Genomic DNA, 144179 nt, shown 5'->3' on the forward strand with positions numbered 1-144179 from the left:
TGGCTGTTTGTTCAGCAACAAAGTAGGTTGTATCAGTGTATCAAGACAGCTGAGAAAAAGTATAATTGTTCTCGTTTCCAAAACAAGGAGATGAAGAAACACATACGAACTGAGCAGCCAGTGTATGATGAACACAATAACGTAGACGAAGACAGACAACAAGCACATATATCATGAAAAACTGCACACACAAAATAGGAACAGCCGCTTCAAGCCAGTTAAGCGACAGCGGTAATCTTGACATCATCATCAAACATCATGTTAACGTGTTCTAATAGTCATTTTATACCTTGTGAACGTGTCCCAATATTCATTAGATACCATGTTCATGTGTCCTAATAGTCATTAGAGATCATGGTCACGTGTTATAATAGTCATTAGATACCATGCTCATGTGTCCTAACAGTCATTAAATACCATATGAACGTGTCCTAATAGTCATTAGAGATTATGGTGACATGTTATAATAGTCATTATATATCATGTTAACGTGTCCTAATAGTCATTAGATACCATGTTCATGTGTCCTAACAGTCATTAAATACCATATGAACGTGGCCTAATAGCCATTAGAGATCATGGTAACGTGTTATAATAGTCATTAGATATCATTTTCCATATGTCTTAATAGTCATTAGAAATATGGTAACATGTCCTAAGATATAGCAAGTTGCACAAATTTTACAAAATGATACGTGAATTTGTTATATTCAAGACCTGTGAAATGGAAAAAAAATCATCAGAATTGGATATGAAAGATAAAAGTAAATGACATAATTATTCTTTGACATGGAGTTTTTCAAATTTGTTATTTATCAAGCTCTTGTATGCGATATGTTGCCTATATTTAATTCATATTTGTAACTATTTCTCTTTATGACATGTGTCCGTATATTTAGTTCGTATTTGTAAGTATTTCTCTTCATGATTATGTGTTATAAATTATTATAATTTGGACTTGACCTTCTCAAAAATCAAGTTCATTTTGTACCTACTCGAAACTTTTATTTTGTTTAACAAATAGCTATTATTTTCTCAGGGAGTGTGGGTAAAATATTAGGATCATTATCTTAGTCTGAGTCTGGAACACTGGAATTACCCAACAGAATAGCCTGTTGTATCTGATGTTTACCACATTCTTTATTATAATTTCAGTAACAGATTTTATTGTGTAAACACACAGAATGTTCGAGAATGGGAGACGCAACTAAATATACATAGTATTTTTAGAAATGATAATTGTGACATAGGTCAGGTAGAGGGGTATATAATCTTATTTACTTGAGAAACTATTCATTCTTGCTTTAACTTCTTGTAGCAGAATACGTTTTATTGTTGCGTTCAGTATTTAATTTGGCAGGAATTATTTATTAAAATTTTTATTCACTGGCAATACAAAGCGATCTTCAAAAAATATTCATGGACAGAAACATTAACTTGCAATTATAGTGAATTCAGACAAGGACAACTTGTATTATTAAATTGAGATTCATCAAAAGACAATTGGCACATAGCCACGCCACATGCTACTAAAGGCACTTCAATACATCCAGTGTTTGTTCTCACTGCAAACACTACTGGACTTTAATTAGGACTTTATTCGTTAGGACTAGTGATAGAACTTTTTGGACTATTCGGGATTTAATTCGCCAAAAAGCAAGTTCGTCTTAAATTCTCACTTTAATTTTTAGTGATATAAGTTATTTGATGATTTTCGCTGTTTTCTATTGCTTAGCTTGAGACCATAGAGTCGTAATATATGTATAGGTTTTTTCACTCCACTTCCCAATGCCTGTATCGAATAAGGAAACTTCAAAATAAATGATTTATAACTGAATTTGATGACACAAAACATTTGTAATACTGTAAAAAGTATACGTTTTGTAAAATCCCCAGAAATTACTATCTAAAATCGTAGTTTGTTTGTTTTTTTGCCAGTGAAGCGACATACGGTTTTCATCACTATGCATATATACATGCATAGTAGATATTCCTAAATTAAAGCTTCATTAGTTATATAAAAAGCGTCCAAAGCCCCTGGCTTCTATTCAAATGAGTTAACGTAACTGGCAGCATTCTTTTTTCAATTATAACAAATTCTGGAGCAAGATCTACTATATGCAATATATGCTCTTGCGAGAGTTGGGATTGTAAATGTTGAAAACGGAGTCAGACCGCTTAAGATGAAATACGTATACGACAGTGTGAACACTAGTGGTCAAGTATATTTATCTAGTAATGTTTTTATAGCATTAGACGATTACCATGATAGCACAGCAAACAGTAATTATAACTTTGTAGTACCAAGAATAAAATTTGTATTATCGGCAACATCTGATAACAACGCAATAAATGATTGGAATACTTATCATGGAATAAATATTGCAAACAAAAACATATTTAAAATTAAAATAAATTCTCGCTTTGCTGATCAAGCTAAAATTATATTCGGTACAACATATTGATCTCATGTATATATTCCATCTCTCGTTTGTAAGTTTATTAGATGTATTCCTTTTTGTCTCCATAAACATATATGTATATTGTTACGACTTTATGGTCGTAAACTAAGTGACAGAAACAAACATAAAGTTTTGTAAAACTTAACAAATAATTCCTTATAATCAATTCAGAAAAATACCAGAATAATATTTTAGTCCAAAGTCAGTGAGCCCTTTGTAATTCCAATGAATCATCCAAATAAATGTGTCCTTTTTATAATATATCAAAATGCAACATTAAATACATCCCTATACTGATTTTAAATCATATGAAATACGAATAAATTAATTGTCCACTTCTTGTACCTTATATACACCCTACGTTTTTACGTCGCAATACTTCCCTTGTAACATGTTTCAAATCACATTAGAACCCACCTGACTTAATCATCCAGTGGGAAATTACCCCAAACTTTGTAACAGGTTTATTATTACGATTTGTTCTAAAACTTGTCAAGAACCTATTTATAACTCATTGCAATATACAGTAATGAACCCAACGTTAACCACATTATAGAGATATACATCGAGGATTTTTCTAGCTTGTGTTAGCGAAGAACAATCTGTCCACAACTTCCCGAATAGGAGTGATATAACCGCCAACACAGTGGTTATACATCCCTCCTAAAGAAGCCATCATTTGTCATCCGTCTTGTTCATCTCATTGCACCCGCATGTACCCCACATATGCAAGTTTATCAGATGCTAGTAATAGACGAAATGCAAAAAAATAGCATATTTCTGTAAACCATGAATATATGACTGAGAAGAATCGTATACAAAGACATAAATGAGGCTCCATGACATTGATGTCTACGCTTTAGAAATCGAAGGCTGAAATTTTCGTTGGTGCTAATGAGTACACATATTACATTTAAGACGGAGGCACTTGAATGATTTTGAGGTCGCCTATGTACATGCATTTTATGATCTGTATTATCAGATAAGTCCTTGTAAAATATGACAGATGGGCCATCAGACTTCCGGTAACCGTAGTGGCAATGTCAACGTTGTCGATGATTGCTTCGAACGTGCGTTGTCAAGTAACACCATTGTTAACAAACCCAACCTTTACATCTTCAATGTAATTAGCATTGTTGACGCTTAATAGTTTTGCAAGCTTTAGCAAGTGCTATGTTAAATCTGATATCCAGTTTGAAGATAGCAATGATGCAGTGGACAGTACTGTTAAATCTGATATCCAGTGGAAGATAGCAATGATACGGTGGACAATACTGTTAAATCTGATATCCATTGGACGATAGCAATGATACAGTGGACAATAATTTTAAATCTGAAATCCAGTGGAAGAAAGCAATTTTAATAAAATTGTTTAAATAAAGATTTTATCTGTTCTCGCAATCTTAATCAAGCCTGAAAACAAGGAAAAATCAGTCATGGATCAGTGTCAATTATAAACCGAAATTAAGTGATAATCGAAATCGTTGCGTATAAATTTACAATCAATCAAATTTGTTGTTTCATGATGCTACGTTCTAAATCATGCTGGGTCGCAATGTCATGTTTCTATAGTAATCCCGCCCCAGTAATGTTCGATGTATCAATCCGCGCAAAACGTGTGCCAACAAACATTTAAAATATCTTTATTTCCGTAGTAAAACAGCCATTAGCTTGACAAAATAAACAATGTATATGTAAAAAAAGAAAGAAATAAACTTGTTAAACGTTGTTGTCCTAAAATTATTGTAAAGTTTTGGAAACTCTTTTTATCAATGCCGTATTGCAGACGTTATTAGCATCGACACAGAATGGAGAAAGAAATCTTTGCAAATCGAAGGTGTTCGATTAAAAACATATAATAAAAATAAAATCTACCATTTATGTTAGCATATATAAGGAAATATTTAGCTCGTGAAGTATAAATAATTTGTATTGTCACGAGTAGCGAAGAATTAGTGACACTAAAATATTTCCACTTCATGAGTGAAAAATTTCCTTATATCTGCTAAAAAAAGTAGAAAGCAAATTAGCTTTGTATATAACAGAATTATTACGCGGCATTAGACATCCTCAGTAGTTAAACTGGTCTTGGAAAAGTCACTGAGAGAATTTATTAATTTATTTAATATATAGAATTACAGTGGTCTAACATTCATTAAATAAATATTTGGATATATGATAGCGGTACGGAAATACTATGATTTCATTAAAGACGTTTGGATTCTAACAGTGATTTCTTCAGTACTGTTGACACGTCAGTACAGTAGTGACACCAGAGTACCTTTGAAACTTCATCGGATTACTCGGAACTATTGGAATTGATAAAACATTGAAGATTTTAGGATTTCATTCACCATAAAATAAGTTATGCTTAATTTGTTCACTTTGCATTTTAAGGAAATAAATTAATGATTTTCAGTTCTACAAAACTTGTTGGTTTTGCATTTTCTTGTTACGTAGTGTAAGACCGTAAAATCGTAACAGTGGTTAATGGTCGACTTATTTTGAAAGTACAGGGGTATTTTTGCTACAACTACTCCTACTATCACAAAGTCAGAAACATGCTTGCTCATCTTAACTGGATCAAACCGTGGATGTTGGATCGGCTGACCAGTGATGCTAAATTTTCATAGCAATTCGTTCCACTAATACCTGCCTAAAAATTATGATATTAAACTATCGTCGTATTTTCTCAAATATAATCTTGCTAACGGCCAAGTAGAAATCAGGCGTCGGGACCACCCTAATGTACAAATATCAACTCAAAGCATGCTTGGAATCATTGCATTAACATTTGAGAAATCTCAACCGCTGATTGCTTAGCAAAACATGAAAACACCCAGGGATTATTTCTACAACGAATATGTGGAGTTCCCCGAAACATTCCATCCCGTTTGTATTGTCCGTCGATTTTGTTGCAGCAACATTGTATCAACCAAGAAGAGAAAACTCTTATGCACTTGTCAGTAGCACTAGATCGATCGTTTCAGAAACTATTCAATGACCTAATCAGTATGGTTTTATATGTACCTAATGACAGGTCCCAAGAACGCACAATTGACAGAAATTTAAATATTCCTCTGAAACATATTTTCTATGATTGTATGACACATGCACTAGTAAAATAGAATAATTGGTTAGAAGTGCGTGCGCGTGTTGCACCTGAAAAAAGCCAGACTGTCGAGCAATATTACTTCGCGATAATTTTATTAATTGAAGAACCATGATAAACCGTCAAATTTGAGAATATGAATAAATAATCAGAGCGGAACAACGACTGCAAGATGTAATCACCAACAAAACCAAGCTGCTCGTGAAATACAAACGCTTGTGCGCTTGCAGACGCTCCTTGAGAAATTTCCTCTGTGACCAATGTTGACTTTGTTGTTGCTGCAGTTCTGACAACATCAAGAATCATAGATACACCAATAAAATTTATTGTCTGAATGATATCGATAGCCATCGGTATCGTCGGCTGTGCTACTAAAAAAATTTTGCCAAGGCTGCATTCACAAATACGTGTTTATTCGGAATCTTCCCGCGGCGGCACAAATTAGTCTGAGTACAAATATGTACTCGATGGCTGTCGAAGATAAAATGATTAGCACGGATGAGTTCAATACTATGCTGACGGAAATGAAAATCAGATACGGAACGAGTCGTTATCGATCAAAAAAAAAAAGATTTATTACAAGCAATGAAATCAAGTAACTTTGCAAGTTTATAACAATCTGCCCAGTGGTGTATTAGAATGACTGCAGCAGCTAGTTTTGTATCTTCGCTTGTCGGCGCCCACGGGGAAAGGCGCACAACGGGTTCGCGCACTTGCGTAAATCATGTACTCGCGTGTGATTCAAGGGTAAAGTCATGTGGAACAGAAAGCTTTGATCGATATCAGAAAGAAAAAGCCTAAAGCATATCACGATACCACCCTTGTAATTGAGGTAATGTCAACCCATATCCTTGACACCAATTTGATTTCGCAATCCCTTGACTCAGATTAATCAACCCAATCCATTTTTGGACAAATGAATCGATATGAGAGTTCAAAAGAAAAATGTATCCGATATCAAGAGTAGAACTGAGCTTAGAGGTACTAAATGGAACGACTATAGTCTGAATCACAGGCCTCGCTAACTAATAACGTCAAATTTACCTGTATATTAGCATACTTGAATATTTGTCCTTCTGTACATTATATTGTATATTACAACAGCAGGACACTGGTTCACAATCATTTTTGCTTTATTTTTCAATTCTTCTAAATCCAAACCATAAGTGTAACATTTAATTTAGGAACATTTAAGATCTTGTGTTGTTTATTTTCATATGTGCAGTATATTTTAAAATATTTTTAAAAAAAACAGCAACAAAACGTGATTCCTAAGTATATCGTCTGTAACCACAACTCTTCGTCAATGTTACGGTCTGTTTAAGGTCACGACCAGAGGCCATAGTGAAATACTGTCTGTCTAATGGTCGAGACCAGAGGCCATAGTGAAATACTGTCTGTCTAATGGTCGAGACCAGAGGCCATAGTGAAATACTGTCTGTCTAATGGTCGAGACCAGAGGCCATAGTGAAATACTGTCTGTCTAATGGTCGAGACCAGAGGCCATAGTGAAATACTGTCTGTCTAATGGTAGATATCAGAGGCCATAGTGAAATACTGTCTGTCTAATGGTCGAGACCAGAGTCCATAGTGAAATACTGTCTGTCTAATGGTCGAGACCAGAGGCCATAGTGAAATACTGTCTGTCTAATGGTCGAGACCAGAGGGCATAGTGAAATGCTGTCTGTCTAATGGTCGAGACCAGAGGCCATAGTGAAATACTGTCTGTCTAATGGTCGAGACCAGAGGCCATAGTGAAATACTGTCTGTCTAATGGTCGAGACCAGAGGCCATAGTGAAATACTGTCTGTCTAATGGTAGATATCAGAGGCCATAGTGAAATACTGTCTGTCTAATGGTCGAGACCAGAGTCCATAGTGAAATACTGTCTGTCTAATGGTCGAGACCAGAGGCCATAGTGAAATACTGTCTGTCTAATGGTCAAGACCAGAGGCCATAGTGAAATACTGTCTGTCTAATGGTAGATATCAGAGTCCATATTAAAATGTGGTCTGCCTAATTATGGTAGAGACCAGAGTCCATGTTAAAGTGTGGTCTGTCTAATTATGGTAGAGACCAGAGTCCATATTAAAATGTGGTCTAATTATGGTAGAGACTAGACTCCATAGTAAAATAGTACAAATACATCAAATAAATGCGTTGTTCTGTATCTTCAACTACGTTGTAGGCATCAGTCTAAGGTACTTTAACATTACTACTAATTGTTCAGACCCGATTTCATTGTTGCAGACATATGCAATTAATCTATCATTCATAAATAGCACCATACAATTACTGGTCGACTGTCTGAGAGAGGATCCAACACCTAAATGGGCTATATATACCCGGAACATTTCAAGTCTTGTCTCAAAGGGACCAGTACTCGGTATATAATAATCTAAATTACAATTAATTTGTAGTTTTTATTTTCAGTTTTGATTCCTAATGCTGTTGTTAACGAATGACAAGTGTTCCGCATGAATATCTTATCTTTTCACGTGGTGGTAATAAAAACAAATATATGATCTAGAAATGTTATAGTATAAAGTTCGGAGATTTAACATGGATACAATTACTATCACGTTCTGTTTATCATTGTGTAAGACAGCACCAAGGTATTTTACGGTCTAGAAACCATGGGGTATTACCAAAACAAGAAGGGTGGTTCCGAAATGTTATCATTGAAGAATACACTGTTTACAATCGAAAAACATTCATAATTAATATATTTCTCAACAGTATTTTATCCAGATATTTCAGTCATTGGATTAAAATCTGTCCCTCCCCCCCCCCCAACAAAATATAATCGTCCAAGTCATCATTCTTCAAAGGACTCGTTCCATCATAGTGACGACAAAATATCACGAGCTGCACACATTTCACACATCAGTCCTTACTAAAAGCAGACAAACAAACAAACAGACGAATCAAGAATAACCCCACTAAGTAGTTGTGCTGTGCTGTTATGCGATAGGCATAATTTTAAAAGAATTATGGATCCACGGTAGTTAGTTTCCCAAGGATATAATAAAACGTAGACACATTTTCAAGTCACGACAGAGTTTGGAGGAAGATAACAATGTGACGTATTGATTTACTTTATAAACAGTATTGTGAATATTTCGCAGTCATAAAGGTAACAGATGATAATTGAACGTAACCTAGTTAAGGCTATAATTTACAAGAACATAAAGTCAAACTATTTCCTACAGGACCTGACAATTATATTACAAACGTCTTCTGGCTGCTTCAAGCTTTGTGAAACTTCTTCAAAAGTCTAACAAAGTAGCTCTGTTTCATTTCAAACTAAGTTCCTTCGGGTGTTGTAGAAGTTTTGCAGGTCAGTTGTTACGGTTTGAGTCCTAATTGACAATGTCCTGGTGCATTATGATGTCAGGTTAGCATGCAAAGAAGTAACTCTGCATCCCCGACATAGGATAAGAATCAGACGCCAGTGACGAATGGGACTATTTATAAATAATTATCCTTTCGTATCGCCTTATGGGTTCCAGCAAATGAATTATCTTCTATTTTCTTGACGTAGAATGAACCATGCTTTGTCTCGCTTTGTTTGAATTTCATTTCTACATTGCATAGGGCAAGAGTTTAATATACGAAAGTGTATATATTTCTATATTGCATAGGGCATGAGTTTAATATATAAAAATGTGTATGTTTCTATATTGCATAGGGCAAGAGTTTAAATATACAAAATGTGTATATCTCTATACTACATAGCGCAACATTTTTTTAATACAAAAAGTATGTATATTTCTATATTGCATAGAACGAGGGTTTTTTGTTCTGTTTTTGCGTTGTTGTTTTTTATACAACAAGTGTCTATATTTCAATATTCCAAAATGCTGTGTAATACAATTACACCTTTTTTTATAGGTGAAATTATAGAAAATCCACACACAATTCACTGTCAGGCAATATAAATGTATTTTTGCTGGAAACAGTTTATGTTCTGTGAAAATGCTGCCTTGAAATATAATTTGTGATGACAATATGAGTTGTGTTTCATACAAATCGTTTTGAACTTCGTATAGATTTTGCCGAAAAGAATTATTTTATTCCTTTTGCAGACATTTAAAAGGGAAATTACACCAACAAAAAATCAAATGTAAATGATGAATACGGTGTAAAAATTAAACTTGGACAGTTGTTGTAAAAATTAAATTTGGGCAGCAGTTGTCAAAATTAACGTTCGATGCTTCTTTTCATAGGACAATACTGTATTGTAAAATAAGTTAATACGTATGGTTCAATATATGTTAATTTATATGTGTTTATATTGTATGAAGTTAGCAAATATCTCGTTTATAAAGTGATCCCTTTATATGCTATTTATTTTCATAATTCCATTTTCATGTTATAGTGACTAAACTTTTAAATACCTTGAATTGTTCGTTTCGAATACAAGTTATAATACATTAAAATTAAATAAACAAGAAAGAATTTGTAAGACAGTAATTTTCTATGATGCGATAACAATGCAAATTCCTGTGAATAACTATTAAATCTGCTTCATTTTAATATAAACGATATGCCTATTTTTCACTTCCGACTATTGCTCTGAGTGAAGGATTATAACAAAAGTAAAACTGAATGATAATGTTAAAGAAAAGAAAACATGGACTCAGCAAGTTATCATGTGTTTGATAACAACTGACTTTTGACGAGTATTTGACGTGGTGCAAGTCATCATGTGTTTGATAACAATTGACTTTTCATGAGTATTTGACGTGGTGCAAGACAGTTCCTTTCGTTGTTTTAGACCTTTCCTTGAAATCTTTGTACGGATAGTATCATGCAGCTAAAACTGTTATTTACAAATTAAAGTTCTCAACAATCGAAGGAAGAGAAAGTAATGCAGTGTGTAAAGTTTGCTTTGTTAGTAATGTGTATGGTACATAGAAAACAGAATGGTCTAGAGCTGTTTGTCGCTTTTTTTATGCTTGGTCCTGTGAACCTGAGTTAAATTGGTACACGAACATGGATTTGTGGGTTAGGCTGGATGAAGAATGTAGTCTACTGAGTTACGGATGAATACGGTAAATATATCACAAAACAGCGTCGGCACGCGCTGGGGAGGCGGCTGTGGACTATCAATCACCGTGTTGTGTATCTGTCTTGTCATAGACAGGAAACCAGCTGTTTCTCATGGTCTATCGTCGTCATGGCAACAAGCAAACACATGGATGGTTCATTTAGACGGTACACAGGTCAATTACTGTCACTCCCGATTTCGGCAATGGGACTAGATCATGATAACGTTCCTGAATGCTTCAAAATAGTCCTATTTTTTATAAGACGTGGGACCCTACGTGAGTCTGGTGAAAGTCCATCATCGTTATTGTTAACTATCTATCGAAATGACCTTTGAAATACATGGACTCGAATAATTTTGCAATGGCATCAAACTAAAACCTTGAGATGACGAAATAACTAAATATTTTAAGTATTTATACTTCTATGTGAAGACGATTCTTTTCTCTCCGCCGAGAGCCTCAAATGATACCCAATCCATCAATAGTTTTTAGTAGTTATTGAGATGATTGGAAATTAAAAGTGAATGTGAACAAAACAAATTTTTAGGTAAAGATTATAAGAAAATAGTTTGACTTATATAAAGGTACGATACTTGAAGAGGTTAATGAATACATTTATTTTGGGATTATCCGAAGAAAGACCGGACAATTTCTCAAAGTAACAAAGCAAACACATCAAAAACCAAGAATGCGTAATTATTGCTATAAAATGTGTATATGGTATCTTGACCTAGCTAAAGAGTGTCCACTAAAACTATTCGTTCACACCATGTATTTTATTACAAGGATTTAAAAGTTAAGACGTAGACAAGTTTAAATTTAATGAGAGAATTAATTCAGATTTGAATGGCTTTAAAATGTAAACAAAAGTACCCCTTTCTACACGCTTTATGGAGAAAGTGGAAGACAACTACTTAAAGTGAAATTGAATGCCATCAAATATTGGTGTAGACCAGTGGGGGGGGGGGGCGAATAAAATAAGCTGAAGTTTCATGTAATACCATATTTAATGATATCAAAACAAATCATGATATTTATCGGGGTTTTAATTATGTTAAATATGGTTTGAAGAATGTGGACTCGGATACGTTTAACATAAGCAGTTTTTCCTGATAAAGTATGTCTCAACAACAGTACGAATTCTACATTTAGGATTAATAGTTTATGAAAGGAAAAATTGTATATTAAACGTAATCTTTGTAAATACCGTGTATGTAGTATACTGTTTTGACATGTTTCATATAACAGTTGTATGTAATATCATATGTTTTGATATGCTTATACTTTGCTTTAAATAACAGTTTAAATCTAAATCAAGAATACACTGAGTAACATGCGATAGTTACAAAAAATCTGATACGACTATTAAAGATTTACTGATATTTGAACAGTGTTGTAACATCTAGAACACCTTATTTAACACATTATCCATGCTACTATGTACTTACCACTTGAACACTCCTCCACACAATGGTCATTATGCATGGGTACGTTGATATGATCATTTAATGGGGTGGGGGATGTCAGCATTCATACATCGGCTGTAGCAAAGATCAAATGCCTGTCACAGGTGCTTGACGTGGCCTAGTGGTTGGAGCGTCCGCCTCGGATGCGGGAGATCGTGGGTTCGAACACCGACCGAGTTATAACAGACTTATAAAAATGGTACTAACAGCTGCCTTGCTAGGCGCTCAGCACTAAGAGGTTAGTGTTAGGACTGGTCGGCCTGGTGTCAGGATAATGTGACTGGGTGGGACATCATGCTACATGTCTGCGGCATGATTCCCCATTGCTAGACATCACTATAAACTGCCACAATGCAGACATCGTAGCAATATGACTGCATATTGTTAAAGCTAATTTAAAATTCCAAACACACACACACACGTATATCCTACTAACTGGTTTAAAGAAAACACCCGACAAAGCTGTTCTGTGCAATAAGTGACATTTCCAACTAACCACTTGTTCAAAGAATTTTTGAGCAGTGTTAAAAGTATAAATAAGGCGAGATAATTTACATTGTTACAATTTATATTATTTATTCATGTATGGATATGTACAGATAATTTAAATAGTTTCAATATTTATGACTGATATTATTCATTCATGTATGGATGTGTACATATTACGGCAGGTTTGATATATGACATAGACTAGTGATTTTCGTAAAGCCGGTTATCGTTTTTAAAATTAGCTTGAAAGGTTTTTCTGTGATCATGCAGTTTAAATGAAAATTTTATATTATTCTCGTGGTCAAGAGAACTAAGAGAAAACGGCTTGTAGATTTATTTTGTCATCTTTTGACAGCAACTCGATTCTATCATCCCTACTTACTACATGTATATCCTTTTGGTCAGCCAAATATAAACAGTTGTAGAATTAATAGGATATGAGACAAATTATGAATTTCAACTGTCACTTTGACATTCTGCTTACTTATTATGGTTGGTGGACATTTTAGCTATTGTTTTTTTATTTATTTAAGGAAGCCCTATTTAAAGTTATCTTGTCCCTTGATGTTTACGATGTGTGTAAATAAGGTAAATACACATATTCTTGAGCATGAGAGAGGCTGGGGCGGATGGTGGTAGATGGGGAAAGGGCTGATCCTCCCATCTAGTCAACCCGAAACGAAACTTTTCCTAGGGCATGTTTTCATTTAGAAGGTTACATTTTTATTCCTGGAAGTACTTAAAATGCAGGAACTTCAGGGAGCATCGCCCCCTGGGCCATATTAAGATCCATCGTCTGCTTATTTACCTCCCCTTCCCCATCTACCACCTAAACGATATTTCTCGATCCGACACCAAGAAACAATAATAAAGGAATTACAAAAAGCCGGTTGAACTGTGCTGATAAAGGCATCTGAGCGGATTGTTGTTGCTGTTTAGCTAAATGGTTGAAGAAACTTCAGTAAAAAAAAAATATATACGCATAATTTATTTTAAAAAACGAAAATGAATTCTAAAAAAAAAAATATGAGTGACGTACAATTACATGTATATGGTTGCGTAGACTGAGCGTGGTTTCATGCAGATGTTGGGATGAAGCAGTCTTTATGGCAATGACGAAAACCAGGGGAGTTGTGCCAAATGACCCGATACATGCAGAGCCGTACAAAGATAGTTGTCTTCTTTCCATTCCATCACCATGTCTGAGTCTTAAACCTACGCCAGATATATGCGGGAAATTTGCCAAGAGACCCGGACAAACACAACACTTTTACTGAAGTAGCAGCCGTTTTAGATAATAGGAAGTGTGATAAAAATGATCAAAAATGAAGTTTTCAAGCTGGAGGCTTGAACAAATTTGAAGTATTCGTAGAACTGTGAGCTCATGAACTAAGTTGAAAAATTCCAGACGATTAATAGAAAATGCTTATTGAGCATCTCAACAAAGTTTTCGTACAGAGATATTTACATGTCTTTCATCACCTTCTTCGACATTCAGATATCTTGAGTTTTACACCTAGTGTCTTTCAATAACTTCATATCTGCCGTTAAAAAAGTCAAATAAAATGGTATGTTTGTGTAGTTAAGAGACGTTCCCCCAACGACTAGATAATCGTTTTTAGGAAATGGAATTACACTGAGAAATCGATAATAAGGACATCAAAACTAATGCCATATCTGAGTTGGGCCAAAAACATTTTTGTCACTAGTTTATTTGCAGTTTTAAATCGACATTTACTGCATAAGTTATAGTCAAATTCCTACATGCCGGTCTGCATCTGACATCACTCGGAATAAATGCGTTACCCAGCAAGCCCCAAGGTTGTAACTACATTAGTTCATCGCATGCATATCAAAGCCAATATGAACTTATCAAATATCACATGAACGAAGCGTAATAAATCCATGGATACTAACGAAATGAAAATAGATCAATAATACGACATCGAAAACAGCCTTAAGTAAAGTTGTCTTGGAACATTCTAATGTCCGCGTTCACTATCTCAGATCACTGTCACGGCGCTATCTGTTGGTAAACTTGGAGCTTCGTTTGAAAATAATACCTGGAATAAATATTTTGTAAACTTTATGAATGACTGATAATAGTAATAAGCTAAATATTTCTTGAATTATTTATTATCCTTATTATCAGCAAACAAGGATAAGCAATAATGTTAACTTCCAACAAACTTAATGCATTTTTGGTAAGAAATTGATTAAATAAAATTCTTTTTTTTCGCAGTAAAGTAATGGAATGAGTATTAAATAAAATTACGATTCTTAGAAATCATTCTGTAAAACTAATTAATGTCAATAAAAATCCGATGTTTTCACTGAATGTATTCAACAAGTCTATCATTGCTGGAGTAAAGAATATATCTGGTCAAGGGATGGACAATTCCAACTTGCAAACTGGACAAGTGATGAAAATTCAACTCAAAGTGTACATGTATTTAAATCATAAGGAGGCTCTATTTCTTTTTTTTTCTTCTCTTTTTTGTTTGTTGCTCGTCCAACAAATAGAGCTAAACAAACAACCTGATGACAACTCCTGTTAATCAATACACACGAACAAAATGATTCCAAAAGGTTTAAAGGCACCAGACGCCCCCACCCCCGAATTTCCTCGGCTCAACTAATCTACTACTTTTATTGTGATAAAGTCTCTTGAAAATCAGCCTGTAAACCACAGCAGGTCCCAATTTCACTGTACCATCAGTTACTCAGGTAGGCCATCTCATGTTGCCCCCCCCCCCCCCAGTTTGATATAGTTTACCTATAAACTCTGCATGTTCTCTTACGTCTAGTAATCTCAAATCCTCAGTTCTAAAGGATCATGTTTGCATCAATGTATGTATGCAGATCTAATGGGTCGGGGGATGTTCCGGGCCTCAAGTTTTAGTTTTAGATCTCTTCAATACTCTCGTTGTGTACTTATTTGTCTTTCAAATCTTTAAAATTTAAATTATATCGGCTTGTTTTGACATTAAATTCATTTCCAACTTTCAATATAACCAAGGCCTAGGGGCCCCAAAACTTTTGAAGTGGCTCGGGCCTGTCTCAGCCTCTGAAGTGGCTTGTATGTATGTATGTATGCATGTATGTTCAGTTTATTCTGAGACAAGCCTGCAGTATATACAAGTAGATACATTTTTAAAATATAGAAGATTATAAACATAAGCATGCGTTGTTTGAGAAAAAAGTGTACTATATATATACCTGAATATATTAAAGGGTGCCTTCTGGAAAAGAAAGCATGTTTATGTATAAAAATATAGCTACCTAGGATTCATAACTGTGGTATTTACGAAAATAAATTTCGATATTCTTGGTGTATCATTGAAAATCTGGGTGGATGGAAATGGCCATAAATACATGCATTTGGAGGTGTGTGTGTGTGTGATTTGGATTTTTAACGTAGCTTTAACAATTTTTCAGTCATATCGCTTCGATGTCTGCAGTGTGACAGTTTATAGTGATGTGTAGCACAGGGGCATCATGCCTCAGATATGTAGCACGATGTACCACCCAGTCACATTATCCTGATACCAGGCCGACCAGTCATGACACTAACCTCTTAATGCTGAGCGCCAAGCGAGGCAGCTGTTAGTACCATTTTTGTAAGTGCTTGGTATGACTCGGCCGGGGATCGAACTCACCTCCCGCATCCGAGGCAGACGCCCTAACCACTAGGCCACCGGAGCGGTTGAAATTGGAGATGAAGAGGAAGAACATTAAGGTGGAAATCAGGTAAAGATGCATCCTGCTGAGTTGATTTTATTGAGTTGACTGAAAAAAGGATTCAGACTTAAACACAGCCAGACTGGGGGAAATTATCACAGCAGACTGTTACATTTCTGAGCAAATACACACGTCAATATATACAAGCAACTAAAAAAGTCAGAAAATGAGACAATTTAGATTAAACAATTGACATGGAACTGTGAAGGTTTAACGTGTAAAAAATAAATCGTTCATTTAGATAAGATTATCCTTATCTGTCCACTGGTGATAACATGTCCCAGTAAACAGATACACTAAGTATTAAAACAAATGATTACGGACTACTTACGTGGCTTCAATGTTATTGGCTGGTCGTTAAAAATGGGTCAGTGCTTAGCATTGATTTTACCTGGGTGGGTTCCATAGGTCGGTAAGAATGGGTCAATGGCTATCCAAGGGCTGTAGGATGTGTAAAAAGGCCAGAGCAGTTATGCCTGGTAAACTCTTCACGTTTACAAGGATCTTTAAATAATCAACTGTTTCTTTTTATCCAGTTATAAACTTAATAGGGGGTGAATATCTTGAAACAATTGCCATTTATGGCATTGCTTCAGAACCCAGTGTGTGTTGGTCACCTTGGATGTTTAGGTACAAAATGTAGATGTATATTTATGGTACATGTATAACGCGAAAGAGCATTTGGCAAAGAAATGACTGGGGAAAAAACCCAGATAAATTGGAAGAAAGAAAAAATACAATGAGAAAAAATGCATAAATTGTGATTTATTCTAATCCAACTTATTTTGAATTGCATGGGGCACATTAGGTAATACCTGTATGCACAATTAACAAGATGACGCTGAAAATAAAGTCTCCGAAATGACTAAGTATACATAATACAGACAACTTTGGACTTGTGACTAGATCTATCAACATGCATATACTTTGAAAATGGTAAATAAATAAATTAATGGACGAAATTGGGTACAAATCTCAACATTTAAATATCTACATTATATAAATTGGTAACAAAAAAGAATGGAGTCATTTCAACTGAGTGTGACCAAGGATTTCATCTTTCTTGACAAGACCTGCTAATTGCAGGAGTGAACAGAATAACCAAATCTGACAGATCTGATCAATGTGTGACATTTGACTCATGATACCATCCCAATTCTACCTTAGGGTGATAGTTACATAATATTTTGAATAGGTACTTATAATCAATGATCCCCAAACGTTACCCAGTCATGTACAATGGTAAATGTAAATTATTAATGTACTACTGATATGTAAACCTGTTTCATCCTTTTTCTCTATGACATATCATGCTAAGACTGTTTTGCAAGCTGATATGCAAAATCTCTAATCATGCCACCCTAATTTTCAACCGACCCTCCAGCAAACACAAAATGACCATGTAACCCTGCCCCCAACAAACACAATATGACCATGTAACCCTGGCCCCAGCAAACACAAGATGACCATGTAACCCTGCCCGCAACAATGCAAATGACCATAAACATGGTTATATTTTATTGTTTTTTGACCACGATCAATTAATGAAAGGCATACCATTGAGCCAAATGTTTCACAACTGGATTGTGAAAGATGTTGTTAGTGAAAAAAAATTGGAAACAAAATTTATTTCCATATAAAACTCACAAAAAACTGACTACATGGCAACTACACAAGTACATTTAGTGTATGTAGCCGACATAAAAATGGTTTCATAATTTAGCGAGATGTTTGAAAGTTTTCTTAATGTAAATAAATGCTGTCAGACTGCATGTAAATAAAGTAAAATCTGACAGGAAGAGCATCAGGTGGTCTTAGCAAGGCTAGTAAACATTAGTACTATGCAAAGTCATTAATTGCTGTTTTCATTTGATTACTATTATGCTTTTTAAAATATTACTAAAGAAACAAACATTTCGATGTATAATTAATTTGTCTAATTCAGGATGTTATCAAGCTGAACATAGCTGTACTTACTGAACAAAACTAAACTGACTGCAAGAAAAATTAAGCAAAAATATAAATCCTCTTGTTGAACGTTTGCCAGTTTTCTTTGTTTTCCTTTTGTTTGACTTGCAACAGAATATATATTTGATGGTTTCAAATGTAAAAAATTGTAAAAGCTTGGGGATGTTTCTTCCTTCACTTTTTTGACATACATTAATGAATACCTGACCAGTATGACTATTGGTACTCATACAGCCTCACTGGGAAAACAAGGGACTTAGAGAAAATCAGATGAGTAAAATCAAAGATTTTGAATCTGAGTTTTCCTTAATCATTTTTCAATGTAAAATGTGAAAGATTTGCATCAGACATATGAATAAAAAAATCTGAGTGAGAAAAAAAAAATACCAGCATAGTGGAAATATCCCACCACACCCTCCTTTTTTTACAGTGGCTATCAAAAAGTTCTATAAAATTATGTTTATCTGAATAATGTTATCATGGGTAACTGTCCTAAAAACTGAGAATTATTTTCCTGCCAAAAATGTATACTAGTACATCAATATTGCAGCATGGCATGTTCATTTCAGACGCATAGCAGAAGGCAAGTGAGGTAAGAAATCCCAGGTATAAAAGACTTTTCAATTATGTTTACCGATGAAACATTCAAGAACAATCTTGATTCACAACACATCTATATACATCAAGTTAAATTTGCAACAATGCATAATGAATTCAACAAGCTACATGTAAAATATACTGTATAAACTTGCTTATAAGTCAAGTCTAACTGAAAACCACATAGATCTGCTGATTATTCCTTACAAACTACATAGACCCAGATCTGCTGGTGCATAATGCAATCTGGATTTGTGCAGGCTGCAGTTGGATTTGACTTAAAAGCAAGTATATATGGTAATTAAAGAAAACTTTTAGCAAGACTGTAGCTGACTTCCTACTTAGAATACATAATTTCGATGCATAACCATTCCTTTTGGTTAAGGAAAACTTGTTCTGAATAAAATGTACAATTTGTATAAATAGCATAGCATGACTGCAATTACTAAAACATCGTTGTTTCTTTATTTAACTGCATGACACTAGATAGTGCAGGGATTTTCTTTACATGATGTTACACTAAGTATTCACAAATTCACTAAATAAATTATTACACTTATATTCCATCTTGATCACTAATAAAAATTAGTATAAAATTCATTTCAAACATTTTAGGATTAACACATCAAGGTAAATGAACAAAGCTGAACTTGTGTCAATTAAAATGCTTTAAATTTTGTGAACGCTATGTGACATCATGAATTCCGCAAGCTAATATTATAAATCTAAACATGATCTATATTGACAACTGGGAGATAATTGATTAGACAGCTAAAATTAATAATTTAAATCTTATTACAGTAAGCGATTCTATTTCAACAAGTTAGTTGATTATTGGTAGATGATAAACATATTGTCTTGCCACACACAGCAACACTATACTCTGTAAAATGACTGAAGACAACTTTTATGAAGATAGTATAAATTTCTCCCCATTTTACAAATAAAATGGTTAGATTCATTTATAGCTTATTTTGTTTTACTTTTAAAATATGATAATTAAATACTGAAAAATCAGGGCAGTTATTTTTAATCTTTATCACCTTTTGTGACATGTAATTTAGATAATTAGTTTCATATATAAATTTCAGTGATTCCAAATACATTAAAACATAGTAAGTATAACATTACTAAAAAGTATAAGAGAAATTTTTCCTGACTATTTTTGACAAACTATTTCAACTTTATAGATGCATTTAATGGATAAGCATCTCAACGATGAACAACTTGCACAATTTGCTTCCTATTTTTTTTATGATAACCTTTGACTTGGTGAGGAATGTAAAATAAGGACGTTTTTTAATTCCCTTTTTTTAAAGCATGAAAATAATCAATATTTCAGATTGATAAAGATGTATGGATTTTTTCCCAAGCAAGCACGAGGTAAATTTTTTATATGACTTATCCAAACTTTGCAGTAGTGTAACTATAGTCCTCAAGCACTCATATCACAATATACTTAGAGCTTAAAAATCCCATCAAGGGATCTCATTTACCTGAGTTTCCATAATTAAATGATAAAATATAAACAACAACAAGAGAGAAAAAATATGCCTGAAATTTCTCACCTGGCTTGCACTGGCAAAAAAGGCTCCGACCAACCTCATTTCATTAAAAAAAAAAAAAGGCATCACTTTTAAATAACAAGATTTCAAATTAGGTGGCCATATTGACTGTAACATCAGCTCCATTTTCATTTAGGGCCAACTTGACGTCCTTAGAAATCTTTTGGTGAATATGATCATCCATCCAGGAGGAATAGGGATAGGATTTTCAAGCTGTCAACCATCGTGACCATCTGATGTCTGATCATCAGCCTTTTCTTATTTAGGTCAAACTAGACACCATACATTTTGGTGAAAGCTTAATGCTAAGAAGACAAGTAGCTATAACAAGATTTTCAAGATGGCTAACGTTTGGGAAGTTAGAATGGTACCACTTTTATTTCGGACTAATTAGACATACTAACAAGTCTTTTGGTGAAAAAACCCAATGTTGATAATTACCATCCATCTAGAAGTAGTGATATCAATATTTTTATGATGGCCATTGTGGCAGCCACACTGGAAGTCATAGCAGCACCATTTTCATTTTGTGACCAACTAGAAAACATAAAATCTTCTGATGTTGATATTACTGAGTTCAGGTGAAGCAATAACAACATCAAGATGGTGGCCTTGATGGTCATACTGGTTTTCAGACCAACACCATTTTCATTTAAACCAAGTAGAAATCATAAAAAATCTTGTGGTGAAAACTTAAGGTTGGTAAAACTTTCATTTCAGGAAAAGAAGTAATAAAAGGATTTTCAAGATAACCAGTGTGGTTTGTCAAGTTGGTTATCCAAATGGCACCATTTTCTGTTTAAGAACAACTAGACATAATAAGGAATCTTCCAGTGAAAACCCCATGTTGATATGGTTTTCCATTCAGGAGAAGTAGATATAACAAGATTTTGAAGATGGCAACCATTCTGGCCATCACTTCAGCACCAGTTTAAAATTTATGAACAAGTTTGGACATCAGATTAGCACCATATTCCTTTAATACTGAGTAGATATCATAAGAAGTCTTTTAGAAATAATTCCATGCTGATATGGTCATATATTTCGGAAAAGCAATAATAAGATTTTCAAGATGGCTGAGCAGCATCCATTTCATTTAGGACCAACTAGGTAATTGGATGTATGTGAGTAAAGATTCAGGGCTATTCTCAAAGTAGTTAAGGACGAGAAAAGATAAAAAACTTGTCCTTAAAGATGGATGATCGATGAACAACAGGCCATCTCATAAACTCTTTTGTTCTATAATCCGTAGAGCTAAAACTGGAGAGTCATTCCTGTTCTGTGCTTCCTGTCAAATCTGGTTAAATTCTTTCAAAGTTTGTGACATTTTCAATCATGCAGTACATTTATTAGGATTGCCCTCCATATTTTTGAAACTAATGTTTTTGTAACATCTTATCCATGATCATATTATCTGAAAACTTTTAAAAAAGTTGAAATGAAAACCTTTCAAAAGTTGAAAATAGAAAATGCCTATTGAGAAATGATGTACAATGGACTCAAGGCTCATCCATAAACTCATCTGGCCATGGTCATGTCACCAAAAAGAAATATAATTTTCAAATCTATCATAAGGGCTGTTCCATTTAAACATATTAGGTACCTAGGGAAGGCATTTTTTATTTAAAAAATAATGCTAGGGTACTTTGATTCAAAACTGCATCTATGGGCAACTAATCCATGCTGAAGATCCTTCCTTGGGTTCCAAGTATGTTTTACAAGAACAAGTCTTACTTTAAACTACAACAAAAAGTCTTTTTTAACTTCCAAATAGTGCAAATTTTATTTTACAGAATGCAGAAATTTAATCATTAAGCTCAATATAAATTCATTAATGTTTATGTTTACATATTTTTCTCTGAATTGAGACAGGTCTACAGTAAAAATAGGATTCAAGTTATCTCCCATGAAATGTTGTAAGTGTTGCTGTAATCATATTCCTGTGTCTTCTGGTTCTTATTACCATTCACTGTTGAAAATTTATTTCATTCAATATTGGAAAGGTGGATTTTCTTTATTTACAAAATACAGCATTTTCCCCTTTGAAGTGGTCAGAGGAATGATACCTTCAATGTAATTCGATTAACTGTCCCATACTTGTATGACCTTTACCATGGTATTGATTGCACATGCAAAAGTCTTCATGATTCTGACGATATAAATTAATCTAAAAATCAGTTATATCATAAAAACTGAAATCCTGCTTTTTAAAAAAAAACAAATTGTCTGAGACAAGGTAAATCTGACAATATTTTGACATACTTATTATATTCTTAAAGATTTAGTTTGTAAAGCAATCTTATATACTCATTGTTTGATCAATATCTCAAAAGAGTAATAATTTTTAACACAAACCTTCCAGATTCAACCGAGAAAGATAATGGAAATTCAGACCTGACTATTATAATGTGCATAGACGGATTTCTTAACAATATACTACAATAAGCATATGATATGACATGCAAAAACAATAAAACAACAACATAGATATTGATATATATTATGCTGTACAAAGATTTATACACACACACACACACACACACACACACACACGTGACCCAGTTTTCAAAGAAGGCCACACTGGAACTAAAGTTATGTATGTATTTCATGTAGCAACCATTTTACATATCTAACAGGAACACTTAAACGATTCAAAAGATTTTACCATTTTTGTTTTACATAGTTTTCAGATTGGTTGCATACAGAGTATCCAATATTCTGCAGAGGCTTTCATTATAAATACTGCTGACAAGCTTAAGCATCTTAGAAAGAAAATGTGTTCATTTAAATCAAATAAATTTGACAGTTTTAATAAGGTATTTGAGAAATGTGCTTGTGATTGCAAGGTACACCTATTTTTACTGAGAAAAATCCTACATATTTAATTTTTAAGAATGCAATGAATTTTAAAAATCTATTGGATGTAATTAAAATCTGCAAATCTGCAAGTTTATATTAATGATATATATTTAATTTAAGGGCCCATTCAAAAGCTCTCCCACAATATTTGCACAAATGTATTACAGATTGGTTAAAATAATGAGCATGCTTTGTAATATACCTCTATTAAGACAAAATATTATTTTATGCTTTTGCAAATGTTGATATTCAGCCAATATATACTAATGTACTAATTCCTTTTATGTGCGAAAATAAGTAAGTACACAAAACAAAATATGCATAATTCCTTGCTAGTGTTGAAGAAAACAAAAGCTCATCTGCAAATGATGGTAGTATTAAATTGCAATAGATTTTTATATTTTTTTAAAAACTACAACAAATATGTCTATTAGACATACATTAGACATTACTGAATACATTGTCCTAGAAGTCTATTTTTGTATAAAAAGTGCTATTTCTACTAATCTGTTACACTGTCATGTACTGTAGCTCTCAACACTAAAAGCAAAATCATATGGCAAGTTTCAAACAAAATTTGGCATAAATTAGTACAATATAAGTTATTTCATAGATGAGATCACATGAAGACTATGTTTACATTATCACAAAAAAAATGTTATGATGTGCTAATAGGTAAAGCCTAAAAATACAAGACTACTATACAAGTATATCCATTTAGCAAAAGAAGAAAAAAATTACCATGATATAAAACTGCATAGAATAAGTGACCAACCATACAGCCTGCTAATGGCTGTTTATGAAGATACTTTGATTTGTATAACATATCTAAATGCAACAAAGAGACAAGCAATTTGAGTAAAATACTATGAAGTGAAGTATAACATGACAAAATATTAACACAACTTTGCTGCAAACATATTCAGTGAATATTTACGATGTTATAGCATGAACAGTGATAACTGACAATGAAGTTAAATCCATGAAACTAAGGGTGAGAAGTATACCATTAAAAATTTCTATTTGGCACTTATAAAAACCTTCAATAAAATCAGTCTCTTAAAGCCTACCTTTACAGTAGTGTGAACACTTTGGCAATAACATAATATTGTGAACACATTATGTGCATCTACTATCTACATTTTGGCTCATAAAAAATGCATAGCATACAAGTCTGAGGTAAAAATTTGACATAGAATTACTTACAATGCATATATGACTTTACAATCCGGTATAAATTCCGCAAGACAATAATATTCATTCTGATTTGATTTTCAGGCTAAGTCAAAATGCATACAATTAGGAAACTGTATCAAACATCCTTCTTAAAACTAAGACAGATATTGGCTGGTCCATCAGAAAGAAACAAAAAAAAAAAGTACAAACATGTCCAGATTCTGCAGGAAGATTGTACAATTATAACAAGTTAACACATCAGATTAGGCAACTACCAGGGATTGAAAACTGCCAAAATATGTTCATGAGTCCAGATCCAAATATTAACACTCCCTTGGATATTTTAGTAGTTTCCAAAAAGCTAGTACCTTGAAATCTGTGGTACTTCTCTGTTGAAGCATAGGTATCTGATCTTTTATCTGTAAAATTTACATTGACATAAAACATAACCCAATAAATACCAAGGGATTTAGGCATTTATAAGGGAACATTTTAATTCTAGGCTGATTTTAAAGACAGAATCTTATATTCCTCTGATCACACTTACAACATGCAAAAAACATGTATCTTTTGAATGGGAAGCCATCTGTAATAATCAATCAGATTTCTTGAAAGTTTGTTCTTGCCATTAAGAAACGTAATCAAATTTGAAAACAGAAGTGAAACATCTTGATGATAAGGAACATAAAGAGTTAATTCCTGCAATGAGAGTTGGAATTATGTTAGGATTACATTTTCTTGTTATAAGTGGAAGGACCAGATCATACCAATTTTTTTTTGTGTTCAATTTCTCTCTTCACACACGTGACATACTAGCTACAATAAAAATTACACTAGTCCCTGAACAATTTTACTAGCCATTGGTGATTGGACTGGTGTAACTGTTGAACCCTGTTTATATAACCAAACCCATCAAGAAAAAAAATCAAGTACTGCAGATGATGCTTTTATCACCTTTTGTGGGTTCAATATTGCTAGCTATGGGTGAAAGCTTCTGAGACTATATTAGCAGGATAACAAGTTGTTAATATCATTTTTAGAAGGATGTTCTGCATTATGCTTTAATATCATATGGTAATAATGACTGGGGAAAAAAGGCATTGAAAGTGTTACTTCATGAGAAATAAAATTACTGCAAATGATAAAAAATGCACATTAATTAACACCTAAATAAAATAAAGTACTAATAAAAGGAAACAGCATTATCATTATGCAACACTTTGCTCCTTATAAATTTCTTGTTCATTTCACATCACTGTGCTGCTTCTAAAACAGCAAAACAATTTAAAATTGGCAAATTGCTTGTCTCATTTTATAAAATAATTATAAGAATCTTGGTAATAATTCCAGCATTAGGAAGCAACTATATAAAATGCATCAAGAAACTCATCAAGTTAAAATGTCTTCAACATAATGTAACTTATGTACTCAGCAATGATTACTGATATAGACAACCAAATGATGCATAGATAGGATAATTAATACTATTGATGCTTCTTAAAACTTGTAGTATTTTGTATTGAAGCTGAGTACTTAAGTTTAAAGTGCACATCAACATCATGTAGGCACCTTTACTAATCTGAAATAAAATATGTATTGCTGTCGTCAAATGTAATACTATTGTAGTATTACCAAAGTCTATTAATTTTTTTTCAACTGTTGAATGATCTGGACTTTAGATGATATCACCAAACCTACAGATGACAGTTGTCAATAGATTGGATTTTTATAATGGTGGTCTGTCACTAAAATGGGTTATGAATAGTGGACATTGGGTCTGATCATTACCAGTGCATGGGCTACTAAAATTATTTTAACAATATGTGGCACTTTCATTATGACAGCACAGTGCAAAGTTCAATCCAATTCCGGCTACTTTACATTGATTTTGCCAAAAGTATTTTCTGGGGCAGTGATATAATAACGATTTTGTTTGGAATTTTAATCAATGAGCAGCAAAATAAACATAAAAAAAAGTATTATTTGGGCATGTGCAATAAAATTCTCCCAAATAACACCTATATCTGAAATAGTCAGTCCTTCATGCCAATGTGACCTGTATGACTTGTACTTACTTGACAGAACTCAGGTGTTTGACGCAAGTGCTATGAGCATTTTTTCTGCCTAAAAGAAAGGGTTCCAAAATATGTCTGTGATATATTTGAATCCAAAAAATAGTAAAAATCCTAAACATTCTTTCTAGTTACGATAACTACAAATATTTTATCACAAGTACAAATACCTATTACTGGAAAGATTAAGATTTTATCATGTTTCGGCAAACATATGTTCTGATATATTTTTTTACTAGAGAGTTCTCTAGTAAAAAAATATATCAAAACATATGTTTGCTGAAACATACAAATACAAGTACAAATTTCAAAATTTGAAAAACATACCTGAGATCAGTTAACCATTGTTTGAAATTACTTCTTCATGTGTTCCAAGTACACATAGATCCCAATTTTAATTTCAGCTAAGCTGCCTAGATTGTCATGGACAAATAACGAGATGATTAGTTTCCAATACAGTAAATATCTATTAGTGATTTGTCTCTAGATTAGAGTTTTGTGGAGACCAGTAAACTACAGGTAAAGAATGAATAGCCTGTAATAAATTCAAGAGAAAATGAGAAGAATAAAAAAGCATTCTACAGTGTGAAATATGCTACTAGCAAGCCTTTGTTGATGGATATGTGACTTTACATTAAATAATGAGTCCATTGGAGTACATACTGTTGTATGATTCAGTTTTCATTGCACATATTGGCCCGAATGATTCTAGCATAATATGACATATTGCACGTGGTCCTATGCCTTGAAAAGTGTTTAGAGGATTTCTTTGGAATACGCTGTTCAACACCTCAGTAAGAGTGATGCAATCATTTAGCATTTCACTAAAGTATGACATCATACTTGAAATACCATTCAGTATTTTAAAAAAGTATGACAATTTTTTCCCTAGCATAGCCCTACCTTTGAAACGAGGAATATTAAAAATAGTGGATTTTTCAACATATTCAAAAAAGAATCCTTCAAACACTTGCATTTTAATGTACATATGTAAAATCAGATCTATCATAAAAAGTAACTTAACACTTCAGTTAACTATTTTAAAATTTGGCAATTTAAAGCACTGTACAGATTTGATTAAACACATGTAGCATGTTTTTACAGTTTATAATATGACCTTTAAGCTCTTCAGCTGCGTTTTGCAGCAATGTTACCAAGATGACAATGTAAGCTATCATTCTGACTATGGCGATTTCTGCTCTTTCGGGTAGAGAAGATCTTCCGGCAATCTGCAACAGTGCAGCTAAACATTTCTTTTGGGTGGACAAGCTCAAAATGTTCCTTCAGGATCATGTTATCCTTAGCTTTGACCTCACAGATGTGGCAGGCCACCATTCCATCGCTGTCTTTTTCAGCCACTCCAATTTCATCAGTTTCTCCGTTTGCTTCCACATCATGACCATTGATACCATTGCTGCGTTCATTACAGTCTATCATGATACCATTTTCTGATTCCTCATCTAAACACTTTCTGCCTCCATTTGAAAGAGCTGTATTGTTTTGTTTGCTATCTTTATTGTCACAGACCTGAGAGTTGATCTTGTTCTGAATATCAGCACTGTGGTTTTGATTTAAATCTTGTCCTCTCTGCACACTGTTGTCAGTAGTAGAAAGCAGCTTCCGGTGCAAACTTGAATTGCAGCTGTGTCTGTCACGGCTCTTTTTTGACAAAAATGTTGCATTACATCCTTCAATAGTGCAGCAGTGCATCAGTTTGAGATGTACATTTTGGTAATGGGTTTTAGTATGGGCCTCTGTGGGAAAAACTCTGCTGCATATTGCACATTTATGAGGACTGTCTGCATCTGTAGAAGAGCCAGTATTGGAGGAAATCTCACTCCTTTGGTCCTTACTAGATATTGGTGAAGCACTTGATCTCTGGTCTTGACTGAGGTTGGATGGGAAGGAGTTTATGTCATCTACTTCCATCCTACTACCATGCAAATTACCCATTACTTCACGGTCTCCCTTTTCTATGTCCTGACCCACATCAGTTTCGAGAGCATCAATCATCAGGTAACCCTCATTCTCATCATCATCATCAATATCCATGCCATTCATTATCATATCCTCACTATCCTTCTCATCCTCCTGGGCAGATTTTTTGTGTCTCTCCTGTCCACTTTCTTGATGGGGAGAACATTTGCCATTCTTCACCTGCTCATGCATGCGACTTTCTTTTTTGCGATTGCTGCGGGATCCTCCTGTACAGGGATCTTTGTCATCTGAATTATCATCACTCATTGGGTATGTATCTTCTGCTTGAGCACATCGCGATGGAATATTTTTCCTACGACTGCCTGTCCTTGTTGTCCCTGATTCCATCTTCTCTTCCTCAGAAGATCCACTATCTGTGTCTTTCTGTTCACTGATCTCCTCCTCCTTCCCTTTTGCTGGAAGTGGTATGGAAAGATCAGTTGGTCCCTCATCCTCTAGCTCATCCAGTTTAAGTCTCTTTACAGGTTTCTGGCTATAGGACAGACTCAAGTCCTTTGGTCCCTCCTCTTCATCATCAGATGCCGAAGTTTTGGTAGGGGTGGGGAAAATAGGTATATGAAGACTGGGATCTGGGTAAAATCCAATTTCTCCGTGTGTCAACTCAGATACTCCATCAATTGGGTGAATGGGACTCTGGGTCATGAGTGATGTAGAGATAATCATTGATGGTGAGGTACTGCCAAGACTTAGATTCCGCTGAGGCTGTCCTGTACCATCATCCACAATGGAGGCACCATCTGGCAGCTTAGCACGTTTCTGTGGCATGTGAAGCTTGGGGTTAGGATTTGCACTGTGCCTGTTGCGGCTACGTCTGGAGCTGAACATCATATTACAGCCTTCCACAGTGCACTTGTGCATTTCCTTGAGGTGAACTGCACTGTAGTGGATTTTTAGAGCTCCTTTGTCACAGAAGGTTTTATTGCAGGCAGAACACAGAACACGTTTCTTTCCATTTGGGCCCATGAATGATGTTCCAAAGCTGGCATTAGGCATCCATTGCCGTTTGATAGGGTTGGCCGATTTTCGAAGGTGCTTGGCCTTTCTATCAGAATAAAAAGAACTCTGCTGCTCTATGTCATCTTCTTTGATAGAAAAATTTAATGCACAATTTTTCTCTTCATTTGGGGTGTGAATAGTTGGCAGTATCATGGATCCAGCAACAGACACAACAGTTGAAGTTGATGATTGTGTTGGACTTTCACTGCTCTCAGACTGCAGTTGTGGAGTATGAGAGGGTGGGGTGGAGTGACCTGATGTAGAGGTAGTACTCAAGTTCTGCGGACTGTCGCTTGTTGGTGACTGTGCAGCTTGATTGGTCCCTATTTTGTCCAACATCACTGGACTACTTGAGGGGCTTGCATGCTCCCGCTTAAAATCCAGAGGTTGCATAGTTTGAAGTCTTCCAAGTGGAGATGTAGACAATGGAGATGATGGCTGCACAGTAACAACAGGTGGCCGCAGATCACGACTGGATGGTGGAGAGAAACTTGGCATGGTTGGGGGACTCATCAAACGACTTCCTGGAGGGACAAAGGGGAATCGATTTCCAAACAGATGACGTGTATCAAATGGTCTGATGAATGTTTGTGAGGTCATGTTACTGCGTTCTATGAATCTCTTGATCTCCGATTCATTTCTGGTAGTCTGTTTGACATAAAGATCCTGCTTCTCTCGATTGTCTTGAAGTATGATTTCCTGTGCAATTGACTTTGTCTCTCCAAAGCGCAGGAACTGCTGAAGGATAATGTGCTCTTCTTCTCTGCTGGCAATGGTCCATTTATCCAATACTCGTCCTGCTGCATCCTAAAAGGTAAATGAGAAGTATTATAATGTGGCAAAAAAAAACTGCTTTTGAAATATAAAACAAAGATATGTTAGATAACGATGATTTTCGATGTAAAATCATCAAAGAATAAACTTACATGGCCAGCTATTTTTTTCTTGCTGTATAAAACAGAAGTGAACACTTGCATATACATGATGATTCTTAACATTAGAAACATTGAATGGCTTGGAGACATCCCTGTTGTAGAGAACGAGCCTCTTCAAGCCATCATGGAAAAGATGGATCATCTTAATGAACTTCCTAGGGCAACCGAGTCATGCTTAGATGACCCATAGTGACCCTGTTGACCGTATCAAAGGCCTTTGTGAGGTCTATGTAGACACCATGTATGCAGGCAATAAAAAAAATACACATATCAATCTTAACCCTAGATTACTGGTATGCCAGTAATGTCGAATGCATGCCCCCTATAAATAGAAATATGTATCAATATAAAGCTTCAATTACTAGAATGCCAATGATGTTGAGTATTATGTATATTTAATTTATTTTGTGTGCTTGACCTTCAACTTTTTGTTTTGTTTGTAAGCTATAAATATATGTTTACTTAGGTTTGAGTTCAAGACATAGCCTTTGTTTACAATTTGGGATAATTTTCCATTAAGATGATTGAATTCATTCAATGAGATTCTGAATTATATCACTGTAATAATCAAGTCTTTTGGCATTTTAGCTCATTCAGAGCTATTGGTATATCAGTATATTCAATATTAAAATTCATTTGGAATGCTATTCTTTTGAACTTGTGATAGAGTTTCCTGCAATGTTTTCTCCTATATCCCCCAAATCTTTATACCTGTGGACCCACTGGGTGTCCTTTCTCATCAGGAATAAAATTTAAAAAAATATGCATACTACATTTCTTCAGTGCACATTTATCCGCATCTTTGTAAGGTGCACGCACTGGCCACAGTTGCTAAAGACAATTAAAACAGCAAGATGGCAATTAACATCCAATTTCAAAGAAGATCTGGCACTCAAAACACTAAAGGTTGTAGTTTTTTGCCAAGTTGCTTTTGGCTGCTGGTGTAACATATTTTCAAGGTTTAAGGCACATTTTTGAAGATTTATTTTCAGTCTGAATCAACAAATGGGACTCATTTATGACAATACCTAATTTGTCATTTAATCAATATATTCTAATTTAAAAGATAAATAATTAAGAACAAAATGGGAATAATTTACAATAAATGCTGGTCAATAATGATTGAGCACTAAGTCAAATGATAGCAAGATCCAGAGTGGAAAATTCTATAGTACATCTCATTTCTGGTGAATCAGATATTCCAAAATATTTATGTTTTCATGAGTTTATTCAACACATGATAAAACATTCATTATAATAATCCGAGTATCCAAGGAAAAGAGGATTTTGCAATCAGATGATAAAGGCAAAGTGATAACAATGTTAAATCAGATAAGAATATCTCATTTTTATAGCACTACTAGTGCATTACTCCTATCTAGTATTTTCCTTTGCCCCTTGCGATGTTGTGTCCCACAAATTGGTATATAGGGTTGCAAGTACTACACACCTGTGATACACTTTTATTGATGGTGCAATTGAAAATATGTCTTGAACATATCTTAAAGGGAACCATATGATGCAAAAAGTGGCACAGTATGCCTAGTTCAATGATCCAATCTGGATCCCCTACTTATGTTAACATTAACTTATCTTTGCATGTAAACATGGGCCATAATAGTGAATCCAGGGGTGGGTGGGAGAGAGGGTGAGGGACAGAGGGGCTCTGCTGGTGAGTGGGATACTACAGGTGCCAGATTTACAGCAGCATGCCCCTACACTACACTGGCAGCATTCTGAACAATGGTAAATAAACTAAGCATGTAAATATCAACTAATTAATATTTTGTTTGATTTTCACATAATATTTTGTCTCTGCAACAATGATGCTGCAGTAAGGAAAAAACTTTCTTTAATCATCAAGTTTCATTATTACTAACATGCATTATTTGCTGCATTCGTAATGACTCATCTTAGAAGTCATCCTTGCATGATTACCATGTTAATATTTTTACCAATTGAATTTTATGACATGCTTCCTTTTGTGACATGCTTCCACCAAATTAGATGTATATGATGTGTGTATGGTTTTATGTCATTCCTTATCAAGACCTACTGAATCTATGACATTTGGTATCATTCAGTATCAGGTTAACTGTTTATCTTCCTAGATTTAATTTCTGTCTTATCAAGTTTACTCTGGCTAGGTCTCCAGCCCAAACTCCTGGTCTGATAGGCTGAAAGGATATGATATCCCCTTTGGGTTTCTCTACCAGGGCACCTCCCCACTCACATTTCACTTGTCAGCTTCTGTATGTAACTGGACATGTATCTCATTCATGAATTGGGTTAGGCTTTCATACATCATTTCAGCCCCCCCCCCCCCCCCCCAGCAGTCTCCACTACTTGAAATGGTTCCCTAGAGAGCCAAGAAATCAAGGGTCACTGATCCAAGCTTCAACCTATCAGTAATCTGGCTAATACCATAACATTAGTCAGTCAACCAGACAAAGGAGGGAGAACGTTGACTTAGTTGCCATTTTTGAGAGTGGGAGAGGTCAAATGCAACCTATCAGTGGCTGATACCATAACATCAAGTCAGTCAATCAAACATGGGGGGTGGGAAGCAGTGACTTGGATGTCATGTCTGAGATGGGAGAGGTCAAAACCAGCTTAGATGTCTTTGTCTGGTGTAGAGGCATGTGGAGTTTTTCGCATGAGAACCAAACTGTCTGCAACAGTTAGCTCTGTTGTCAAGCAGAACAAAGCCAATTTATAATAAGAAAGAAATGGGTCCTTATTATGCCTAGACCAACAAGTAATTCTCTGCTTTTTCAAAACCTGATTGCTGGAGGACTATGCCATGTCAGAAAGAAAAAGAAAAACAGAGAATAACTTGTTGGTCTATATTACATCAATAATTTCCACTGTGTGTTGTTTCTTATATTTGTGCAAATCTCAGATACATAAAGTCTCATTTCTCTAAGTAGACATTTATTCAAGAATACATTATAATAAGGACCATTTTGGGGAATAATTTACACAGTTATTCATTTGGTATATCACCTTGACAACACTTCCTATTTTTTACTTGTTACTCTGGCAAAAAATGAAGATTTTTCATGATGGCACAATTCAACTATATAGTCAAAAACTAAGGCATGCTATGTAATAGTACTCTTGCAAGTAACTTCTGACTGTAAAGCATTGACAGTAATGAATAAGATGGGTAAAGGGATAATTGGTACAGTTAATTGCCATATTTAATGGCCACTTATAGAAAAGGGTAAAGTTTAAGAATTTGTCCTGCAAAGGGGAGCATGAGCACCTGAACTCAACATTTCAAAAACAATCCTGGTAACTGTAGCTTACAATCACTTGATTTATTTACTACAGGTTAAACTGAAGTTGGCTATGGGTAATTACTATTACCACAGGCTTCCCCTCATACAAGATCCAATAAAGGTAATCAATGCATAACTGATGGGTAATTACTATTACCACAGGCTTCCCCTCATACAAGATCCAATAAAAGTAATCCATGCGTAACTGATGGGGCATGTTAATAAGGTGAGTAATTCATTCTTCTCAGCCCACTTTTTCATTCAGTTTGCATTGGTTTCTTATTGTTAAATATAAACATACATTAAAGAAAATAGCAGTTTACTTGAATGAAATTAAAATCCTTAATTAAGATAAGCATCTAAAGCTTAAAATTATCCAACAAATATTTAAATATTTCTTTTCAATTTGCAGTGAGGCTTCGATTTTCATTCAAGCATATTAGCAAATTTTAAAAATAATTTATTTTGATATAAGCTGGTGAGTTACACTTAAATATACCTTTAAAAATCTACATGCATGCTAGTTATACAAGTGCAAGTTACTATGAAAATATGTGACAAAACAATATTGTGTTGGAAATACATTACCACAACTCATAATTTGTTAATTGTGTTCAATACAAAGTACATAAATATTCATCACGATCTCAAACGAAAATATAATTCCAAAATTGAGCTGTAATCATTTAGGAAGAATGTAACCTATGTGGCTTGGAAACAATAAGGTCTCTATTTCAGGTTAAAGAGGGTGTTTGTGTAATCGACACTGAAGCATTGCTATTTTGAATGAACCTTATGAAAGGTTACGCAAAGACAGACTATTGACTGATAATGTTTGCATCATCTGTGAAATCTGTCTGGGGTAAATAAATGGCTATTTTGTGTTGCATATTTCACATAAAATTCTATATTCTATTAAGCTATACTACCGGTACTATTAGAAAAATTCATATAAAAAGAAACTCATGTGCCTGACATAGCTTGTTTAGCAAAAACTGGCACAAGAGCCAATGCATGACGATAAATGTACTTTATGAAACTTTGTCAAAACTTGTCAGGAAAAAATAGATATTTTTCATCTACTCTATTATTGGTATTGGTAGTTATATCTAAAGGCTCTAATTTTGAAGTTTATTTTTTTGTATCAAAAGTTGCTAAGAATTGGTCTTGAAACACGAATTTACAAGCAATGTCTAAAATTTGTAACGCTGACTATATCTGATAGTTCGCCAGCCTAATTTGTACCAATCAGAAAGGTCAGAATTATCAATATGTTATTAGTATATTCAACAGCAGTTCACATGCATTTGCTTGAAGAATAAGCCTTGGTTTTTAATAAATGGAGGATTATTTGATGGCTGTTGAGATTATCTGCAGCAATTCAAAGTCTGTGAGATGAGCTGCATTCATGAGACTCTGTCATACAACATATCAATCTGCAAATCAAAAGGGCAATAACTCTAACACAAACGATGGGAGCAAGATGATTTATTAATATTCCCATCTTCAGATGATGACCATATTATGTACCAAGTTTCACAGGAATAAATGTGGCAAGTTGCATTAATATGATTCCATTATATACTACATTCACTAACTCCAACAAAAATTGTATAAGCAAAGTAATTTGCTGATATGTGCATGTTTAGATCATAAACATAATGTTCACCAAATTTCATGGCAATCCTTCAAAACCAGCAGTTAACTAGATTGTTTGCCAAGCTGAAATACAGAAAGAAGGATGGACTGATATAAGGATTCACATGTATCCATTTTCTTATGGAGGCAAAAATTAAACAATAAATTCTGAATTAGTTTTGGAGAACAATTTATTTATAGTTTTGCTAGTCTTGGATAATTTGGCTACATCTGATTCCAGATTGGCATTACATGTACAAGTATGAATAGTTTTGAAAAAAATCTGGGTGCAACTAGTCTAGGAAGAAGTATTTTTTGAAAGGTTGTGATCAGGTAGAGAACAAATATTCCACTGTCACACTGAACATGGAACTATACCATAGTTACGCAAAAATAATCTGGTACCAGCTTCATCAAGAAATGTATTTTGACTGCTCATTAGTAATATAGTGATTGCTCATTAGCAATACAGCAACTGCTCATTAGTAATAGTGACTGCTCATTAGTAATACAGCAACTGCTCATTAGTAATAGTGACTGCTCATTAGTAATACAGTGACTGCTCATTAGTAATACAGTGACTGCTCATTAGTAATACATTGACAGCTCATTAGTAATACAGCTTTACCTGTAAGATGTATCCTCTTGCATAATCCTCATAAGACCAGCCGAACCCATGTAACACCTGTAGAACTTCATCATGCTGTAATACACTAAACAAACGGTCTAGGAGAATCTTCAGACGGATGGGTGTTGCTTGTGCACCATACAACATTAGACTGGCAATGTCAAAGACTATGTTTGGTTGCACAATTTCCACCTGGATTCCAAGGTTGAAGATGTGACGGTATCCAAGCTTGTCCAAGGCTGGAAAAAATTAACCATCAAATTATCAATCTAAGTAAGTTAATGTACATATTTCTCATCATGTGTATGTGTGATTTGGATTTTTAACATAGCTTTGACAGCTTTAGTCATATGCCTATGATGTCTGCAGTGTGGCAGTTTATTAGTGATGCTTAGCACTGAGGCATGGCGCACACGTTGCATGATGTCTCACCAAGTCCCATTATCGTGACACTAGCTTCTTAATGCTGAACACCAAGCAAGGCAGCTCTTTGTACCATTTTTATGTCTTGGTATGACTCGGCCAGAGTTAGAACCCACAACCGCCCACATCCAAGATGAATGCTCTATTCTGGATTAAAATTCATGACTGATGATTTTAGTAATTACATATTTTCATTAAAATTCATGACCGATGATTATAATATATATCACTACATTTTTCATTAAAATACATGACCGATGAATATAGCATATTCACTACATTTTCATTAAAATTGATGACTGATGATTATAGTATATATCACTACATTTTTCATTAAATTTCATGACCAATGATTATAGTATATATCACTACATTTTTCATTAAAATTGATGACTGATGATTATACTATATATCACTACATTTTTCATTAAAATTCGTGACTGATGAATATAGTATATTCACGACATTTTCATTAAAATTGATGACTGATGATTATAGTATATATCACTACATTTTTCATTAAAATTCATGACCAATGATCATAGTATATTCACTACATTTTCATTAAAATTGATAACTGATGATTACAGTATACATCACTACATTTTTCATTAAATTTCATGACCAGTGATTATAGTATATATAACTACATTTTTCATTAAAATTCATGACCAATGATTATAATATATATCACTACATTTTTCATTAAAATTCATGACCGATGAATATAGTATATTCACTACATTTTCATTAAAATTTCATGACCAATGATTATAATATATATTACTACATTTTTCATTAAAATTCATGACCGATGAATATAGTATATTCACTACATTTACATTAAAATTTCATGACCGATGATTATAGTATATATCACTACATTTTTCATTAAACTTTATGACCAATGATCATAATATATATCACTACATTTTTCATTAAAATTCATGACCAATGATTATAGTATATATCACTACATTTTTCATTAAAATTGATGACTGATGATTATAGTATATATCACTACATTTTTCATTAAAATTCATGACCGATGATTACAGTATATATCACTACATTTTTCATTACAATTGATGACTGATGATTATAGTATATATCACTATATTTTCATTAAAATTTCATGACCAGTGATTGTAGTATATATCACTACATTTTTTATTAAATTTCATGACCAGTGATTATAATATATATCACTACATTTTTCATTAAAATTCACGACTGATGAATATAGTATATATCACTATATTTTTCATTAAAATTGATGACTGATGATTATAGTATATATCACTACATTTTTCATTAAAACTGATGACTGATGACTATAGTATATATCACTACATTTTTCATTAAAATTGATGACTGATGATTATAGTATATATTGCTACATTTTTCATTAAATTTCATGACCAGTGATTATAGTATATATCACTACATTTTTCATTAAAACTGATGACTGATGACTATAGTATATATCACTACACTTTTCATTAAAATTGATGACTGATGATTAAAGTATATATCACAAAATTTTCATTAAAATTAATGACTGATGATCATTAAAATTGATGACTGATGATTATAGTATATATCACTACATTTTTCATTAAAATTGATGACTGATGATTATAGTATATATCACTGCATTTTTGATTAAAATTCATGACCAATGAATATAGTATATTCACGACATTTTCATTAAAATTGATGACTGATGATAATACTATATATCACTACATTTTTCATTAAAATTCATGACCAGTGATTATAGTATATATCACTACATTTTTCATTAAAATTCATGACCGATGATTATAGTATATATCACTACATTTTTCATTAAAATTGATGACTGATGAATATAGTATATATCACTACATTTTTCATTAAAATTGATGACTGATGATTATAGTATATATCACTACATTTTTCATTAAAATTCATGACCAATGATTATAGTATATTCACTTCATTTTTCATTAAAATTCATGACCAGTGATTATAGTATATATCACTACATTTCAGGAAAGCTGGACTAAAGTAGCATGTTCGTTATTCAAATATTTGTGTCAAGTCATTCTAGTGACTGGATACAATGCTGCAAAATTATTGCTTAAAAAACTTAAATAATATCCATTGTCAAAATACATGTCCTTGATTTTGCAGATATTTAATAACATTATTTTTGAAGAAGTATTTTTATCAAAGTAGACAATTATGATACTGATGATTTGTACCAATATGGTTTTATATCAATGGCAATATCTGTCTGACAACATGACCCCCCCCCCCCAAAAAAAACCTGTCGTGATTTGCTGAAGATATATAAAGACTGTTTTTTATGTTCACTGAAGAATGTAATATAGCTTGCATTATATGTTCTTGGATGTGAAATATAACACTGAATATGCCTTAATGTGAGAAGCCAATGCAAATACATGTATCACTACATACATATTTTACCACAATGTTGATTTCTAATACCTACAAATCAAACATTTGGGCACCATCACCATGTCCAATTTTAGAATGGAATTTTACAGTAAACTTTTGTGCAAGTTATAAAAAATAACAACAAAAAAGTAAATAAATAAATAAAATAAAAGATAGAAAGTCAAAATCATAGTTTTGCCGTATCCACATCCTGCCTGGAATCAGATTAAATATTACTGTCATGAAATTGTTTTTGTTTCCAGATAACATATTATTAGGAAAATTATTATCTAGAATCAAAATTATTTTTAAATGGTTGTAAGTATTCATTTTAGGAGGTTGAAAATAAGACAAGTCATTATTTTGGGGTAGAATCTTTCATTTTAATTTACTTGTGATAAGAGAGGTTCAAGATAGAACCATATGTCCTGATATCCTGCCAGTAGCAGACACATAGGACACCAGGTTAATGTAGCATGCTTAATGACTAAGACTCCCAGCTGCATTAAGATCAAGTTGCAAACACTCTCCTTCTCTGCCTGCCCCAACAACACCCTCTCTATCACATATCCATATTTGGTCACTAGTTCTGTCCAGCCACTGCTGGCATATATCAGGGACACTCCAAGGACGTGTATTAACAAAGGCCCTCCACTCTTCTTTCTGGGACAGAGAAGCGTTAATACAGTCTGTTATTCTTGTTTTAGTTTCATAATGGAACATGTACATGAATGCACACATTCAAAAGTGTGTGTGTGTGTGTGTGTGAAATCTAATCCAAACAATATATTTTGATTACCTTTGACTAGCACTATATTGGCTAAATATGGAGTCATCACTGAGTGAAAAGCCTACATGGTTGCTGCCAAAATGCATATTTTGTTTCTTAATTTTTGCAATAAATTTATAGCAAATGTAAATTCTTACTTGAGGTACAGTAAACATACATAAATTGTATGCCAAAAATGGTGGAAAGTATATTTGGATTCAATAAAATTTTCTGGTGACAGGGATGGGTAACTTTGCAGCAAATAACTACATAAATGATTTTTGAAAAATCATAGAAATCAAAGAGTGAAAAGGATCAACAATTTACATATGAAAATATGTTAAGAATTCTTTCTTAATTATAACACATCATCTGCAAGTGATTCTTCCTTTTTTATAAAATGTAAAACAGTAATGCAAATAAATGTCTGTTAAGGATATTCACAATTCATCTTACATACACATATACAGAGAATCTTCATGAAGCAAACATTTCCAAATGAATGAGAAAAGTATTTTAAAACCAAAAATATAATGAATATTTTTCAAGAATTTAATATGTAAAATTATTAATGATGATATGCACATGCTGCAACCTGTTTGCAATATGATCAAGTATATTTGTTTAAAAATATCCAATTGATCTTTTTGCTGCATTATATATATATATATATATATATATATATATATATATATATATATATATATATATATATATATATATAATTATGAATGAATTTATGTCTAAACTGATGCATTCTGGGTGCAATTTTCAAATTAACTAAGGCAAGTCTGATGATAGTTGGTGATAACAAGAGTTTTCAAAGCAATATTCTACTGCATCTGATTCAAAAGCAATACTCATTTGTATTACTTTGACAGTTCTTTTGTAAAAACATCTACATTTCAGTTTAGTACTTGAATATGTATTTTGGACAGTTAATTATATGTTTTGTCAGTATTTATTAATGGAGTTGGTTGCACAGAGATGTCTGGTTTGTTCAGTGACAATCTGGTTGTGCATGGTTTCCACATGATGAAGCAGACTTTATCTCAAATGTCTGTCAAAATTAAATCTCTAAGGAAACAAATGACACAAATTTCACTTAATGTGAGAGGTAATGCTGGCATGATCTATACAGACATGTGGGTTCTGTATGTTACTTTCCTCTCTTTCTTTCTTATCAGAGACAGACTAGACTTGATATTCTGCAACATCAAAGCAATGTAATGACAGACTTAAATCCATTATTTGGGGACATTGATTCAGGGTAAGAGGGATGTCATCCAAGGTTGTAATTACTGTCTTTTGTAGTTAAGTACACAGATAGCATCCTATCATTAATGGAAAAACATGACTGAAGTTCTCTGTGACATTAGATATTTTAATGGTGACACAGAGTCTAGATAAGAAAGCTCTCTGTCGTGATTATCAAAGATCACGTGAATTTTAAGTAAGAGCAATGTAATTCATAAAAGGAAATCGGGCAATATTTTATCAGTATTATTAGGAATTGCTTTCATGTTGTTCTTTTTCTCTTAATACCAAGCATACTGGTTTCTAACACTCATAAATACTGAGCTGTTAAAAATGATGGTTAATAACTATTATGTACCAGTAGAAAGTGTGTTGTACTGAAGAGATTTACTGCATGCATTTCTTTCACAGCCCATCATCTTAATTTTCCAACCACTTTCAGACCATCAAATAATAGCAAATATCAATAGTTAACTATGATTATTTTAGTGATCATGAGAAATGGGGATGGTTGTCCAGCTTGAAAGAGAATATTGTTTACTGGCAGCAGTACTTCCAAGTACCAAATAATTCTTTACGATTCTAAGTCCTTAATTTAATGAACAACTACTTGGGAAGAATGGAAGGCTTCAATGGTGGCATGCTTCAGTAATTACAGCAGCATTTAAAGAAAACATAAGCATTCCAGGAGGATGTCACCCAATTTTACAGGAATCTAAAGCAGTTTAATAAATGTAGTAGAAAATTTAGCAGATGAAATAATCTACCTGTCAAGGAAATCTAAGGTGACCCTAGGAAATGTACCAGCACTTCAATAAATTGAAATGTATATCATAATGTAATATATGCCCTAGCCAGTACAGCTGCTGCTCTCTTCAGGCTGCACTTTAATAACATGAATATAGACATAATGGGCAAAAAATGAAATAAAACAGTGGCCAAACTGATTTTATATGTATATATATAAGGGCTTTTAAATAACTGTTGTGAAACAACGTTGTTATGGAAATTGGACTGACTATTCCTGCCTCTATGCAATGTTTAACCCTGCAAAGATGATGATAATAATAATAATAATAATAATAATAATAATTATTTGTGTTGCTGTTATTGCTTCTAAAATTTGATCTTTGCATAATTCAGTTCCAAGTTTCTGGAAATGAACTACAAGAATAAAGTACGTTTTAATAATAAAAGTCTTTAACTATGCCCATTTTGATTAGACACAAGAAAGTAACCCATTCAAATTCGAGCTTAATCACCCCACACCCCTTAGAAAAATCCTGTGATTTTAACTGATAGCAAACATGTCTTCCCTGTGTTAGAGCACAAGTTACTTCATCATTTAACTACCATTATGCTACACAGCATTTAATTACCATTATGCTACAGAGCATTTAATTACAATTATGCTACAGAATTGACACAAAGACTTGGGCAAGGACTCATAAACAGACTGTAAGTTCATGTATCCTTTTTTACCATGCCCTTTTAAAAGAAATGATTAAACGATAATATTATGACTGAAATGCAGGATATATGCATGGGTGGGGTGAGTCCAACTGGGTACATACATCATTTAATAACCAGGATGTTTTGTACCAGGCATTTCTACACATGCTATTGTATTTCTCTGTTAAAATTAGTTGAATTTAGAAGTAAAGAATTACTAATATTTTTAATTATATATCATAATTATTATTATAAATTAAAACTTTAAAACCCTTGACAGAACAATAAAACAATAAAGTCAGAAAAATATATAACAAGTCTAAAATGATCTTAAAATAACAATCTGTGTACATAGATATTAAAATGCATTAAATCAAAAGAATGGCTTTAAAATTAGTGTTAAAGAAATATACAAATAGAATTGAACATCTGTGTGTATAGATTGTTAAGCAGCAAGAAAAGTATTTACAAAGTGATCAGTCAGATTAATTACTCTTTTGTTATATTGATTAAAAGTGAATTTACTTTCTCCTCTTGTCTAAGTACAGTATTTTAGAATTGAAATAATGGTACTGGCCTGCCCTACTATTATCAGTTTATCTGAAACTGCAGCTACATTCTATTTTTTTTTATGTGTGGTAGTGATTTGTTAATTCATAGGAAGGCTACTGCTAAACAATGCTAAACAAGTGCCACCATGTCTCACTTTGTTTTGTTATGTCTCAAAGACTTGTGTTTACAAGTTCAACAGGGACACATTTCAAGCAAGAAGCACAGGTGTGTCTGATACCGCTCACCTACTTTATATAAGTAAACAGTTGACCATTTCTATAAAGCAGACAGGAACACACCCATGTAATCTTTTCATTATATCAGGCATAATTAATATGTACTGCCTCTTTCTCGTAATCAAAGTCATCGAAGGTCTTGATGATATAACCTGATTCACCCAGTTTAAAGGAAATTAGTTGAGGAACATAGTCTCTAGACCTAGCAAAGAATGAGACTCACCTAATCAGATGCAAGGTCTCAAATTAATACGCTTTAATCTAATTTATTAGTGAGGAGCCTGTCTACCATAATGATAATATAAGATAAAGGCGAGCAATATTATTTCCAACTGGAATTCAGTTAACTGACTGGTAACAAGTTCAGACAATAAGATTCATGATTACCACATTACGTGTCGATTTTACTCTGCAGTCCAGAATCAAACTTGTCCAACATCTCGACAGTATGACTACTTAATAAGTTTGATCAAAATTTGTCAGAAATGTTGCTGCCCTATTACTGACAAGCCCAAAAATGTCACGTTATTAAAATATACGTAAATTTCACTCATAATTATGTTCAGTGAAGATCTTGATGACATAGGCCTAATTACCCAGTCTAAAGTAGTAAACAAATTATCTGCAGATACTGGCCTATTTACCAAGTTTGATTAAAGTATAATGTTTGCATAAAAAAATGTATGACCCACAAATATAAATTCGATCACAGTATCTCATTAATAGCATGCATGTTCTCTTCCTGTTACATATCAACATGTGTCAATTTCTTGTATTTTTAATGATCAGCATAATTGTAAATATATTTTATATGTTTCTGTCCTATTACAGGGGAATGTAATGTGTGACTTTTAACATACCTGTGTTGTATTGCTTTATAGTTATGTTTGTGAAAGAGTAACAAGAACTGAACTGTCATTTTATTACTAATGTAATGGCTGGTCAGATTGTTTCTCACTATACCAAATCTTCTTACTAAATTAATCAATTAGAAATGCACATTCATAATTGACCTGTTTACTTTTCCAAAACAATATTGAATTTTTAACAACATCAACACAAAATAGATATTTCATCTAACTACTAAAACCAATGCTTTTAAGGAGTGATACAAATACAGAAGCTAAATATTCAGACTTCAATTTTAAAAAGCATTAAAATCTGAATCTAACAGTGAAAGTGTACATAAGTACCTGAAGCTTAAGCCATGTACCATTTTCAAACCATAATCTTTTAATGATAGGAGATAATACTTGTGTGTGAATTAATGACATTTATGTGGAGAGAAGCTGCCAGATGCTGAGCTTGTGAAAAAATTGGTTCATATCCCACTCCTGACACCCAGAAGTTAATCAGAAAGCAACAGTGTTGTCCTAGAGGTAGTGTAGGTAATTACCAACAGGAAGCCAGTAGATAGATCATCCTCACCAGGTGATATCTGTTTTCCTAAATCAAATTGATGAAGGACATATGGCTTTCTTTTATATACCTGCTTTTAGGTTATCCACTATAACCACACATAAGATGTGTTATACGACATTATACTAGACCAAAGTTAATTCCATTTATTTCATTAGTATACAGAAGGAATTTGTAACTTAAAAGGTACATGAGTGCAGTCATTTATCAGCCTGCCTGCAGTGTTTGTCCTAACCAATAGAGATTTAATATGACTGACAAGAGAAAGGGATCATTACTAACTTTCCAGCTGTAAATCGTGTTGAAAATAAAAAAAGAAACGAATAACAAATATTGCCATAAAATAGAAATCTGATGACTGATTATTCAGGTTGTTTTTTACCTGTTAAATGAATTGTAGTTTCAATTTACTTAAAATGCAAACTTTTAAATAATGAACACAAAAAATTACATCCATATATAATACTTAAACATGATTTTCTATTTTCTTTATTTAACTATTACAAACAGTACTTTTGATTTCCATACATATTTTTTTGCAAAACTTATGCAGGGTTTGAGATGTCTTTGCCCACGTTTGGACTGTCCATAATAAAATTTTAGCTTCTGATATAACCAAAAAAGTTTCTGCTGATCCAATAACAAAGTTTACTTAAAAAGACATTCATATTTTCATCCACCATGTGTGACAAAGATACAAAACACTGGAGTTATACATTTCTGATATTCAGATTCTTACTTTAAATGCATGAAGGTAATTAATTACATATGATAAAAGTTCAAATATACACTTCTTTTGAGTTATTGTGATTAGCTGTGAATTTTTTGTATCTGCATGTTCTATACGTACTCGCTTCTGGATAGGGTCTATCAGAAAAAGATGCATAACCTAATCAAAAATAAGCTGGCAGATCAGGGTTTGTATGGGTTGTTCTACTGATTACTTCTAACAAGCTTTAGAGATCCAGATCTGCCTGTGCTTTATACGATGGCAGATTTAGATCTGTGCAGTTTGCAGCTGAACTTGACTTATAAGCAAATTTTTTAGGATGCTGACCTTGTTTGTTTATACTGAAACATTAAAAACACTCATGCATAATATGTATGTACATGTACAATTTATAATTTTTTTAACTTGTTTGGTAGATGTTAATGATATATTGAGAGAGAGAATTTATTGCCCTTGGTAAATTTTCTTTTTAGGCTCATGAACATAACTGTAAGTTTAAGTGGAAAGATATGTCTTCCAGCTTAACTACTGTACCTAAACTGATTAACTCTAATGGGTATTACCCCCCCCCCCCATTATCCTTGAATACTAGAATACTAAACTGTATATTTGATTTATGGTCAATAAGACAGGTCTAACACAGTCCTACATTTCAATACCTCAGGTAACTAAAACAGTTTTCCGTATCTGAAGAGTACCTATCTGCACAGAAGCATATTGAACTTTGCTCTTCAAAACCAGATGAAATTTTTAAATTCTGTACTGATGGCTACGAGTTTCTAATAAAATGAAGACAGATTGGTTAGTAAAAAATTAGGTTTTACATCTTGTTAGACAACATATAGCTTGGTGTTCAATTTGTGTTAAGTCATCTGAAGTATTCTTCCTTGGTCTTGTTGTAACAAATCACAATAAATTGCCTGCCTAGCTGCACCTGATTCATCCCCAACATGCTGTCTGTGATTTACTAATACACTGTAATGAGTAAAATTAGAAACTGCTGTTTTGCCTCATGCAGGATACTGCTGCAGTACATCTAGAACCAAAGACCAATTGGTGTGGAAAATCAATGCCCTAGATGCAGTTGTAATTTCAAAATGTGGGTAGGCAACTGACAGTCATTCATCAAGTGTTCAAACCTTATACTGGTAGTTTGTAAATGAAATGATACAGTTCATATATGAAATAAACCAAACTGTGACCAGACATCTTGTAAAAGTATGGAAATTGCATGATTGTGCTTTTGATATTTTAACTAGACTAGGCATTAATTATTTGCACCATTTTGACCTATGCTGTATTACTGGCAGGTAAAGATGGTATAATCCATATTACTGTCTTTGGACTAACTGCAACCTGTAATTTCCAAGCTGCTACTTTCAAATGTGAAGTTTAAAAGAAAAACAGGAGTGAAAAAGAAGTTGCCTTTTCATTGGTTTCAACTCTTCTAGTATTCCTACAGGTGCAGTGAATAGCCAACATTATTTGATCAATTACAAGATAGCATTCCTGTTCAACATATGTACAAGAGGATCAGTCAAAGTTGTCCGCTTATCGGTTTATATCAGAACTATTCCAAGATGTTAATGATATCACTGATTATTTTATTTTCTGTGTTGGTACATTTCATCTCTTCCTACTGAAATCTTAGCTGGAGTGTTTCTCATCTTACAAGCATCACTGAAATATAACACTTAAATCATTGTTCAAATTAAGTGGTAGCCTTTTCCTTCAAATTTTGTAAGATCCAAAAATGTAATTTTTTGACGAAAAAAGGGTAGTTAGCAATAGCATTTGACTAAAATGTTGAAAATTAAACTGAAAGGAAGATTTAGTTCTCAGTTTCATCAAGGTATGACAGATGAGTTATGTTCAAGGTATGACAGATGAGTTATGTTCAAACATTCTGAGTGAAGATGATGAAACAAGCCAATAGAAAGAACAAATGCTAATTAGGATTATATATGCCCAAGAAATATAGATTCCAAACTAAGCAAAATCTATTGCTTACACTTAAAAAGATTTTTCTTTGGTATGTTTTTTTTCCCAAGACACAGATCTTCCTGTTGCTCAAACAGAATGAAGTATGCACAAAGCTAAATATCACAGATGAAACTTTACAAAAGTGTAATGATGCCATTTTGAAGTTTTAGGGTATCTCCTTTATTTATGAGGTGCAGACAGGAATCTTCCTCTCAACTCCCATCTCTGCCAGAGAAACGACATCCAATTTCAATTACTTGCAGATAAATGGTCTACCTGGGTACATCTAGGACAACTCAAGCCTCCTGGCTTCTGTCCAATTGGTGAAGGTAAATCTGTGACATCCTTTTCCAATTAAAACTGACTGTTTCAAACAACATATTGCCTGCTATTCATTAGAAGGATATGCACCTTGGCAACATACTCTACGGCTGTACTTAGACAGACATTGATAGGCACATATTTAGACATCAATGAGAGAAAAAAATAAATCTGTAGACATGTTCATATTTATCCATATTATATTGCATGCAAATGTCAAAATTGTATCTTTTTTTTGAAATTTTCTATGCAAAAGCTCTATGTGCACATACACGTGTGTAACAGATTAGAATGAAAAATATACTGTGTAGCATATCTATGGGATGATTTTGATGGAAATAAGAGAAATTTCCAATATTGTTATTTGGATGACAGACATTCTAAAAGATGCCATGAACATAAAGGTTCAGCCAAACCTACTACGGCAGTACCTCCAAATAGCAGTCACATTTTTATATACAGGGCAGATACAAGTACAAAATTACCTGGGTGACACAAATATCACACACACACACAAACACACACACCCTTTAATCCATTATAGCACAAACATGGGTCTGAAATACTTGTGGGGAAAAAAGTACTGCTGGTTTGCAGCAATTACAATTTATTACTGTACATGAAACTAGTATAAACTGAAATCAATTTTTACATAAAACAGTGCTGAAATCAAAGGTACATAACTCTAGCACACAAGTGCTGTCTGAACTAAGGACAACAATAATATAGATTAGTTTTGATATTTCTGAATCAATTATGCGAACTGATACAAACTCAAGCTTAAAAAATACAAGAAGGTGAATTCACATGTTGTGATGAGTAATTGGAAATACAGGAAAACGAATTGAGAAAAAAAAGAACATTTATATTACTTTTATTTAGCACAAAAATTATGCAATAAAATGGTCTCAATTAGAATCTATGATGGTTAATAGAATCAAATCAGTTAAAAACTGTACAGGTTGAAACACTTATTGATTAATTCTGTTCAAAATACCTTTGATTTTGACAGAATTATCAAACTGTTCTTTCAGTAATACTTTATTGTGAAAACCAGCCTTTAAATATAACTAGTCAGAATGCTAAATAAGATGATTCTACCAAGAAACAGATGAATACACAAACATACCAAAACCCAGGAAAGAAACAACAATAATGTTTGGCTATTTTCAGTGTCATTGACAAGCTAGTTAAAGATAATTTCAGAAGGTAATACACACTTTTGCTGATAGCAAAATTTCACTTTGGTAAAGTTTTACTCAGCTCTTCTATCCTACAAGGTAGGACTGGGTGTGCTCATGCTATATCATACAAGTTCGATTTACAACTAAAATTCACCTAATAAAATTGGAAGAGTAACATAGTTGAGATACATGAACAATTTCAGCAACTTATTTTGGAATAGCAAACCTTTCTTCCCATAAAAGACTGGAGAGAGAGCTTTCAATACTTTAGTGACGACGCCAAAAGTACATAAGTAACACAGACTATTCAGAGATATTTAATTGTATAAATGAGAAATATTAAATAAAACATGATGTATTTTCTTTAAGAGCATATAGGCAGACAATTTCCTTGAATTGATTAGAATTACAAACTACAGTAAAAACCAGTAAGGCAAAACTCATATCCAAGTAAATTACAAACAGTCAATATTGAGCATTATAATAGTATCTGCAAAAAAGTGTACAGCTATTCCTCCAAGATATGGCAAAAAGACTGGAACATGCAAGTCAAAACAGATATTCTGAGGAAGATAACAAAAAGATTATTTCTTGATTACTTCATAACTAGCACTGAGAATATCTTGTGGTTGCAATATTATCAAAACGAACACAAGACTGAACCTAAGTTGAGCCTGTTTTATAAGAACAAGAAGCAAAAAATTATCCTAAAGGACTTTACAATAAGATTACAAAACATATGGTGATCACTCCAATTGTGTAGTACTTCAAAAATCAAACTAAAATAGTCAAGTTTCATATCAAACAAGGCTCCTCTGGGTGCAGGGCCAAATGTTATGGCTTGATTCTTCAGGAACAAACTCCTGGTGTATTCTGATATCAGCATTGCATGCCAAGAAACAACTCTGGATCCCTTGCATCAGGTATTGGACCATAAGCCAGTGACAAATGGGACTTGTTATGTATAATTTACCACTCTATTTTAGATCTGGTCTTCTTGGACAATTTAATTGTTTTCATGTATCTGCACCCAGTGAAGAAGAGCTGTATCATATCTTGCTTTAATGCTCCCATCTTTTGCTGTATGCACTCTGTATTATGTAGGTCCATTACATGATATCAAAAGATGTCTGTTCACATCTTTGCCTGTATTTACATATAACCATATTTGAAAACAGACTGCATGTGCTGAGGACCTTAAGACAGTTTATGGACTGGTCAGTCACCTTCAAAAAGGCATCTGGACTGAAACTTCCTGGCAATATTTTTGGTTTTAGCAAATGAATATTGATCCATTTGTGTGTGGGGAAGCAATTTAACAATCCCTACACACAGCTACGACTGACTTTAAGAAATGGACTGGGCAGTCCATAACAAAGTGTATGGACTATATTGTATGGACTAAGTTGAGCTACAGGGGATAGTCTACTTAAATGTAAGAGGCACACACACACACACACACACACACACACACACATAAGCACACACACACACTTGTAACATAGCAGGTTTACTAATTACTACAGTGCATGGAGTGAGTTTACTTATAAAAATAAAGATGGAAAGTGTGCCTGTGTACTGTGCAATGGATGAGTATGGTATGAAGATCACAAAACAGTGTAGCCATGTGCAATGGAGGGGGCTGTGAGCTGTCAGTCACCATGCCCTGTATGTGTCTTGTCATAAACAGGAAACCAGCTGTTGCTCTTGGATTAATATCATCCCTATGGCAACAAGAATGGTTGATCCAGAAGGTGAAGAGATCAGCTACTGTCATTCCTAATTTGGGCATGGAGACCAGTACATAATAAATTTTAGGAAGGCTCCAAACAGCCTATTTTTTTCCTTCACAGAGTCTGCATGTTTTGTTGGCCAACCTAGTTTGTCTTTGATGTCTCTGCCTGCCCAGTATTTATGGTTCAAGGTCCAATGATAATGCCCATCTTCAAATTTGGAGTTGGCATGGGAACATCTGCTGGCCTCTCTGTCAAAACATTTCTTCAGGAGCAGGCCAGCTGACAGCTTGATTGGCATAGCAACAGAACACCTTGCTGGGTGATGATTGAGAGGGCTTTTTTGTTTTTAAAATTAGTTTTTGGTATGTTGGGATGCTTACCACAACCCAATACATGTATACCAGAATTCCCCCCCCCCCTTAAATGATCCTAAATTAGGAAAGATTTTATGTAAAGAAAAGTTCTACCACCACTGTTAAATGGTAATAATAACCAAATGACATTCATGATATAAATTTCTTCACCTGCATTGAAAACCATGAAGATATCTTCAATAGCTCTGTCTGGATTGATCTCTCATCACTTTAAGTGTCACAGAATGAAAGTCAATTCAAAATAACAATTTTGTTATAAATGACTGGAAAAACACACAAATTTAGAAAATGAAAAGGGATACATTAAAACAGTTGTGCTGTCTATTTTTGCTCTAATAATTTTTTTTTGTTATATACTGTGAGTTGTCTATTCAATCAAGTTTCCAACACATGCACATGAGTAGGAACCCTACTTGACAAAAAGGTAGAGTTGGGATGGGATAATCATGCATTGATCCTAAAACCATTTATTTCCTTGATGTTAGTTCCATATGGGTTTTAACTTGATGTTGCTATAATCCCATATGCTCACCAAAGAGCAGGAGCTTGCCATGTGCAGCATATATTTTAATATCTAGTGACAGCAGGAAGCACTAGGATTTGGGCAGCAATCCAAAAAGCCTCAACTAACTAGAAACTTTAAACTTGTCCACAAGTGTGGCTAATTAGAGATGTCAGGAAAAGAAATGCAGTAACTCCTGCCTCTAAACTTCAAATAAAGAGAGCACAATGTTCTATCTTTGAAGACCTTTCTTGCAAATATTATATATATTTTACTAAGACAATTTACATCATGATATATCTTTCTTACATTATACTGTAAATTCGCTATTTTTTCATGAGGAATCAATTTGCATGGACTCTGAGGTTACTAAAAACATGAATTTAATGCGCCAATAAGTAATAACCCCTCCATAGAATAAATTGAACCACTTCAATGCACCAAACTGAAATACCAACTAAGTGTCATTTTTTATGTGCAAAATAATGGAAATGATGAATTTGTCTCCATTGAAAACAAAAAAAAATAAAGTTTTTGCACCATGAATGAAAAGGATTTATTTAACAATAAAACAATGTCAATTCACCAAATAACAAGACTGATATATTTAGTGAAATCTTTATTTATCCTGAGATCTCCACTATCAACCACATACATGAATCTAACCAAACCCACCATAAGTTGGTCCTGGATAAAACGGCACTCTAAGACAAGCATCATCTTTGGAGCTCCCACTAAGAAAAATGTACCGCAAACTCTGCGAAATGGCATCTCCAAGCTTACGATGACCCGGACTCAGTGAAACCCAAAGTTGTCAGTCATGGGAGCAAAGTGTAATAAATGAAATTCTTTCTTGGACCTACTATGTGATGACGATTCCATGTAAGTTGACCAATGGCTCCTGCTATGTTATTTTTCTGAAGAAGAATTAGGTGCAACTGATGCAGACATGAACTCTACATGTCTCTTAAATTATTCCCAGTTAGATTAATGAATTTAATTTAAACAGAATAAAGATGATAAAATGAAATCAGCAGGTTACTGGACTGACTCTCCTGAAATGCAGAATTTTCTTTTGTACTTTAAAATTGAAAAATGATCCAATCATCTTAAATTATGACAATGCAAGCCCAACATATCTTCTGCTTTCCTGCATCTCAGACATTTGTCTTCAGATCATATATGGAAAAAGCTGGATATACAATGTGTAATACTTTATCATAAAGGTTAATGAGAAAATAAATTTTAGCCACCATATTAAATTTTTAAAAATATGCTTTATTGAAATAAGTGATGTGAATATTTTTTATTTCATCTCATCTGCTGCATAGTGAATCAAGTGTCATGATTAACATGTTACAGTTATGAAAAATACTTGTTTTGTAATCAAGACTGATTGCCCATGTTTGATTTTCATTTAAAATTAATCTCTGGCATCATTATTCATATCCCTTTCTATTGGATTGGCAAATACAAGACAAAAATTATGTACTAGGGGTTCAGAGTGTAGGCTATTTTGCTAGCCACTATAGCAAAACACCAAGTAGTGGCCAGAAACCAGGTAGTTGTGGTACAAAGAAAATAAGAAGAACTTGAAGCTACTGGCAAGATTGGTATTTTTTCTTTCTTTTCATATCACTCATCCTCTTGCCCAGATGATCATAAACTTCAAAGATAAAAGAAACATCCAAGTTAACAGTTTGAACAGTGCAGGCTAAAAGTTAACCTCATTTCAATAAGTCACTGAAGGGAGATTGATGATGAAGCTAGTTCCTAAATCTTATGACAATGTAGTAAAGAAATAGAGCATGCAAAATATTCTTTTGAATGTAATTTTACCATAATTAACTGTTTAAAATAAGATAGAAAGGAGACAACAAGATTAATTGCTGACTTCACTCGTTTATACATTTAGTTAAATATATGGTACATCAATCAATATTCAACAATACAGAAAGGCTTCCCAGACTGCTACTGTCCCCTAATGTTTAAAACTAATATTTAAAAAAAAAATGTTTTCTGAGGAATTTAATGTTTTTTAAATTGCATTGTGTAATAAAATCACTGTCTGCATCTATATTGAAGGACTATAAAGTCTGCAAGCACTTCAGTGCTGTTGTATAAAAATTAATCCTAAATTACTCTACAGTTGGTTAGTAAAACTGTTAACTAAATATCATACCTAACTCCCTGGGTATTTACAGTGATTCCACTTTTTGTTAAGCACCTTTCCTTCAAAACAAGCAGCTTCCTCTCCTATATAAACCATTAAAACACCACTGTATCCCTGTATCCTGCCCTAAAGAAGTACATTTATATAAAAAAAATTATTTTCCTATATAACTAGAGGACATCCATCTTGTACAGAAAAGGTTGTGTTACATAGATGTGTGTGTGGTGGGGGAGAAGGGTGGTGGAGGTGCACACACACGAACATTCTCTTGCATTTTAGATGACATTATGTCTTGGACATATGCCATCTTCTGCTGTAGCTGCTGCCATCATAGCTGGCTTGTCTTCAAGAGATGAGTCATAATAAAGTGCATCAGATGGAACATAATATTCAGGAGATGTCCCCCAAACATGATGATTTGTCATAATAGTTTTTAAAAACTCACCTTTTCACTCTGATCAGTCTAAAATGTTATATGTATTTAATATTGATGCTTTTAACACGGGACATCAGACCCCATTTGAATTGTATTTTTAGACCAGTTTCATGACACGACTTCACACTAGTGCAATTTCACAGGGGTAGCTTCTTTGCCTATCACCTAGTCTGCAGTGGCCAAAGCCAACTAAAGCAGTTACTGTAAGTAACGAAAAGCATCTAAACTGGTACTGATACTAAAGGTGCCTGTAAGAGAGATGAATTCCAGATTTCATGTATATACAGTCAACTCTTGTCCCAACAACATTCTTTGCATAGTAATATTTGGTCTTCAAATGAACAATGATGGCAAGAAATGAGGTCATTGGTATTTAGACTGTAATATTCTTCTCCTGACTTGACACACACCCCCACTCCTGCCATTCTTCAGTAACAAATTTGCATATTTCCTATATGCGCTATACTTGCTACCAAGCTGAGTCATACTTCAAACAATATAGATGTCATACTTCAAACAACACAGACCTTGATATGCCATTGCATAATACACTGGCAGATCAGGATCTATGTTGTTCTTTTTACTGATTCACACTAGCAAACTGCACAGACCTAACTTATAAGCAATAAGCAAATCAATATGGTACTCTTAATTTACTTAATTCTTCTGATTTAAACATGCTGGTCTTACAAAAATAAGACCATGTAGGTAACTTAACTTGTGATGTCATATTTATAACCACAGGTTTGTTATAAGAAAAAAGTGAGTGGAAATCGAATTGGATGTTGTAATGGAGGTTGTCTGTATAATGAGACTGCTACTGGCAGTATTTCCTTGATAAATTTATGTCAAAGCCAATAAATACATGGCTTGCTGGAATCATCCTAATTGCTACTATTTTTTTTAATTATTTTCTATTGGTTGACTACAGATGGAAATATATAGCACAGGTCAGTGTGCTAAGTATATGAAAGGTGAAAGTTTAGACAAGATGAGGGACCGAAAATTGATTGGAGGTTACCATTAGCCATGGTCCATGATGCTGTTTAATTGAACATTTTATTTACTTTGAACCCATCAGCTACACCACAGTGCTGTTGATAAGATCTGACATGGTAAAATCTTAACAGTCTTGATGGAAGCTGGTCCATAATAACTTATACAGCTGTTGTTAGGAAGTTCAAATGGTCAGCCTCCCATCATCCTGGGTCACAAAGAAATCTCAGATGCCCATAAAGACATGCTTAGAAAAAACCTACTCTGGAGTTGTTCTGTGACAATCCTGCCCAATTTAAATTATCCCAGGATACATCTTTCACATTCAAACATGAGCTTATTTATAAAAGATCCTCTGAAGAGTAAATGCTTTTAAAGATACTATTGTTAAGGTTAGCCAAAAAGATATTAATCTAAAAAGTCTGCACATACAAATGTTTGGTGTGTCCTTATATTACACTATGTCTGTCAAACATTTCAGGCACATAAAAGGTTCATTGTTCATTTCTTTGCAATTTACTACATATTGTCACAAAGATTTTGAATAACAGTCACAACAAAGGTGAAAAATTTACAAAGGAAGAAATGAATGCAGAAATATAATGAAACAATCTCTCTAACATTTAACAGTGTTCTTATGTCAGTTCAGGTTCTTTGTTTCATTTTTTAGTGAGCCCAAATAACTGGGTGGTGAATTGTCCCATTTCCTCTACTTGAACAAAAGCTTTCGTAAAGTTGAAATACTGGTCCGTTTCCCCATGATCCTATCCAGCTACTTTGAATACTTAATGTCTTTCGATCAGAAATCTTTTCTAAAGAATCTGACTTTATACCATTTTACCACAAAGTTTTTAGTCAAGATATTGTAAGGGAGGGAATCCGAGTTCTTCATCTGTTTGCCATGCAAGAATGTTTCAACCAAGCATTATTAAGTGTTAGCACTATTAATGACAGCATGTCTGCAAAAGTCAGTGACTTGGAAACTCAGAGGCATTATCTTTTGGAAGTTTTCCTAAACATCAACAATAACTAGTTTTGTAAGCTCCCATTAAAAATGTGCCAGGGGGAATAACTCTCACATATTTGTTATGAATATCAATCATTTCTAATGGCTTTCTACTACCAGCATTTGTACATGTATTATTTACATTGCTCAAAGTACATTTAACTACATTTATCTCTATCTATATTGCTGTACTTTGCCCAATTTTTATCTTGTGAAATTTGTTTTTGGCAAATTTTAGCAGTCACTTGGAATTATTAATATTTTTAAAGTGTTGGTTGTATCTGTATAGATTTATGTTCATAATTACACATGAAAGAAACAGTCTCTCTGAATTGTTGTAAGGAAGTTATTTTATCTTAAGCATACTTCAGATCTGTGAATAACGGAATGGCTCATATGACCAGTTTGATAATGCTAACCATCCGAACTGGTGGCAGAATCAACATGACCTTGTATCAGCTGGACTCTTTAATTAGCACAGATCAGTTATGATTACTTACTGTTAAATAGCCTGTGTGAGGTGAAGGGTGATGATGTCCCAGATAAGACTTTTCAAGAGTGCAGTTAAGTTTATAATGAGAATTGGACATACTTTACAGATCTGGTCTTTATTTGCCTTTATCTTTATTTTACAAGTCTTGTCTTTAATACCTACTTTCATATGGCTCTGTATAACAAAGATTGTACTGAAGTGCCTCTAAACTCTTTACATATATACACAGAGTGTAGGGATGGGTGTTAACGTTGGTGAGGCAGGCCTCAACTTGTCTAAACTTTCATCTCTCATTTACAAATTGCATGTCGCAGTGCCATATAGATCAGCCCTTAGTCATTAATGTACAGGGAATTAAAAACAGTAACAAATATAGATCAGGGTAGCAAAAATAACTCCTTTATCAATATAAATTGGTTTAAACAGTGCCCAGTCAAAGAAATATTGCAAAATTTTCATGTGCATACCTATATGCATCAGAACTTGAAAATATCGATGCAAATTTATGTTTTGTTTTAGAACTGGTACTGTACCTGTTTTAATGCATCTTGTTACTTTCAATTAGGATGGGGAACTGATGATCAGTTAAACTGAAATGTGTCCTGCTCAATCAACAGGAAGAAAATTAATGGGGTGAATCCTAGGCAATGGTCTTCAGGAATGTTGTGCCTGTAAGTCTGCATGTAAACGACAAATACAAAGATCTGCTGTCATAAGATGCAAGATAAGCTGCTGACTATAAATCATAAAATGATTTGAATGATCTAATTTGGTTGCTCAGCTAGGTTACTTCTGGAGATAATGAATATAATAAAAGAAATTATTAATATTATATATAACTTCAATTGTGAGGACAAACTAGCTGACACAGCAGTGCAAGATCAAATCTGACGAAGATGGCAAATGTCCATGACATTGTATCATTAGGAACTTACCTCGAAGAGGATGGTGGGGCTGAGGGACATAGGATGAGGGGACTATACAATAATTTATGGAGGAAATGCATGCACAAGGAAAACCAATGCCATCTCGATTTCTTCATTTCAACCTCATAAAAATCAACAGTGGCATGAGTTTTTTTTGGGAGAGACAGCAGTTACCCTTGGGGCACTAGGTGAAGGGGGTGGGTTTTTCTGCAGCTGAAATTTTCATATGTTTCACCTGTACCTTTTTGTAACAGAAGCAATTCTTCATAAATCATATTTAGAAGGGATGGGGAGGACAAAGGTTGTCAATTGACATAAAAACTGTTATCTGTAGCAAAGTAGGGGCACCATGAAAGAACACTGCCACCAGGTGCCTTGAACCCTCGCAGCACCAATGATTAAAAACAGAAAGTGACTGCTCCGTCTTGAACAAATGGTATATTTTAACATTCATGACTTAAAACACTATTAGAGATACAACTGACACTGATTGACACTGTGTCTGCCATAATCTGGACATGGTATGAGTGGTAAAAACAGATAAACTGCAAGTCCATGGCAAGGTTTGTTTTCTTTTATCATAATCAGCTGCTTTTTGGTCCTTGAGTACCTTGTGAATGTTACAATAAACTGGTGACTTTTCAGTACAAACAGTCACTTATTTACACCCAGGACCTTTTACCTTTAAAAGATCCCTCTCTTCAGCCTGCATCTGTAGTTTTGATGACACATATGGTCTTCAACCCTCTCAACCCCATTGCAATGTAACAATGCTGGTGGATGTAGGAAAAATTACCCCCTAGGGAAGGCTTAAATTCAAGATCAAATCATGCAATCTGGGGTATGAAATAAGTTTTCCTACAAAACACTAACTTCCTTTTTTTTGCTTGTCTTTTTACCAAATGAATTTAACACATTATTTGTTTTCCTTCTATTTGTTGCCATATCTCACATATCCATGTAGTAATTATTTTCCTTGGTGTCTTAAATTTAACCTTTAGCTCAGATTCTATCTTCTAGCTTAAACCTAACACATTAGAATAATTTCTTTTTGAAATAATTTATGTCATAAATACTAATATATGCTATTTCCAAATGAAAAATTCTGCTGTCATCATTCCAACAGGCAAAGAAAATATTTTCATTTGTAACAGAGGGAACACAATCCAGATAAAAATTTTAAGATTTGTCCAAATCTGTGTATCACAACAGAGGCTCAAATGCACATGTCATTGTCCAGATCAGTTCAACCCGGACCTGTCATTGTCCAGATCAGTGCAACCCGGACCTGTCATTGTTCAGATCAGTGCAACCCGGACCTGTCATTGTCCAGATCAGTGCAACCCGGACCTGTCATTGTTCAGATCAGTGCAACCTGGACCTGTCATTGTTCAGATCAGTGCAACCCGGACCTGTCATTGTTCAGATCAGTGCAACCCGGACCTGTCATTGTTCAGATCAGTGCAACCCGGACCTGTCATTGTTCAGATCAGTGCAACCCGGACCTGTCATTGTTCAGATCAGTGCATCACAACAAGAAGCTCACCCAGACCTGTCATTCTCCAGATCAGTGCATCACAACAAAACCCAGTCTCAATAATGTGCTAGGCTCCAATGTTCTAATAATATGTACTTATAAAACATCTAAATATATTTTCATTTTTTTTTAAATGGAGAAAACTACTAAAATCCCATTCTAAATATGGTAACAAATAGTACAGCTTTCAGATAATTACAAAATGGAAAGATTGAAATTTGTTAGCACATGAATTCAATGAATATTCTGTAATTCCCTGAAAACATCATCAAATAAAATGTCTTTGACAGTTCTGTCTGGGAGACTGGGACATAAAACAAGAAGTTTGCTGTAATTTAGTGACAACAGTTAAGGAAAAATATAGACTAATGTGAACACTGAACAGACTGGTTATGTATGCATACATACAAATTTTGTTTCATTTCATTCAAGAGCATGATATGGGTTTAAAAGCAATTCATCTCTTAGTAAATTGACTTGTGAGAATCTTTTTAAAGGAATTAATGTGTCAAGTTATTGAACAGTATGTCACATCAAACTTGTTAAATAAAGGAAGCTGTGATTGTAAGTAGAAATCCATCTATCCTGAAACCATTATGGGTGATAACAATATTAATATAATCCCATCAATAAGAATCAGATATCAACAAAAAGTGTTTGGTTTTATAAGCAACATTCTCAGGTCTGATTTGTTTCCATCTTAAATAACTTTTTTAACAATTAGTCTTTCAGTTATCTCCCTTGGTAAATTCTTTTGAGAACATACATTCTTGTGTAATATCTGCTTCGTTGCAAAAGTTAAAATTATAATGGGTAACAACTTATTCGTAATTCTGGTGAATTAAGTAAATACTGATCTCCCTTGTTTGCACAATGTGATATAACCAAATTTTAGCAAATCTTAAAACTATGTTATTGTCTCATACACAGGTAATTTATATGACAAATCATTTACTTACTGCAAAGGAAAGCTGATTTTGCTTATCAATATCTAATTATTTCATCATCTATATGATACAATCTCAACTCATTCTTCAATATCTAATTATTTCATCATCTATATGATACAAACTCAACTCATTCTTCAATATCTAATTATTTCATCATCTATATGATACAATCTCAACTCATTCTTCAATATCTTTCTTACATTATGGTTCAAAACTTCTAGAAATTGCACTGTAGTTATTTTTCTTTTTATCTTTTTGAACCAATATGCTTGATTATCACAAACCTGAATTCTCAACAAAAAAAGTATATAGCCTCAATTTTACTAAAGATTCAAAGTTAAAACTTGTGAAGATAGATGTAATATATTTGGCACATTGTCATATTCTCTGTTCTCTTTAGAACACGATGGCTGCATCCACATTAACATCTCACCAGATAACAAGTGTACAAAACACCAGAGAGTGACAAAAATGTCAGCCCAAAGATGAATCAACTCAACCACAATTGCTGTTATATGAGGCTAGTGATTGGTATTTTATGGCACAGTATCACAAGGGAGTTAACCACTGAGTTACTGTCCGTTGGCCATGTCACATGACATAAGGAGAGTGCACTGGGCCTATTCCACATCCTGAAGCCTGCTGGGAATTTTAGTAATTTGAAATACAGGAAAGAAGGTAGAATTGCATCAAGGTGTAGGATGTTGAAGATTGTGAAAACTTGTAGAATTTGTTTGATCTGGTCTCCTTTAAAGCAAATTACAATGTGATCCATACAGAGTGTGTTCTTTAAATAGTTTTTCACGCAGAAAATAGTGACTGACCAAAATAAATGTTCTTCTTTTCATACAAATAAAAAAAAAAATACTGGTAGTGTTTCACATGTCAATTTTTATCAAAGTAGCAAGTAAACCATCAATCTCATGTCCGGCAAAATTAAGAAAAAGAACAAATTCAATTGTTAAAAAAGTTTTAATGTGCAAATCTTTTAATTAATAACAAATGTGTGCAGTAGCATTGAATTATATTTATGCATCTATTTCAGCAAGGCTTAAAGAAGAATCAACTCAAATGAAATGAAGAGTAGTTTTCTTAGCCCATCATGGTGCCAATACCTATAATGCTATGATGTCCCTCTAGATAAAGAAATCTGACACACAACTGAGAGAGGATCTAAAGTAGCATGTGCATGTAAATACTAGTTAGGCCTGTTTTCTTCAGCAGGTATGGATAAGGGATCATGCATGGAGACCATAAGGCTATGCTGGAAGCAAGGGAAGTTGTGCCAAATGACCCAATACATGCTGTGCCTGCCACATATACTTAGGTCTTCCTTCACATCACAGGCAGTGTCTTTAGCCTCTCCAGATATGTTGTTTATGGGAACTTTGCCAAGGTGCTGGGACAAACAACCATTTTCCTGCAGCTTCTGAAGAAGCAACCATGAAATATAATGGGCAGGTTGCCAAAACTGATAAAACTGAAATTTCTAACCTGGAGTTTTTAATGAATGAAGAAACTCTGCAAAGGTGTATCCCCAAGATGTACACTGAGGATGAGTCTAAAAAGGATGGGTTTAAAATTATTCATTTTTGCTAGCCAGAGGTTGTCAATCGAACCTGACTCTTGGAATATGAACTGAAACAATATCTATCATTCAACAATCTGGTTCAGTGCAACTGAAAAAACTGACCCAATCTGACTGATTGTTACATGTATATTAGTACATGATGGGAATAATCATTGTAACCTTTGAAGACATGTTGCATGTCAGTTGATCACATTTAAACTGTTCACACAATGTTTTTCTTTTTAGTCAAGGTATTTGCAGATCATGAAAGTCACCATGCTTACTGATTGTCAATTGGTTTCACTTGCATTCGCAGGAGGGCACTTATTCAAAATGCTTTTTCTGTTATGCCAAGGATTAATGAGGAATGTAGTATATCAATAACATCTAACTAGCAAAGATGAAAAATTCTCTCCTTAACATTCTACAAAATGATAAATACATTAAAATTAGTGTCAGGCCTAACTTTGAATTGGAATATGTGCACCCATTGTAAGCAATTAGTGCTATTCTTTTTCAAATATTTCTTCTCTGATGACAAATCTGGGTTACAATTTGAGATGTCAAATTGTCCTGCCTGATGTTGGCTGATAACTAATAATCCCATTATGTAATAATCTGTTATTTCTAGTGACTTTCAACATTCTACAACAAGAGATTTCAGGTATTTACAGTCTGTGTAAATATTTAATAAATGTAATACTTATGGGGAATTTTCATGACTAAGCTTAAAATAGAGAATAAAATTAGCATGTGCACACCATTCAGAAAAACTTCATAAAGCAAAGAAAAGTTTACAATCAATGAAGCCTCCTTATGATGAAGATGATGATATGGCTTATAATGCATTTAGTCAAAGGAAGAAATTTGTAAACAAACAATTCTTAATGTGCATTATGAATCAATCATGAATGTGTGATATAATATTCACTATTGGGAAGATGAAGTTCAGTGACAAGTCTGTTAAGCATAGTTACAAAATTAACAACAAAAACCAGGCCAGTACTGAACCTACTGATGAAAAAAACAGGAGAAAGAGATAAATGAGGGATATTCTCTTACTTGATTTTACATTTCTGATTACCTGGGGAAATGGATGTTGCCTTTTTTTGTGTGCATTATTGTATGTCTTTGATACATGTGTTCTTTTGTTATACAGCGGTGCCAATATTTCAACATTTGCCCGTTATACAGACATTCTACTGTGAGGTGTCTCTGATGTGTCCCCCCACCCATCCACTCCAATTACATATTTCCCATCAAACACAATGGGATGAGTCTGGAATGAGATTTATCTGTTTGAAGTGTAAAGTTTGTCTGTCACAGCCCCTCCCTCTTGCACATCTTTTAGCATACCATTATCTGGAAAAGCACAAATAATTGGCTTTGCCTTGTGTCTTCAACTCTTGACTTCCAGATGTACAAAGAAAGGTTTTGTTTATGCATTCATAAACAAGAAATCTAACACAATTACCAAGATGGAATCCCTAAGCAAGAATATAACATACACAATTAAGACAATCATCGAGAAAACATTATGGGCAATGGTACCACACCAGACAATCAAAAAGTGAAAAAAAATGTTTACCAATATTAACTGCAATGGAAACGTCTATAGGTATTTAACAAGATTAAATTTTTGGGCAAGTCACATGAATATCATGAGAGTTAGGGACAAACCATTTAATGTGTGTGTGTGTGTGTGTGTGTGTAAACAAATTCCTGCCTCCAACTAGCTTGAAAAAATACACTCTTCTCTGATTTGTAGAAAAAAGAACTTGTTTGATGTATTATATTAGCTGAAAATAAATGATCTTGTGAAAAAAGAAAATATCCTGTATGGAAAGAAAAGCATAAACTCTTCCCATACAAAAATATTGTCCTCACCAGTTATATACAACAGAGCTCTTTTTCTATTTCAATGGATAAAATCTGACACCTACGATCAAAGCATTCAAATATTCATATATATTTTTTCATTATTTCACATACTATTTTTTTCCTATTTAAATCCTAATGGAAAATGGTCAATGGGATAACCAGAAGAAATTTTAACCATTCCAGATAAATAATTGGAAGTACAGTATACACATCCCGGCTTTTGCTGAAGTTTGTGAATTCTCCATTTACTCTCTTAATTCAAGTTTTTCAGATTCAATTTCCATTTTTCTAACTTTGAAAAGTGAAAATTCTTTTCAGACAATATTTCCTGCATCAAAAATATGAGATAGTACCTTTATGGGGGGGGGGATTATATTACGAAGGGGGCCTAAATTATATGTCAATTATATATCCAACAAGTTCCATTCTTTCCTTCTTTCTCAAAATTCTGCTGATAGATGTCACTTTCTCCCTTTGTCTTATTATCTAATGTGATAACTAGTCAGTGTAAGCAATCAGTGATACTGTGTTGAAACAGCCTTGTATTCACCAGGTTTGGCAACTTTTTGGCACTCTCATATCTTTTGTTCATTTTCTCCACTGCTAAGATTCCAAAAAAGGGAACACAAAACCCCCAATACAATTTGTGTTAATTATGATCTCCTTCTGTACTCTCTATCTTCTGTCACAGGTTAAAAAAGGAACAGAATCAATTCTCTATATTTGGAACAAATTATTCACATGAACTTCATTAACTACAATGAAAGAAACAGCCATAAGCTTAATGTGTTATTGGTGCTTACATATCAACTTTCCTTTCAGAGTAAGCAATGTTACAGGTGTATGAAAAATGGATATCATGTTTTGAAAATATCTGTACAAAGGGGACTTAGGCTGAAAATAGTATAGAAACAACGAGTCAATTTAGAAAATTGATTTTCACAGTACTGTGTATGAATTAAGTACACTAATAAATAGATGGGAATAATAGCATGTCTTGATCCAAGTAGCATATATGCATAAACATTTGTTATATGTAAAGAAAATCTATCCACCTTTTTTTCTGACTAATTTCATGTTTTGGGGACATTGGGATAAAAAAACAAAACACAAATGCCAAAAATTCTGTGCAACTAGTTTTGCGTTTATGCTTCTTCAGGCACAAAATGTTTTGAAAGAAATGGATGACATCTTTTATTTTAAAATAACAATTAACAATTACGTCACTAAATAATGTCATAAATGATATGCATTGTCATAACAATTATATATATATATATATATATATATATATATATATATATATATATATATATATATATATATATATATATATGTATGACAGGATCTAAAAGATGCTCCAATGAAACCTGAATCAGTAAAATAGTACAATAGAATAGAGACAAACAGTCATACATATAATTATATTGTTATAAAGGATATACAATATATCAATTTAAAAAAAATTATACAATTAACGCCAAAAATTCTGTATGCTATAATACTATAATGATCATAATGGCCTTAATGCCATTGCACTATATGAAATTGTATAATATTTTTTAAATTAATATATTGTATATCCTTTATAACAACATAATTATGTGTATGACTGTTTGTCTCTTTTTTATTTTATTATTTTACTGTGTGTGTGTGTGTGTGTCAGAGAGAGAGAGAGAGAGAGAGAGAGAGAGAGAGATTGGGTTCTATTGCTGAAATAACTAATGGGAGATAACCTCTGCCATCATAATGAGTTCTTGATGCAAATGTATGAGCAAGAACTAAGGTTATATATATGAAAACATAATCCTCAGTCTGATGTCACTTGAAAAACTAAACAAGCTTTTTGTGTTGTCTTTTTCAATGATGATATCATAGAAAGAAAGAAAAAAAAAACAACCAAACTACAGTGGTGATAGAAATCTATTAATAAATGCAACATCATTAGTTAAGATGCAGACACAGCTTGCATGGATTCATTGCCAACAAGTTTCATACACAACTTTATCCTGGTGTCATTGCTGGCCATTTATGAAATGTTCATGTGAACACACACACTCACACTAAATACCATTTAACTTCCCTTTTCTTGTTGTTTCAACTATTCAAGGCACTGAAGTTCAAATAATTTGCATTTTCTAGTATCAGAGAAACATTACAATTTATTTTGCAAACTTCTTGACAGGTGTAGGTCATTTTTTCCTTATATCAATCAGACTTTCATCAAAAGTAATACTAAAAGACTTCTCAGATTTTGGGAAACTCATTAAGTGACTGATCAAACAAACTACATGGACACTGGTGGAGAAATAATTCCTGAACATTAGGGATGAACCTGAAGGACATTTAGAATTCAGATTCAAAATCCATTATTTGCATATACACAAATATTCACTTGGAGGAATTTAAGATTGAAAATTTCAGCCGTCCAGATATATCCAATGTTAAAATACTATTGAAGGGCACAGGTCAACATCTACATTTCTCAACTGTTGCATTTTTTTTCCTTCAAATTTTTACTTTGTGTATATCTTTTTCTTTATATTTCTTTTTAAATTACTTTTACTTTCCTAGTCATTATTCTATCATTTTATTTTTCTCCTTTATGTTCTGAGTTCATATTACAGTACTTTTCTTTCTTAAATGTTTACATTCTTATTCTTTTCTTTAGTTTTTGGTAATTTTGTTTAATTATCTACATTTTCTAAATTTTTTTTTCATTATTTGTTTTCTTTTTATATACTCTTTAACTTCTAGCTATAATCCGTGTGGGCACAATACATGCTTCATAGAGTCACATTTTACATACACACTGAATATAAAAACTGGTAAAAACTGACATAGCTATAATCTGTGTGGGCACAATACATGCTTCATAGAGTCACATTTTACATACACACTGAAAACTGGTAAAAACTGACATAGCGTAAGGAGTACGAGGTGTTGGAGATAATCATTAATAGGCTATAATATAAGCTGTACTGATTTGTATCCAGAACTTGTGGTTCTTCTCCAAGTCTTGCATGATGCTTATATGTAACTTTTGAAGTGAAAATCAGAAATGATACCTATCCTAGATCATATATCTAGAAGACAACTGCCAAGCAACAAACAGCTGCCTGGAACACTAAGAAGTTGCTTCACATCTTGTCTACTTGTATCAAATATGAGGGCTAAACTTAATGTGTGTCAAGCAGGGAAGTATGTTACATTCAGTTCTGATGTGTGGTTTATTGTTTAAGTCTAGAGTAAAACAATAACCACCAATCTGAACTCAATGCACAGCATACTATAAGTACTACTATGTAAACTGCATCTAAATATACATGCAAAAGAGAAACTTTGCGAAAAAGTGGCTTTAAATGATATGTAATGTACTTAAATAGTACATGGAAAATGTCTCCTTTTATCCTGAGAGATGCAATCAGTGACAGAACATGCCCATTACTGAACAATCAGTAAAGAGGGCAGATTCCAAAATGCACAAGTCATGGCCATCTAGCTGAATGCAAGTGGGTGTCATCACTAATTTCCTTTTGCACTCACAGAAAGAACTGTCTGTCTTTGGTAGTTATTTTACATATGCAGGAAGAACAATGTGAAGGATCTGGTTGTTTGACTGCTCCCATACTTAGAGTTTGTTCTAGACAAGAATTTCCTTGCACAAGGAGATTGCACTATTACTTCTGTTTTGAAGATAAGACTGTAAGGCATTGCAAATTTAAGTGAAATATGAAATCGGTAATAAAATGTTTTAAAGATATTAATGCAGTGCAAAACAAAGGGTGTGGTGCACCTGATCAAGTGGAGCAGCATGAAATGGCACAATAAAAATCATTTACACATAATGGGGAAGTATGTTTGGAAGTGTTTATTTTATATTGTCAACAATGAGAATGTCATATTAACAGGTAAGTCTACATCTGTCTATAATCTGCATGCTAGAAATACAACCATTAAGTTAACACAGTACCGCTATAACCACTAAGAGACCTTCTGAAGATGAAAAGACCATCAAGTTAATATGTGTATGGATAATTTCTTTTATGCTATAGTAATATCCAATGTCTGCAGTCAGGGCTCAGTGTGAACAATCATGTATAGCAAATACAAAACATGTAGTATGGACAGAAAGAATGTGGGTGTGGGTGGGGGAAAATAGTGGATTGTTCACACATACTTGAAAGTTGGAGTAACAAATGGGAATATCATCAGACCATAGACAAACACTCAGATAGCTGGCACCCAGCAATTGTCAGTTGGACCTATCCAAATCCATAATTAGACAAATACACCTCAACTCCAAGATGTAAATGGATGTCCAAATGATGAGCTGCAGTGACATATTGGAATGGGGGGCACCAAAAATCCTATAAATTACATCCTTTGGTCTTCTGTCATTGATTAATATCAAACAAGACATAATCGAAAAGAATTTACATAGCTTAGCCATAAATTCTGAGCCCTTGTCAAACTGGTGGACTTCTCTGTCCATTGGAGATTTGTTACAACCCACAAGCTGTCAATATTCATAGTCAAGCTGATACCCTACAAGGCAAGTCCCCATGCAGACATTTACTTATCAGTAGTGTAGTCCAAGTTTAAATTTTAGTTCTCATGGTGCTGGCAAGACATTAAACCATTTCACCCCAACCCCTAAAATAAGGTTGTAAATACTTCAATATTAAGAACATGCACCAATTACTTTACACTTGATTTCTTACTGTGGTCGATAAACATACTGTACAGATATGTGTAACTGATGATTATAAAAATAGTCTGTATAATTAATTAAAATTAATAACTATTTATCTCTTTTATCAGCAATGGTAACTGTGCACACATTTTTTTTTACAAGTTTTAAAAACTGTATTCAATATATTTCTACCAATATTTCAATTTTAATAAGACCATCATCATCTTGTAGAATGATCATTTCCAGAAAATAACTGTAAAGATTAGATCAATGTTTCATTTTTGTTATAAAGGGATTATCATTATTAACACTGATGTAGTATTAAAGTTCCTCTTAAAAAAGACCAAAGTAGCAAATATTTTTAATGACTGCATTAATACTGGAGAGTTTTTGTCACACAATACAAAATTACATATAGTAATTGAAGAAATGACACTTGTGCGCTATTCCTCCAAAAAAGACAGGCATAAAGTTGTTTTGGTCGCTTATTAATTGATCCACTACTTTATGAGTTCATACAGAAATTGCTTGTCTGAGATGGTGGTAATGCAATAGATATCATTTACAATGAATTATTAACTTTTGGAGGGACATATATGATTTTTATATTGGTTTCTAACAAGACACACAATTTGGAAGCAGACTACACCGATTGCTGTACCGATAGTGGCTTTATTACCATGCCAGCTTCTTGCCCAAATTGCACTTGAGAAGGGAGTGACACTCACTCAATAAATGGATTTCCAGCATATCACTGACAAAGACAGTGACCTGGAAATAGATTTTCTGCTATCATGCACAAAGACAAAATGAAAATCAAAGTTTGTATTTATTGTCAACACAAGATTGGATTTGTGGGTAATACTTGTGACATTTGCTACTTTCCCTTGCTGAGGGAGGGAAATCAATTCTTGTGATGTCCTCCTATATTAATCACCCATCAATATCAGAATCTCCTTGAATTGTGTCAATACCAATGGAAAGAGTTGGGACACAACAAAGAGACACAGCAATACTAATGAAATGAATGCCTCAATGACATGAAGAATACTCCAGGGATTTTATAACACTAGAGCTAAATACACTTTCATGTGGCTGATAATTTGGGGCTTAATAATTCATACAGAATTAAGCCTTGGCTGCAAGATTGCCTGCTACTTGTTGCTGTTTCATTTTCATACCCTCATATAGTTCAATCTCAGTGGAGCTAACGCATTTACTTTGTACTATTTTGTACACACACACACACACACACACACACACACACACACACGCGCATATATTTAGAGTTAGAGAGAGAGAGAATCTCAGTCTAGTTTTCAAAATATTATGTTGAATTTGTTTGCATCTGGTTGATATTTTTGCTAGTTCAATTTATTACCCAATTTGTAGGTGCAATCTTTGATAAATTCAGATGAATCCTGAATTTTTGCATTTTAGAAGAGATGCTTGAGGATAGATTAAAAGACAGATAGATAAAAACAAACTGACAGAAGTGCTGCTGAAGAGACTTAAGTAGTTAGTGAGGCAAACAAATATGTGTTTCCAGTCAGTCGACCATCCATATTTTTGGTTGCCAAACCTAGCACTCACCCCCACCTCCATAATTTGTTTTAAATTTTAAAAAAATAAACTGAAATTCATTCATGCATCTAACTGAGCTAGTTTAGCCCAGTACTTGAAGTTCTTAGAACATTATATATAATAATCATTATATATAGTGTATACAGTGTTTTTCAAACTACCTACCTACCCTAATTTTATAACCAGTGCAATAGAAAACATACATATTTTTTGCCTTATATGGAATATAGACAAACTAGAAACATAGAGAATCAGAAAGAATGAGTATGACAAGTTTTATAAGAAACTGAGGGAATTGGAAAAGCTACATTATCTGTGCTGGATCATTCAGTCTATTAAGTATGCCATTTGTTTTTAATTTTCCACTTTACAGCACATCTGATCAATAAAACTATTGTCTATCAGTTTGGTGAGACATTTGTCCCTATTCTGACTCTATTTCCTTAATTGGGGACACTTGATCACAACAGCAACAGGAAGTTGGTCTGTCATTGTGGGATCAATGGTACATGATCAAGTCAGGCTGCTGGCATCCATATTTGAGGTTTTGTGATCATATAGCTGGTTTTATGATACTCCAAAACCATAAAATAATGCTAAACATTGATACTGTTTGCAAAAGACATTGATCATCAGTTGAGGAATATTGGAATGTGTCATTCCTGGGACACAAGAGAGAATAGCCTGTTCCAGGACTCCAGTTTATGACAACTGGGTCTATCAAATGCAGACCATTCAGAGACTTGTGGTATGAGCATTCCTTTAGTTCCTTATCTGGCCATTTTGAGGTCAATAAAAATATGTATAGTCCCAGACTGTGCCACATTATTTTGTTTTTGCCTTATGTAAAAGTAAGGTAAAAAGCCAAGTCAGGGCAAAGTACATTTTTACAAGATGTGTTTAGAAAATATAGCTTCTCTATTGGCCAGCTAAAATTACCAATACATTATTGTAACAGCCAACATTTTTGGTCTTTTGTTTATGGAAAATTTTATTATTCTAATAATTATTAAGAACGTAATTAGCGATTTTTTGGTTGTAATCATTTGTAATCATGATTATCTATTTGACTGCAATGGCAAAGAAGGATGATTACAATTATGATAACAATTATAGAGCTTCTGAAATCAATGATAACGATTACAATTACAGCTCACACTGTAATCGATTACAATTTCAATGTAATCAGCCCCATGCCTGGTGGTGATGACTAGCTCAATATATATGCACCACAATCTGGATTGAAAATTCTAATCACTTTACTTATTTAATTGCCATAAACATGTTAATTTTTTAAGAAAAGACCTTAAATAATACCTTTAGAATTTACGTAAATGTATGCCTGGATGTAAAAACTGTCCTATATACATGCATTTGTTCCAGAACTGGACAGAAACACTGATACTCATAATGTTTCTTAGAGATGCAACCTTTCCTACTATTTCTCTTTCTAAATCGAAAGTAAAATTAATAGGGACATTCCAATGATAAAAAGATAAATTGCCATAAGTTTGTCTTTTTCTTAACAAGTTATGGTAGATATTCAAGCCATGAATAACTTTTCATTTTGTAAATACTTTATTATATGTTTAAAATTACTTTTAAGATAAAAAGAATGATACATTCTCAATTCTGGTATTGTTTCCCTGGAATACTAATAAAAACAAGAGGTCCTTGTAGGTGCAACATTGTTCACTTGATTTAACATAACATTTGACTACTGACTCATGTAATACTGTAAAAACACATCCAATGTATACTATTTCTCCAAGTTTTGTATCGTGTTTTTACAAACCTATTTCACAAAAATTTGATAAAAAAATCTTTCCAAAGATAACGGCATAACTAATAAGCAGTCTCTTACTTAAATCAATGTCTCCCAATATTCTAATGGTATAAACCTATTAACCAAGTTTTACTGAATATGGAATAAAATATATAATCTCCAGAATGACAGGTAAAGGCTTCAAATCTGATGACAATAAAATCAGATATGAAGAGAATCTGCGGGACAAAACTGATTTTCTTTAAAGCACACATCTCACTTAATTTCTTTGTTATAACTTCACTTATGTTACTAAAAATTCAATGAAACTAACTTCATTACCAACTGAAGCTGACATCCTCTACTTATGTAACAGTTTAGCTACTATAGAATATCTTCCATATGGCATCATTAAGAACATGTAAACATGTCAAAATAAGAACCTACAATGAAAAGGGATGCTTCTATTTCAGTTTCAGTGGGGTTAGAGATTATGGAAAGCCATCAGGGCCATAATTTGGAAATACATTCTGATCTTAAAACTTCGATTATGCAAACTTGAGAAGATATATATCAATCACATGATCTGTATAACTCACTTTATCAAGCTCTCCATTATGTGTTTTTGAGTTCTCCACTTTGTGAAGTTTATAATCCAACTTCGTACAATCGAAGTAGCTGGCAAGACAATGGGGTCGTAATGTGAAAACACTCCACTTTTTTTAGCCTGAATCCTAATACATGTATTTAAATAATGAATATGCAATCTTAAGACAGCCATTCATAACATCTGAATCTCATGATCACATATTCAAAACATGTACGAGTTCTTGAGGTTCAAAAATGTGACAAGACATTAAAAAAGAAAGCTGGTTTCAATCACATGATCTCTCTATAGAATGCTTATTCAAGTGTCAAGATAGTGTACTTGAGTCTTGAAAACTTGGAATACTCTTTGAAATAAGTGATCTGGAAAGAAATCATGTGATTTGAAATACTCTGATGTGCTCTCTCAACAATGTATATTGGTGCTTTGAGAATGTGTATTCTGTCTCAAATACATATACTTGTAACTTAAATGACTTTTCCAACTGGTTCTCTTGAGATCACTCATTCCAGTCTCGATTATGTGCATTCAAGCTTTGAAAATGTGCAATACTTTCAAGTTATCACCCTGCTGGCTTGCCAGGTAGTTATGAATTTTACATAATAAAGGTGATTTTACATTTATTTGTAGAAAAAAAAACAAATGCTTATTCTCAAAAATGAAATTCTCAATGAGGAACATGTGATTTTGTTTATTTGTAACCTATTTTGTATCTTTCTAAAGGTAAGTTCAAAATGTACTCAAGTACATCAAAGAAGTTTATGACTGTAGGTTTGTGTTTACCAGGTTACTGGGAATTGGCAGGTTTATGTTTGCCACATAAATGGAGAATGGCAGGTCCTTCATGTGCAGTTACAACACTTAGGATCATACATAAGAACATGCAACATTTATGTAAGCTGACAAAGTTATTTGAAACCATAAACTCTAAGAAATTCTGTATCCTTCACCAGCTGCTATATACGTTAGGAGACAAATGTACATCAATTTGGTATGATTATCAATTGGTCTAGATGATTATAGTGGAAATGAAGATGGGATATACTTAGTCAGTTAGTAATGATGGCACTGGAGGAATGCCTGAGACAGTTCAGTCTAATATGGTTACATGTTGCCATCTTGGTCCACACCCGATTGTCATCTATGTAAACATAGACTAGACTTATATGCAGTGCATTAGCCATCAGGGTGTATTTAGTTTCTAATAAAAAAGTAAATTTTATTTTGAAAAAGCAGTTTCAGACATAAATAACAAATAAGGGATGATAATGCATTGCAATAAACCAATATTTGGATGTTTGCAGGCAAATGCCTAGCTTTTTGCTCAACAACCTGAAGGAGACGTCCCTCTCATTTTATTGATTTTGCCTGACATTACCCATGATTTAACACAAAAGACCATCTAATGGCGAACATAATTATACTCTTTAACAACAAAATATGCTCAGATTTAAAACATCCACATTGTGTATGTTCAATTCCCTCATATAAATATAGAGACACTGAAGTCCAAAGACACTTAATCACACATGTAACAATGTAAATATAGACATTATTTGACACAGAAGGGCTTATAGTCCAGTCAAGGCACACTGTATTTTATTCTGATCTCCATAAGAGTGAAAGCATGGGACTTGCTGAAAGTAATAATTCTTACTAGACAGTTGCTTCCATTTCTTAATTTAAAAGATGGTTTCAGCAAGAGTTAATTTTAATCAATTTGTGCCATCTACAATGATGAAAACACTTATACTTCAGCTAAATATCTGCAGGTTGTCATGGTTTAGTAGTTACTGAAAAATCTGAAAATCTGTGAGCTACTAATGGAAGATGTAATGTACGGCTTTATTCTGAGCTGTATGTATAGTACTTAATCTAAGAAATATCCATTCATTTAGAAAGTATATACAAGAGAGAGAAAGAGAAAGAGATAGAGAGAAGCTTGCCGTTACAAAAAAGTAAAATCCTGAGATGTAATGGTAATAGTTTTAAATTAATAGCTTATATATATATATATATATATATATATATATATATATATATATATATATATATATATATATATATATATATATATATATATAATGTACAGTATTGGAAGTCAAATCTGAAATGCATTGTGTATTTGTTTTTGTAGTTTTAGAAAAGATAACAATAACTGAAACCACTGTTGTCTTGTAGAAATGGATGAGAAGGCAACACATTTTAAGCTTTTGCGTACACAGTAAGAGTATTTCAAAAAAAACCATGCAAGGTGAAAAATTTACATATGTGAAACTTTGAGAAAACAAACATTTTATATGTCAATCAGTCTTAGTGAAGATTTCCTTATCTCTGTACTCATTGCCAGTGGGAGGGCTATCAGCTGGGGTCAGGTTCTGGGCCTGAAAATTTCTGACTGACTTTCCATCTAAGTGGTGAAGTGATAAGATTTTCTAGCAGGCCACTGTAGTGGCCATACTGGATTTCTGATCAGCACAATGTTTATTTAAAACAAATCAGATGCAAAAAGAAGTCTTCAGCTGTAAATCCCATGCTGAAATGATTTCCATTCAGTAACAATAACAAGATTTTCAAGATGGCTGCTAATCATGGCATTCTTGAAACCAGAGGGCCTCAAGGTAGATTAGTTCTTAGCTAATTGTGTTACCCTCTTTAAATAAGGTCATTATTATTATTATTATTATTATTATTATAGATCTGCAACAATTTCATTTAAGAAGAACTTGACTTACCAAGAAGTATTTTGATGAAAATACCATGCTGATATGACCATTCATTCTGGTGAAGAAGATAGCTGCTGTGGTTGTCATATTGTCTGGGTGGCACCAGTTTCATTTAGGACCAACTAGGCTACATTGGATTTCTTCTGGTGAAAATCCCATACTGCTATGACTTCTATGCAGAAAGAGGGGTGATGACATGATTTTCTTGATGGTCACAGAGGTGGTCATGCTAATTGTTTGGGTTGCACCATTTTGATTCAGGACCAACTAGACATCATAAGATGCCTTTCTGTTCAGGCGAAGCAGTAGTAACAGGATGTTTAGATGATTGCTATGGCAATCATATTAGATGTAAGATAGGCAACAAGACATTATAAGTCTTTTGGTAAAAACCACATGTTAGTATTAAATTCTGTTACAGTGAAGAAACAGTAACAAGATTTTCTAAATGGATAATGCAGCATCGATACTGGATGTTGTATTAGCGCCATTTTCTTTCAGGACTGACCAGAACTAATAAAGTCTTTTACTGAAAACGCCATGTTAATATGACCATCTATTCATGAGGATTTGCACTAACAAGATTTTCAAGATGGCTGATGTAGTGGATGTGGATGACCGAGTATCACTATTGTCCTTTAGGGCCAACTAAATCTTAGAAGAATGTGTGTAAAGTTTGATGGACATACTCCCAGTAGTTTAGGAGTAGTTATAATAAACTTGTTAAAACAGATGGGTGGAGATTAGTTGTTGGATTACACCCAATGGACAACGGCCCACCCCATACACTCTTTTCCAATATGACCATAGGAGCTACAAATTAACTTGACTTGTTATAAAACTGATTGTTCAGTGAGTTCTTTCAACTCCTCTAGAATATTCCTGAATTAGGTGGACTGTGTTAAAACTCTTAATGCTTGATTTGTGATGCATGGACCATAAACCATACCCATGACAGCAGTGGTGATCTAACCCACAGCAAAGAAAGTGCCAGCAATACCAATGTGTAGGATCTTCCCTATCTTTTACATAGGTTTAGACAAACTGTGCACATAAGATGGATCTTGAAAAGCCATAGATGTATTACAGTTATAAGATGTTACTGTGTTTATTTTTTCATTGGCCATTTATTAATTAAAACTTTCACAATCATGAATTGCTTGAAAATCATTTATCAAGGCCCATTAACACTGACAGGTGCTCATATATAATGGGAGAAAACATATTCTGAAGTATTTATAATTATACGTTTCCTTTACAATATTCCCGTCCTACATATTCCACAAGAGAAAGAAGAACAAATATAGTCTTCTTCTAACTGATAAGTAGTTTCATTTGAAGTCTACATTATTTTTACAATTAGCACATGGATGGTTCCTTTTGAAGTTTGCTTCCTCTCTCATTTATTGCTTATGTAAGTGTATGGATTGCTCAGCTGTAGAGGACAAAGTAATTCTTGGCTTTATATCTGTCAAATCATGTGCATCATCTGTAAGTGTTGAAGCTGCTTGAGTTACAACAACTTTAAGTATCACTTACTTTCTCCTCACTGATCTATCAGTTCAGTACATGTATTTTGTTGCTTTATATTTAACATGAAACAATGAAAAAGTACATTCTCTTACATTCAATACTGAAACAATGAAACTACTCATTTTATATTTCATACTGAAAAAATAAACAGTACATTCTCTTTAATATTTAATATTCAAACAATGAAATAGTACTTTGTCTTTTCATATTTTCTACTGAAACAGCAAAACATCTATATCCAAGAAATTTTTAAAACAAGTGTGTGCACAGAGAGAGAGAGAGAGAGAGAGAGAGAGAGAGAGAGAGAGAGAGAGAGAGAGAGAGAGAGAGATGATCTTCCTACTGATGTACATGCTATACTTATCCAATAATATATCTATGCTTATGATGGTAAGCTAAACTTCACTGTTAAACTCCTAGAATGTTTTCGAAACCATTTACCAAAGTAAGATTACCATTGTCTGATAACATGTCCACCATTTTTTCTTCATAAAATTATATTAGACTGGAATCCAGGTCTAATCATGGGAGAAAAAGGTTTTCCCATTCAAGTATAATGCAACAAAACAAAGTATATTAAAAGCACAACTGCATTAATGCTCAAACTGCTAGTATTTACTATCAATGAAAACAAAGAAAATAAGAATCATCTCGCAACTGATGAACAATCATTAGCAAACATCTGACAGACAGGCATAGTACTTAACAATTGTAAATAATGTGTTATGAAATAAAACATGCAGAAATAATGAGAAAACAACCCATTCTAATCAAAATGATTCAGCACAGACAGCTTCCACCAATGTGGGACTAGATTTCCATAACTTTTCATCAACTATGTGAAAATGATATTCCTCACAAATTCTAGCCAAGCATTTACTTCTAATGTCAGATATTTATGGATATTTCTGTCTTAAGGTCTTATAAAAAATTTAAACATGGTGAATGAGTTCATGAAATCAATTTCAGTATAAAACCCATATTGTAATATAAAAATTATTTATCCTTCATATCTAATAAAAATATATTATTTTACAAATCAGTAAATGGACACTAATAGGTATATTTGCACAATGTTCCATAATATTGAGTTTTACATAATTTTGGTTTTTGGAAATTCACCTGAAATGTTCAAAATTGGGCAAATGACCAAAAAATTACAAATTTTATTAAAGAGACAAAAGCAAAATAAATGAAAAGGGGCTATCACACAGAAAGAGGGGTTGAAAGATTAAGTAGCCTCATCATGGGATATGTGGAACCAAGTGAATGTGAATACAGCATACAAAAGTAATCTTCACTCTAAAGATTCATACTAAGTGACTTTAATTGTTAACAAAATAGCTTGCTCAGAAAAGGTTAAATTAGTGACAGATTCAGAAGCGGTTGTTAGCATTCAGTTTAACTACCTTTTTCAGTTAAATTAGTGACAGATTCAGAAGCGGTTGTTAGCATTCAGTTTAACTACCTTTTTCAGTTAAATTAGTGACAGATTCAGAAGCAGTTGTTAGCATTCAGTTTAACTACCTTTTTCAGTTAAATTAGTGACAGATTCAGAAGCGGTTGTTAGCATTCAGTTTAACTACCTTTTTCAGTTAAATTAGTGACAGATTCAGAAGTGGTTGTTAGCATTCAGTTTAACTACCTTTTTCAGTTAAATTAGTGACAGATTCAGAAGCGGTTGTTAGCATTCAGTTTAACTACCTTTTTCAGTTAAATTAGCACTAATAGACCCAGTTTGTTCATTTCAAGCAAAACAAGCCACTGATGTTTTAATTTAAAAATCGGGGCCACGAGTGGCCGAGTGGTCTAAAGCGCTCTTCGTTACGGATCACTGCCATCTCACCTCTGTCTGCGGCGGTTCGAGTCTAAGATTCAGCCAATGTGGGCATGTGAGAAAGCTTGCCAGTAGCTTCTCGTGGGTCGGTGGTTCTTTCCGGGGTTTTCCGGATTCTTCCTCCACCATTAATACTGGCTGCCATGTATAGCCTATCGTGCTGAAAAATGGCATTAAACCCCACAACAACAACAACAACAATTTAAAAATCCTAGGCAGGAAGACCTTTGAAACCTTTGATCACAATGTACATGTATTAATAGCTTTCATTAATATAAAGTAATGCAAATATACAATGTCTTAATACATGTACCCTCTATTTATTAAAGTTTTCCTAAGATAACATGCAACATGTGAAAAGTATAACTAAATGACAGGCATGCTAAGCAAGTACTTACCATGAACCACCCATCCATGTTTGCAGGTTTCACAGTTCCGCAAAGATGCCTTCCCTGGAGCAAAACATTCACAAGGACAGCTGGGATAGGTACAGCGAATGGCCTGGAAACAAAGGCGAGGCGGAAATGAGGATGTGATGTATTGTAGCACACGGTGATATCGTTCAGATTTAGTCAAATCTATCAGTGAGGGTTGGCCACCACCACCTTCAACCATCCTACAAGCCCCCAGTGTTGGGTATCTGTCTATATCCAACCCAGCACCTACCAGGATTGTACCAAAGTCCAAGTAACCACAAATAAATGAACTGATGCCTTTAGTAACCATAGATTTCTGTATTAATTTGTGGTTCAAGGTAAAAGATCATGTCTAACCATGCAATTCAAACCTCAAACCTTAACAAATGTGTATCACTTTAAAATATCATCATGATTTCATATAAAATCGTTCTCTAACATAAGATTTTCAATTACTGTATGAAATCTGTTGAATTCCTGGAATAAGGTTCACATGTAATAAGTGCACAGGTGTGTCCAAAGTCTACAGTCATATTCTTCTTAAGATCACTTTTTCTTTGCCAACTTCTAATTCCTCTTAGTTCTTTTACTGACTGCACTGAAGGATCTGGAGTAGCATGTATATTTATTCTCACTGCCCCAGGAGAATTGAGTGGTCAGCTGATCAGTAAGTGAATCTGATCCCCATAGAGGTGTCCTCCACTTTGGCATATCCCAGGAAATTTTAGTCTCTTATCTGTCTTCCAATCTCATTAACATATTCTCACTCAACATGCTTGTTTCATTCACTTTGGCCTGCTTTATAAACATTAACAAAGTGTGCTTCACTCAACCTTGTACCAACACTAATCACAAACCAATATACAATTTTGAAATAAACTGAAAAACTCCTCATTGTCAAGAATTATTTCTTTTTTTTACCCCTTCACTACAAATATGTTTAATTTTTAAGACCAGCTTTTCAGCTAGGCAACTACTTTACTCTCTTGAATATTTGTTTCAATATTCAAATTTAACATAAATAAAAATGAAGTAAAGCAGGGAAGCATTATTACAACAATTGCTACAGTCCAAGTTTTTAACTCAACATGAAAACAACTGAAGGGAACTTTTCTCACTTTCATAAAGTAATTTTTACAAATCTGTCTCTGGAATGTATAAGGCTCAGAGATCCAATAAAAGCTCAGCAATAGAATCCCAGTGGGTGTCTAGAAACATCTCAGTAGCTCAGTCAACAGGTGCACTGATGTAATCACATAGCCAGAAGACAGAAAAGCATCCCCCCACTGACACCAGTTTTTAAGAGGGGAAAAGATAAAGATGTGAAGTATCCAGCCTTGCTGTGGAACAAAAACTGACTTAACTTTATGTTGCTCCTCTATTCCAACCCACACCTAGTAGAGGCTACATTGATTTTGACAGCAGTGAGGGAAGCTGAATGATGCCTTGAATCTATTACAACTGAAGCAACTGCTAACTAGTCAATAGACAATGGTCCAGCTCCTGTGCTACAAAAACCAGATGCATGTGTGCTTGGAATTTGAAACCAGATTTTTCCAGATAAATCCTTAAAAACTTGCACTTACTATATAGCTCAACTATTGCAACAATTAGTAATGTAACAACAATTTCAACTGACAATGACATAAACCTTATGAACATTCTAAAGATGCAAATTAGCAATAAACATTTTTTCTCATTTTGAATAGTTTTTAAAAAAAAATTATTTTATTAGACAAATGTAATAAGCAAAAGTTATATTTAAAATATGATTTTACCAAAGAATTGGCAAATTACATACAAGTCACCAATAAATTATATGCACACCTATAGCACAGATTTAAAGAAAGCACCCCAGCCCCATGCACACCTGAAATAATATTTCTTGCGTCCGGTATATCTTTGTAACTGTAAAATTCAAATTTCTTGAAAACATTTTCCAAAACTTTACTACTTTGGAGTTTCGTTCTGTTGAGAACAAGATTTATATATAATTTTTATTTAAATTTGAGCCTAAAATAATGATTTAACTAATTTTACAACGTAACAGACTACTGTACCAAAAAATTTTAACTCAGGGAAGAGAAACTGACCACTGTAGGTTTTTAAGAAATAATTTTATACATAGAACATTGTACTTTCTTTACTGACATTTTTAGTCTTTTATCAACATTAATTACTTCAAAATCAAGCTTAATATTTTTAAGTTTTCACTTATTAAGATGCAAAAATTGACAATTTGTGAAGAGTCTAACTAAAAATCCAAACATTAGAAGTTAAATTTTCTGTTCAAAGACTGGCAAAAATGCATTTAAAATTTAGTCTAATTCATGCCAGAATGATTCCTGCAAAATTTGGTTGAAACTGGTTCAGTGATTTTTTTAAAAAGAAGCTTATAAAACAGTTGATAGATGATGCACAAGAAATGTAGGGTCAAATCATGAGCCCAAATCAATGCAGTTGATGCATTATGCAAATATGTAGCAGTACTCCGCATATATAAATGATCGGACTCAACTGTGCTTCAAGCAGAGACCTGGATCAGTCACTACACTATTCATGATATAAAGATCTGGGACTGTATTGTAAGTAAAACTGACCCTAATATGTAAAACTTTTGACTGGCAGTACTGATATACAGAGGTACACATGTAGATATTCACATGCATGCACACATGCATGCATGCGCACGTGCACACACACACACACACATACTTAACTCTGCTTGGTTCCTGGACCATGCAAAACTTCCCTACCCTACCAAAAAGACCCCAAAAGGAGTGATAACAAAATAATGACACTATAAACACTTCTGAAATTCTTTATTACAATGAATTAACTTGATTTCTGCAGACAGCTTTGAATTTGTACTCCAAAGCACTCAAATAAATATTTGCCTCAGACATTGTGCATAAATAATTTCCACTAAGTCAAATGTCCCTTTAATTTAAATGACAATTGAAAATTTGTTTCAAAGATTTTTAATTTTAACTGGCAGCAGAATTCTGAAATTTTACAAATTATGTAAAAAGAAACAAGGAGTCCAAAATACCTAAGTTGTCTGAAAATGATTTAGTTCAAACACTCACTGGTTTCATTTTTTTTTAACCTCTGATCCTAGAAAAGAAATATGGGTATTATGATTTCTTTAATCAATTTCTTGAAAATGAAAAATAAAGCACTTATAAGAATACAAAATTCTGTGAAATATTGGCATATTATGTAGTTGTGCCATACAAATTATCTTTGGGAAGAAATTGCATTCTTCTTTCATGCTGTGTATGATAAGTTAACCAGGATCTACATTACTATACTAATTAAAAATGTTTATTAATTTGGTTTAAAAATAGATAAAATATAGGACATATATATAAAAAAATCTTTTCAAAATCTGCAGTTCAGTTTTTGTCTTCTTTTAATTTCATTGTAAATAACATATATATGTAGAAAATGTAATCATGATGAATGTGGCACTACTTATTTATTTCCTTATGCATCATTAAATTATTGTGAATAAACTTGGATGTTTCACAGGCCAAATAATACATTGCAGGCAAATGATTTATCAGTTTTAAGTCTTTAGTTCATTTAAAAAATCTGACATTCAACAGTGCATTACTGAACAGACAGGGCTTGATTTAGCCACTGGCCCAAGAGATTTGAGGAAGGCCTGTGAATCCTTTCAGCTGCAATGCATGTTAAATTTTCTGAAGTTGTTATGAAATATATTGTATTAAGTCATGACGTTTCATCTGACAATAGTTTCCAATGTTTCTTTGTTTTGTCAAACATATTTTCAGAGTAGGGCAACTTTCTTTATCTCAATGGGAAGGCCAGCTGATTTTCTGCTGGTCCAGTTGGTTTCCAATTGAGCTGACCTTGCTGGCCAATGGAAAAATCTGTGTTAAGTCAATCCTTGACAGAATTGCATATACTGATTGAATATTTTATGTAGCTAGCAGTTTAATAGATTATCTGTTAGCTGAATTTGTGTCTGTTACATATTTAACTTTGCACCTCTTAAATATTTTTTAAAAAGTATTCAAGAATTAGTGAAAAAAGAAACGAATGAAAGCAAATGTACAACTAGTATAACCCATTTTAGCTTGCCATGTCTCATCTGGCAAGAATTTTAGTTTGTCTTTTTTTATATATATCTCTATGAAACCAGATTTTAAAAAGCCAGAATCTGAATTTTGATATCAATAATCAAAAAAAAAAGAAAAACAATCCCATAAATTGCTGATTTTTTAAAAAAAAAATACAGGAAATAATTAAATGAAATTATTCAGGAAAATGGCAAACTCATAACACTGAAACTCAAGGGTACCTTATTTAACAAAATATTGTTTCAAAGCTATGAACTATCAAATTTAAAATATTTGTGCAATAAATGACATGTACAGTAAATGTGTATGAATACAGTTTCTACAGCACTGAACACTAGGGGATATCATTACTAATATAGCCGAAGATCATGTAATATGTGACACACCCTTTAGAAACCATTATGGAAAGGTCTATTAGTGGTTTGTCCCAGTTGGAGCACAATTTCCTCCTTTTATCAGACACTCATATTCATAATTCCGTAGTATTAAAGGCAACCATCCCAAGTCTCTTAAATTGCACTACAAGAAAACTGTTGATAAGCTTGGCAGTTGTGATGTTGTCACATCAAATACTCTTTTAAGATATTTATGGGAATGGCTTAAAGGGTTGCTGTTATTTTCTGTAATAGTTCTACATTAGAGAGCCAAGATATTTGTCTATGGTTGTATGTGATACACAGAACTCAATGTCTCTCCAGGGAGCATTTTTGGGTCCTGAAGACAGCTATGAGAAGTAGTACAACTATTTAAAACTATCTCCTGTTAAGGGCTAAGAAATAACAATATATTATACTCAGGGAAACATTCACATGAAGACAAAACAACTAATACAAGAGCATGGGCATCTTTTTACTGATCAGTGAAACAGCACCATGTGTCAATTGTTATAGGAATGTATCAGGTATCAAGTTAACAGTTATGAGTCTCCAGAGTACTGTTACTCTTACAATAGTCAGCCAAAGGCAAAACTCTAGCATTTGTCATCAACCTCTAGCATATTAGATCTGACTGAGCCCCCAAACTTACAAAGGAAGAAATCATGAAATGTGCATACTGCTGATTCTACAAGACAGCATGATCAGTGATGAATCATTAGTGCTGTTGTGACCAATCTATATGACTGAGGGCAATGGTCATGTTCAGTTACACTAATATGAGACTGAATAACATTTCCCAGTTATATTTTGGTTGAAATTCAGCTTTGTGGTATTCCCACTGTTTTGGAATTTTTGTTACTTGAAAAGTAGCTTTGATTCTGGCAAGACATCATGTGTACAAGTTAATTGATTATTAATTGAACATCAATCAGTTTGGAGAAGCTCATGATGATTAATCAGACAACTTTCACGTGTAGATTCAATCTGCAAGCAGTACATGTACAATATTTTAAGAATGGAAATCAATATGTGACCAATGCTTTATCTGTGTGTGTGTGTGTGTTTGTGAGTGTGTGTGCATAAAAGACTGTGTGAAAGCTGGGACCAACAGGTAGACAGAAAATATATGCTCATGTTCTCTCTTCTAAATATTAAAGTACTAAATTGGCCATGAAGGCACCATTAGGTAGTGTATGAAACTTAACATGGCCATCCCTCACCAAACAATGATATTCTTCTAGTTATCATTACAGTGAGCCTCTTCTTGAAAGAAAGAAGCTTTTCCTCAGTTAACAGTACAATATACAGAGACTGCTCCAGTAGCCTAGTGGTTCGAGCATCCGCCTCAGATTCGAGAGGGCATGGGTTTGATCCCCAGCTGAGTCATACCAAAGACTTATAAAAATAGTACTAACAGCTGCCTTGCTTGGCGCTCAGCATTAAGAGGTTAGTGTTAGGACTGGTTGGCCTGGTGTCAGGATAATGTGGCTGCATGGGGCATCATACTACATGTCTGCGGCATGATGCCCCAGTGCTAGACATCCCTACAAGCTGCTACACTGCGAACATCGTAGCGATGTGAATGAAGTTTTTTTTAAAAGCTACGTTAAAATCCAAATCACACAATATATAGTGTTAAAGAGAAACTAGCAATGACTGTGTGAAAATTACACAATTTCATTGTTAAATACTAGTTAAAAATAAATATATACCATAATAATAATTATTCTGAGACACCTTTTTCTTTAAATACTTTTTTTTATAAATGGCATGCATTATATAAGATGCACTGAAATACATAATTATTACAAGAAATACAATGCTGGAAAGTTTTAAATCAAATGACTTCATGCATGTAGTAATGGTTATGATTGTAAAAAGAATGATTTAGTTAAAAAAACAACCATCTTGGAATATTGCATTGTCTGTAATTTGACATACCCTTTAATTTTTCAAACAATGCCAATCCATAAGTTTGCCTGGGTTTGCATGCTCAGCCCACGAGTAAAACATTGCTGTAAATTATGTGACCTTGACTCCAAGGTCAAAAGATTGAGTTAGTATGTCACAGAATATTTAGTCATAGCTTTATAAGGATTCATCCAAAGTATGAAAAATTCCCATTAAGGAATATAGGAAAAAACCATGGAACATGTTAATAAATTTTTTATGAACATGACCTTGACCCCAAAGTCAAAGAAGCAAATAATCATGCCACAGAATTAGCTATCTTAGCTTCATAATAATTCATACCTAGTATAAAGTGAATCTATCATGCAATTCATAAATATATACTAATGAAAAACATTAACTAGAACCTTAACAACGTGCTGACGCTGATACTGAAAGTGACCACTATGTCGATGGAAAGTGACCGCTATGTCGTACTTCCTGCTAAATTTTGGTACTGAGAACAGTGTATATTCTTATCAACAAAATTATTATTTAAGGTACCTATGAAATTGATAGTTAATTTCTTTTACTTATATATGTAAAATTTTAAAAAATAATAAAAAGTGTACAAAAAATGACAGGCATTACAAATGAAAATTTCAGGAATGATAAGAGTTTAATATGTCTAACCTCATCGGTGCAGGTATTCATTTAGCTTTGATAAGAAATGGACTTTTTCAAAATACATTAACTCAAATACTGCCCATAAAGTTTCACATAAAAGAAAACCTATTGTTGCATGGGTCTGGCTAATATATTTTTGTAATTTGTCTCTTCTGATTACAACTAAAATTTCATCACTTTAATTACAAAATAGAAATGACAAAAAAATTACAATGTGTCATATAACAGTGAAAAATGACTTTTATGTTATAAATACAACAAATAGAAAAGCTACTTTAAGAAAAGGATATTATCAATGAAATGAAAATGGCAGCATTTGGTTTATTGAAATGTCATCTTTGCATGCCTGCTTGGTAGTTTCAAAACTTTCTCTTCTCACTTGCTTGTGGAAACAGGCAAAAAGGGTCTATGCAGTACCCTTTTGGGAAACATTAAAACCATTGATGATTAATTGAAACAAGAAAAACAATTAGGGAATATGTTTCAGATTAGACATTTTGTCGCTGTGGCTAAATATGGACATAAATTGCTTCATTACAATTGACAGAATATTCATGGAATATTTTCAGTCATTTATCAGGTAGTAAAATCATCTTAATTAGCTGTTATGCAGGAAGCATGAAGTTATGACCATTGGTCCCCCTTATATTCCCAAAGTTGTTACCACATCTCTCATTGTAAAATCCAAGTCCTTGTCCTTTCTACTTCCACAGGCTGCTGGTATAATATTGTCAGATACATACTGTTCAAGATCGTGTAAAATATATACATCTGTGCAGTGTTCCCCCTTTCACCAGAAATCCTTTCTGGTCTGAAGGACTAGCATCTATAATAAGTTCCCAGTCCTCTGGAACACTTACTGGTCTTCTGGATTTCACTTTTTATATGCTTGTAACAATGTGAGCTGGCCATAAGGACTGGCTGCTTAAAGTTTTTGTTGACCTGACTAGAAAGTTATTGGCATCGGACCAGCAGGCAGAAAATAAGTTTTGAATACTGTATCTGCTTCTTCTGTTTCAATGAAGCAAAATTAAATTCAACATATGGAAAGATTTTCAAAAGCATTTTTACATGTTTTCAAAAAAAGAGAACAATTTAAATAACGCAGTATTTTAAATATTGATACGTTATTAGGTTAGGTGAATGTGTTTATAATGTTTGAAATCTTTGTACACAGTTCATGCAAATAGTTCACATGGAATATCCTCAAAGGCTATATTGTCACATCAGAAACAGGTATTGAGAGGAATAACCAAGACTATATTAAAAGACAGTCACCAATCACACACGGGAAACCACCCTCCCTTCTTAAAATGACTGTGTCATGGTCTGAACATGAGAGTGCAAATGGAGTACTGATTCACAACTTTGATTCCAATAAAATCATGTCATACCATCTCACAATGTATCTGGTTGTCAGTACAAGGTATTTTTTTAATAACATTGACCCTGATTGTTAGCTGCATGTCACATTTCTTTTGCCAGTGGTTCCTCTAATGTAGTTTATACAGTTAATATTTGTAAACAATTTTTGAACAATTAAGCCCTGCTGGCATGAAAGATTCTGAGAATGTTTGTTGGCCATTTCTCATCTTGTTTCTGTGGTGGATGATGCTGGGACTGGGAAGGAATTATGCAAGTCAATTAGCTCCTTCTCTTAATTGTCATATGCACTCAGTCCCAGGAGTAATTGGCAGATAAAACAATTTACAGGATCTACAATAAATCTCAGCCAGAAAGACATGTCAAATACTGGTGGCACAGGCTTTGTGTTCCAGATTGTGTTCTATTAAACATCTTGCGTAAGTTGGTGAAACTATTAGAAAAACAAGACGAAATTACAGTCATTTGTAAAAACTAAATAATACCAACTCCAATATATTTTCAGTTCTTATAAAGCAGATCACAGAATTTACCTGTAAAGATTTATTCGGTTTTCATTTAATCCATACAACTGAAGACCTACTAGATAAGTTGACACTTTGATGGCCATTTACAATATTGCTTTTTTTTTTTTTTTTACTGAAGAGCTCCATAAGTTAGGGATTATTCAGAGTAAAATAGTCTCTGTTTAGAATGAATTTTGACAGTTACATGCAAAAAAAATGCAGACTATATATATGTTATATAAACATTTATACCTACTGCAAATTTTGACCAAATCCTTGCATTTTGTGTGTTTAAATATTTTTATGATTATTCTGTAGTAAAATCTTACAAAGCTCAATGTATTTAAACCCGAATTCACTTCTGACTTCATGCAAAAGGATATCACTCATATATACCGTTGTAGAAATGTTGATTAGTCTATGCAGTTACGGTAAAACAAAGTTATATTCATACAAAGAATTCTTCGCATGATCAGGTTGACCCTATGCATAATCAAACGCCTGACTTGCATAGAACTCTTCGCATGATCAGGTTGACCCTATGCATAATCAAATACCCGACTTGCATAGAACTCTTCGCATAATCAGGTTGACCCTATGCATAATCAAACACCCGACTTGCATAGAAGAGTTTTACAAAAAGGAAATTAAGTGCATAGTTTCTTTTGTCATATCAATGTTATCCAAGATTTGTGCTTAAAACATGAAGGTTTAAAAGCAGATCTAATGCAGTCTTTCTGGTGATAATATACACAACATAATAATGGTCACCATTACTTGAAAATATCTGCATTCTTTGTAGTTGCAAATTCCTATCTAGCAACTTTTAGCTAAACATAAGTTTTCACAGGTAAGAAAATCTTTTTCATGAAGTCACTGTATTTTTGGCTAATGATCTAAGGAGTGGCAGTAGAATTTCTAATTTTTTGTCTATATTTCAGGTTATGATGTAAACAACAGATAAATGCACATATTAGAATATGATGTCCTGCTCTTAAATAAGTCTGAAAGTTATGATAATCAAGACAACCCTTACACATGAAGTTACATAATATGATATAAAAAAATAATTTACAAATGCATATCTGGATATGAATTTGGGAACATATCTCATCTCAATCCATCATGTCTCTTTCATGACAGTAGATGAGATGGAACCATGTTGCTTGATTCTAAGAAAGGTGCAGATCAGAATCAGATGGCTATAACATGCTGGACTTGATTAAAGATTGCCTCTGATTTAAAAGCAATCATTGGAAAGCAGACAATCTACTCATAATGCAAAGTACAACCTGGCTGCAGTGGGCCCATGACCAGTGACTTTTCATTGCCCATGTTAAACCTGTCTGAATCTCTGGATTTCTTACATTATACCCTGGAACTCTAATCATCTCAGAAAATCCTACATCAACTGAGGTGTCTTTGGGGGAATGAATTAAAAATCAAATTCAACTGTGGACATGCAAAACTGACACGTGGCGTAAGGAGATGTAAATTTTAAATGTCTCCTCTGGGACAAACATAAAAACCTTGCCTACCTGGGTGCTGATAAATCATGTCCTAGTGATGATGCCAAGTATTACTTCTAACCTCATAATGACACAATTGTAATCTTCACTCTGTGCTGTGCATGAATTATTGACTATCAAACTTTCTCAATTTTTCATGACTTTCGTTGATTGTGATGAGTATTACGTTAATCAGGTCTGATGAGTATGTGTGATTTGAGTATGTGGCTGGCATTCCGACAGCGATGTGTCATGGCATCAAACCATGATAAGTTGATGATAGGTAAAGATTACCTTAAATTACATACATCTCATGCAACATGGTGTATGAAACGCTGGCATGGAATGCTGGGAAGAATCATGGCATGAAGACCTTGCAAAGAATTTGAATGGCTAAAGAAAACTTCATCCAAAACAAGCCTGGCATAGGTGCTATGCTATGGGTTTGAAGAATATTAACCATTACACAGAATGTAAAAGAGGACACACTTCACTGAATAAATCAATTTGATATAAAACTCTTAAATTGATAGCTTTTTCAACATCAATCATTGATAATGAGATCTAGTAAATTTATTAAACAACTATGCTCAGCGAACGGCAACAAAGATATATTTTGTAACTAAATAGGTCAACTGACTGGCTTTCAAAAAATAAAATGCGCATGTCAACAGTTTCTTATATGATAATCTTTATTGCAAATAAAGCGTCAAGTAGAAAAGTGATATTTGGTTGATTCAAGAAGTAAAGACAATGTACAGTAACAGTTTCTCATAAGTATACAAAATTTAAAGCTCATACCTCTAACATTAAAATCATAGTCATTTTCATGAAGTTCTTTCATTGTTCTGTTGAGAAAGAGTTGTAACATTTAGTGTCCACACAACTGTCTACTCTACTGGCAGTGTCCCATTTTCAAGGAATTGTGCAAAAATTCAATAAGGCATGAAAACTGGTACAAATGTAGATTAGACTATAAACAAGTTTTCAGACAGGGTCCCTTGTAAAAATCAACCTCTCTGCATGCACAAAGCAAGTTTGAACCTTTTGTTATACACACTTTTATACAACATTAACCGAGATTATAAGTTTGGAAAGTAGTAATCACTGCACACAAGATGTATTTAATTTTATTGTACACTCTGGAAATAATATTTTTCAATAATAAGTGTTTCAAAGGGTTTGTCTTTTCTGTTTGATAAAAGCAATGCAAATAACAGCTACCACAAACACAAGTATGATATTTGACATCCATTTTATACATTTTATAATATTTGATTTCAGTGAGTTGATCTATTTAACTGCAGAGATGAGTTTTTACAATGGCTAGTTAATAGCTGATTTTATTCCATGACTTTTCCTACTGAGCAGTGTTGGTTCTTTGGGGTAAAAAATAGTTAAAGGACACAAGATGTTTTTAGTAAATATTTTTTGATTTAGTTGTAAATTAATGTTCACGAAAGTTTTTAGAAATGTTGCAATAGCTTAAGTCTGGAACATCTCAAACAAGGCACACACACATGGCAAAAATTTAAATCTAAATAAAGACATGCTACATATGGATAATTACTATTTGATTTATCAACAATTTTTCTGTGTGTTCTCTGATATGAATATTTATAGAGACTGTCATTTCATGATGATGGTAAAATATGTTACTCTTGAGAACCTCAATGGAGACTAGCTTTTAGCTAGATGTGTAACACTTTTTAAATAATGGATTATTATTATTATTATTATTATTATTACTACTACTATTATTATTCAAAAATTAGCTCCAATAATAGATTTGAGAAAGCATGTGATATGTCAAAACCTTAAAAAGCATGTGATATGTCAAAACCTTAAAAAGCTATTGCAATGCCCTGCCAAATTTAAGAGAATTTGCAAAGATGAAGGTTATAGATATAAGTCTTGCAAAAGACCTCTGAAAAGTCAATGCTTTGTCAGCAAAACAGCAGGTATACAGGTTGTCTTACAAAAATGCACTGCTTACTGGCAAGACCAGTATCATTCTATTCAAGTATTAACACATTAACCCTTAGTGACAAGTTAACGTGGCAGGAGGTAGTAGCCTACTACCAAGCTCTGTAGCGTCATGGTCATGCATGATACACTAAAGTGGGTGGTATTATAGAAAGGTAAACAGATGTAGCTCTACAATGATACCAAATAATCTGGAATTTCTAGCTGCACTACGAAATTCAGAGAGAAAAACCTCATGTTTTTGGAGCTGATTTATTTCTACCCAAAATTGCCCGTGGTCGGGATCGGATTTTGTGTCCAGATTTTAGACTTTCTGGTCTCAGATCTAAGGCAACCTGGTATGAACTGCAAACAGACAGATGAACCTTTGCAAAAAGTAGGATAAGATGGGCATTTGGAAATATAACGGTTCCGTTTAGAAAAAAAAAAATCCAACTTTTACCCTTCTGCTTATGCACGAGCCTAATAGCCAATGAAAAACGATGTTTCAAACACAACTAGGCAAGTTTACTGAAAGATCAACTGGGATTTGGTGTTTAAGGATCTATTCAGAAATAGCTTTCAAAATGCGTTTCCTATTTGAATATCAAGTGAAAATGGCAAAAACCTTCGGGGGTTAATGTGTTAAAGATGGCTAAATGATAATCTAACAAATGCGGATTGGCATATTCGTCCAGAAATAGACAAGATGTTACAATTTACAGCCCATGTAGTCCAAGACTACATTTGTATGATTTGTGCAGAACTTGCAGGTTCTGATGGCTGCATAACAGAAGATCACAAATTATGCTCATATTTTGCATGACAAACAACTTGCGCAAACTCAAGTGCTGGGTTATGGTGGTCCAGGAAGGAAAATATATCAAAAGAATGAGGTTTAACAATAGAAAGAGATGGATTTAGACAATACACTGGAAGCAAGGTCTTTAATAAATGACATTAAAGTATCCAAATAAGAGTAAATTTTCTGTTCTGGACATTTACTCTTGAATTATAACATTTCTGTTTGATATTTGCTATAGTGCTTGGATTATCGTAACTCTGTTCCTTGGACAATATGCAATCCTTGTCAAAAACAGAAAGATAACTCTTTTATCTGAGAAGCATCCAGACATTGAATCAGAATTTAAGAAAGTTAAGTTTACTTCACAAAAGATGATGTGATCCTTCTGTTATGGCACTTGATCATGTTCTGGAACAGAAAGTGTTGTGAGGATAACAAATTGGATATATTGTCAGTCTCCACATACTTTTTGCTAATACATGGATGGCAAGGCCAGAGACAGCATGGGATGTCAGAGATTTTACAGATGAACATGCCAAGAAACCTGGCATGTGTGAAAACCGTCATATTTGTCTTTTGAGGACTTTGGGTATTCTTTCATGGCTGAGGGCTGTGAGATTATTCCAGCTGCATTAATGACTGTTAATGATGAACTGATGTTGAGAGTGTTATGATGATTAAGAAATGAGGGAAATATTTGTTTACAGATTTTCTACATGAAAACTACATGCAGATATATATATATATATATATATATATATATATATATATATATATATATATATATATATATATATATATATATAAATGAATCTCTGTCAAGCACAAAATTTCCTTTTTTTTTATCTAGCTTGTAGTCATGGGGGCAATTGCAAAATTTTCTCGTTAAAAGGTGATTGCACACTCTTTTGGAGGCTTTATTTTAACTACCCTTTATGCAGTGGTCACATGGACAAATTTATTTTGCCCCCCCCCCTTTAGATATAGAAACAAAGTCTGATCTACTCTTGGCTCCAGAAATATCATTCATGGTACTTGATAAAATCCTTAGGTGTCTGGCACTAGTTCTTGATGGAGCAGCCACTGTGCAAATGCTTAAATCTGAAAATGCAAGAATGTTTCAGGGATATCGAGAAAGAATCTCTACATCCAACCTGAAAATCAGCCCCAAACTGTGAACTGCATAGGTGTTTTGTTTGACTGATACCTTCCAACAAGTCTGAAAATTTGTGCCAGAATACCACATAGCAGTGGCAAGTGGCATTGTGTGTTTGACAATTTCAAACTAGAGTCCCTTGAGGGAATGTTACTTTTCTATCCAAAACAATTTCCATGAATTCACATCAAAACCATTTCATCTTTTTTAACTGTTTAAGCGTTGAAACCATCTCTGTTATTCTTGAGTGATATTTCAAAGTAGTTATGGTGGCAGCCATGCCAGATGTATGATCATCACCTCTTCTCTTATTAGAGCAAATATTTGATTTTGAAGCAGTACAAGAAAACATTGTGATGCAACAATCACAATTGTACTGCTTACTTAAAGCAGTCAATACAATTATTTAATCCAACAATTAAATAAATCAAAAATGTACTGTCAAAGCAGTCTATGTACTTTAAAATTGTTTCAATGTAGTTCAGCATACTGCTTAAGCTAGTACTTAATCAATTTCCACAGCTGATTAGAAAATAATGGAACAGCTTAAACAAATACTCTTAGTTATTAATTATCAAATCTGAGGAACAAAATGGAAATAGGGTTCTGCAAAATACAAGAGGGTAGTAATACTCAAGGCAAAAAAAAATATTGAGTACTGCTGAAGCAAGTACTGAAATAAATTTCTAGAATTACCAAACAGGACCAATTACTTACCCGAACACCAGGTAGGGTAAAGAGGAAGAATATAGATCACCACTAGATGAACATGGTAAATAACATCAGCAACATTATCAATAGAGCTAAAATCACAACAACAAAATGCAAAGACAAAGTGGATAAACACTCAACTAATACAGAAAATTAGATTAATTTGCTGAAAATGTATTTGATTAAGTAAACGAACACTATTTTCCAAGAGCAAACTGAGCATGTGTTAGTATCACAAACATTTGAGGAAATGATGAAGAGTAAGTATCCTGTAGGAACAAACGACATGGTTGTCAGACTGGCTTGGGTTCTAGATTTCTAGAACATTCCATATCAGAATTATGAACTTGGTAAAATGGAATTAGTGTCTTGAAGGTAAGCAACACAAGTGTCCTGGAAGGTAACCAACACATGTGTCCTGGAAGGTAAACAACACAAGTGTCCTGGAAGGTAACCAACACATGTGTCCTGGAAGGTAAGCAACACAAGTGTCCTGGAAGGTAAGCAACACAAGTGTCCTGGAAGGCAAGCAACACAAGTGTCCTGGAAGGTAAGCAACACATGTGTCCTGGAAGGTAAGCAACACAAGTGTCCTGGAAGGTAAGCAACACAACTCTGACAGATAGGTAATATATTACTGTTATTAAAATTAAGATTTTCAAATTGGCTGGCATGGTATGTTGCTATGGAAAAACATGAACTGTCTCTTAATGAAAGGAACAATGAATTCCCTGACCCTCTTCTTAACCATATGGCTGAGGCAGTTAAAAGAGATAAAAACAGATTTGGTGGTTCTTGCTGATGCTCTGGAAAGCATGTAGGAGAGGTAAACCTTTTGAATACATACTAGTCCTTAAATTACCATATCAAATGAAATGTTTGTTTCTTCCAGCAGGATTTGTTTTGAAAAAGCCAGTTAGTTTTTTTATTATGCAAAATACTCAAAAACATGCTCTAGACTGAACCCTGCAAAGGTGACATTGATCAACCACTGCATAATAGATTCAATGGACAGTCTACTAATTCAATCAGCACTTAGGTGTGAATCATTACATTACTATGTGATTTCAAAAGTGCTTGCCCAACTGAGTAGGGCATCTCCAATTAGAATGTACTCCATTTTTCTGAGGCATCAGCTATGTACCCTGTATAAAACTGTTTGAATGTACACAACAGAAGCAGACAAAAAACATATAGGAACTTGCTCAGGCACATGTGGTGAAAATAGCTGATCATTTTAAAGTGGAGGGGGGGGGACCAGCATACCAGGAAAAAGTTGGCACATACATTAATTGCAAATGAAAAGCACCTTCATAACTGAAATAAGAATCAAACAGAGAAATCAGGCAAGCAAAGTAATAGCTCATCACACTTCATTTTAATTGTTTTAAAACATGATTAATTTGAGGAAACATATTAACAAATTTGAGGGTTACTGATAAGGGGTTTTCTGAAAAGAAATTATATCTTATGTTTTCCTGTTGCTCCAAATATATAACAATCAAACACACATTTTATTGGTTCGGACAACTTGCACTAATAATTTTTATAAACACAATTTTCTTATACTTTTTTTCATCAGTTAGACAAATGTGTATAAAGCTTTGAGCAATCATGGCATCATGTTTTGTATATTGGCTTCTTATGAAATCTGTCTCAACAGACCCATGATTACAGTCCTTACAAATGGGAACAGCATAAAACGGACACTTTCAAGACTGCAATAAGTTCCTACTTGCTCATTCAGGTCCTTCCATTAGATTTAAAACTGGAGGGTGAGTTGCCAAAGTAGGCAAGGGTAAGGGATTGGGGGCCCTACCCCAATGGAGATACAGCAGCTGGGTGTAAAGTTAAAGTAAATTACCTGGCTCCTGGCTGACCTGTCACTTCACATATCATCTCAAATGTATCAGGAAATGTTAAATTATACAGGTGAAAAGCCCAAACCAAAGCAATAACTTCTGTCCCCCAAATCCTGTGTTTGTAATTGCACTGGACAAAGTTTCCAAAATAAAATATGCTTTAAATTAAACTAAACTTTGGGTAAAATTCAAAGCAGAAATTTCTGATATAATTCATCTAAAAGTTCCTTTCTATTTCTCATATTTCAGACCAAGTTTTGGGAACATTTACCATGTTATAGTTATGTGGTTTAAAACCCTTTAGTCAGCATATACTCTTGTTGTTATGATATCAGACACCAACAAGAAATAACTTCAGTTTTTAAATTAGTGTTTTTTTAATTGTTAAGTGTAGAATATGACCCATAATTAGACTGTTTAGAAATTTAATGGCAGAACTTCTTTTTAGTAACTAAAATGAGCCTGAAATATGACAGCAGCATGGGAACTCAATAAATCTAGTTAATCTAGTTTAAAATAAACGCTGAAATTATTTCTTCATTCTCAAAAGAGTTCATAAATTTATCGTGAACTGTGCCAGTAAAAACATTTTTTTTTATATAAAAGTCAATATCTATCACTATACATTATTCTAAACAGAATAGGATGAAACCTTATTCAGATTTTTTCCTTTTTGAAGGTTGAAATATCATCCAAGTTTGAGGGGAAGAGAGTTGGTTCTGTCACATTGTTTTACACAAATCATAATCAGCAGACAATCTAATCATTTCAAAGACTGGACTGAGAAAAAAAAATGTAGTCTACAACAGAATCACTAAAACAACTGTTGATAAATTTTATTTCACAGAACCGAATTAGTTGTCAACATCATTAGTGTAATACTAGCTGTGATTGTCGTAATGGGAATAATCAAAGAAACACTTTCCAAATAGCGATGAAAAGAATGTAAAAACAGAAACTCGTGCAACTACATTACTACATGTATCTTGGAATGAGAATGCCATGCAAGCTTCTTAATATTTAACTAAAATAAATCTTCTAATAACTTCTCTACTTCTTGCACCTGCACTAAAACAGACACTTGTCTTGCGCACAAATATCTGCTATTCACTATCTCAGACTCCTACAGCATTTCAAACATTAATGTTTGAAACACAAAAGTTTTTAAAATAAAGTCAACCTCAGATGTTGAGACTTTCAGAGCTAAGTCACTGTTCCTGAATTTCATTTGGAATGAAAACTGAAACTCATCTTTGGTAGTAAGCAGTCTGTACATGAGCAAGTCATGAATGCAGTGGGTAAACAGGACTAAACTGAAAAGAGTGTACATGAGAATGATAAGCTACAGTTGGCGTTTGTTTTGTTATTTTACAAAAAGTCGCATCTTTCACTGATTGCATTTTTAGTTTGACTTGCGACTAGTTGGCAAATTTGTACAAAATTGCTCCCATTCCTAAATAGCTGTTCCCAAATAATCTCCTGTGTACAAAAACATCTTTCTATTTTGGATGGCTGGTACCTTGTGTCTACTGTTACTATATTTTTAATTGTAAATCTTGAAGCCATTAGAGCATGTTATGGAATAATTTATACAACTGAGTAAAATATAACAAAATCACATACAGAAGCAGAACCACACAATGGATAACTTATATTGCACATATTAGCCCATTGTTCATATGCTGTAGTTTTCAGCTGTGAAACTGAAAGCAAATGTATACACAGCCCCTTTTCATTTGTTTGTGGCATAATGAACCATGAACTGACATGATTAATGAAACAAAACAGAACATCATACCCAGCTGATAATTTATTATTTGTGACATAACATGAGATGCATTTATCTGTTCATTATTTCTCAGTGTTCATTTCTAAAGATTTTTTAAGAATGTTACAACAAAATACAATTGGCCATAGGTAAATAGATTCCTCATGAAATAAGCTTTCCGACAATACAATTTCAACATGCTGAGAAAAAAAATACACTAACAAAAGTGGCATGAGAAAACTCATTTTACATGAGACTAAACAATGAACCTGTATAACACAGGCAAGAAAATTTCAAAATGGAAGATATATTTTTTATTGTTGCTAGTTTGTTGCATGTTTCTGATAAGACTTTGTACACATGCTAAATCTGATCTTGTGCTATTTATATTTAATTTGTATTGTATGCTCTTTTTCCATAACCAAGGACAGAGTTTTAGTGTGTACCTGATTTTTGTCTTGTTTGTAAATATAAATAGTTTGTTTTCCTGAAGTTCAGACCTAGCCCTGATTATGACCTAAGAAGGTTCTGAAAGCAAACTTGTTACAGTTTGGTGTCATTTTCCATTAAGATGGTTGAGTTGTTTTAGAAAATGCTATTGCAACATAGGACAATGGGGATTTATAAATAAGTCCTTATTCCTATCATAAGATCAGTCTGTGGAGTAACTTACTGTCGTTTTCAGATATAATTCTAGAGAATTATTTAAACCATTCACAGGAATTATTAAAGTGCTCATGGACTGGAATTATTGTGAATTCATTCAAAGACATTCTGGATTATATCACTGTGGTGCATCAAGACTGCTGGTGCATCAGCACGTTCAAGATTCAAATTCATTTTGGAACACTAAACTGTTGGACTTATCCTAGCCAAATTGTGTTGACATGGATTATTCTGTGAGCAATTAGACGCTGTTCAGAAAGGATTAAAGACATTAATAGATTATGGCTCTAATTACTAAGCAGTTCAAGTGACATAAATGAGGTCCATTTGCCTTCAGAATTAAAAGTTTTTTTTTTAGATATCCAAGTGTGCATTATTTCCCAATGCTTACGTACCAAAATCTAAACAACTCAAATATCACACAAAATTCAATAACTTATGGAAACAGGAATTTCATTGGCTGGAATCAAGTTTATTGGGACATGAATAAGCATTCTGCCATTCCTGTGAAGACAATTTTAAGAACTTCACAAATTTGACCCAGATAATACCAGTCTTGTGTAGTTCTGTCTATCAGTGACAGATCTGAATGCAGACACTCAAAGGACATTTTCTATTCTGAGTAAATTTAAAGCAGACTCTAGAGGAAACCTAGATACAGTATCAATACATCATCTCCTGAGTGTTGAGATCAACCTTGATGATGGCTTCCACAAATATAATCCAGATAATAATCTACTAAGAGAGGCTAAACATTCTTGTGCTACATACAAGGACAGTATGAAATGTGACAAGTTACTGTCAAAGGAATGATGTAAAGAGATAATGTACATCATACATGTATAAAGAAAAAAGATCTGCACAGTAGTTGTCATTTTTATCCATTTGCATGCTAAAACTAGGGAAGTGTGTGTATGTGATTTGGATTTAAAATGTAGCTTGAAAATTTGTTCAGTCATGTCGCTATGATGTCTGTAGTGTTGCAATTAATAGTGATGTTTAGACCTAGGGCATCATACCACAGAAATGTAGCATCATGTCCCACCCAGTCACATTATCCAGACACAAAGTCGACCAGTCCTAACACTAACCTCTTAATGCTGAGCACCTAGCGAGGCAGCTGTTAGTACCATTTTTAGAAGTCTTTGGTATGACTCAACCTGGGTTCGAACCTGCGACATGCTGCATCTGAGGCAGATGCTATAGCCACTAGGGTAGATGAAAATCCTCCTGATTTGAAACTTACTCCTGACCACATTTTCCAAATCTCTTTATATGTTCTAATCTGACCTCTCTGTTTTGTCACATGTATCTCAGTTTGTTGTCAAGTATGGCAATAACCTGGGAAGAAGGTGTAATACTCCCATCACCTTGGTAACAGTGAAAAATTTCAAAAGTGGAACAACTTTTAGGACTTGAAAAATATTATATTATGCAAAAAGATTGTGTTTCCCCATGACAAACAAAAATCAAGTTTAACTTACTATATATGACTGGGTGAGTTCATCTAAGATACATAAAGATTTATTAACTATTTCTGAAGAGCAAAAAGTAATGTTTATAAATATGAATGTTTATGAATTCTATCATGAAAACAAAAAATTAAAAAACTTTAAACCTGCAGTAGAAAAGCATCCTTCCAATATCCTTCTCAGTCATTTATTCATTTCTGGACTCCCACCCATCAGATATTAGAACAAACTAATAACTTTTTTTCTCATGAATGAATTTTGATATTTAGAATGTACAATTTCAATAATTTGCCTACAGCAAATAACAGCTGCAGATTTTAAAACTGCAGAACAAGTCGGATTTCTAATTCATTAATACACAGCACCACCAAGACATGATAGAATCAACTGACATCTCCCAGACAATTCATCATCTGGTATGGAGTTTATATTTGTGAGAATGTATCATTTGTGTTTGTCCTTTCCTATGACAGTATCAAAGAAATGACATTGTCTAAATCTATGATGATGTCTGAAGTGCTGAGTTCTAGCTTTATGTCATCAGTCTCCATGGTGGTAAATTTAATCAATAGCATTTAGGTTCTCAAATCTTTGGGACCAGGGCTGAATGGGACAAATCCAACACTTCATGCAGTGACAAAATGACAGGCCAATTGTGAGGAAAACGTGCTTATCATGATTGAGAGTAATTTTAACAACTGATCCAGCTAGGCTTTGAATATATGTATTAAAATTGCCTTTGTCAGTGCAAAGAATCAAAGACCTTGGAGACTGTTAGATATAAAGATGCTAAACGTGTATATTAAGATGTCTATATGGATTGATTTATTTAGCTCAAAAGAAATGTTGCACACAGTAAAAGGTATAGGAAACATTAACGTGTTTTGACAATATCACAGATATTTGAATGTTTTCTTGGTCTGTTGTAAGACAGTCTTGTTTGAAACATTAAATTCTGAAAAGAATCATTTATAAGGATGTATCTTGTCTAAAATGCAAAAGATTTTTTGAATAAAAAAGAAAATTGCAACCATCTGAAGCAGTTTAATGTATGTATCTCATATTTCTAATTATCTTTTCAAAACAAACTATTCTACTGAAATGGTCAACATGAGGTCAAACTTGGCCTGAGATTGCTCTCATGGCTGGCATCTGACAAATAATCAAATGCAAGAAGTTGGCCAAAAGATCTGAGTCGGCAGGATGTTTTCTGCAGAAATGTCTTCAAATGCAAGAAGCTGGCCAAAAGATCTGAGTCAGCAGGATGTTTTCTGTAGAAATTTCTTCAAATGCTGCTGACTGCGTATGCTATGGAAAAAACACTATGCCAAGGTTCTCTATTTCTAGAATCTTGGTCCATTTTTCATTGCATATCAACATCATTTACACAAAACTGAAAGGCTAACTGCCAGGATGCTTTCTTTTAGGTCAGGTCACTTTTTGTTCAAGTTGGTCAGGTTATGTTAAGCATTTATTTTTAGATACAGTTGCTTATATGCTTTTCTACTTTTAGCAATGGTGACCATATTTAATGGCAGTTTGACATTTGTATTAATATGAAAGGTCTTTAACTGATGGACACTCCATGCTGCATTTGTGCATCATGAGGTAGGTTGTACCCTACTTCTGAACTCTGTAATGTCAACATCGTTTATGATGCAGCCAAGCAGGTGGTATTACAGAAAAGGAGAAAGATGAAGTTCTGCAGTAACACCAAATAATGTAGACACTCAACATGCATTTAAAAATACAGCAGAAAAAACATAGTTTTTGAGACCCAAAATGGCCAGTTTTGAGACAGGAGTAGGTATCCAGATTTTAGACTCTTTGACCTTAGATCTAAAAGACACATGGACTCTCTGCCAAGGTTTGCTGAAATTGGTAAAGTAGACTTTTAGAATTTTTTTTATTCAAAAAAGTGTTGACAGGTGCAGGGCCATACTATCAGCTGACTTGGCCTTAAGCTAGGTAAGTAAACAAAATATTGTGGAACACGAGTGTCTAAAAACCAGATGATTTCTTATTTAACACATTATGTAGAATCAATACTTTAATCCCAACCAAGGGGTCCCGAGTGGCTGAGTGGTCAAAAGCGCTCTACGTTAAGGATCACTGCCATCTCACCTCTGTCTGCGGCAGTTGAAGTCTCGGATCCAGCCAATGTGGGTATGTGAGAAAGCTTGCCAGTAGCTTCTCGTGGGTCGGTGGTTCTTTCTGGGGTTTTCCCGGATTCTTCCTCCACCATTAATACTGGCCGCCATGTATAGCCTATCGTGTGCTGAAAAATGGCGTTAAACACCACAATAACAACAACAACAAATCCCAGCCACCAAACAACAAAACAATACATTAGCTATGCATTTCACATAAAAGTTTTTATTTGCAATAAAAACCGCTTTTGACATGTTTTATCATCAAATGTATTTTTCTCTAAGTACCCAAAAAATGATTTGACACTCCATCATCTTAGGTAGTGCTGAGATTTTCCTCTGCTGTGTGCACAAAGTGAACTATTATTACTTCTCATCTTGTTGTACTCAGTGGGGGGTGGGGGAATCTATGCAAATCTGTCCAATCATACATCACCTCAAATACAGCAACAAAGTACAACCACAACAAAGTAGGTGAATCAGTTTATAATTTTTTTTACCCATCATGCCTCATTGAAAACTCTTGGAATCTACCTAACTGGCTATGGTTAAAATCTGACTAAAAGAGATGAAAGCTGTCTTGCAAAGGTCAGTTGGACGTAGCCAGTAGCTCATCTTTCAAAACCTAGTGAGGAAAAATATATATCTTTTTTGTCTTATATATATATATATATATATATATATATATATATATATATATATATATATATATATATATATATATATATATATATATATGTGTGTGTGTGTGTGTGTGTGCTTGTGTAAAGTGTGGCTCTTATCTTGTTATTAAATGTAAATACATGCACTTCTCTGTAACATGAGTTGGAAGTTTTATGGATTTTTAAAACAAATTAAGAAACCTCAGTCCTATCTCAAAGGATGAACATTGGCAAAATGGAAGCCATAACTTAGTAAAATGAATGGAAAAATATGAAAATTCATATTAGGTAGGCATTCTTAATAATCCCATAGTAAATTTTGCTTAATCCAACACAGTCCCTTCAACAATTATCAAACTAAACTAAACTTGTGCTTGCTAGTATATAAATCAAAGATTGTAAAATGTATTTGTATTTAACTTGACTGATGCAAAAGGCTACCTTGTCATGTTATAATTGTGGACATTACTTCAGATCTTCTTAAACAGCAAAAGTAGAATAGAAATGTATCCAAAAAGACATGAATGCCTTCACTAATACATGGTATATCTAAAGACATCTTGGTTCTAGATCCAGTGTCAAATTTCTAAGTCAAACAGGGCATTATTTAATGAATCCTGCAAACGTGCAATACAAAGCTCCAAATTAAAATTTAGATTTAATCAATGAAGTCATTTTAATTATTTTGTAGAAACTCTAACATAGTCTGATGCAAATAAGTGATTTAATCCATGAAGTCCTTCAAAGTTATTTTGGATAAACATAATTTAAGTAAACCAAGGGTTGCAACTCTGTTAACTTTGACATAAATATATCAAATCAAACTTTACCTGTATGACTACAATAGACAATCTCATACTAAATGTGGTTTCAAGGCATGAAGTTCAACAAAAGTTACTAAGCAGAAAAATAAATCATTATGCAATGGCTATCTTCTAAGTAATTCATGTCCCATACAATTTTTGGTTTCAATCAACCAAGTCCTTAGAAAATGTGTTGGCATGAAATGAAATTCAGGATGTTTGGGATATGACATTTCTGAATGGAAAATCACAAACATGATATGCTTCTTCTATAAGATATAGCAGGAGCCAAACATCGAATACTGTGACATACATGGAGAGTTACCAAATTTTTGTAAAATCACCAAATTTCACTTTGTCTTTTTGATCCTTCCTCTAACTGCCAGAATATTCCCCCAATATATGACAGTAAATTTCATCTCAAATATTTAATAACATGCACTTTGAGTTATATACTTACAAGGTAGTTGCTCCCCAATATCATATTTTGACCAAAATTCTGGTAAGGCATTGACCATCCTGCTCAAGTTCTAAAGCAGAAAGTACTTCAAGTCACAATTCCCGCTTGTCCATTGTGCATGTTACATCTCCCTAAGGAACTGTAGTCTGGGGAAAAACAACTAGCAACTGATTGACTCCAGGCCTACTGTTAGCCCAGTTTCAGCAGCTTCCCAAATGAGATTGGCCCTGAGGACACAGTTCACTAAACCTACCTTCTAGCCTGACAGACAATCACACTCTTACAAGTCCCAGATCAATAAACAAACACAAACCAAGTAAGAGGACCCCCTCTATTGAGTTTGTGTGCTTTACCAGGACACCCAATAGAGTTCAACAAACAATACAAGTTTTATTACTAACTGTGCTCATCCCATGTCCAATAGATTTTCCCCAAGACAAGGATGTTTTCTTGTGAAGTAAATGTAGAATGTCTCTATTTCATGCATGCATATAGATTAAACAGCTGATTGGTAGATAATGACAATGATATAGTTGACATAATCAATACAATTTAATAATCATTGATAGCCATGTCATGAGAGATGTGGCATGTATATCACAACACATTTTACAACATAAGCATTAGACTGGCATTTATTTTGAACACAAGTATTTGTTTGACATGACTCTTGAAAAACCAAACCAAAATGTGCATGCATCTATAGTTTTCCTAACTACCTACTTGAGGTTTAGCAGTTCATCAATACTATAATTTTCTGCAATGATATACTGCATTAAAATCTGTTCTACTGCTGCAATATTCCAACATACATATTACAATGCAAGTGTGACAAAACATCGATGAAGCAGCACTTGACAGAGATACATCATGACATACATGAATAAATTAATGTTGAGAAAAGAAAGAGAAATGAAGAAGTTTATTTCTCTTTAGTAATAAATATTAAAGATTTTGGAATTGTACTTTTGTGTACTATAACTTATTGATAAACATTAGTTAAAAGTAATGGCTATCCTAGCTATCGAAAGAAACCATTAGTCTCGGTGATGCAATGTCAGGTTTTTTTTCATATAAGGTCATGCAAAATGATAAATGAGTCACATGTTAAACACTTCTATTTTTTAAAATAAGAAATTCATGCATGAAAAATAGTTTTCAAAATTTGGTGTGTATTGCAATATATATTTATGCACCATTATGATATGCATCATATTATGACCAAATAGGCATTGCAGTCCCACTACCTACCCATAAATGCAACTTCCTTTTTTCTATCTCAAATTAAGAATTAAGCTGCCTAGCATACATAATTTGTGTGGCTTTCACAAATACAGTCTAACCCACTTTATCAAGTTCAGTTTATCCTACTCACATTAATATGGGATCTTGTATTAGAATGTTTGTTTTCTGAAAGTTGTTTGATTAGATCCATTTGTCCAATGAGGAGTCAAATTTATCTAACATTTCCAATAGCAACACTCTGATGTAAGGCTGGAATGAACATGTTTGCAAATACTGTTTCCACTTTTGTCTGCTGAATCTTGCATAAATTAGACATATTTGCATTTAAAAAATTTGATACAAACCTGAAAAGAAAAATATGGCCATTGATTAATCCAGTATTTTACTTTACAAGATATGCACATTTCAAGCATTTAAGAAAAAGAATTGTCTCTGATACAGTCTTAAAACAAACAAAATATTATTTAAGCTAGTTTTAACATGTTGTTCTGACACTGGGTCATATATTAAATAAGGGACAACAATTTCAGTGATAATGTAGAAAGCTATCAGAAATGCTGCCTGTATAATAAAAGATAAGAGAGGTGGCAACAGACAAAAGAGGTTCTGTGCCAGTCTTGATTTTTCAAAATACATAAGGACAATGTTTTGCTGTCAAAGCAAGAGAGGGTATTTATAGGCAATGCATGTTGCCTGATCCCTATTAAATATATATATTGAAAAGTAATTAAATAAAAGCATCTAGCGAAAAGTGAAAAAGAAGAAAAGAAAGCCAAAGAATATATTTAATTTCTGGTAGGGGATGTCAGCAATTTCATTTAAACTTTATTCATTAAGTGCTAGTTCATGTCCTGACTAACTATCTATAGCATTTTCTTTGGCCCTTTTGACACTTCAGTGGAATTTATGGGCCCTCTTTAGGATGTACTGCCTATGTTTTTAAAATTATTTACTGTAAATCAAATATTACAAATATATCATCATTAATTTCACCAGTTATCTTCCCTTTGCTTCTAAATACACAGTGCTTGCATTTGGATCATACCAGATGATATTTTATCACTTTTACCAAAGCATTCTGGGTGAAAAGGCCTGGCATTCTTAAAGCATTTGTTACTATTAACTCATTTAGAACTCTATCAAAGCCAGAGGTAATTTTGATCAATTAGAAGCTCACCACATGGCTGGAATAACAAAATCAAGCATCTTCATGGCTTAGTGGGCTTGCCTAATATCCAGGACAAAACTTGTAACTGATAAAGTGATATAGCTACTTGTTTTTTGTGCACCTTTAATGATGCCTTGCCACTGTTTTGTATTTCTTAAAATTAATTTTACTGTCTAAAAGGCAAAATGTGAAAACACTGCATTTAATATAGCAATTATACCAATAAAATCCTGGCTGTTTTATTTCTTCTGCATATATTTTAAAAGTAGTTACATGCATTATCTGTACTGTCCAGTTAATAGTCTTGAATAATATATAGAAACAAGATTTCTTCTTGAAGACAAACTATATTGATACACTTTATTTGCTACCATATTTCTCTGAAAAAAAGTTTATCAAACAGACAATGGATTATATTTAGTAAATTAAAAGCAGGAGTGTACCCCCATTATGCCCTCAGTCTACTTGAGCAAAGTCAGAATAATGTCAGACTGTGCATGTCACATGATTCTTTAATGTCCCCTCTGGAGGATGATGAAAACCATATGTGTGCTGCCATCTGAGAAACACTGACAGAAGCTGAAGTGGGGAGATGGGGGGTAAATAGGGAGGATTTTTGATGGATATTCCCAAATCCAATTACTAGCAGGTCCTATCATATGCAGCCTTTGTATGCAGGCAATGATCTACAGCCAAAAAGTCATTATTGGACAGTTTGAAGTCTAAAGGATCTCTAGGCAGCACAACTTTGACACTAACTTGATTTGTATGCATGCATGTATGTATCAAGAATTTACAAAAGTTGAACAGGTTGACAAAAAATATAAAATGACAATCACATTAATCAATACCCACCCCCAAAAAAAATAACATCAGTATTTTATTATGCAGCTTGCATTGGGACACGGTATAGCCCAACAAGGTACATGTAATATACACACATACACACACACACACACATTCCATGGCCATACATAATCATAATACAGATATTGTGTTTGTAAAAGAAGGAAAAAATGGATTGGAGCTGATGAACTCACATAGTGATGTTTTATTTACAATTTGGAATATTTTACTCTTCAAGTGGGCTAGGATAGATAACAAATGAAGTTCCCTTGAGATACTATTTTGGTGGTTGTAATATCTGTTTCAGATTTAAGGGTTTGCACAACAACTGAAAACATGTATTTTAACTTCCAAAAGGATTTTAATAACAAATAAGTAAACAGGTGGATTACTATATTTCTTGTCCATTCTGACCACACATAAAAGCTATATGGATGCTGTCATCTGAGAAACATTTCACAGGCTGAAATGGAGGTGGGGGTAAATGGGAATAAGATATGAATGGACTCCAAATCAGATTAGCCAGAGGGTCCCCCCCCCCTCCATTACAGACAATGGTCACACATCTGAAAGTCACTACAGGTCAATAGGCAGAGATAATTATCTTCACCTCCTGGATTTCTCTTTGGTAATTGAAAACAGATAGAGCTGAGAGTCACTGTATGCATAAGATACAAAGGAAATGTGTGGGAGGATAGATTATGCTATGTACATTAAATATCATGAAAATTTAATTTTATTAAAATAATTCAATGCAGGTTAATTATTTTTCTTTTAAATGTGGTAAGGTATTGGGATATGGTAACAACTTAAAGAGGAGGATAAGGGAGATTGTTCCACAAGACTTCAAATATCTCTTTAGACTCATCTTTCTTTCAGTCTAATGAGATGTGTAAAAGAAGAGGGTGAATTAATAATAAAAATTTTATTTGTCATGATAGACCTTCCTTTAATGACAAATAAGATAATGAAAAGAAAATGGGGAAATATACAGGAATCTATAATGGCAGAACCTCAGTGATTATTCAACCTAAAAACAGTATTTTTTGGTCAACTTAAAAAACTCACAGCATGTTTAATTCAGACTGTGATACTCAACAAATTGAATGACTGACTTTTCTTATGCCCATCTTCCTAGCTACTGAATAGCAGGACATGCTTGTACCTTAAAGACAGGTGTTTTTGTACAGAAACCCCAATGGAAAATCTGCACATGAACACATGTCAATAACCAATGACCTCTTAAAGACTTTATAATACAATGACTTTGACGTACACAGAAAGAGAACAGACACTGGGATATAAAATACGTGCCCTCTGGCCTCATTCGAAAATATTTCTATAAGGATTTTCAACTGATGATTCCTCGGAGTGTCTTTTGTGGAAAAGTGGCTCATGTATACATATAAACTTTCGGGCATTGTTTTTCTGCATTTAAAATTTCCCTTATGAAATTTGTCACATTTCCTACAATTAATGCACCTCCAAAAATAATATAGTTGTAAAGCCAATTTTCATCACCTCATTTTCATTTTCATATGATGTACACATTATTTTAATTTGCATTCAAATGACAATGATCAATTATTGATGTATACTAGAATCCTTCAATTTCAACACAAATTTGTCATAATTAAGTTTTATTTCAAACATTTTCTCTGAATTTCTATTTTTATTTTTAATGGGGTGGGGTGGGGTGGGGATTGGTGCCACGTTGATCTATTATATGAATTTCCTAAATATGAAAATATGAAACTGTTCATAATAACATTTAATGGACATAACCAATTTTTCTTGCAAAATTTTTAATAGACTTGAAAGTGCACATCTTTTATATTTGACAAATCACTAAGCAATGTTTCATTTTACCTTTCTTTTTCATACCTGTCTTAAGTCCATAATTCATTAAAAATAATTATATAAAAATATAAAACTACTTCTTAAAAATGCAATGTCAATAACTGTTAAACTTTTTATGCAGCAGTAAACATTGGACATTCAAAGGTGTTTCTATTTTGATTGGCAGTTACTACCTGGAGAAAAGTTTTAAAAACTAATATCCCTGTTCAAATATAAAGATAAAAAAATGTTAAAATATTTTGGAAATATTTGTTTAAATACATACAATGTACAAATTTATCCAAACTGAGTGGAAATGTTTTGCTTATTTCAATGTAAAATTATAAAAATTAAAGAAGAGTGAATCTTACAGCTCCACTGTTTAGAGAGGTGGCCATTTTGTCCCCTACAGTGTTGCCACATAAAACTTCTTTAGTGAATTTTCTGACAGACATAAACCATGTTTACATTTTGCTAACATTTCAGATACCAACATTGCATATTTCACCGTCACCTTTTAATTACTTCATTAATGCTGAACACCTAAAAACTTTTTTTTTATAAGAACAAAGGACTGACTGTTGATGCCATCTTAGATGTGGCTTAGCTTGGGTCACAGCCAGCAGTAGCAGCTACTGTTTGACCTCTAACCTCAAAACATCAAATTCTCAAACTTCAGCCATCAAAGTTTGTAAAGTTTGTACAATATTATCTAGTTACTCAAACAATTTCAATACATGACCTTGTGTGACAGATTGTATAGAAAACATCTGACAACGTTAGAAAAAGTATATGACAAAATATTGGACTCACCTCAAGCGGCTTCATGTCATATGTTCTGAATGGGCATTCCAGGCAATATGCGGAGTTGTCTGACTTCTATTAGTGCTACTGATGTTAGTAGTCACACTCTCACAAAACTGAAGGTAGACTTTGGTAAACACTGGAGCAGGCAGCACAGAAAAGTAGATTGTCAGCAGATGATGTCAGCTTTAAGCCCAAATCACATGCAACTGGAGACTGATGTGGGGGAGACAGAGCATGGGGGGAGTAAATGAGGGGGCCCTGCTCATTGAGACAGCTGGCTAACTGACAGCAGTAGGACCTGTGGAGGGGGCCCTGTAGTTGGTGGCAACAGTAGGATAGATAGGATGAGGATGCTGGTGATGCTGGTGATGAAGCTCTTAGCTGCCACTCTTCCAGAAGGCAGGAAATCATGTATACCAAACAGTTGCCAAATTTAGCATCAGCTGGAACGCTTCAAAGACACCATCTTAAGTTCACAGCACACCAGGGGATACTGGAGGATGAGCCTCTCCTTGGTTGTCTTCCCACTGTCAGAGATAGGAGCATAAGACAAGTCAGTCATTTAATAACCTGGGCCTGTATCTACTTACTTACTGGGGAGAGATAAAGGGGGACACAGGAAGGGAGGGGAGTGTGTTTATCTAGAATGCCTGGAGACCTGAAACAGGAGCCAAATTCATTATCTATGTGCACCAAGTATGTGTGCCCTCTCACATGACACTCCTTACCTTGCCTGACACTGTTTACTTCTTCTCTTTTACGTTTTATTTGCTATTTTCAAAACCTAATGAAAACTTTCTTTTGAGAAAAAAATTCTTATCAACAAACATATGCAACAGATTGTAACACAATCAAGTTTGTCAATCAGTGATGTAAATCTATCATGTTTAAGAAGTTATAATAACAAAACATTTATAAGGAAAGTTTTCTTCGAAACTTGATTTTTTAAAAATATATACATTATTTAACCAGACAGAAACACATGCTTTAAAAATGAAGAGACAAAAGTGGAAAACTACATTATATTTATCCACATTCTCTGATAACATTTATACATATTTTATGACTATATATCGAAGTTTTATTTTGGGCTCTTTTCAACCCACCCACCAGTATATTAGGTATGATATTAAGAGTGTGGTTTTAGGGTCAAAGTACAATGACAGACCAGAAGACCACTCCAGTGGCCTAAGTGGTTAGTGTTCACATGTGTGGGAGGTGGTGGGTTCAAGCCTCAGCCAAGTCATACCAAAGATGGTACTAACAGCTGCCTTGCTTTGCACTCAGCATTTAGAGGTTAGTATTAGGACTGATCAGCCTGGCATCAGGATATGTGACTGGGTGGGACATGTCTGCAGTATGATGCCCCAGTGTTAGACATTACGATAAACTGACACACTGCAGACATCATAGCAATATGACTAAAAAGTTTTTAAAGCTACATTTAAAAAGAAATTACAAAAAAAGACCCCAAGTTTTATAATGGAAGTAATTTTTGTGAATCTTAATCCACTCTGTGATGGGTTTTATCATCAAATGAAAGATATTTCTGAAGTGAAATAAACAAAGTTAAAATACTTGCTCCCCACAAAAAACAGTCAATTTTATATAAGTTTGTATCAAATTCAGTTTTAGTTGTTACATATCACCTGTATTTTCAAAACTTAAGTATGGATCTATAAAAAAATTATGTAAATACCAAGCCTGCCAAAGACATTGCCAAATGAATACTGCTAAATCCTCCATTTCACTCTTGAGTTTCAATTCCAATATAAACATGCTGAACAAATAGTGTCATAGAAGAATAATGGTGACTAAGATCAAAAAGTACAGTATCTATATGTTAATTAAATATCTCAAATACTTTTCTCTCATTTCATGTCACAGTGTTTCTAATGAAACATACAAATTACAACATTGTTTTCGGAGACAATTTCAATTTTAAAAGCATAGTATTAAAATATCTATTTAAAATAAATGTTATAGTAAGCTCTCAACTAACATGACGGTGAAATAAAAAAGAAATTTCATACAAAATGAAGAGTTAGCTTAAGCTAGTTAGACCAATGGAGTAAGAAGAAAGAGTTTGACTAGAATAGTAATTAGATTTTTTGTTTGTCACTACAAACCAAAAACTCCGAACCCAAAATTTTGAAAAACTGTTATAAATGCATAATAATCTTATTAGGTCATCTACATGTGTATACAAATGTGTCTACAGGAACAGTTTTTGCTTAATCATGCAGGCAAGTTTTATTGCCAAAAAAGTCCAAAACATTTTTTAAAATGTGAAAATTTTTGAAATGGCTTGAAAATCAGATCGTCTTCATGATTAAATATGAAAGTTCATTAGTCCTTCCTTTATCATAATCAGGCTAATAACATTTTTTTATAACTAAAGTCCAGATCCAAAGAGAAAAAAATATGCATAACAAAAAAACTGAAAAACAATTGTTGTAATGGCTAAAAATTTAAAAGCAATACATATGAGCATAGATAAACCTTTAAAATTTCATTGCATACCCCGGCTGGACTTAGCTTAATCATACTATAAATAAGTTGAAAAAGTTTATAAATCTGAAATGAATTCCAAAGTTGTTGCAACAGTTCTGAAACTAATATATCACCTACATATGGATGCAAATATATCTACCAAATTTCATTTGCCTACAATGTGTGGTTTTTGTGCAAACTTGTTATAAAGTTTTTCAGGCTTGATGTCGGACAAAACCAAATTAAAATGACTCTCACTACACAGAGACAGAATGTTCACCTTCCTCCAGGTACAAATAAACATTTCAGGTTTATATGACAGTATTTACATGAAGCATTGGTATTGTGACATAGATGACATCTGGAATTGTGTAATCAAAATGTAAGGGTATAGCAGAAATCAGCTCAACCAACTAATCAATTATAAATTATTTCATTATATCCTTCCTACCAAGATGATCCTATTATGCATGTGTCATCAGTGTAATGGGTTGGCACCAAGCAATGTTTTCTGTCTTGCTAAACAAGTACTTTTAGGAGAACAAAGAATTAACTATGTACAATATTAGTTCTGAAAAAAAAACAAGAAAATGCATCAATAATTTACATAAAAATTAAATTTACTAAAAAAATAAGTATTATTTGCAAAAAATGTACATTATATTCTAGCATATGATATTTGTTATAAGTATGTTATTTCTTTTAGTTACTAGCTGTCAAAATAATTAACACTAGCAAGTTAAAATTTTCCCCATGACGAGTCCCCTGGAATGTACACCTTATGGTGATGGCCCAGCCTGTGTGTAAGCAAGCACCATTTGGCAGTTTAAACTTATTGGCACTTAGGTGGAACACAAGACTCTACTTAATGGCAGATGCCTCCTTTATCTCCCCCAAACTATCTACATCTCCTGTGCATCCCTATTTCCAGTGATCAGTGCTCTTCAAAGCTCCAGGGAAGAGCACACTCCAGTGTATTTGTTATTATAAATGCCACTACCTAGATGCTGCTGCTGCTATACCTCAAAGACCTGTCCTAAATAACACTCGTCTTCTGGTGCCAGTTATCTTGTCTTCAGATGCAGAACAGCTATGTTCAGGACCAATATAAGTAAGCTGTCCCTGGTTAGTTTTATCTGGGAAATGAGAGGGGAAATTGGAGGATTTTCTATAGATTTCTTAATTGTCTTTTTTAGTGTGTAAAATTATGGAGGATCAAAAGTTCATGAAAATAGATATAAATGATAAATTCTGTACACATTCTGCATATTTCATTTTCAGGTTTATATTAAATTTTGTATCTGATAAGAAATATGCATTTGCCATGGAGTAAAGTACTAGTATCACCCCAAATCTCATGTACTAAATCTGCAAAGTTTTCTGAAATGAAATAGTTTTCATCAAAGATTTATTGGGTTTGTTAGCATATTTTGGGTAAAAATGAGTTAACAATATATGCCAACATAGCACTAGATCTATCAGCATGCAAGTACATACGTTTGGAGTGCCCCCTTACCAACCCACCCTAAAATAGTCTAACAAAGCCTGTTCTTATATGTGACACAAACTCTTGTCATAATATAAATGATGCAGTCATGGAACATAAACTCTTGCAACGATTCAAATGCAGATCAAGTTTCATGAAGATATTTCCAACCATTCAGGAGATATTACCTGGACACAATTTGAAATATAAGCAGGGATAGCTCTTAAAATCCTGATGAGACAGACTCTAATTTTTGTTTTTACTGGACACACTGTCTAGTTGGGGTATAACAGTATGACAAGTTTCACGAAGATATTTCAATGGTTCCAGTATATCTAAGGTCTCAAACTCAAACAGGCCACATGAGGGCTGAGGGCATTTTTGATGGCCCAAGCGCCACACCACCTTTGTTATCTCTCATGCCACCTTGTGATGCCAATCATTTTGTGGGCCATAGGATTCGGTTTGTTGGGCAACATGCTTGAGACCCCTGCAATATATATTAAGTAATGGATGGAAAAGCTGAATATAGTATACCCCCCCCCAAAAAAAAATCATGCTTGGGAGGTGGTGTAAAATAATAATTATCAACAATAATGCCCACAAACAGTTATTCTTTTCATTTGGACTATGTATGATTCTTTAACCAAAAATATTTGTTCGACAAAAATTCATTATCACATAATTTTCATCACTTTATTTGCAATAAGGTGAAAAATAATATTTCCAAATCTTATACGTTGCAGTTAACCGAGATGAAATAATCTCTCCTTTACTTATATTTTATACTCCTTTATTCAAATTATTTTGGATTAATCTTAATACCCCAGGGAAAGGTCCAAAAAGATAGGTTTTATTTCAAAATATATTTTGTTAATATTCCAAACAGGTAGTTAACCTTATTCTGTCAAACCCTTATCTATTTTAACATCCAGCACATATCAGTACTTTATTCTGAGGCAATGAAACATCTCACACAAAGCTGATTCATGTAATGTGAGCTGCTATTTTCTCTCCATAGCACTTTGTGTACTGTGGATAATGTCAATAAGATAAGTAAATAGTTGTCAATAAATTTCATCTGGAGGACAAATCAAATCCTCTGGTGACTTATATCCCACCCCAACAATCCCTTGCATATTGAACTTCAAACCTGTCATAAAGAGCAATAAACACGCACCTGTCTGGGACTTAATGTGGCTCATTTTCCAAATACCTTTAAAATAGAAGGTGCAGTTACTCATTCAAATATACTTGCACAGTAAATAGGAACTACTCTATCATCTGATTAAACCTCTACTATATTCAATTAAAATTTCACCCATAAACAGATGTCAGACTATCCATACAAATAGGTCAGAAATGAAAATATATATGCAATTTTAAATAAAGGTGTCACTGCTTCTGTTTATTGACCCTGATTGGACACTTCCTGCTTGTCTGAAGTGTTGCAGTTGATTGGGCATCTTAAAGGATTATATATGGTGGCCATGTGTGAAGTTAGACAGGCATCTTATAGGATTATATATGGTAGCCATGTGTGAAATTAGATGGGCATCTTATAGGATTATGTATGGTAGCCATGTGTGAAGTTCTTAAGCTAAATACCATAAAATAATTGTGTTCCTGTCCAGAGGCCCAAAATAATTTTTTTTCCATGATAATAATATAAGCAAACTTCCACAATTCAGTGATTAAATTAGTGCCTGATAACATCACCTGGCACAAGTATTTTGGACAGATATAACAGTTATTGTTACTGTTGCTTGTTCAGGTCTGTATAACCATTTATTCAAAATTAAATTACATGGAAAACATTTGAGACCCATTGTAACTTCCACGTTTTTGAAGGTATCTCATGTACCTATACTATCCATAAATTAAAACAAGAACAAAAAAGCTGTCAGTTTACAGGACAAATATGTCATCTACTTTTAATTAAACTAATGAATTTTACTTTTGGTTTTGTTACAAACATTGTAATTTTGCTAATAAAGATAGCGCTTTTTTAATACAAATATTGTTATTTTTCTATTGAAGACAGTTTTTTTAATACAATATAATAAAGTTTCTCACTCCAAAGAACATGAGTAAAGTTTAGGCGAGATGTACATCAATTTTACTGCATAAAAATTAAAACAAACATTTAATAAAACATTAATTTTATTTGGACAGTTAAATGCATTCAGCAGATTAAATAAGTTGAAGTTTAAGGCAAGTGGCAGAGGTAGGTTGTTAGATTATCTCTGCCCCGTGATTCTATCTACACTTGTACAATAGGACATGGATTCGTCCAAGTTTCCTCTGACCTTTCCAGCTCATCTTCAACAGCCAAGGTTCTGATATCTTAATCTATCTACACCTTGGCAGACTGATCAGATATTTCAGTGCTTTGGGTCTGTGAATTTCACTGGATGTGGCAGCAAGCCACTGCATTGAATCAAAATCAAGTTGTTCAAATTTGAACACTGTTTGTACATGATTTACAAGGGGAGTATACAAACAGAATGGACTCATAAAATTTTCCACTGCTGATCCATGTTTGCACAAATACATCCATTCCCATAAATACACCTGTAATGGCTTCTCTCTGATATTTAGTCATACTTTTGATGTTAAATTTATGAATTATCTCTTACATCCACCATTTTCGGCCAGCGTACAATACGCCCTAGTTACATGCTTATGGTAAATTGGCATTACATACAAAGGGAGGTAACTCACAACATCCAATAGATGTCGCTAGGACAAAGCACTGAAATATCTGATTGATCTGCCATGGTATAGATAGGTTAACATACTGGAGACTTGGCTAGCAAAGATGTTTCCAACCCTGTGTTACATACTTGCATAGTACCCTACCTTCCACCAATACACCTGTCCAAATACGGGTGGTGGGGGTGGTGGTGGAAAAACCTAAGACTCACTAATAACTGCTTCTCTTGCTACCACTCATTCAAGTGATTCAAAGAGGCTGCACAAATGCCATAAAATATATAAATATGTATATATTTACCTCTGTCCTAAATATCATAGCCTGCCTGTTGATCCGTCTGTGTCATATAATACATGTGTGGTTCAATGTGAACATATACCTTCTACTGGGAGAAGTAAACTAAGAGTCTCAGGAATGCAGTGAGAGTGTATTTACATGCTTATTCCATCACTCAGCATCCCAATGTCACAGTTTGTGGTGTCTTCATGTATCTCACTTCCAGAGACAATCATCACTGTGGTATAGAGTTAGTATGTGTAATTGGACAAAACACATCACCTCTCTCATTCTATTGATCTCAAGACTTTTGCTGACAGAGACCACCATGCCATTGGCACTGGACCCCAACCTAATTTCCCACAGGGGACTGACTTCAAACACTGCCACAGAAAAGCAACTGTAAAACACAATTTGGTCAATTATCAATTATTAACCTGGCCAAAGTAAAACTGCAAAACTACAGGTAATGAAATTAGTTTAAATTATTCATAATACCAAGGAGTAGTTAAAAATCAAAGACTGCAAATGTTAGATCTATCTGTGGATGACAGTCCCATTATTTGTCCTGCTTAATTAATTTCACATGGAAATCCCTCTTTTTTATATGTATATCATGTACAAATTACACAAAATGACATTTTCATTATATTTACTGGGGAAGAGAATGATATTACTTGGTGACTAATGGGTGTAATAAATGGGCAATTTAGTTTTGTAATCACCTTTCTGGTCTGTACACTGTAGGGTTATATCCAGGACCACTTAATATACCATAGCAAATGTATGTACAATTTTGCTGCAGTAAAACATTTATTTCATTCACAATTTGAATCAACCAAAACAAAAGTTATTATGTACCATTTTGAATAAAATTACCTTCACCTGTAAAGGAAAAAAACTTCCACAAGCCAAATAAAACACATTTTTTAAACTGACAAATATCAAAATAATAAAATAATAGAAACATACAATTTTTAATAGGATTTTAAATATGCAATAGAAAATAGAAAGGTTCATACACATACACATAGATATTGTTATGTAAAATGTCTCAAATTAAGTTGCATTTGCAAAATAATAAATTCTACATTATCAGTGTATTATTTTCTGGAAGATACAGTAATAAAACATTGATTTTATCATAATATTTGGAAGTAAATTCTGACTTTTTTCCTTCCATGTTCAGTGAAAAAGAAATACAAAGAAATGAAATTAATATGGACAAAATCTGACGATATTTAATATATAAGATGCAATTGAGGTTTTAAATGCACAAAATTCAACTCTTTAATGTATAATAAATGTTAACAGGCATAAATGTAAAAAAAATTGACATCACAAATTCTCCAAAAATGTTGGTATGATAATTTCTTTTTGTAAAAAAATGCCCTATACATTTTTACCTTATGACAGTGAGAGTGATGAAAATGACAGTACCAATATGTTCCACCTCAGGAGTTTTTCCTAATGACTATACCAAATGTTGACACCTCAGGTAATGGCTCACCATCTTACCACACAGACATAAAAGCCTTGCTTCTGTCAGGAAGATTACAAGATTACCACTAGATGTGATAAAAACAAACAAATTTCCACACATTTTGAATTGCTTAGGCCAAGGTTTCTGGTGTAATAAATAGTATGTCTGAAAGAGTTACATTTTGAATTTCTTAGGCCAAGGTTTCTGGTGTAATAAAAAGTATGTCTGAAAGAGTTACATTTTGAATTGCTTAGGCCAAGGTTTCTGGTGTAATAAAAAGTATGTCTGAAAGAGTTACATTTTGAATTGCTTAGGCCAAGGTTTCTGGTGTAATAAAAAGTATGTCTGAAAGAGTTACATTTTGAATTGCTTAGGCCAAGGTTTCTGGTGTAATAAAAAGTATGTCTGAAAGAGTTACATTTTGAATTGCTTAGGCCAAGGTTTCTGGTGTAATAAAAAGTATGTCTGAAAGAGTTACATTTTGAATTGCTTAGGCCAAGGTTTCTGGTGTAATAAAAAGTATGTCCGAAAGAGTTACATTTTGAATTGCTTAAGCCAAGGTTTCTGGTGTAATAAAAAGTATGTCTGAAAGAGTGATGTAATGCGCCACCCCAACAGCATAAAGAAGCAAGAGAGAGAGAGAGATATGAATTTTTAGTTTAATGTCTATCTGACAGTTTCACAGTCCCAAGGTGAATATAGTCAGCAACTGATGTCACTTTTTCTCTTGGCTATTGTAATGTATAATATTACAGATATGTCGCACATTCCAAACTTACCATAATTTAATTTACACAAATGTTAAACAATTAAAACTTCCAATATCTGCAACTTCATAAAATTTTAGAAAGGAGAAAATCAAACAGAATAATTTCTTTAATTAATGATGAATCAAGACATCATATAATCTAAAATCTATTTATTAATGACATTTCAATATGGTAAGGTAGAATACAATTTGACATACTTCAGTGGTGTGTCAGTGCTACTGTAACCCAACACCATATCTCCATGCCTCCAAACCACCACTCCAGGCTGGATAAATTATTCCTCAAAGATTTCCTATCACCCATTAAGTAGTAAAGTTAGATGTTAAAGGACCCACACTGGGCCTAGTAGGGGGCAGTGTGATAAAGGACAGTCATATCAATTAGCTATTAGATTTGCATGGTTACTTAGAAGATAAGATGGTGATGGTTGGGTTTTTATTTCATTTACACCCTGAACATAGAAGATGAAAAGAATTCATAATAATATCCTTTGAAAAGCCTGTGGAATCCAGGTTGTAGTAAAACTGCTAGATAGTCATTGGTCTTATTTTAAGTAAAGGGTCTAACAGCTGCAAGTTGGTTAGGTGTTCTTATATCTTGTAACAAAGTATGCACAATCACTTTGCAAAAACCTGTCACCAATCAACTGGTGCAATCACAGCTGATGGTTACTTATGTGCCCCATATGAGGAGATAATATTGAAGGAAAGATATCAAGAGCTATGTGTTCTAGGTCTTTTCTGAGATAAGATGGGTTATGTTTTGAACTTTATGTACAGTAAATAGAAAACTGAAACCTCAATAGAGGGTAGATTGAGAGGATAAAGCATTCTCACTCATATTTCAAAATATAACTCCTGGAAACCTACTTCTTTCATGTCATGTTTTGTTCTCTGTCTGTCTGCCTCCCTGTCTCTCTCTCTTTGATATACATTTACCTACCAAACTTTGGCATATCATATGACAAAAAATCCTGATTTTACCTCATAAAGAGTCCAGTGATCTGATTCTGAAGTACATTCAGTTGCTTGACACATAATGCCTTTGTCTTAAATTGACATCATGAGAACAGTTAAGAGATGTTATTATGCATGTGAACAGTGACAAAATATTACACGAGGTTTAATGATGTAAATAAACTATATTGCCCAAATTTAGTTCAATATATGAACAAGTGTCTGTATTATCCTAGAAAATAATTAAATTTATCCAAATGGTTCAGTTTGGTTTTGTGGGATTTAGCACCATTTTTTCAGCATTTGATAGGCTATACATGATGGCTGATATATTTGGTGGACAAAGAACCACTGACCCATGGGAAGCTACAGGCAAGCATTCTCATATGCCCACACTGGTCAATCAAAGACTTGAATTCGTGTTAGCTGTGGTGAGATGTGTTAGTGATTTGTAAATGCAAGCACATTGCAAGCCACCCAGGGTCCCTATGAAAAGGACCTTGGAATAATATTTATTCAGACTGGAAATAACCCTAAAATTTCTGCAGTGCAAAACATAGTATTAATGAAATTATTAGTCACTTATAAGTTCTACAATTTGTATCAAAACTGCTACTTGCTAAACAAGGATCATAAATATTTGAGATATGTAAATCAAATGCTGAAAAATCACTTTTATTTTTTTCTTACAGAAATTTACTTCATTTTGAACCTTGTCTATATATGCTGATATATATTAAAATTCCGTATTTTAATTTCCTCAAATTCCACAATGTGTTCCTTCCATGCTCTGTATTAAGAAAAATTGTCACAAGGTTGATTAACATTGATACATATCTCTGTCCACTGAACAGAACCAACTAAATATCATTTATAATCAATATAACACCCAGCAATTCAGACAGATTGAATATTGCAAGTAATTTTCTATTTGGACATCATTTCTATAAAAATTTCCATGGTCCAAATATGCATAATGTCTTTTACAAATAGTTTGGTTTGGTATGGTCTGCCAAGCAATCAATGTGGCTTGCCCAGGGACAAACCATGGTAGATGACCCAAGGTGACAGAAAGTAGGACTTAAATTTGCATTCTTTCAATGTATTATTGTGTAAAAATGCCAGACAGCAAGACATAATGAATACATTTTGTTATGCCATTCATAATGGTGCAATGAAAATGAAATGGTTAAAGCTTCTACTTCATTGGTATCTTTATACATAAGAGAGAGAGAAGAAAGGGTGAAAGAAAGATGGACATGTATAAAAAGGAGAGAGAGAGAGAGAGAGAGAGGGAGAGAGAGAGAGATGCACAGCTATGCTTCCTGCAGTGTTGTGAGGCTGGCTGCTAATATATCAGAATAACAGGCATCTCTAACTAATAAAACTCCTCCACTTCACCAGCCTCTCCATCAATCAATAAGCTCTGAAGTTAGAGAACAGCAAAGACAGGGGACCCCATATCAGGACAGCCTCTGCTTGGTTTCACAACTCCCTCCTTGACAGGGGATTCTGGACCCTTCATGTCACACATCAAAAACAAATAAAAGCATAAAACAAATTACCTCAAGCTGTGATCCTGTATCTTGAAGGGGACAGGAAATCATTTGCCTGAAGTGAGAAGTTCTGTGTCCCAGTCACCAAGCCTGGAAATAAATGACATAACTTATCTAAATGAATTAAATCAAGTGTCAGGATATTTGTGACAAATGAAAGTGTTTCCATGGGAATGGGATATCAATTTCTCCAAGTGGAGAAAGCCTGTTGAAAAGCAAGGCAACACTTTCTGATTAACTTTGCTGGAGGAGTATTCTTCAAGGAAATCTGGAGAAAGCTTGAAAATAATTTGATCCCATGGAGGATGAATTGTCCACCATACATGCATGTAGTTGCTGAAAATTGCCTAAGCTGATCATCAAGTGAAATGGAGACATGATAACAAGTATATTTACTTAAAGGCAGCATAAACTGATTAGAGAATTGAATTGTATTGTGAGGAACATAAAATATAAAATTAAATAGACAATATGACATACACACAGAGGGCTTCAAAACAGAAACAAAAACCAATCATAAAAAATATTTTTTTTTAAAACAACAAAACACAAATCAAATTAGAATGACAAATTGTTACAACTAAGCACATAGGACAATAAAGGAAGACTTATACATCTGAATATTCTACAAAGATAGTGCAACTACTCATTAAATGATCACTGTAGTATTGTGCTAACCAGAAAAAGGAAACTCAGTAATGCTAAAATTTTAAAAAATCCAGGACCACAAAGTGCTAGTTGTGTTTCAAGTTGGTCAGGATATCAGGATGCAAGCACAAAGCCGTTTTCAATGGTGTCTGCCAAGACAAATATGTACTTTTAGTCATATAAAAAATATTAAAAGGAAGTAGGAAAAGAATCATAAATTATAAAAAGAAGAAAAGAAAAAAAAGAAAAGTAAAAGAACAAATGTTAGTAACATTACAAGAAATAATTTATTCTCAATTACGCTATGTGTTATGTTGTGTAAGATTATACTCAATAAAATATTTTGCCTGGGTTCTTAAGAATACTTTTATAAGGTAATGCATGACTATTGTTTTTGGACTGAATATATGGTTCATGTTCAATCTGGTCACTTCTCCAAGAAATGCTTAAGAAAAAGAAACTTTAGGTTAACAACCTTTGGAGATGTTAATCAATATAAAGAAATGTTACCTCAAAAACATGACATGACTCAAATTCAAAGAAAGTATCTAAAGTACAGGAACAAAATTGATGCTGGAAATACTGTACATATAGTTTAGGATTAGTAATTTTACTTATTTTAACTTTTTTCTTCAGTTTTATGTTTAAAATGCATTTCTCTATTTATAACAAAAATGGACTGCTTGACATTGTCTACTGTACACCTTCTGTATGACCAAAATATGCAAGATTTTTGTTCTAGGGTTTAACGCCATTTTTCTGCACAGGATAGGCCATACATGGCGGCCAGTATAACTGGTGGAGGAAGAACCCTGGAAAACCCAGGGAAGAACCACCGACCCACAAGAAGCTACTGGCAGGCTTTCCTACGTACCCACGCTAGCCGAGCCTTGGACTCGAACCCACGCAGACAGAGGTGAGATGGCAGTGATCCTTAACGGTGAGCGCTTTAGACCACTCGGCCACTCAGGACCCCAAAATATGCAAGATATTCTGATTTTATTTCATGTGACAAACTTAAGTACCTTATAAACCTGGAGCCTCCAATGCTCAAGCTAAAAAAAAAATTATCATAGTTATCAACACTGTCAATAAAGGAAAACTGCTAAGTCTGTTACAGTGTACTGTGATTTGAATTACAGCTGCATAAGAACTACTATAAGCAGTATTATAATTTGTGAAGTGGCTGCTGAGGCGTGACATTTACATGGTGAAAATGGACAGACAGATAGACAGACAGATAGATATGGTGATAACTATAGTGCTCCAGCATTTCGAAAGAATAATTCTAAGAAATTTGAAAGTTGGTCTTTGGATTATTGATAGTGCACAATGCAAGACTTCTATGCCCCAAGAAATGACAAGATTTTTCCTTGAATGACATATACAAGTTTAATCCTGAAGAAATAAATCATTGAGATACATTTCTATTTTTTTCCTTTAGTTATGAAAACATTTCTTTACAAACAATGGCAACATTTTATAGCTTTAAATGCAAATTTTTCTTTTAATAAGAACAATTTATTCCACCATCAGGACCATATAGTAACAATGTAACAGTAGAAGACTGTGTGACTAACTGCAGATGTCACATATGGCAGTAATAAGCTCTCACTAGGTCAGGATTTCACTCCCCCAGGTCTTAGGATATTTAAGTAAACCCAACCAGAAAATGAAGGAAAATGTTGCTCTAAGTCAGTACACTTCCGGGGGAAAATAATGTGATGTTTTTCTCCTGCTAAGACTTTTAATAAATGGCAACATGTCATACTGTAAATATAACATGCTAATCTACAAAGTTATTATTTACATCTAAAGAGGATTTAGAATAAACCAAGGACTGATTTATACACATTGTCCATTGAGGTTAAATAGAGTGTAAAGTATTTACTTCCACACAAAAGACTCAACTTACTAAATGTTTTCAACAATCTCTTACAGCAATCCAGTTTAGATAGTGAGAAACTTTTGTCAGAAGAGACACCAACACTGCAAGTTTAATCTCTATAAGTGTATCAAAACTGTTACAACCCAGACATAAATAAAGGATCATTCAAATCCTATAAAATGCCATGCACTTCCTGAAGTAAATTTACAATAATCATACAGCAGGCCAATCAACTTTCATGAATCTGTTCTCTGATTAATATCCAAACTTTCTCTTCAAGGTAGCATTCTCCTGGAAACATGTTTCAGATCATTTGAGGACTAATTCTGTTTGCCAATCATAATTTGACAAACTGGGATACAAATTCCCACTTTTTTCAAACAGAAGACTAGTTCTAATGTAGTTACAAATTGACTGTAATTGAATTCACACTTTATAATAAATTCAATGTGCTACACTGTCACACCTAGCTTATTATTAGCTTATTTTGGGTCTTATCTAGATTGAATTTAAAAATGCATAGCTATGTCTACAAAACCATTTCAGATTAAAGGCAATTCCCATCACATGATAGGGGTAAAACAGATCAGGAAAAAGCATGTCAATATTTCACATGGATTGCTTTGGGCAAATTCAGTCTGGAAAATGCACCACGGAGTTCTGTCAGGCTGCATCTTTTTCTTTGATCCAAAATAACGTAGTGACCTTTTGCTTCTAAAATTCAGATACATAATTTTCTATTTGTATATGCTTTCATTATTTGGAATTCTGATTTTTCTGTGCTCTTTTAATTACTTTTTCAAATGTAATATTTTAAACTCTCTTTTTAAGAATAGTGATTATGTTTTAATATATAAAATACATTAGTTTTATTCAGTCTCTCATTTTATGTGAAAAAAGCAACAAAAGAACAAAAGCAAAACACAACAGACAAAAAGTCCAACTAAAACTGCCAACCATTACATCCATCTTTTTGCATGTTAATGATGCGGTGAAAGAATTGCTCTTTATAAATAAGAACTATGTTTTTTTTCTTTCACAAAAAAGCTGCACATGTAAAGCCTTATTTATTCCCATGTTAGCTGAAGGGTGTACAAAAGGCCTGATGTGCCTTCCCATAAAATGTAAAATGCCACTAATGGAGACATGAGCTGCAGTAGTTAGCATTCTGAATTTCTGACCTAAAGGGTGTCTATCTTTAAACCATATTATTGATTGGTCTGAGACAGCTACTGTGGTGTGTCCTTGGGCAAGGTATTTTACTCCAACTAGCCTGGCACTAAATAACCTACTTGTGTTGCTGTGCCATATAACAGCAAACAAAACCAAACCCAGCTTATTTTATTTGGCTCTATCACAGTAATATTTCCAGTAGCTGAACCTATGAATAGTGACTACAGTGTTCTTGTATGACAGGGCTGATCCTGCGGCTGATTCCACATGACAAAGAGTCATTATGATTTAATACATATCAGATTGCACTGGCTCTGGGAAGGGACAGTCCTGCCTGTTCCCACTTCTGACATCAGATACAGCAGCAGTCATCTATCCCCTTCCCCCATGTGTCTTTGTGCCTCCTGCCTACTGAAATGATGACAAACAGATTTCTTTCATTAAACTTCTGGAGGCTCTTAACCTCCACAAGTCTTTCCAATGTCAGAAATTGCTTGACAACACTTCTACTTCATAATTTAGTGCTAATGTGTTCAAAAAAGCATGACCCCACTGAATTTAAAGAAGTTCATTGAAGTGATGTGAAAGGTTCAATCAAGAAACAAAGGTCAAAGATCAAATGAGAAGTCCTAAAATATACCAACAAAATTACAATTTCATGTACCATCTACACTTGCTGATGAGTCCAACTGCAAACTGCACAAACCCAGATCTGTCACTGCATAATGTGTTGGCAGATTTGGGTCAAAGCAGTTTGTTAGGAGTAATTAATAGAACACAACATAGACAACTGATCTGCAGGCACATTATGTGATGGCAGATAAGGATCTTTGCAGTTTCAGTTGACTTATAAGCGAGTACAGATGGTAATTTTTCTGATGCTTAAATAGACAAAAGTTGCTTAAATGGAGTACTTTCCTGATCAATCATAACATGAAGCATATGAACAAACACTTGCATTCTTGAAATTATAAAGACAGCAAAAATTATATAAAATTCATACCATCGGTAGTTGACTTTTCAGGCAAGCTATCTTAAAATAAAATGTGAAATAATACAAAACTAAAGAAACCTATTCTCTAGCAACTTGCTCATGTTATTATTTCTCTGATGATGAATGGATAAAGTAAGTTAAATTAACTGAGAGGGCACATTATGTCACAATTAAGTAAATAGATCTATAAAAATGGATTGTTGGTTCTATTTTTTAATTTTTTAATTTTTTACCACAAACATCGAAAAAAGCAGAGCTGACTTCCCATTTATTCCTTCCTCCTGATGTCTCTTCACCTACTAAGCCACCAACCAAACTCAACGGTTCCAGGTGGAACATCTAAATTCTAAAAGCATGATGCCCAGTTGCATGTTAATATGTTAGTCAATACAATTTCATGATTGAACATCAGTTTGCTAACAAATTGCTGATTAAATATTTAATAATTTGTCCATCTTCTCAGGCCCAAACTGGGGTTATTGTCAAATAAACTGAAGCATAAAAAAGCATGACTGTATGCTTTTTCCTGATCTGTTTTACCCATATCATATGATGGGAATTGCCATCAATGTTATGTATTTACTCATGTATGTATTGGATTTATCAGTACAACTCATGTTATATGAAAAGAGGCGTGCAAAACAAAGATAAGGTCAAAAAAGTGTAAAATTCTTAAAATACAAAGTCACACTGTTTATATAAGCCATATTCTTATAAAAGGTCCAAGAGGCTTTCAGCCTCAGCATCATCATAGGACACATCCTTTGACAAAAACGTTGCCTCCTATGATGACCATGAGGGCAAATTAGGCACATTATACATCCCCCAGCCTAAAAACAGGATTAAAGAGCAGGAATGTTACAAAACCGAATTCTGCCCTGAATCGATTACAGCAATCATAATTGATTAATTAGTAAATGACCAACAGTAACAGTCACAAAATGTACTAGTCAGAACAACAGTACAAATAGATATCTCCCATCATACTCAAAAGGGGCTGAATTATCTCATTTAAGGATTTGGGCAGAGTCGGACAATTTTTATGATTAGGAATACATGAAACCATATGTATAGATGCTTCCAGATGAGGTCACTAGCAGACGATATTCTGCCCATTTTACCTTGACAACGGGCAACCTGGCCATTTCTCCTATAGCCGATTACCAAAATTTACCATTTTTAACAAGGCACACTGAAGCTAGGTAAACTTATGATTCACAAATATAGATACTAACAGAAAGCCCGATTTGCGTTCTGTTTATGTATGTAAATTTCGTAAAAGTATCTAGATATTCAATGAATTTATTTCAACTTCCAAACACCATATAAAGTCAACGGTCAGTCTGCCAAATGACCACAAATATGGTGGCTGATGATGTCATTTGGGAACTATCTATACACAAAAGCACATTCATACCTCAACATCAATTCAATTTTGGCAACAGTGTTATCATACATGTGGAATTTATAATTACTGGAGTGCACATAAAACTTTAGTAATAATTATTCTATGGGTCAAACTGCATGTAGAAGATGGTTACGAAATGACCGACCGTTCTACAATTTATTTAATCACATATGCCATGTATATTTAATTTGTATTATTTGACCTTTTTCTGAAATTGAAGAGTTTGGTTCTGCCAGACAAATGTAAGTTTTATCTAAATATGTTTACTTGGATTTGAGTTCAGGGCCTTGGTTTTCCCCATGGAAATTCTATCATCTACCTGATTTTTTGCCGTCATGTTTGCTTGAATTTAAGTTCAAAGGCCATACATTGTTTACCAATTTGGTATGTTCTAGAAGCAAACTTTTTTTAAAGAGTTTGATGGTAAAATGACCCACAAATTGGTCATTTTCTTGTTCATAAGACGACAGCCTGTACATAAAGGACTTGGTGGGCGGTTATTTATTCCTAGTTTAATATCATATTGTGGAATCTCTTTTAGTTTTTTTTCAGTGATAATTTGATTTGGAATTATAATGTGCTCACCGAGTGTTTGGACTAAAACACTATTTTGGAATTACTGTGAATTCATACAAAGACATTTAGAATTACATCAATGTTAGTACATCAAACTATTCAAGACTGTTGGTACATCACATATTCAAGACTGGAATTCATTTGGAACACTTAGTATAATACTGTTGGACTTGTCATTAAACATTTAGGATTATTTGGAATTTAATACAAAATACCAGTACTCTGAGTTCCTTTTATATTTTCACTTTGTATTCAGGAAATAAATTATTTGTTGAATTTTACAAAACTTGCTTGTATTGCTTTTTTCTGTTACTGGGGCCCTGAGTGGGTGACTGGTCACCTTTCCAGATCACTACCATCTCAAATGTCTGCATGGGTTCAAGTCTCTGGCTTGGCTAATGTGGGTGTGTGAGAAAACTTGCCAGTAGCTTTTTGGGGGTCGATGGTTCTTCCTGGTGTTTCCTCTGGTTCTTCCTCCACCAGTTATACTGGCTGCCATGTATAGCCAGGTATCTTGTGCTGAATATTGGGATTAAACCCCACTACCACAACAACAACTTTCTGTTACTTAAGTTAAGACCATAAAGTCAAAACACGTATACCTAACCAAAAAAGAAGCACTAAGTCATCTTTAAGTAACCAAATGGGCTTATACAGAGTTTGTTTAATATATCTAACCAGTGACCTGTGTTCATTCAATTGTCTTGTTACACCGATGGACTATCTTTGAACTTAAAAACATTTACTTGCATATCTTGATGATATTCCTGAATTAGTTCAAGTCTTCCTTTTATGAATAAATCAATAAATGTTGACACTTTCCTCATATGGGGCCATCCATTTAGTATGTATGCAAAAATCTGGCAAAGCTTGACCCCTCACCCCTCCTGGCACACATGTACTTTTTTTACAGCCCCCAACTTCATACGTATGATTGATGCACCACCCCACCCACCGAATTGTATAGAACAGCCTATATTTAATCCACGCAGAAATGATCAAGGATTAATAATATTAAGATGTTTAATAAAACAGATAGTCCACTGACATTGAATGTCTGGCTGCATCAAAGAAATAAGCTGTTTGTATAGTGTCCACTAAAAGTCAAACACCAAATGAACCTAGTCGAACAGGTTACGTATTAGACAAATTATTATCGAGGTTTCACCCACACATCCCACTTCCTATGCATATATATATTATCAGTAGACCCACCCCATACGCAAGAGTATGCATTTGGGTTATCTGCCCCTTCCCGTCTATGCATACATACTAAATGGACAGCCCCTAAGGGTATTTTATTAACAAGACTTTTTTGTAACTTCAAAGAATTGAAAAACAAATCATCAGTCACTGATATAGCCAATGATTTTGTTAAAAATGTCACACCTGTGAGCAATTCAAACTATATGTTCTTTCAAATTTCTGTGAGAATGTTATATGCTAGAGATATGTATCTGATACAGTGCAGTAGCTGGAAAATCTGAATAGAATAATTTGGGTTTCCAGTGCAAGAGACCTGGGCTTCCATTGGACAAGATTTGGATTTCCATTGCAGGAGATTTGAGTTTCAAACATTGAGTATCGATCTTCGTGGCAGACCCAAACCCATTTTACTGTGCCAAGAACCAAGGGCATACACCTATAGTTATATATTTTGAATTTGCCATTTAAGCTTTTATTAACAGACAATAAAGGTTAATTTTTAATGACAATTCAGCTGAATACTGCTGTCTGAATATGTATTTCACTGAGGCTTAACAAACATACCATTAAAAGACACCTAATTAGCCACTACTGTTCTTTTGCTGAGGCTGCTGGGTGGGGAGAGCTGATTGAAGTTGTATAGAAGTCTTTGGAAATTTGGGGTAAACTTATGACTTCTAGCAGGAATCACGCCAGGGTTTGACACCGCTTGGTCAAGTAAGGACCCATGGCTTGTTGTTGTGGGGTTTAACGCCATTTTTCAGCACATGATAGGCTATGCATGGTGGCCAGTATGAATGGTGGAGGAAGAACCCGGGACAACCCCGTGAAGAACCAGTGACGCACGGGAAGCTACTGGCAAGCTTTCTCACATACCCACATTGGCCGAATCCTAGACTTGAACCCAAGCAGACAGAGGTGAGATGGCAGTGATCACCCCTGGCTTGTAACAGTACTTTTGAAACTGATGTGTATGTGTGCTCTACATGCAAAGATCTCTTAGTGATTTCTTTAAATGCAGACTTTATTCATTCACTGTGGATAATTTTGTAACTAACCATTTCCTACAAATCTGCCCAAGAATAGACAACTCTCCAACAAAAACAATGTTCATTGGGAAAAAATACACAATTTGGCATCATTCCCATTGAGCTTGTTAAAGAGCATATTTATCATCTAAAATCAAACAACCTTCAAGTTCAGACTTTTTTTTATACTTAATCCAGTCCATAATCATAATTGAGAGATTTTCTTTATTTCTGACAGTTAATTAGGGGATAATACCGTTGAACATGAAAATCTTTTGACCTTTGAAATAGTGATTGTCCTATCATAAATTAAATTAAGTGTCACCAGTAAATTGTGCAGTTAAAACACCATGACCATCATCCTAAAATACAAGACATATAATTCTCTGTTGCTAAACGAGGAACAGGATTACAATGTAATAATAGCATTTATGTTTTTTAGTGACATTTTGTGTCCTTGGGGAGTCGATAAGAAATATATAAAAATAATGCAAAATTCTTACTGTCAGCTGTTTTTCCTAATTAGGCTATTTCCCAACATAATGAGCCCAAAGCTCTTCCATTACCCCAACCCCCCAAATCATTGAGTGTATGTAAGTTTATCACTGATGTTGGTGTTGCAAAATAGGATACTTCACTAGACCGATGGAAGAAACGGTTACATTGTAGGGAATTAAAAATAGGTTAAGAAATGAGTAATGATCCTGTTGAAATTTAAAAACAATGTAAACTGATACTTCATCTACCATAAATATAGTGATGAAACAAGAGAAAAAAAGAAAACCAATGATGACAATTATTGGACAAAATTAAGAAGTGTAATCTCACGGTATTTTGTAACTTTTATGTTGTATAGGCTATCTTGAGGAAATAAATATATCAGATCCTACTTACTTTTAGACCAAAATATCAACAATAACTCACCCAAAATAAAATGAAGTTCTTAAAAAGGGTACACGAGGAACCCTGCCTCCTTCCCAGCATTAACCCCTTATCGTAACTTTGTTCTTCCTGATGTTTGCTGCTCTTATTTCCCTGGTACAAATCTATAAAGCTAAGGTTTGATGAAGAGATGTGTTTGCATTTCACATTTTTGCACCTTATAAATATATTCTTCTTCTTCTGTTCTCTCTCTCTCTTATTTTCTGCACCCTACAGTTTTCTTTCTGTTTGGTTTTATATATTTTTGTTTCATCTTGTTCTCTACAACTGAATATCATTGGTTGTGCCAAAAAAAACCAAAAAAACAATCAAAACTTGTGACTGTGTAGATTGTTTAAATGCCAGAGAACTGCTCTTTGTAAAAGCATCACGACCATTAAATTTCAGATACTTTGAAAGGATATTCCCGCCGTTAAACCTGAAAATGGTCTTGTTCTGACTTCGAGACACACACACACACACACAGTCTATCCATTATATTTGTTGATTCAAACATGTATCTCGACAAAAGAAAAAAAATATGGCTGCAAATTAACTATCTGGGTTGATGGTCTCCCCCCCCCCTCCTCCACGAAATGGTAGTCTCATATGCATTGTACCATGGCATTTGTAATGTACCTATGCCTTACGTATAATAGTTACACGTGTAGTTATAACATATTTCCCAAATAAACACATACATACACAACTAATAATCTAATTTCTCTATCATATATAGCTCCTGTATAACAATACGTAAATTCTTTGCTTTTCAACAAACACGCAAAGAGGAAACGCAACTAGATACATTTTTCTTTTAAAGCTTTTTTTCTTCAACTTTACCGCCACATTTTTTGTAACTTTTTCCGTATAAGTTAATACATCCACCGAATCGCTCTTGAAATAATTTATCAGTCCACTCCGATAACACACATACGCACACACACACACACACACACATAATAATAATATAGCTACAGACGACAGGTCACGTGCACTGGTTGATGTCGTAAACATATCAACTGCAAGTACAACACAAATCCTCAAGTTGATCAAATCAGCATATTTCACGCATATAAATTGTTCATAACCGGTCTCAAACTATATCGCAGTTTCATACATTTTTACGGAGTTACTTATTTACGACATGCAGTTTCATTTACAACAGTGATCCGCTAGCGGGATTTCAAAACATCCGGTATGGTTTTCGAGATACTGTAAGAAATTATTCTCTAGTCTTTCGGAAAATTCATATCATACTTTTCACATTGGATCATTTTTTAAGTTCTTTATCATAAATCCTTTGAGGAATAATGGATAAAACCCGGTAACAAGGTTAGAAACAGGTTTCCAAAACAGAAGTCTTCTAGCTGTGACATGTTTTATCTTGTTACTACAGCTTAATTTCATCTGTCGCTTCTTTTTTCATTTCATTAGGCACGCACCAAAGTTTATATTTTTAGAATTTAAAGGCGCTATGTTTTAGAAGCGCAGATATTTTCGTTATCGACATGTTGAAGATCCACCAAATTTTCACATGATTGGTAAACTGCGAGCAGTACGTACAACCATAGTACTAATATTCGTACCCCTACTCCTACCTTGTGGGCAAGGTACTAACAAGAGCATATGAGTGTCAATGGAGCAAGTAGTTCACACCCTGCGCTCTTTTAGCCTAATATCAACAATTAGAACATATTCCTTACATGTAATGCAATAAATTGAGTTGTCCTCTTATTTAATACTGGGGGTGGGGGCGAGTGGCCGAGTGGTCAAACGCGCTCTCTGTTACGGATCACTCTCATCTCACCTCTGTCTGCATGGGTTAGAGTCTCGGATTCGGGCAATGTGGGTATGTGAGAAAGCTTGCCAGTAGGTTCTTGAGGGTCGGTGGTTCTTTCCGAGGATTTCCCGGGTTCTTCCTCCCACCATTAATACTGGCTGCCATGTATAGCCTATCGTGTGCTGAAAAATGGCGTTAAACCCTACAACAACAATTTAATACCGGAAGTATTGCAAATCATTGTAGAAATAGTTGTAAAATCTTGTTTACCTTTTTTATCCGATATTTTTGTTTAGATCGTCCGCTGCATTAGTTCAAATAATGATTACTTTGGTTCTCAGCATTGTTTGTTTGTGTGCCATATATATACATTGAGGCCTTATTTGAAAATATAAACAAATCGTAGTAAAAATATGGCGCATTTTTTTTAGTCAGAAATTCTGCATGTGAAAAGTAAGTATGGGTTATCGGCAACTTTGAAATTCCACCAAGAAGCCATTATTCGCCACTTGATTGATAATAACTTGGCATAGAATATCCAGATATGGTCTGGCAAGCCTTACGTAGAAAAGGGATCATGGCGAGAGTCTCGTATTATCTGTCATGGTGGACACGGTGACTTTCTTGGACTTGTAGTCTAGAGAAACCTATTTAATATTTATCTTTTAGAATCATGCAATAAATACATTATTTAAATGATAGAATTGTTTACCTTAGAACAATGCTGCATCTTAATCCAAGTTTCTAATTTTGCAAGTTGTCCCACACCTACTTTATCATCTGCTGTCCAATTTGTCAACTTGCATCTCATATAGATCCACAAGAAAATCCCAGGCACAGTCTTTTTCCAAATTCTTTAGTAATTTTTTATCCATAAGCGAAACATTTTAAACACATTATATCATTATTATTGTTGTTTCTCATCAACACAGCTTATATTTTATATATAAATTATGAACTTTTACTAATTTTTTTGCAAGATTGGTTTAGTTTGCTTAATAGCTCTTGCCATTTAGAGGCATTGTCACATTGAATTCTGTAAAACCACCTATAAACAGGACATAGATCATTGGCTGAAATGCTGACAGAAAGAGTCTGAAGCAATGTATTTCATTTCCAGAGCCTGATGCATAAACATTACATCTTTTCAAAGCCACCATATCGCGAGTCATAAAAACATAAGGGTGGTGTCTGGTGACAATTGCCACTTTTCAATGCAGAATTTTCGTCAATTGGTCAAATTTGGTATGGATTTTGCGCCAATATTGGTAACCTTAGATGTGCAGAATAGCCTGACTGCAGTATAACTCTTGTTTGTCCTTCAGAGTGAGACTGAATTTTGTCAGTTGAAGGAATAGTCTTATTCCAAACACTAAGCCAAGCATCACACACTTTCTTACACTTGGTTATTATCCCATCCAAACTATCAGTTCTAGCAACTAAAGCATTCTTTTGAATCTTATTCAAATCTTTGTCAGTTTGCCATTTATCTCCAAAATACTTGTCCAAATTTGCAAACTACAATTTCTCCAAGTCTTGATGTGTCTTGATTTCGAGGTCTGAAGAAAAATGAACACAATAATGGAAGCCGAAGTTCTGGTGTACTCTTATGATAACCACATGTACATCTCAGGGTCTTTCTGCCTCAGAATTCGGTCATTGTAAATATCAGCACACCCAAGCTGCTAGTTGAAGTCTTTGAACTTGCCGCCCAGCATCTCATTCTTTTAATGTACTTTTATAAATAGAGCAGGCACACCTTGGTGTTTTTAAATTACTGAATTCTGTGATTGTAAATAATAATAACGATGAGGACTTTGTATAGCGCCTAATCTTTAGAAGCTCTAAGCGCTTTACAACATTATACAACACCTATAAGATAAAAAACATATAATGATATGATTACAAAAACAAACACCATGAAATTAGAAAACATTAAAAAAACATACTGAGAATATTTAAGGTAGGAAACATTATTAGGTCTGTTTGTTCTTGCAGTTGAAATAAGTCAGTTTTGAGAGAACTCTTGAATGTGATCACTGTGTCTTTGTGTCTAAGTTTAGTGGGTAATTCATTCCACGTTGCTTGGCCCTGGTATGCAAAAGAACACTGTCCATATGACTTTGTTTTCATAGTGGGAATAATGAGTATGCGATTGTCAGAAGTGGAGTGTAAGTATCTTGCTGGTGTGTACACATGGGTGAGGTCGGATAGGTATGGTGGACTAGAGTCCGACAGTGAAACGCAGCATTGAGAAAATTTTTTGTTTGATTCTGGATCAAAATGGATAGCCAGTGTAGGGTACAGAGCAGCAGAGAGGTGTGCTCTGATCGTGGTACTCTAAGTATGATCCGAGCAGCTGTGTTTTGAACTTTTTGAAGTTTCTGGAGTAGATATTGAGATGAACCAGACATAATTGAGTTACAATAGTCCAGTCTTGAAAGTACTAATGAATACACAAGTGTTTTAGTGGCATCAGCTGAAAGATATTTGTGAATTGAGCTGATGCATCTCAGCTCAAGATATGCAGCCTTGCATATGTTCATGACATGTTGGTGCAATGTGAGAATACTGTCCAGAGTAACACCTAGGTTTCGTACTGATTTTGTGAATTTAATGTTGGTGTTGCTGATATTTATTGTTCAAGGTAAAGGATGTGAATGAGAAAGTCATTGTTTTGTGATCATAATGGCCTCAATTTTATCATCATTCATCTGCAGCTTGTTACATGTCATCCATGATTTTACATCAGAAATGTACCTCTCTACACCTTGGATGGTAGCATCAACTTCAGTTGGGTGGCTAGATTTGTATATTTGGGTGTCATCAGCGTACAATTGGTGAGACACTGGATGATGATCTATGACACTTGAGAGTGGCTGAGTGTACAGAATGAAGAGAACAGGTCCAAGAACAGACCCCTTGGAACACCACAACATAAATCAACTGGGCTGGAGTGTATTCCATTTGCAGATACAATTTGTGTCCTGTTGACCAAGTAGGACTTGAACCACAGTAAGGCTGTATCATGAATGCCAAATACATGCTGGAGACGGTGAAGTAATATATCATGGTCTATTGTGTCAAATGCTGCAGACAAATCAAGGAGGATGAGGACTGTAATCTTTCCGCTATCCAAAGCAGAGAGAATGTCATTGACTACTTTTAGAAGAGTAGTTTCAGTTCTGTGGCAAGGGCAATATGCAGATTGTACATTGCTAAAAAGACTGTTTGAATTTAGATGAGATACAAGATGAGATACAAGCTGGGATAGAACAACCTTTTCTAAGATTTTTTATATGAATGGGAGATTAGAAACTGGGCGGTAGTTCTTTAAATCGTTATGGTCTAGTGTTGGTTTCTTCAGCAGAGGCTTTACAATGGCAGTTTTGAAAAATGATGGGAATTCCCCGGATGAGAGAGAGAGGTATTAATAACATCGGTTAGTGAAGGCAATACTAGATCTAAGCACTCAAGCAGTAGTGATGTTGGAATTGGATCAAGTTCACATGACTTTGGTGCATTCTTCATCGGGATTGTACATACGAAATCCATAGAGATAGGTTAAAATGCTGCTAAAGGTTGCCGCTGAAATTCTGTATTCCAGCTGTATGGTGAAGACGAGTCAATTGAAATTGTGGTGTCAAGCTTATCTCTAATGGTTTGTTGTTGTTGTTGTTGTTGTAGGGTTTAATGCCATTTTTCAGCACAAGATAGGCTATACATGGCGACCAGTATTAATGGTGGAGGAAGGACCCGGAAAAACCCTGGAAAGAACCACCGACCCACGAGAAGCTACTGGCAAGCTTTCTCACATAACCACATTAGCCGAATCCGAGACTCGAACCGACGCAGACAGAGGTGAGATGGCAGTGATCCGTAATGGTGAGCGCTTTAGACCACTCGGGGCCCCTCTATTGGTTTGTACTTTGTCACGGAAGAAATTTGCAAATATGTCCGGAAGGTCAACTGGAGAGAAGGTAGTTGGAAGTTGTGTAGATTTGTTCCTTGACATTAGCTTGTTAGTAATCTCAAAGAGCTATTTGCAGCTGGAACTTTCCATGATCTTAGTAGTGTAGTGGGCTGATTTTGCTGCATAGACTATATTTGTGACATTCTTCTTAGTGGCTTCATAGATTTGCTTATGAATAGTGAGTCTGGTGGAAAGCCAAAGGCTCTCAGCTTTACGGCGGTCTCTTTTAGCAGTGCGAAACTGGTCCCTAATACTGCTATACCATGGAGAACACTTTTGAATTGATACTCTGCACTTGGTAGCTGGGGCATGTTTGTCAAGCAATGAACGCAGGCAGTTATCGAGTTCTGCGGTAGGAGGTAAGCAAGTGGTTAGGTTAGCTTGGATGTCGTGCATTAGTTTGGTTCTATTTATCATATGGGGGTTTCTCTAAGTAGCAGATAAAGGTGGAGGGTTAGGGACTGATACGTCAAGATGGCATATAATGCAGAGGTGATCTGATGCAAGGTCATGGGATACCAAGAAGGAACGTAGAAGGTTATCATCAGGTCTATGAAGAATCCAGTCTAAAATGTGACCATGTTTGTGGGTGGGTTGGTTAACTGACTGTTTGAGGTTGAAAACTTTAATGGAATCTATGAGTTTTGATGTATTTTGAGTTTCTGGGACAGTCAAAGTGAAAGTTGAAATCTCCAGGAATAATCAGGTTGCCGCCTATTGAAATATCAGCACAGCTAAAATGATCAATTAACAGACATGATTTTTCTCCATTTTAAAGTAGAATTCTGCTTTTTTTCTGACTTGAATCCGATTTGTCTTGATATAGTCCATTTTTTTATCATCTCTGATCTGGGTTTTTTAAAAAGGTCTGTTCGTTCCCATTCCACATTGACCCTTGTAAAGTATTCGTTCCATATGTTAGTTATGACTCTCATAAAGAGTATTCTGATTGGTCAAAAGTTGAAATTCATCCAGTGAATCTTCGTGTAATGGAAACTGATGGCAATGGAAAGAAGAAGCATGCTTGCAAAAAATGGTGCTCCGAGTTGTTGAGAGAGACCATGACATGAAAAGTTTAGATAAAGGTTTAAAAAACATGGAAATGGGAATGGCTAGAGCAAAAAGTCAACAGAAATTTAGTTGGTCAGTTTATAAGAAAACTAAACGCTAGAGGACTGGCATTTTTTTATCTCTGCTGTACAGGAATCATGGTTGGAAGTGTTTGGAGCAGCACTTACAAAAGAAGCTGCATACAGAATTTTTTTAGCTCAGAAGGCATCTGGAAAAAGTGCAGTTAATTACAATAAGAAGAAAGATTTCCTGCACAACAGAACAGATATAGCTCTCTGTCAGAATATGCACACTGCATGTCACCTATACAAGCACCAGCTTGAAAGGAAAAAGGCTCCCTTTGAGAAGGAAAAGAAAATATTGTACATGTACCCAAAAAGGAAGGCTAAAGAAATCTTTTCCAAAGCTGCAAAAAGAGCTTGACTGGCATATCAATGGGTTGTGTCCATTGGAAAAAAAAAACAAGTGATTGTATGGGATTATTTGTATATAGTTGATGTTCTTGGGTGTTTATTTTACAGATTTGTTATGAAAAGAAAAAATATAGTTTTGCTGCAAAAATTGAGAAATTATTGTGACTTAATTACGTTGTGAACACTGACATACACATGAAATAACTTATGCACCAGTAGTATTGGAGAACAAATTCATGTGACAATAAATATTGTGAAATTATTCAAGTTTAAAATTTTTGGTAAGTTTGTTAGTTTTTCATCTGATTATTTTGTTATATATTATGATCTTAAATTGAACCAGGAGCAGTTTTTTTTATGAGTGTAAAATGCATTTTTGGCTGGGGGCCTGCAGCCACCTGGACACCCAGATGGGGGGCACTTCCCCTCAAGACCCTGTTGGGGAAGGACCCCCAAACTCCCCTTTCAAATTTTCAGCTTTTTTTGTGAAATAAATCATGTCTGAATTAATCAACACACTCTCCCACACTAGATGGTTGAAGTAGGACTGGCAAGTCTTTGGATTTGCCACTCAGCTATTTGCATGTATAAGGAGGACACCTGCGTGGGTGACTTTCTGCCTCCCAGATCAAACATTTGCATCCAAATACACATAATTAAGCATGTCTGAGACCTCTGCTTTACATACAATGCATCCAAATAACTGGGTTTAGTTTCTGTTTACAAAATGCATTTAAATTTGTGTTTTTATTAAGGTTAAGGTTACAGCCAGGGAATATATAAATCAGTGATCATTGTCAATGTGTAGGTATAACATTTGAATCAATGAAGATATTTTCTGGCAACTTTAGCTAGCTGTATAACTGGACTTGTTAGTGTCTCATGAATTCATAGTCATACCCTCTGCCCCAAAGGATAAGGTCTAAAACAAGAGAAATCACTGGCCTATTTCCTATCTAGGCTGTCACTGTTTCATGCATCTGGCAGGTTTGTAGTTCCACGATCAAGGTGGTTATTAGGAAAAAGGACATGTTATGGGCAAAGAATGTGCTGTGTGATACTATGTTTACTTCAAAGCTGGAGGTTGCATCACATATCATTGTTTTGGTGCCAAATCAAAATTTTAGACATTATTCTACTTGATTTTACCATCAACTCATGGTGTGAAATGTTGGGTACTTTGAGTGTTATGTCTTAGCCTGAGTATTATATCTTAGCCACATACTAGTGGAATTTTCTGTGAATGTCATAATAGTTGCTATAGCACTGGGTTAATAATGACTAAAAGGGTGTGTGTGATTTGGGTTTTTAACATAGCTTTAAAATAAACTTCTGTCATATCGCTAGGATGTCTGCAATGTGGCAGTTTATAGTGATGTCTAGCACTGGGGCATCATGCCTCAGACATGTACCATCTTGTTCCACCCAATCACATTACCCTGACACCAGGCCGACCAGTCCTAACACTAACCTCTTAATGCTGAGTGCCTAGCAAGGCAGCTGTTAGTACCATTTTTATGTCTTTGGTATGACTTGGCTGGGGTTTGAACATTCGACCTCCCACATCCGAGTTGACACTTTAACCGCTAGACTTAAATTGGAAGAACATGCAGACATGCTGCTTTTCTGAAGATTTCTTTTGTAAAATAACTATCCATAAGTTCAATTTTGGTTCCAAAGAAGTTTTGACATGAACACAAAATGAAATAGGCTAAGAATTTGAGGAGTGTTGCAACTGCTAGGAGCTTCACAGAAAGTTGGACCTAACACGTACAGTGTCATAATTCATTATTCATCAGTCCTATATGAGTTTTTGAAGTGATAGAAACTTTAAAGAATTGTTACAATTTCTGCAATATCTGTTTCTGTGGAGCACTAGAAACTGCCTGCTAATAGACCAACCATTTATTTTGCTGGTGGGGGCACCTTAGATTTTTTTTCTCTTCAAACTTGAATTGTGTTTTCTATTACCCCAAGATAATTGAGTCTTTTCAATTAATGGATATAAGTTTTTGGCCATAAATCAGAGCAGGAATTTTTTTATAGCTATATGAGGTCTGGAAATTTGTAATTTTGGGTAGAATATTCCAGCCCCTCACCCCTTTTGAAAATTAAAGTGCAGTCCTAGAGTTGATTGTAACTAAGAGACAAATATCAGAACCAAGTTTAATCAGCAAATTGCTGTTATTTTTTATTTGTAGCTTTATGTCAATGTTAGCCTAGTAAGCCATATTCTATTCTTTTAAAGTATGTTTCATTAGCCCAAAAAAAACTGATAAGCATTGGGGAAAAATTGCCTTTTTTGAACATTTTTTTTGCTGACACTAATTAAATGAATACTTTCATAAATGACAAACACATTGATATATTGTTCTTAATGGAAGGAATATGTACTATCTTAGTTACACTGTCATGATTATTTAAAAACAGTCTTAACTCTTGAAGAATCTATCCCTGTGAATTCACTTAGGAGTCAGGTAGTTTTGTATCTTTTCATATGTCCAATAATAAAATTTATGTTCCATTTTTTCTAGACTGAAATGTCATTGTCTGTGATGAACAGAACCACAGGAATTGGTAGATGTAAACGGTGCTGAATTACCTTATGACAGTTAGTAATAAAGGACATTGCCTGAAAGATTTTAATTTTAATGTGGCATTCAGATCTAGGGGAAGTGAAGGCTGCCATTTAATTAAATTGACAAACAAATTAATTTGATATTAAATCAGAAAAGACCTGTCTAACATACTGGATCATGTCATAAGATGTACATCAAATGAAACAATGATGCTTGTACTTTTTACATCTGTATAATGTCACACGCAGTGATATCAGTTTCTAAAAATAGCCATTCGGACAAGGTGAACTGGCGTAATGGTATTCACTGATCTTTACATGTTATTATTCTTACTGAAAACCATGTACTAGACACTAAATTTGTTCATCTGAATATAGATGTGTGTTCCAGTATTTAGTTACAGTGGTGGTTAAGCCTGCAGACTGCATAAATCATATAATCAAATTTGATTAATCTTTCTAGAACAATATAATACACAAATTCCTTGTATTTCATCACCAATAGATATGCCCTGAATATTTTGAGATGAAAATTCCAAGGGAACTGCACCCGGCCCCCCCACCACCATAATCGATGAAGTATTCTTATATGTGGTTCATGTTTTAACATATAAATGGATTGATGTAGGAAAGTGACTGTTTCTTATATTTTGCTTAGCACATAAAATTACACTCTGCTAAGTTGATGTGATGTTTTGCATGTAGAATCTAGAAATGTTGCATATACATTCCATACATTTAAAAAAAATGTATAAATGTTTTTTTGTTGTTTTGTTCATTAGTGATTTTATTACCCTTTTCTGATTCTTATGTGTTAATTGGTAACAAAGTTAAGAAAAAAAGAGAAAGTATATGTTTATTTCAGTGTCAGTTTTACAAACAAATCATAATTTTGAATGACAGTTTAGAACATATAAGAATGCATTATGTTCATTAGAGTTGTTGTTGAAGAGAGCAAACAAGTCTAACAGTTTTCAGTCAGTCACCGTGAAACTTGATATGGCCATCTTCTGAAGATAATCTATTTTGATGAACCACAGTGCTCCCACAATATTTCCATGGAATATGGATTTATATCATCTAAATGAGTTTGATAATGAGTAAGATCTATATGTAATAATAACATGATCATGAGCTTGTTTCAACCCTAGAGGTCAGAATTATAATCCAGTTTTTATCAAACTTGAAATATATGCATGTATCATTAAGATTTTGGAGAAGTTTGTTAACAAATGAGAGCCATATTTGTTTCTGATACAGATTTGATCACACTGGGAATATATGCTTGTATCATTACAAACTTGGATCAGTTTGATAATTAGTGAGATCCATGTATACCAATGAGCTGATATTGCATTTGATTGGCTGAGCTGGTTACCACCCTGGAGGCAGTATTTCTGATTCAATTTGGATCAGTCTTGAAATACATACTTATGTAGATCTAGGATGAGTTTGATAATGTACATGATCTAGTCAAGATAATGAGGTAATCTTGTATCTGATTGGTTGAAATTGTTGCCACTTTGAATGTCAATTTTTTTATTGGAGTTTGATCCGACTTGGAACATACAGGTATACATTATATCATCAAGATCTTGAAGGAGTTCGGTAATGTGCCACACGCATTAATGAGATTATCTTGCATGTGATTAGCTTGGCTCTTATCACTCTGGAGGCCATATTTCTAATCTGAGTTTCATAAAACTTTAAATATGGGCTTATATCTACCCGGATTCTTTTGATAAAGTGTAAGATCTATTCATATTAATGAGTAGCGTTGAAACAATACACTTGTGCTGTGTATTGATACACATATCAACTTGATGGGTTTTTTATCTTTAGAGGGTATTTCAGTCTCAGGTGGTGCCCTTTTCTGTCAGTTGATATACTGGTTGTATTTAATCACTTTTTGCATGAATTTTTTCTGCTGCTTTGTATCTCATGAATTTGTGTCTACTTTGAGTTTGGAGTATGGATGCCAATACTTCCTGTGTGTCATGCAGGGAATAAGCTGTATTAAATTCTAATCTGACTGCTGGTTATTGCTTAACTTGGACTGCAATGAGCAATAACCACCAGTCATCATTAGGTGTATTGCAACACACCAAACGAGTAGGCTTCAAATTCAGTCCAAGTAGACAAGATATGAAACAACAGAAACTTTCAAAGTATTATCAATACATGAAAGACTATTTTTGAGAAATGCCAAAATTAATGTACAAGGGGTTTACAAATTCTGCCCCACTTACCATTTTCCAGGAACAGGAATCTACTGGTAATCTAAATCTAAGATCATTAAAAAGAGCAAAATGTCAAATTACCCGAGCCAAAAAGGAGCTATAAAAAAAAAGCTTTAAATTTTCAGGTGCACTTGTTTTGTAATAACACTCCACAAGATATTAAATCAGCTCCAAGTATGTCTTCCTTCCACAATAGGTGTATTAGATGGATGAAATGATTTTAACAAATGGTCTACTTATTAAAGATCATGTTATACCACCCACTGCCTGTGCTTCATTTTAACTGAGTGCTTCATTTTCATTCAGCAGCAATGTAGCATTCATGAAAATGTTTGTTTATATTGTCCAGGATTATTTAATTGTGTGTGAACATATTATTACATGTATCTTGTATTTTACATACTAGAGGGTCTCAAGGTAGGTTAGTTTCTCATTTGTAACCAATTGAGTCACCCTTTGAAAACAAGTCTTGTTTAATATTATCATTATTATTATTATTATTACTGTCAGTATCATTTTGTATTCATTCTTCACCTCATGTATCAGTATGTGATTCAAAATGGCAAAGGTATCAATGCATTGATATAGCAATGAATCATTTGACCCCTATTAATGAGGCAGTGTTGCGTCTGATTGGCTGAAATTGTTACCTTACTGCTGGCCATACTTTTTATCTGAATTTGATGAAACATTGGTATAATGTTTATATCATCAGCATCAGGGCATTTATATATATTAATTATTATTAATTAACTATGTATGTATTAATAAGGTGATTTTGCATATGATTAGCTGACTTAATACCATATTACTTACTACTATAAGCCACAATTCTAATCAGATTATGATGAAAACTTGAGTATGTTTGAGGTCTTGGACTGTTTGGAAAGTGAGTGGGATTCAAGCATATTAACTCATTAACTCATGGAAGTTTTTGTTGTTTTTGCTTGAAATGCATGTAGGAAACACATTTTGGGGTCTGTCTGATTACATCCTAATCCATCAACTTCCAAGAGATTTCCCATTAGCCTAATGCCTAGTTGTGTTAGAAACATCATTTTTCATTAGTTATTTCGCTCGCTTATGAGCAGAAAGATAAAAGTTAGAGTTCTTTTTTTGTTTTTTTTGCTTAACAGACTCTTG

The 144179-nt window shown here is 33.9% G+C and overlaps 2 protein-coding genes across 3 annotated transcripts in view; one reads left to right on the top strand and one right to left on the bottom strand.

Moving 5' to 3' along the window:
* Positions 1 to 17074: 17074 nt before the first annotated feature.
* LOC149800865 (zinc finger protein basonuclin-2-like) lies at positions 17075 to 110090 on the bottom strand. Of its 2 annotated transcripts, XM_089954880.1 has the most exons (4): positions 109407 to 110090; positions 78538 to 78640; positions 36041 to 36279; positions 17075 to 30362 (listed from the first exon to the last, which is right to left on the bottom strand). In XM_089954880.1, exons 1-4 carry the CDS (start codon positions 109419 to 109421, stop codon positions 27690 to 27692), a joined length of 3030 nt encoding a protein of 1009 aa, XP_089811006.1. In that variant the 5' UTR covers positions 109422 to 110090; the 3' UTR covers positions 17075 to 27689. The 2 variants fall into 2 exon arrangements, with proteins under 2 accessions (XP_089811006.1, XP_089811005.1); XM_089954879.1 differs by lacking the exon at positions 109407 to 110090 and having other exon boundaries at positions 78538 to 79731.
* Positions 110091 to 132152: 22062 nt separating this feature from the next.
* LOC149800866 (centlein-like) overlaps positions 132153 to 144179 on the top strand; it is a 233089-nt gene continuing 221062 nt past the window's right edge. Inside the window, exon 1 of the mRNA XM_089954882.1 lies at positions 132153 to 132176. The gene's annotated coding sequence lies outside the window, so the exon portion shown is untranslated. The remainder of the gene's footprint in view (positions 132177 to 144179) is intronic.

The sequence above is a fragment of the Sinohyriopsis cumingii genome, chromosome 4 (assembly GCF_028554795.1).
Source record: "Sinohyriopsis cumingii isolate HCF-2022 chromosome 4, ASM2855479v2, whole genome shotgun sequence".
Lineage (NCBI taxonomy): Eukaryota > Metazoa > Mollusca > Bivalvia > Unionida > Unionidae > Sinohyriopsis > Sinohyriopsis cumingii.

Excerpts from the sequence above, each read along its gene's own strand:
- LOC149800865 (XM_089954879.1), bottom strand. The coding sequence starts at position 78,865 with ATGGTTACTAAAGGCATCAGTTCATTTATTTGTGGTTACTTGGACTTT. Across the intron at positions 36,280-78,537 it reads ACATGGATGGGTGGTTCATG|CCTTGGACAAGCTTGGATAC; the intron begins GTAAGTACTTGC and ends AATTTTTTCCAG. Across the intron at positions 30,363-36,040 it reads CAAGAGGATACATCTTACAG|GATGCAGCAGGACGAGTATT; the intron begins GTAAAGCTGTAT and ends TTTACCTTTTAG.